At 37.3% G+C, this 144,179-nt stretch overlaps 4 protein-coding genes across 6 annotated transcripts in view; 2 read left to right on the top strand and 2 right to left on the bottom strand.

The window, feature by feature from the left end:
• Positions 1–13,323: 13,323 nt before the first annotated feature.
• LOC108256720 (GTPase IMAP family member 8) lies at positions 13,324–17,724 on the bottom strand. The gene is made up of 4 exons (XM_017453876.3): positions 17,363–17,724; positions 16,112–16,804; positions 15,334–16,032; positions 13,324–14,585 (listed from the first exon to the last, which is right to left on the bottom strand). Exons 1-4 carry the CDS (start codon positions 17,382–17,384, stop codon positions 13,852–13,854), a joined length of 2,148 nt encoding a protein of 715 aa, XP_017309365.1. The 5' UTR covers positions 17,385–17,724; the 3' UTR covers positions 13,324–13,851.
• Positions 17,725–24,857: 7,133 nt separating this feature from the next.
• On the bottom strand, positions 24,858–109,203 carry si:dkey-12j5.1 (uncharacterized). Its single transcript, XM_017453232.3, has 11 exons — positions 109,018–109,203; positions 107,202–107,311; positions 104,432–104,578; positions 102,002–102,151; positions 95,277–95,383; positions 88,866–88,989; positions 87,998–88,120; positions 83,537–83,605; positions 41,749–41,802; positions 35,209–35,322; positions 24,858–25,698 (listed from the first exon to the last, which is right to left on the bottom strand). Exons 1-11 carry the CDS (start codon positions 109,076–109,078, stop codon positions 25,510–25,512), a joined length of 1,248 nt encoding a protein of 415 aa, XP_017308721.1. The 5' UTR covers positions 109,079–109,203; the 3' UTR covers positions 24,858–25,509.
• Positions 109,204–109,564: 361 nt separating this feature from the next.
• tbrg4 (transforming growth factor beta regulator 4) lies at positions 109,565–126,912 on the top strand. The gene is made up of 12 exons (XM_017453231.3): positions 109,565–109,724; positions 111,898–112,375; positions 113,279–113,460; positions 114,297–114,438; positions 116,234–116,408; positions 116,957–117,114; positions 118,448–118,558; positions 118,710–118,854; positions 119,864–120,100; positions 120,228–120,339; positions 120,972–121,086; positions 125,956–126,912. Exons 2-12 carry the CDS (start codon positions 111,962–111,964, stop codon positions 126,055–126,057), a joined length of 1,893 nt encoding a protein of 630 aa, XP_017308720.1. The 5' UTR covers positions 109,565–109,724; positions 111,898–111,961; the 3' UTR covers positions 126,058–126,912.
• A 5,904-nt stretch (positions 126,913–132,816) lies between these two features.
• Positions 132,817–144,179, top strand: part of nacad (NAC alpha domain containing) — a 14,675-nt gene continuing 3,312 nt past the window's right edge. The window contains exons 1-2 of one of the 3 annotated variants that reach the window (XM_017453230.3): positions 132,817–133,250; positions 139,708–144,179. The exon at positions 139,708–144,179 is cut by the window's right edge and continues 361 nt beyond it. In XM_017453230.3, the coding sequence (XP_017308719.1) occupies positions 133,202–133,250; positions 139,708–144,179 (4,521 nt within the window). In that variant the 5' untranslated portion in view covers positions 132,817–133,201. The remainder of the gene's footprint in view (positions 133,251–139,707) is intronic. The other 2 variants (XM_017453227.3, XM_017453229.3) reach the window with 2 other exon arrangements.

Below are 144,179 nucleotides of genomic sequence, written 5' to 3'. Positions count from 1 at the left end.
TTATGTTTCTGTTACGTCTCCTCCCCGTTCTGTCATTGGCTATTGTTTCATGTGTGTCTGAATCGCCCTCAGCCGTCAGCCATTACGAGGCTGATTATGTTTGTTCATATACCGCGCGCCTCCCAGCACACAGCGTGGAAAATTGAATGAGTTAGTCACTTAGTTTAGAGTCCTCACGATAGATAACCATAGTCTTAGTTTATGGCGTGTTTCATAAGTTTTGTTCACGCTGGTTTCTCCGCTACCAGTCCCGCGCTATTGTTCATGTTTCTTGTTTTGTTCCTCGACCCTGTATTTCCGTGTCCGCGACCTTGATTCCTGCCTCGCCCCTTTATGCCTGTTTGCCGATCGCCTGAACTTTGCATGTTACTGGATTACGTTTGTGGATCACGTTTTGGATTTGTCTGCCTGTCCCTCTCTTAAATAAACCTGTTCTACTGCGATTGCATCCTACCTTACCTTATCTCCGTTATGTCACGATACGTGACATAAATAGTCTTGAAAAGGTCTGGCATTTTTTCAATTAGGTAATACCTAAGACAACCTTAAGCTCATTTAAAAAAAAAAAAAAAAAAAACAGACCTCAGTAGTGTCAGATGGTCAACTGACTGCCAGTGGACAACAGAAACTGCCAGTAATATAATTAAATTAAGTATCTGTTAATTATCCAACCTGTTTTAGGACAGATGTGAGTATTCAGACCCTCCAGCCAGGCTTCCTTATGGAAAAAAATAGGCAGTAAATAACTTATCCATTTTAATTTAACTTAACATCATAAATTACAAGAGGCTCAGAAAGCAATGGGAAGATGGCCAAGGATTGCAGTTGTATTTCCAGCATTTTGTCATTAAACCATTTGACTTGTCTTTAGCAGTGATCAGTTCTTACTCACTTAAGTCATGGTTCTCATCTGGTGATCAATATAGTGATATACAGTAGATATAGTTTTCTAACAGTGTAATTAACAGGAAGGACACATCTGGGAGACCACAAGTGTCTGAAGTCTGCAGTTGCCAGTTTTGCTCTGGCATGTATCCATCATTAGATGGCACTATCCCATACACAAAACAAACATGCCCAAGGATTTAGTGACAAGTCCCATTTGAAATTGAGACCTTGGCTGACAAGGTGTGTAGGTGACTGATCCATTCAACTCACGAAAAATAGCAGGAGCTTGATGCCAACTCTGAGCTATTCTGAACAAAATCACTTTCATCTCCTCTCCCTCTGTTTTTCATGTGAGTTTTATAAATTTTCTTCTTGTCTCTTTTCAAAAGGCACCAAGATATTAAAATTTCACACAGAGCACACTGTCTCTGAAAGCACACTGGGAGACCAAAGTCTCTAACAGATATTGATTTCAGACTAGTGTGAGGTTTCTGACTGTTAGGGGGAAAATAGATCACTTCAAACTAGACACTCCGATATATAATGTTGATATTAGTAGTAGTAGTAGTAGTAGTATCTTTACACCAGTTGAGAACCATCACTTAATTTTTCAAAACTAGGTGTTACCCTAAATTGTACTTTGCATATTCTATAATCTTTCTTCACCACATATTTATATCCCTGCCAGAAATGTTTCCCAACCAACTGGATTTAATGTTATTTAACTGCCATTAACTTTTGGCTGAAACAACCTGCTCTTTTGAATATCAGCTACTTTTCTGTTCAGTACTGTTACATGCCTCCACTGTCTAGGCTCAGAACAGAACTAGGCAGGAACAAGCATACCCATTAGCAAAAGTAATTTTAATGAAAACATGTAAAAGGCAACCAAGAGCTCTCCTTTCCTGTCCCAGCACACCACAAAAATCAGACTGTTGTAACAATTAAGAATAACATTCATTTGGCAAGTTCAGCTACAAAAAAAGAGCTTCAAAAAGACTTCAGGAGGGGAGCAGGTCAAAATAACAACAGTTCTGACTCTGAGGGGGGGTACTTTCTAAACTTTCAAGAAGTCCCTCCCTCTCTAACCAAACACAGGAGAAAACAGGAGCAGGAATAAAAACGGCATCCGCCTCCCTAGTGCTTCCAAAATAACAATTAAATTAATTAACACCTTCCTAAAGTGTCAGTGAACTTAACTGACAACTTAAACATTACAAAATCTACTTTAGCCAACAATAAGTTGTACACCAACAACAAGAGGGGGGAGGGGGAACCACACAACAGCACACTTGCTAGCATCTGGACCAGGAGAAGCCAGCCTTAGCAGCCTGGAGACAAACAAAGGCCTCACCAAACAGCGTTTCCTCTCCAGATTTATTCTCAAGCTTTCCCTCCAGCAGCCAATCAGAGAAAGCCAGCCGTTGATGGTAAATAGTCAGCTGGTCTCCATTAAGCTTTGCACTGAGAAGAGAGAGGAGAGAGAGAAAGCGAGAGAGAGCAAAACACACACAAAAAACCCTGCACGAAACTAGTAAAAGAAAATAATTATGCCCTGGGACGTAATACCCCCATCACCAAATTTACAACCTGTGGCTTGTAAATACTTAAATTTCTTTCACACATACAGTAACACCTCAATCACCACACGTGTCATAGGCTCTAGAGAGTGCATCAGCCACCACATTCTTTGAGCCTTTCTTATGTCAAATGTTCACGTTATATTCTTGCAGACAAAGTGACCATCGCATCAAATGCTGATTTACATTGTACATGTGGGAGAGAACAACGAGAGGGTTATGGTCAGTATCCTCGCACTGAGGACTCCAAACAAATTTCTTCATAGTATTAAGCAAGTCCGTAAGGAGAGACACTAACGTTGCAAATTTTTTACAAAAGCCATGAACGATAGCACTCCACCATCCCCAAAAACCGTCATAACTGACTCTTGGTACTAGGAGTAAGGCATTTAATAATAGCAGCTACCTTAGCTGTAACAGGCTTTACACAACCTTGACCTATTTTTTTTCCAAGGTAAGTTACCACAGCTTTAGCAAACACACTTGCGGGTCTTGTCTGATGGATACAGCATTACCGACATCAATGTCATGAGACAACATACTAGTTCTTCCAGGAACATCAGATAACATGGCATGATATGTTTGTAACAACTTTACAATATTCTCACACTGACTCTTAGGTAAATAGGACAAATGAAACCTATGGGAATCCATGGGTTTGAGGTTCAGCTAGCATCAATCCATCACCATCATCAGGAAAATATGCAGGAACTACTGTAACACAGGGTTTAGACAGTGATGCAGAAGGAAGAGAGGGTTTAGTTACCTCAGGTGCAACATCGTGCTTTAACATATTATTATGGCATACTCTCTTCTTATGTCTGTGATCAGGGGTACCCAGTACATAATCTGTGTCACTAAGCACAAGAACACAAGAACACACTGAAGAACAGACTCCCCCAGCTAAAAACTGTGCTGTACTGCACTTTTGTCAAAGTATGTTTTCATCTTAGACTGTGCCATGACTAGATGAGTTCTTGCTACTTCATACTTTGTGCAGATGCTCTGGAAAAGAACTGACATAGTCTAGAACAGAGACAGGTACACTAATTTTACCTACTAACTGCTCCTTTAGCATCTTCAAGGGACCTCAAACATTGTGAGCAAACACTTGTGCCACAGGACTAAATCATAGTGACTCTTGAACAGACTCCCTCACAGCACACATGAGCAATGGTAAGCCATCCACCCAGTCTTTTCCGGTCTCTATACAGAAGGTGCGGATTACAGACTTTAGACTTTGATGAAAGCGTTTTAACGCTCCCTGTGACTCAGGGTGGTATGCACTAGACATTTGATGTGTTATCCCAACTCTTTCAATAGCTGTGCAAACACCTTTGAAGTGAAGTCTGACCCCTGATCGGTTTGAATTACTCAGGGCAAACCAAACGTGGTGCAAAATATTACGACCGCTTTCAGCACTATCTGTGCTTTCAACGTACGCTATAATACAGCTTCAGGGTAACGGGTTGCAGTACACATTATTGTTAAAATAAACTGGTGCCCATGTTTTGACTTTGGAAATCACAATCCTACACAACTAACTTCTCAAATGGCTCTCCTGTGATAGAAATTCGATGAAGAGGAGCTTTTGTAATGGATTGATTTGGTTTACCTGCATGCTGGCAGGTGTCACATGAGCGGCAGAAACTAGACATGGTAGCTTTTACTCCAGGCCAGTAGTAATATTTAGTGATACACTGAAAGGTTTTTGTGACACCAAGGTATCCAGAAAGAACATTTTCGTGTGCCAATTTTAAAACCTGGGAAAGATATTTGGAAGGTAGAACAATCTGATATGCTGTTTACCAATCATCTCCTTCTGAAAATTTTGGTTCCCACTTACGCATCAATACCCCATCATCTCATCATCCCAAAAGTACCCTTCCCTTGCCCTTAAGAGATTGCGATGGTCAACTGCAGAACGGATGCAGTTCACGAGTGTAGGGTCCGACTTCTGCACAGTAGCCAGATATTCCTTACCCACCATGGAAGGAAGTTTGGTTGTGAGCAGGGAATCATGGTCAGGCAATATTTTGGTCTCAATTGATAAATTACACTCTACCGGTTCAGGTTGCCCCATCAGGAAAGAATCAGAGAGATACATCTTGAAACTTTCTTGACTGGGACCGCGTAACTGCACAAGCTGGAAAAGCTAAGAGAAATTTCCCAGAAAGATCAGACGACTTGCACCTAACTGGCTTACTTATGACTATAGGACTGGGAAAGACATTACCACCTGCAAGGTCATTTCCTAGTATGAGGCTGACATTGTTTACGGGCGACTTTTTACACACACCCAATTGGACCAAGCCCGTAACCAGGTCTGACATCAAGTTAATGGTGTATAACGGAACACTAATGCAGCCCATCTCGATAGCATGCACAAGGACATATATGAAGCCGTATATGAAGCCTCAGAGAAGGGCAAAATATCCTCGAGAATGAAGGACTGAGCTGACCCAGTATCTCTGAGAATCTGTACGCACTCGACTACAGAATTGCTAACTAGAGATACATAACCTGTCAGAAGAAACGGAACGGACTATAGGATGAAGTGTCATCAAGAAACAAATCTGGAACAGCTTGTACAAGTGCAGTGCTTTTAGGTTTTGCATTTGCGGTTTTCTGTTTCCAACCTGTACAATTAAATATCATATGGCCAGGTTCAAGCCAGTAAAAGCAAACCCTCTTTCTTTCCACACTTTTTGAGACTGCTTTCCCCCCACTACTAGGCATACTGACCTTAAATCAGACTGTATCCTGAACTTCAGACTCCGTAGCTAACGAAGTTTTAGTTTCACACCCAGAAGAGAAGATGGTTTGGTGGGAATTCATCAGCAAGTACAGCTGCATCAGAAAGCTTTGATACTTTTTGTTCATTTAAATGCACTATAATATTTTCAGGTACGCAAGTTTTAAAATATTCCAATAAGACCAATTCTTGTAACTATTCATAAGTGGTAATCTTACTGGCAGTACAACTGCTAATAGATTATCCTCATTCCAAATCCAATACATTATGAAAGGCAAGAAGCTTTATTTTATCAAGGCAAGAAGCTTATTTGACATTTGCAAAATGACCAATGTGAAATGCTCCCTTCAGTAGTTTTATTTATTGAAATCAATCAAGCTCATTAATCTTCATTCATGTCCACAATACTCATTTAATTTTCCTTTGTTCTCTTAAATATCAGATATAATTGCACCCTGGTCATGTCCCTGTTGCTTTAGACTTGGTTTGAAAGACTAAGTCAGTGAAAACAAATCAGCACATAATGAGAAAATGGTTGCTCTCAGTCGATATAAATTTCTTTGAGGGTTCTAAGAGTAGTCACAGTAATCTCAGAAACTGTCATTGTTCATTGTACTAATTAAGTAATCATTTATTTAGATTGCTTTCCTTCGATCATTTATACTGATGTCCCGATGTAATATTTCAGGAAATATTTAATTCAATTAGCCACATAGTCTAGCAATCATCTTCGATGGTTTTCCAAAACTGACAGCGACTGATGCTCTCTACTGAATCACTTTGATTAAATTAATTACTTAGGAATGCATATATAATTAAACAGTAGACACTTCATGTACTTTGCAAATAGGTCGAGAAATGGCTGTCAAGCTGATTTGTGTCCCTCACTGAACAAGAATTAATAGATAGTAAATATTTAAAGTCATAGGGACTGATGTATGTGCAATGCATAAAATCATGCAGATTCAGGACAAGAGCTCCAGTTAAAGTTCACATCAAATATCAGAATGGGATCACTGTGACTTTGGCCATAGCATGATTGTTGGTGCCAGACAGCCAATTTTGAGTATTTTAGAAAGTGCTGATCTCCTAGGATTTTCATACACACCAATCTACATAGTTTACACAGAGTGGTACAAAAACTAAAAACATTCATTGAACAGCAGTTCTGCAAATGGGAATGCCTTGTTGATGCGAGAGGTCTGAGGAGAAAGGCCAGACTGATTTGGGCTGAAAGAAATTTAACTCAAATAACCACTCTTTCTAACTGTGGTTAACAAAAAAAAAGCATCTTAAAACACACAACATGTTAAACCTTAAGTTGGATGGTGTCACATTACAAAGTGATTTCGGAAGCAAGCACAGATCTTCAAACACTTAATGAACAGTAAACACAAACAACAGACTCTACAACCAACATACAAAATACTGTGGCAAAAACTAAATACGGTGGCATAGACAATAACGTGAGACAAAGAAAGCAGTGCAAACAGTGTCATATATACTAGTGTGCTCATTAACCAAAATGTAAATCATTACAGCAGTGGCTGCTGGGAAATGAAGTCCAGAGTTCCCTCATTGATATATGACCGATAGGCTACAACAGCAGAATAACACATTGGGTTCCACTCAGCCAAGAACAGGTTCACCAAAACTGGACAGTTGAGGGCAAAGTTTTTCCAGTCTTCCAATCTATACCGTTCTGTGTACACATACAAAATAGGTGGACTGATGACTCTAAATTGTCACTGGGTGTGAATGTGTATGTGCATGGTGCACTGCAATAGACTGGCATCCCATCCAGGGTACATTCCTACCTCGCACCAGTGTTCCTAGGTTGGGCTTTAGAGTCAAAGTGACCTGACTAGGACAAAGTGGTTAATGAAGATAAATTAATATTTCTAATTTTATACAGCTCATAATAGCACTGCAATAATTCACAATTTCATAACAGCTGAACAGCTTTATCAGAATGTGTATAAATGCTAGGAATAACATTCTAATGGAACATAAAGATCTAAATTGAAACAGTATTCACATGAAGGCTGTGTAAGATGTGGCGAAAAATCTGTTGTAGTAGTTATTTTTAGCAGCACTTTAAAACACCAACACTGTTAAACTGTCCTCATCTTGATAGCTGTCATTGAAATAGATGCTCTGGGGGATCTGTCTGCAACTGTTGTGCAAATGAAAAATTCAACATGCCCTGCCCATATTAATGAATCAACAAACCAAGGTGATTAGTAATCAGGGCTTGAAGATCGCTCCCTTGTTTACAACCAAGATAAACGTTTATTTTTAAACTGATGCATGCAAAATGTTCCAAAAAAGTTGGAATAAGAAGGTGATGTGAAACAGGTGAGGCAATAGTCTAATCATAGTATATAAGGAGCCTCCAAAAAAAGCCTAGTCCTTCAAGAGCAAGGATAGTTGAGACTCACCAATCTGCCAACAAATGCGTCAGTGAATAATTCAACTCTTTGAGAACAACATTCCCCAAAGACAAATCGGTAGGATTTTGGGCATTTCAGATTCTACAGTGCACAATATAATTAAAATATTCAAAGAATCTAGTCACATCTCAGTGCGTAAAGGGCAAGGCAGAAAACCACTTCTGAATGTGCGTGACCTCCGATCTCTCAGACGTCACTGTCTTAAACACCATCTTGAGTCTGTAATGGATATCCTGACATGGGCTTGGGAATACTTTGGTAAACCTTTCAGTCAACACCTGCAGTCCTGACATGTATCCGATTGAGAATGTGTGGCACATAATGAAATGCAAAATAAGGCAACGAAGGCCCCATACGGTTGTGCAGGTGAAGAAATGCATAATGGATGAATGGGGGAATATTCCACTTGTAAAACTTAACCAACTGGTGACTTCACTCAGCGCCCAAATGCTTAAGTTTTATTAAAAGAAAAGGTGATGTTACACAGTGTCATATATGAAGGAGGTAACTCTGGACTTCATTTCCCAGCAGCCACCGCACTATACTACATCACCACCTGCACCAGTATCACGTTTCTGTTTAGCAAGGACTCATATATACAGCCACTGTTTGTACTGCTTCCTGGTCTTACGTATTGTCTATCTTGACCTTTGTCCCTGTACCATGTTTTGTTTCATAGTTTATGTTTAGCCTTAGTCACAGTATTTTTCCTAGTTGTCTTAGTTTGGTTGTTTGTTTGTTTATTAAACTGTTTGAAGATATGCGCTTGCTTCCGAATTCAACTTTGTAACGTGACACACAGTGGTAAAAAAGTCAATTGTCCTAACTTTTTTGGAGTGTGTTGCAGTCATCAGGTTTGAAATGAGTGTATATTTTTGAAAAATAAAATAAAATTCACAAAGTAAAACATCAAATAACGTGTTAATATTGTGTTTTCAATATAATACAGGGTGAATTGAATTTTCAACTCTTTTTGTTTGTTTTTTGCATTTTCCATACTGTCCCAACTTTTTTGGAATTGGGGTTGTTTTACACAGACATTTTTACAATATGTTCTTTTGTGGAATAATGCTGTATTATATGCCACTTGAATTGAACTACATCTAAATACAGTGTGGGAAATAAGTATTGGACATCATTTTTTTTTCAGAAAATAAATACTTTTTTCCTGTGTCATTCCATTTTATTACACATAACTTTATTTATGGACTTTAATGTTGTGAATTCTTTCTATTTCCAGATTTCTTGAGTTACTACTGATGTCTGGTGAAAATTTCATGTGAATAGCCTCACTGGAAATATCCATCCATCTTCTATACCGCTTTATCCTTTTCAGGGTCATGGGGAAACCTGGAGCCTATCCCAGGGAGCATCGGGCACAAGGCAGGGTACCAATCCATCGCAGGGCACACTCACATACACATTCCCACACCCATTCATACACTACGGACACTTTGGACATGCCAATCAACCTACCATGCATGTCTTTGGACTGGGGGAGGAAACCGGAGTACCTGGAGGAAACCCCCGCAGCACGGGGAGAATATGCAAACCCCCGACCTTGGAGGTGTGAGGCGAACGTGCTAACCACTAAGCCACTGCGCACCCTCATTGGAAATATATTTCCTGAAAAAAATGTTGGACAAGGTCACAGTGTTTAGGTCTATTCAAGGAGCACATGGTGCAATGTGAGAGAATTCAAAGATTAAAGATTCATACGTAATATTAAGTCAGCCTGTTAAGTCTATTAATTTGTAAACCAACATCGAAGTGAGGTAAGTAAAATCCATGCATATGACTGGTTGGAGATTACCGGTCTTCCATAAGGGAATATTGGCTCTCTGCTAGTTCTTGGATTTAAAATCAGTGTCTTGTGCTCTGTAACACAGAACATTAGCCAATGAGTCATGACATATCCCGAAAGCAACACATGAACCTCCAAACTCATGATGTTTACTATTGAACCACTGCTCCTATAGGCTTATTTTCCATGAAAACAAACCTGACTTGGCAGCATGGTGGTGCCGCAGGTAGCATTACTGCCACACAGGTCCAAAGTCCTGGGTTCGATCCTGACCTTGGGCTACTGTCTGTGTGGAGCTTCACATGGTCTCACCATGTCTGCATGGGTTTCCTCATGAAAACATGCTAGTAGGTGGATTGGCTATGATTGCCCTAGGTGTGTGCATGTTGCCCTATAATGAACTGGTGACCCATTTAAAATTTCTTGAAATTCTTGTAACAGGTTCACTAGAAGTGTAATGAAGTGATGGAATATTCTCTCTCAATTCCCATCAAAGTATGAAGATAGAGAGTGCTGTAAACCTTTCTGTCCAAAGTTGCTTGAGATCTGATGGCTATGAAGACCACAGCATTTGTTTGTTGAACATTGTTTTCATACTCATTAACCCATTCAGTGAGCCCACCGTGACCAGGATAAGAACCGATTTTTCCTTTAATATCAACCATCTGTAATGTATACAGTATACAGTACTGTATCAATGTGTTAAACACTTCTAAAGACATTTCAGAAATGTCAAAAATAATGACATGAAAAGTTCCTATGTACCAAAATAATTATGCAGTAAACAACCAATAAAAAAATAAATAAAATAATAATTTGCCTTTGCTTTTCAAAAACTGCATTAATTGTACACTATTGTTCCCTCACAGTGCAACAAAAAAGGTTAAACAACTCCAACACAGATGTAAATACAAAGAAAATACAAACTAAGCAAGCACAAGATACTAGACTAGGAGAATATAATTAAAGGGTAAGGAGAAGCATGAAGTAAAGAAAAAACAAGATATTAAATAAAATGAGTAACCAGACAGAACCCAGACATAATAGGCTACAACATGACAAAGAAATTACTACAGTATATGCAACCATGTAGGAAGCCAAACAACTCAAAAGCTGTTCCAAACTGAGCTACTCAGAAGAACCGCGCATTGCAGACCGAATACCTGCATGACCCACTGGGTAGCGTGGCATGAACCACTCAACAGTGCAGGTCTGACCAGTTGATATGCGCGAACCACTGGACGCGGGCGGGTTTTAAATGGGGACCATTTTGGATCTCCCAGAGCAAGTAGCGAGACCTTTGTGACCCACTGATCAACGCAGCGCAAAATAAACTGGTAGAGACAAAATAGATAACTATTTGATTACTTACAGCCATGCTCTTTAAAGATAAACAATCTGAACATGAATACACTTCAGTGAGCCCTCTGATAAAGTCTAATAAACCGTTTTCTACTTTGTGTCTGTTATTTTTTATTATTATTATGTCTATTTCTTTCAAGGCTTTGTCAATTCCATTAAGAAATAAACATTCTCCTAGCCCTGTTTACCATCTCTTATAGGAACTGTTGATTCAAACGAATTTGCGCTGCACTGATCATGACTCGCACTGGGAGGCCAAAATGGTCTGCTCATATCACTTGGTCCGGGCTGTGCTTTTCAGTGGTTTGCAAAGCACTACCCAGTGGGTTGCACACATATTCAGTCTGCACTGCACGGTTATTCTGAGTATCTTAGTTTGGACCAGGTTTTGAGTTTTTGGTTTCCCATACAACCACTTTATTTTGACATACAAATAATAATCTCTAGTGAGTCTACAAGAACTATACAAGATACTGTATATACATGAAATAGGAGGATATACTTTAGACAGGATATACAAGATATAGACTTGAGTACCAAGGAACGTGTCTAAACATAAAGATAACTGCAATAAGGTAAGAACTAGGCAAGGAATAGACTTGCATCCCTACCTAAAGTGATGGGCAAGAGACTAATAAGACAGAAACAACACAATATCAGTATTCTAAGAATTTGTGCAAAGCCAAGTACATGGCACAGTGCAAGACTTTGCAACAAGATTCTCTGAAAAGTTTCTTTTTTTAAATTCCTTGACTGACATATAGGTGGGAAGCAGAAGCTGGTACTCAGTAGAGGAATAGACTTTTTAACAGAAGAGTAAAGAGAAAAAAAGACTAATAAAAGGAAGTAATTCTGCATCTTTTCAGGTTGCATCCCACCACCCTATCAATACAGCATCACATTTTAAACTGATAGACAAGATGGATTCCACTAATACCAAACATGTATTAGAGAATCATGTAATGGCTGTGTTTTTAAGTATGTCCATCTAATCTCCACACCTAGACAGATTGCTACAAGAGTTGGAGGAGTCTGTGTTTTTTAAAAAAATTGTGCGTTTACTCAGATAGATCAAATGTGATGTAATCTAATGGTGCTCCAAGTTCCTACACTAGCATGATCTAACATCTGTAATTTTCCACACTTGCACACATCATCTATACAAACTATAGCTGTTTGAAGAGTCTCACAAAGTAAGTCAGTATAAAGTGTGACGTTCAGTTGTTAAGTGACCATGCTAGGCTTATTTTATAAATGATCTTGACATATGCCTTTGAAGTGGTGCTTTTCACTCTAAAATCTTTCCATAGGTATGTACCACAGTCGTTCTGTATAGACCATTTTAGTAAGAACATTCCCTGAATATTCTGTGAATTGTCCACTGGCTTAAGGCTACTTCTAAGAGCGTTTTTCCATAGGTGAAGCTAAATACAAATCCTGTTCTCTAGTACAAAAGAGCAGGCCACAAAAGTTACAAATGGAGCCTTTTTGCCTCTTTTTTGTATTGTTCAAGTGCCATTATTTATCATTACATAAAATCTCTGTGTGCTTCTGTTGTTGCCTTTCTACCTGAGTTTCATCTGGTGTCAAAGAAATGTAGGAACACTTTAGCATTCGGCTGCAAGATCATAAAAGGTACATTCAAAAGCTTTTTCAGAAGATCAGTGCTCTTCCCCCCTCCCCCCACATGTCTTTTAAGAGTTGTGTGATAGGCCCTGACATGCTTTCTAAGTCAGGAAAAAGAAAGGAAGAAAGAAAGAAAGTTTACTGCTGATTTTTTTTTCTAAGCAGGAAGAAAAAAATATTCAAACCAACCAAGCAGAGATATGTTCAAGTCTCAGAAAGAAATCTGTAAAAAAAATAAAATAAATAAATAAATAAAAATAATTTTTAAAAAAATCAGCTTTGTTTAAACGGAAATTAGTACTCTGCACAGCTCCATCAAGATCCTGACCAGGATAAAGTGTTTACTGAAGATGAATGAATGAGTAAATGAATGGAGTTGGCTACCTAGTATTGTAATTGTATATGCATTACTCTTAACTCTTTAACAAAGAATATACTACCAGTCAAAGTTTAGACATCCTAGATCACAAAACTAGCCACTAAGAACACTATACTAGCACCATACTTTGTAATATAAGTCCTTGGCCTGTTTGGGAATTTTAAGAAAAGCCTAGTCAGTGAAGCCCCCTCATGAAACTTAATCAGAAATACTGTTAGAAATGTAATATGTAAAATAATTTTAATATTTGAAATATTTTTATTAGTCTAAATAAGTAACTAAAATGAATTCAATTAAGTAATTAAAATTAAGGTTGAGGCTTATTCCACAGGGGCTCACAGTATAGGTATAGGCATAAAACTATTATGCATACCCACAGGAGCACGCTGAAAGATAAATAGGCAATACCATGTGTGTTTCCTAAGTTTTCTGAAGTTTTTCATCATGTCTATTCCAAATACCAAGCACAATAATCAGAAAGTCATTTGCTGTTAGCCAGCATTTTTATTCAAATGAAAGTGAAAATTAAATTCACAAAAAAATTATTTTTTTATTTTTATAATTTATGATGATTTTTAAAAAATTAAAACAAAATATGGGAATACAACAACATAAATACAGGACAAACAAAACAAAAAACAAACAAAACAGGTTTTACATGTGATTATGTAAAGCGTAGGTGTGAGGTTGTGTTGTGCTTGTGTACATCTTTATTCAGTATGTATGAAATATATATGTAAGGCAGGCAGAGGAACAAAGAGTAGAATAAAAATTATGTATATATAATAAACTACGGAAAATAAATTAAGGAAGGAGGCATACCAAGGAAACACGGGGACAGACTACCATTCGGGGCGTATCCGAGTAGGACAGTAGGGCTCCCCCAGCCATTATATTCCTCAAGTATGTTTTCATGAAGAATATATTGTTGTCCTTTAATACTCTTAGAAGACTTTGTATTCATCATCTCATTATTATTCCTACTATACAGCTACACTTAATTATTATTTTTTTATATTGTATTTCCTGTCAGTAGTAAACACTTCATCATCATCTGAGTCAAAATCCTCAGTTTGTCTCTGTATTCCCCTCTCACTGGCTTGGATATTCTCCAACCGCCTCCCTGTCTTCTCCTTCAAATCCCACATGCCCACTGAATGACATGCTTTGTTTTCAGCCACCAGTTCTTCAATCTTCTTCAGAAGTTCAGTGACCTGAGTGTTACTTCTCTGGTTCTTGTTGCTGAGAATATGATGCCTATTCCCACATTTTTCAAGAATCCACTTTAGTGCCTCACCTTCACTCTCAATGTACAGCTCAATGGGTCTGCCCCCTAACCAATCCCCACAAGTGAACAGAACCATGGTCTGGTCCCAGACTGTGTCTCCAAAAAGGTTCAAGTGATCCTTCACAGCTCTTCTCTCTTCCTCTTGAAAAGAACTGTCAAGACGGATGACCAGTAAAAAAATGACTGGGCCTGGAGTCAAGGAGCGACTCTGTAGAATTTCCTGTTTGCTAAATTCTGGCATTTCTTCTATTGGAAGACGCTTCCACCATCCTGGTGTGTCTATCACAGTGAGTAGTTTTCCTTCTACTTCTCCCATTCTCTTCACACAACGGTAGGTTCTTTTCAATCCAAAATCTATTGTGCCTAGGATGGTGTTCCTTGCTGATGTTTTACCGGCCTCACCGTACCCCAGCAGAACGAGGCTAAGCTCAGTCGGATATTGTCCAGCACCTACCAGAACGCATTGATATCGACTAGTTAGCAAACACACATGATACATACTAGGTATGTAACCAAATATGAATACATGAATACATTAATACATTATTCAGATTAAATAGTTAAGGTATTCTAAACAGATACAAATGCCTTTTCTTTCCCAGAAAAACAATAACATGACGTCTGGTTGAGACTAAAGGTGTGAATCTGGGACAAAATAGTCACTGCAAGCAGAAGGTGGGACAAAGAAAGATGCATTTACTGCATCCTTAGAAACTGCCAGGTCAGGATTGCACAGTTTTAAAATAGATTACTACTAGTACTTTGTTAACATTTTGGGAAATAAAGCTAACAAAAATTCATTAGAAAATATCGCAGGCAAGTACAAACAAAAATAATTGTGTGAATGAGATTAAAAATAAATAAGTACATTAATTAATTAAACTAAATCAAATAAATTAAAAAAAAAAAAAAAAACGCTTCCACAGAATTCATAGACCATGCTACCAGTGCAGGCATTTCCACCTTACACCTCTGTGTTTTTCCAGTGTATTAGTGGTAGGATTTGTATTTCATTAAAAACAAACAAACAAACAAACAAACAAACTAAAATAAAACCTTCCCATTTAGGCCACACCCACTTTAGGTTTAAATCTGAAAACAAATATTTGGTACATTAAACAACTGCAAATACAGATAGTGGCATTGCACTACACCCCTAATACACATTAACACTCATGTGTATATTAAATGAACATACCTTTCACTGAGCCTATCATCCTTCTATGCATCACCTTCAGCCTCATCTTGGATTTTTTTTCCATTAATCTCCATTTCCGCCTCACTTCCTTATAAGTCCTTTGGTGCATTTCATAATAAAGGCCTTCATTTTCTGACACCATCTCCTCGACCTTCTTAAACAGCTCCATGACCTGACCACCATCAAGCAAATTCTTGTTATTGAGAACATGATACCGGTTTCTACATTTTGCAACAAGCAACTTTAAGTTCTTCCCTTCAGTCTCAATGTACTGCTCAACAGTCAGATCACCAAGCAAATCCCCATGAGTGAAGAGAAGAATAGTATGGTTCCAAGCTCGCTCGCCAAGAAGACTCAGGTGTTCCTCCAATGATTTCATCTCTTCATCTCTGAATGGCATATCTATGCGTAGAGTCAAGAGTAAAGCATGCGGTCCTGGGGAACACAGACAAATGCTGTGTAATATTTCTTGTTTGTCCAGTTCTGCAGTGTCTCTTGCTGCGAGAGTCTTCCACCAGCCTGGTGTGTCCAGGACAGTGATGATTTTTCCAGCAACCTCACTTTGAGTCTTCACACATTGTGAAGTTCTCTTTAAGTCAATGTTCTCTCTTCCAAAGATATTATTCCTGATCGAACTTTTCCCAGATCTCCGATAGCCTAACAACACCATTCTTATGTTGGACAGCGAGCAGTTATGGCCTGTTGGACAAAACAATGTGAGACATTACAAGAAATTTTGAAATATTAGCTCTGAAAAAAATGACTTTTGTAATATCACCTTGGTGCATATCTCTTTGTTCCTGTGCCATCATCCTCCTCTTGTTTGCTTTCTCCTCTGCCACCCTCCTCATCTCTTTGACTTCATTCAGACACTTTTTATCCATTTCATAACATGAGCCTCCATTTCCAGCCACCATATCCTCAATCATCTCAAGCAGATCTTTCACCTGAGTACCACTGTATCTATCAATGTTGAAAATGTGATACCGGTTCCCACATTTTCCCACAAGCCACTGCAAAAAGGTTTCTCCCTCACTTTTGATGTGCTGCTCAACTTTTTGATCCTGAAGACGGTCACCATAAGTGAACACAACTACTGTGTGCTTCCAGATGTCCTTCCCAAGAAGCTCCAGGTGCTGCTGCGCTGCTCTTTTGTTTTTATCTGTGTATAAAACATCGACACGTATGACTAGAAGAACAGCATGGGGTCCTGGTTGACAATGAGTCATGCTTAGCACCAGCTCCTGTTTTTGAAACTCAGGAGTCTCATTTACAAGAAGGTTCTTCCACCAGCCAGGACTGTCAACTAGCGTGACCAGTCTTCCAGCTGCGACTCCACGGATTTTCATGCACTGTGCAGTATTCTTTGGGGATGTGGTCTGTCTGCACACAATCAAGTTTGCTAGAGAGGTTTTTCCAGCTCCTTTATTCCCAAGCAGCACAATCCTAAACTCAGAGATAAACTGTACACCTGATAGAGCAGAAGATAAAATAATTTTAACATCTTAGGACCATATTCAGAGTTCAGTTAAGTGTCTGCAGTGAGAAATTGTTCACTTCAGTATTCAGATATCAAAACTAACTACAGACTACAGTTTCCTTCTTCAGTCCGCATATTCCATCCCTTTTTTTTAGGGCTTAAAGGCAAACACTTGGTAAAAAGGTGATGGTCTTCAGGCTATTAAAAAACCCAGGCTCAGATGCTTCTACTAAAGAAAAACCTGGTAAGCTTGGAGGAGTGAACTACATGTATTTAGCAGGTGTGTAGCCTGTCTGAATACACACAAATTTCCCCACATTAATATTGATCTTAACTTTTGGACTTTAAATGTGCATTTGGACTTAATTCGTTAACTCTGAATATAGACATTATGTCTCTTTAAAAAAAGATAATAAACTATCATGTAGTATTAATACTGTAACATAAAGCTAACAAGGAGTGCTCTGGAATGGTCCTACCACCAAAACATACAAAAAAAAAAAAAAAAAAAAAAAAAAAGTAATCAACTGCAAGAAACTGGCAACTTACCAAACTGAGGACTTGCAGCCATCACTGATGCACCTTTGTTATCCTCACTTATCCTGAATGTTCAATTGCTCAGTCACTGCTGTATTTATCTATTGTAGTTTTTCTTTTGGTATTATAATAGAAAATTTATATACAAATTAGACTCATGGAATATTTTGGAGGACAGAAGCAATATACAGTAAGTGCCAACAAGCAAATCTGTTTTTAATATAAGACTCTGAAAAGTAATAGAAAGTGAAGTAGCGAAGCCTTTACCATTATCCTTACTACTCTATGACACATTATGAAGTGAAGTAAAGGGTATACTCTTTCTGTACACAAACCACCTGAACCAGCAGGTTAGATGATGAAATGTTTATGCGCATGCTCAGTAGAACTGTCTTACCTAAGCAATTGGGTGGGTTATTTTTTTGTTTTGTTTTGTTTTTTACCTTTAACAAGGTCAGTGCAAACAAAGTCCTTCAGCCATCATGAAAATCAGAATGAGTGTGTTTTGTGTTGCTGATAATTTTCAGCCCTTGTCCTTTGCTTGTCCTTTTTTTAATGTTGGCAAAACAGACAAATGCTTTCAGCCTTTAGTAGAGGATGAGAGGGCAGATTCTTTGATGTGATATTTTGCATAGTTATATACGCTCACTGGCCAATTTAATAAGAATGAGAATGAGGAAAAATGTGCTCCAGCTCATTCATGCAGTTATCCAATCAGCCAATAATGTGACAGCATTGCAATGCAGGAAATCAAGTAGACAGAAATGCTATAAAAATCTTTTGTTTTTTTAATGCTCTCCATGACTGTAGCATGGTTGTTGGTGAAAGACAGGCTGGTTTGAGTAGTTCAGAAACTGCTGATCTACTGGAATTTTCACACACACCAATCATGCGATTTTTCACAGTGATGTGGTATGAAAGACAAAACCATCCAGTGTGCAGTAGTCTGAGGGTGGAAATAAATGCCTTCCTGACGAGGTTACAGGAGAATTGCCAGACTGGTTTGAGCTATAGTAGCTCACATAACCACTCTTTACAGCCACGGTGAGCATAAAAGTATCTTAGAACTCCCAGCATGTCAAACCTGGCTCAGTGAGCCATACATTGGTTAGCATTTATAGGACTATTTGAGGAAAATTTTGAATATAATAATAATAATCATTCATTCATTCATTCTTCTGGATTTGGAAGCTATCCCAGGAATAGTGGGAGGCTGAAATACACTTTGGATGGGATGCCAGGCCCTGCAGGGCACCATTCACACCTGGGGCCAATTTAGAGCTCACAATACACTTGTCATGTTTTTGGGAGGTGGGAGGAAAAACTGAGGACCTTCTGAGGACACTGAGGAAGCTTACACAGACATGGAGAGAACATGTAAAAACTCCACACAGACAGTAACCCGAGCTCAGGATCAAACCAAGGACCCTGGCAGCTTGAGATTCTACCCACTGCACTACCTTGCCATCTATAAAAAAATTGAATAAAAAAATAAATAAATAAAAAAACAGGACATGGCCAGGTGAGAAAATGTATTTCCCAGTCCACTTCCAAGAAAGCTCTAGCATGGTTCCAAAGCATTTTGATCCCGAATTAACCCTACTGCATGGAGTGCATCAAACATGTATTTTGGGTTGTGGGTGACATTTTTCTGTAGATGTGAGCTGCTAAACTGAGCCAAGAGGAGTAACGGGAACCAAAAGACAGAACCATAGCACTGCAGAAATGCGATGTGTTCTGTATATTTAAACCAACAAACAACAATATGGTTGTGGATGTGCTACACAGAACGTTTTATAATAGTTATTTATATAATTTTCTTATCATTTTTTTTTTTGCTAGCTCCATGTTCTCCCTGCTTAGGTGATTTTGCAATTCCTACACACATGTGGTAAAGGTTTGTGTATCTTTTCTTTTAACATATTTCTGGCCAATGAGTGGAAAATTAACAAGTATGTTTTCACCCATTTTGATTTTATTTTTGTATTTTTAATAGCAAACAAACCCAAGTATCAGTATCAATTTGTCACTGATTCAGACTTGGTAAACACAATAGTTGTGAAAGTGCACTTCTTGCAATGTAAAAAGCTTTCCTTTAACATTCAAGCTTTATTTAAGTTAAAAGATTTTGACCAGAAATTACTAAGACCTTCATTGGGTGTTGTAATGTGTCATACACAGGGCTGCTGATTTGGTAAGGATAAAAATTAAAGCTGCTTCTACACTTACAAACATCCACCCTGAAAAACTTGCATATAAATCATTATGATTAACTTTACCATCTTCTATTCCATCTAATATTTATTTTTTTAATAAATTCTAAGTTTACTTTTATAGTAAAAAATTCAACATGTTGGTCTATTTTCAGTTTGGTTAACAGTTTCCTACATTACCCAGAATGCCGTGGGACTTCCCTCTGATTGTAGTTCCAATAGTCCTTGTATCACCTCTACATAAAGAGAGCATGGAGCAGTGCTTTAGTCCTTAATCTGTCCAGCACCCCCTTATCGGTCCTTATCTGTACACGCTGCTCAAACAGATCAGCTTCCAAAGCTTCACCTTTCATGCTAATAATACCATCAGTGCCATCATGTTTGTCATCGCATACCAATGATTCTGAAGTCGACTGTATGGATATATACTGAATAATTATACATTATTCCTTTGATTACAAATTTTGATGCTTAGTTTTGAAGGGAGCCATAAATTACAATCTTTGGGCTGTTTTGACGTGTCAGATTTTCTACTCTCATTTTATTTACAGCTAAGTTTATTTATTAGGCTTTAATTAGCCACTCATCACCTCTTGTCATTTCAGCCCTCTGGGCTAAGATTCATGCTAAAAGGTCATTCCTTTCAGTCCATGAGTCATTGGTATTTGTCTTATGGCAATGTATAAAAAAAAAAAAAAGCTTGAGAATTAATTAATAGCCTGCAATGCCCCTTGAAAATAAAATGCCAATCTTCAAAGTTAATAAAGAAGCACAGTTTTGTTTTGTTTTGTATCTTGCACATTTCAATATGAAGCTTTTATGTGATATTGTTTCAGTTATCTGAATAAATATCAAAAGGAGGAATGACAGAATTTTCATACAATACAAACAGCAAACACATCTGCAGTGGACACTTGCTAGGCAAGAAAAAAACCCCAGCTCTGACACAGTATATTGTTCTTGACTATCCGCCACAATTGGTCCTTGGCAACAAGGGATTCATGAACACAAAAATGTATGTAGCTTTTCGAAGTGAAACAAACTGTGCTCTCCACTACAATCCCACTTGATCCAAGAACGTAAATGGCATTTAGGGTGCAAATGGCGTCAAACCAAATTGGTAGTATTTCAAACAGCTTGGAAGGTAGAGCCTTCTAAACTATAGAAAATATTTTAGTGCAGCTAGATCAGTATATCTCTCCACCCTAATTGAAGATAAAAAATACAATCCAAGATTTCTTTTCAACACAGTAACCAAATTAACTAGGAACAAATCCAGTACAGACATGCGCACAATCATTATATAGTAGTGATGATTTTATGTATTTTTTCATTAGCAAAATCCATCCATCCATCCATCCATCTTCTACCAATAACTCCTTTTCAGGGTCACGGTGAACCTGGAGCCTATCCCAGGGAGCATCGGGCACAAGGCGGGGTACACCCTGGACAGGGTACCAGTCCATCGCAGGGCACAATCGCATACAAACTCACACACCCATTCATACTCATTAGCAAAATTTAAAATATTATTCATGAAATTCAGACTATTAATTTAAAAACAAGACAGTCTTATAACTAACCCTGTAGATAATAATATAGCAATATCAGATCAACGATTAGAAAGAGAAACCAAATTAATTTCATTAATTTCTTCATCAAAATCATCAACTTGTATACTAAGATCCCTTACCTATGTTTCTTCAAACAGTTTATTCTGCAAAGTAATCAAACCCCTTCTAAAATTAATACATTCTTCCCTTAGCACTGGCTACGTAAGGCATTACAATAATCCAGCCTAGAGGTGATGAAAGCATGAACTAATTTGTCAACGTCACTGAACACCGCTGGAATAAATCCTTCTCACTCGACTTCACTAATGCTTTTGTGAATGAATGAGCAAAACCTCACAGCCATGTTCTGAAATCTAGTGGAAAGCCTTCTCAGAAGAGTGGAGGTTATTATATCAGCAAAGGGTGTACTAAATCTAGAATGGGATGTTCAACAAGCGCATACTATGGCCATGATGGTCAGGTGTCCACATACTTTTGTCTATATAGTGTAGCTAGCAAATGCACTTCCTTTAGAAATCAACTAGCCTCCCTTCATCACTTCTTTCTCCCTCCCTTGAAGTGGAGAAAGTATACATGAAAAGGAGATGAGGACAAGAGGAACCTAGAACAAATGTATTTACCAAATTAGACGTTCTTACTCACTGAAGCAAAACAGTGATTTCACACTAAATTACCCTAAATTAAAACATTAACATTTAGGCATGTTATGTACATGTGCATTAATGTTTTAGCTCAAACAATTTTCTAACTTCTATATTGTTAAAGCAAGGCAAATTAATTAAAATTCAGGAACAAAATATATTTGTACTCACTGTTTGCTTATTTTAAATGATTAACTTTTCATTTGTAGGTCTTCCATCCATCCATCCATCTTCAACCGCTTACTCCTTCTTCAGGGTCGCGGGGGAACCTGGAGCCTATCCCAGGGAACATCGGTCACAGGGCGGGGTACACCCTGGACAGGGTGCCAGTCCATCACAGGGCACAATCACATACACACTCACACACCCATTCATACACTACGGACACTTTAGACACGCCAATCAGCCTACCATGCATGTCTTTGGACTGGGGGAGGAAACCGGAGTACCCGGAGGAAACCCCTGCAGCACGGGGAGAACATGCAAACTCCGCACACACATGGCCCCGGCGGGAATCGAACCCCGGACCCTGGAGGTGTGAGGCGAACGTGCTTTGTAGGTCTTAATATTGTATAATTTATTGTAATTTTGGGATCGGTGGAGCATTTATACTACAGGATTACATCAACACACCAAAACAAATACTTCCACATAGAATACACCTGTGTATCAATGAATCCTCCAGACCGCACTTTAACAATTGGTGTATCTTTAAAGATGGAGGACTTCCATTAGTTTCCAGGTCATGGGCTGAAGAAGGTAGAATCGAGGAATCAAGGAGGCATCAAGTCATGTTTTCAGAAGCACTCACTGTATGTTAATTTCAATCAGTTAAACAGAGGGAGTTGTTCAAATGAATCAGTCACATCACTGATAAAGTCTGTGATTTTGAAGGGCATGTAAATACAAGGAGTGAACCTGTCACTGATGAAACCACACAAAATTCACATTTCCTCAACACTGTTACAACTCCTTATTTAAAAAAATCTACTTTTCAAAATATAGCCCCTTTAGGCAAAAGGCAAAGCCAAATAAGGACCTACAAATTACATACTGTCAGCCATAACATTAAAACCATCTGCCTAATATTGTGCAGATCCCCCTTGTGCCACTAAAACAGCTCTAACCCATCAATGCATGGACTCCACAAGATCTTCAGTATCTGGCACCAAGACTTTAGTAGCGGATTCTTTAAGTCCTCTAAGTTGTGTTCTGACACCTTTTTATCATAGCCAGCATTAACTTTTTCAGCAATTTGTGCTACAGTAGCTCTTCTGTGGGAATGGACCAGACAGGCTAGCCTTAACTCCCCACATGCATCAGTGATCCTTAGGCACCCATGACCCTGTTGCTGGTTCACTGGTTATCTTTCCTTGGACCACTTTTGGTAGGTACTAACCATTGCATAGTAGGAACACCCTACAAAACCTGTCATTTTGGAGACGCTCTGACCCAGTTGTTTAGCCATCACAATTTGGCCTTGGTAAAAGTCGCTCAGATACTTACATTTGACCATTTTCCTGCTTCCAACACATCAACTTCGGAACTGACTGCTCACTTGCTGCCTAACATATCCCACCCCTTCACAGGTGCCATTGTAACCAGATAATCAATGTTATTCACTTCACCTGTCAGTGGTTTTAATGTTATGGTTGATTAGTGTATGTTTCAGGGTGTTTTTATCTAGCTGTAGGTCTACATTATCTACTATAGATTGTGTTTTTAGCAAGAAAACAAGGGGTTGCTTCACCAGCCTGCTATTCATTAAGTGTTTAAAATGTAACCTCTGTAACCATATATAGAACGTAAATGAGTCATACAGTCTAGTCTCTGTAATAGCCATTATCTTACAGAGAAATAATAATCATGCTGAGGACAAAGGGCTTGGGCCTTGAGAAAGCTCAGCATGATAATGAGGCAATAATGAGATAATACAAATAATGTCTTCAGTAGAGCTCACAATCTTTTCAACTATTACATTTGCTTTATGACTCAATTTTTCATATGGTAAAGTGTTTTTAAAAATGAGCAACATGCTGAAACTGACCATGAACCAGCAAGGACAAATATGGAGGTGCAGGAAGTGGTGTTGGTCACATGATGTCATTCAGAGGTGTAGCTCAGGTTTTCACAATTCTGACCATAAATGACACTTTGTGTTGAAGCATGCTCTCATGCCTGTTACCTTCTGGCTCTCTGTCACAATTAGACCTGCCAGAGTCTTTCGGATGAGTTACATGTGCACTCATGCTGCCTGTTCCTGACATACTTCTACTGTTGTGGCTCCTCTCCCTCTCCAGGAGAGCTCCGCTTGGAGCTTCTGCACTTCTGCTTCACTTTCTTCTGATGTAGATTTTCCCACATGCATCTGCAAAATAATAATAATAATAACAATAATAATAATAATAATAATAATAATAATAATGATAATATTCCCAAGTCTCACCCTTGCTTCTGTTGGATAATCTCACTTCTGTAGACTTGTACCTAAGAACTCTATGAACATTATGATATGCTATGATCATACGCTATGATATTCCCATCCTTTCACACTTGATGTTTGTCATTACTCTTCTACAACTGTATAATGTAATGATTTATAATCCCACTATCCAGTATCACCCAGAAGATGATGGGTTCCCTTTTGAGTTTGGTTCCTCTCAATGTTTCTTCCTCATGTCATCTCAGCTAGTTTTTCTTGCTCCTGTCATCTCTGGCTTGCTCATTAGGGATCTTAATCTACATACAGATTTCTGTAAAGCTGCTTTGTGACAATGTTTATTGTTCAAAGTGCTAACTGAATTGAAATAACAAGACTTTTTTTCAAAGTATTACTCTTCATTTTTAGTTAGATTCCTTTGGGATGTTGTTCCCATGAGTACAACATCATGAAGAAATAATTCATTTGGCTGTAAATTAGCATTTTCCTTGCAATTTTTTTAAAATGACGAATCAAATTACAGATGCATCAAGTTTCATCAGATAAAAGCTTGTATGTGTGATATATTTAATAGCATCTTAGGCTGTTGTCATTATTAGCATAATACACACTTCTGAAAAGAATAACACGAGGCTAGCATTTGATTTAAAAAGCAATATTTAATCCCTGATGGCATTTCTGGCTCACTGCATACAGCCCATCATGACAATATGTATAATTATGATTACAAAATGATAATTAAAGTCACCACATGGTGAGAAATGCCAAAGAATGAATAGAACAAACATCTGAATGGTCTTAGTAGTCCAGGCTGTTGCTCTTCATTGTAATACTAGGCAACATATACACTAGGGGTTTTGTGCCCTACTATATAAGGGATTACTATAAAAGGCACTTGGGTCAAACAAAACAAAGTCACTAAAAAGCATGCAAAAGTGTTTGAGAAAGAGAACCCTTCAGAGAGCAGGGGAAAGTTTTCATTCCTAGTCACATCTTTGTAAAGTAGGTTTTGTCTAACTGAATTATCCATATTCAATATGCTTATTAATCAGACTAAAAACTTCTAGACAGCTTTGGCACAGTTGGATCACACCTTTATTGTTCTCCTCTTTTCAGAAACTTAACACGTGTCTGGATAAAATCATACAATTTTTTTCCACCTTTATTCTTTGCCATCTTTTCTGAACTTTAAAGACGAAGTGACAAATTGATTTGTAGCAAAATTGTCTCCAAAACCAGGATTTAAAAACAGAAGAACATGGCTGGAGTGGAATTAAAGATTCACACTCATTCAGTGCTCCATGGCATCATCATCTTCCTCATCCTCACTGCTCTGAATGAAGTCGTCCCCAATGTCATCAATAGAGGGTCCAGCTTCATCCCCATCATCATCAGCGACCAATTCTCCTCCAAGTTCTCCTAACAGCTGCTCAGTGTGCTCCAACATGGCCACATCCTCACAATGCAGCTTCACGTAGAGCTGGAAGACACACAAAGAGTTGTTAAAAGGACATACAGGTGACAAATTAAAGGAAAAAACAACATAGCGTGTGTTAGTAAGGTGCTCAACCATCACTAGTCACCAAAACAGCTTTCTGACAAAGATTATACAAGTCTCTGGAACTCTAGTGGAGGGATGACGACTGTTCTTCCAAAAGATATTCTCTCACTCACTCCAAAATCACCCATAAAAGTTCAACTGGGTCAAGAGCTGGTCATTGTCAAGGCCATAGCATATGGTTTACATCATTTTCATCCATATCAAAGCACTTAGTGAGCTCTCGTGACTTGTGAAAGGGGGCGGGGTCATCCGGGAAGAGAGTACTCCTATCTGGATAGAAATGTTTCATCAGGGGCTAAAGGTGAACAGGCATAAGAACTTGGTACTGATTTGATATCAGTGCACATTATCTCATTAATATTTAATACTGCTATAATATAATAGTACTATTCATGCCTATAATAGTCAACTGCTTATTGTGCACAATGATTAGCCAATGATACAGCAGATATATCTGATTTTTTCCTTCCTTCTCTGTCCTCCACTCTCTCAGTAAAATTGAAAAACTGGAAGATTCCACAAATTAACTCCTGCATTAGCAGCACAAATTAATTTGGTTCCACATCAACTGCAAATTGTACATCAAGTGACAGTCCCTGCCAAAAGAAAGGATGAATTTATTTTCTCTAGTGTGTCCTCTCTTATCACTCCAGACGTGTGCGATTTTTAAAAACAATTCCTACAGACCATAAATATAACACCACAGTTTAGTTATATTTACATATGTTGAAGAGAGTGGTTTTTGCTTAGGCAGTAAAGAAACATTTCTTGACATAATTAAGAACTGCAAAAATAATTAAGCGGTGACAGAGTAGGAAAGTCAACACTGAAAGAAAGAAAAAAATACATGCAAAAAAAAAGTAATATGAAGACCAAAACAACAGAATGTAAAAAAGAAGCTATAATCTGATGCACAGTAAGACTGGCTAAAAGAGTTATGACCAATTAGCCTTTAAGATCAAATACATGATTCGTACACTTCAATGATGAATGGGAGTGCCACACTGCAGAGTAATAAAACGGGCATAAACGCACTCTTGGCCAATCAATCATAGAAAACTGCAACAGTGAGGCAACAGTCGCAGCATCTCTCATTACCAAGATTAAGTAATGGATAAGGATTTGAGTCTTCCAGAGTAGAACTACTGTAAACACTCAGGTCATCACTCATACACGCGTGCACACACGCACACACGCATGCACGCACGCACGCACACACACACACACACACACACACACAGTGGACAGTTAAACACTGGAAAACCATCACCTGGTCAGGAATAGAACCCAATGTGGCCTTCTGATATTGTTTCTCATGTGCCTCACAATGTGTTCTGAGATGCTTTTCTGCTCACCACGGTTCTAAAGAGTGCTTATTTGAGTTACTGTAGGCTCAAACTATTCTCCTCAGACCATTCTCATTAACAAGGCATTATTAACTCACATTAACAAGGCATTTCCACATACAGAACTACTGCTCACTGAAAGGTTTTTTTTTTACACCATTCTGTATAAACTCCAGTCACTGTTGTGTGTGAAATATTCAAACTACACCATCTAACAAATTTCCCACCAAATTTCCATACAATCTTTATATTCCCATCTATTATTATTGATGTTCAAAAAGGGCTCCCCCCACACACGCACACGCCTGAGGCCAAAGGAAATTTCAGCGATCATAAAGCCTCATTTGCATGTGTGTAATTATCCATACAGACATATATTTACATGTGTAATTATACATACATACAGACAGCCCATGCAGAAAAACACTTTTCAAAATTTCAAATAGAGTGTGTTTATATGTGCTTTGGCATGATTGAAAGGTTTGGCTGACTGGAAAAAGCTTTTATTACACCTAATATTAAATTGAACATAGAGGTTACTAGAACTCAGAAAGCAATATTTAGTGTCATTTAGTGTTAAATGAATAAGCAGAGAGAGAGAGAGAGAGAGAGAGAGAGAGAGAGAGAGAGAGAGAGAGAGAGCCTTAATACAGTATATGATTCATCTACCCAAGATCACTAAAAAAATTAATAACCAATACATAGCAAACATTTATGTAATGTAAGCCACCTGATGCAAATAGTTGGAAATTAACGCAAAATGTCTCATTTAGAGCTGCTATTAATTCTTCAGCCAGTTTTATGGGTCTGCAATCCCATGCTAGCTACTATACTATAACTCTAATGCGGGTGTCACAGAGCAGGTACCGAACAAAAAAATGGCTCCTGCAAATATCTTGTCAGTTTAAAAATCTGGCGTTAGACTGCACACAGGGAACAGCTTTATTGGATGTGTGTCTGTCCCACAAGGATAGCAATATCTGTCAGTTTTGACCTTATGTGGACATTTGGCTGGTCCCATGAGGAAAACTGCTTTTCTACAAAAAATTGCAGCTTTTATAAAAAAAAAAATTAAAAAAAGGGTTTATTTTTTTATTTTGCTTGCTGGGATTACCATTAGATTTAGGTGTAGTATAAGGTTAATTAGCTATATTAATAGTTATGTCAGCGGAAGGTCCTCACAAGAATAGTAAGACAAATGAGTGTGAGACACAAGCACCATCTGCAGTCGCCATTCAGCTGGGATCTCCAGTGCAGGCAATAAAAAAAACTACACCTACTAAGGCAGGTGTGCATGAACTTGTGTTTAGAATGTATGTTCAAATCTGTAGTTAATGCTTTAAATCAGACACACTTCGTTTAGCCGTTGCTATAGTGGTGATACCTTACTGTGTCCAATTGATTAATGGGTCCTGTTGTTCGCATTGCGCACCCTAATTCACTCTGACAGGAGAAGGTCAGTGAAAGGGCTGACCTTGGTTTCAAAATGAGTAGGCTGAATACAAGAACAAATTCCCATAATACTCACATCCAAATTCTTCTCTCCGTCATTCTTGGGATACTTTTTTATGCTTTGCTATTTTAATATCAATATTAATTATCAGTGTCAATTGTCTGATATCCTATACTTTTCTAAATGCACGTTATATGAATTTAGTAAATAAGCTAGATAGTTACTTACAAATATGATGGTGGCAAGTCTATGGGGAAAATTATGCTTTGTTTATCCATAACTGTGTTATCAAAGAGTACACGTTTGGATATCTCTCTATATGTGGCCTGTAATATGTAAATTTGTTTAGTCAATGTTTTATACCTCTTTAGTCTCTGGGCTGATTTACAGAACGACATTATAGACTGAGTGAGAGGTTGTGTGTGAGAGACAACAAGTGCTTTTAAGAAAAAAGTGGAATAGTTTTCACAGAAAACAGCATTCAATATTGTTATTGTAATGAACCTGATCAATTTTTTTTTCCCCAATATGTTAGCACAGTTTTGATTTAATGTTTACCAGTTTCTATTGCACTACTCGTATACATCTGCATATCTGAATCATTACTGCATCATTACACTGTTTAGTGTGCTGGGCTTTATGGAAGAACGGTGAAAAGACTAGTCATTATTAGAGGGAAAAAGGGAGACTCTGAGGGGAAAATAATGTGAAAAATTATTCTCTAGTCTGATGACACCAAAATTGAACTTTTGGGCCTCAGCACAAAGCGCATTGTTTGGTAGAAACCTGACACCACTCCCCACAGTGAAGCATGGTGGTGGCAGCATCTTGTTGTGGGGATGCTTTTTAAGCACAGGGCTGGGAGAAACACGGCTGAGGGTGGATTTGTTTCTGCCTTTTTGTTTAATCACCCTTTCTTTCACAAAAAATACATTCAATGTTAGATATATTGTGCGTATCAAATGGTAAAAAAATAAGTCACTGCCAGTTCCAGTTTATAATAAAATATATACACACACCTCTCTCTTTGTATTCGTTACATCAACTGAGCAGTCCATTACTCTCGTAATACCTATAATGACTGTAGTAGTTGAAATTGATTTTGACCAAAATAACATCATTAAAAAGAAAATACCACAGACCAGATGGCTACGCTTCACAGAGTCCTTTGAGAACAACTCACAGGTTTAAACAATCTCTCAGAGCTTTCAATAACGAAAACAATTTAGCAATGCCGCTTACTCTGGGGATTAAAACAAGGGCTGTGCTGTTTTAAAAATCTTGTTGTGTAGTAGAAGCAGCATACCACATTTTATAGTGGAGGCAACATGACATTGTAATAAATACAGTTGTAGCATAACTGGCTATATTATTTGCTATGTAACACTTTTTAATGTCATACTAATATCTGATCAAACCTTTAAGTATGAAATGGACAGATTTTTGCCATGTCCTTTTTCTGGTCCTCTCTCTCTGCTGGGATCAATCAGACTATGATCAGTGGCTTGTCCCTGACTTGTCACCTTCTTAAATCACCATCTCCAAGCTTTTATCTCTGACTCTCAGCAACATCCTTTATCTCATGCTCTCTCTTCTCTACTGATGGACTACTTGGCAGGAGTTTCTTGATCCAAAACCTTGCCTTAATGTCCACACGGCATGTACAAATGTGCAAACATACACTATCTCTCCCTTGAAGCTATGCTGATAACATGGATTAATCCTCTTTTCCTGTTCTTTCTTTCTTTTGTAAATGTGTGTGTGTGTGTGTGTGTGTGTGTGTGTGTGTGTGTGCGCAGTTAAACCACCCACAGAGAGTACATCCTAGTGATGCACAGAAAATTCTACCGCATAACTGATATTCAGGAAACACTGGACTGAAAACTAAAATCATTTTATTATTATTATTACCACCAATATTATCATTATTTTATACTGTTATGATAATTTTTGGCTTATTAAATTAATAAGCATTAATTAGTGCATAATTAATAAAATATAGGATAATAAGGAAAACACTTAAACAATAAGGAAAAGTCAGCTTTAACATCAACCAGATTTTTTATTTCTAACTATGGATTTTTGATATCCATAAGCTGGAATCATCAAGATTAAAACAAAAAAGGCTTGAAATATTTCACTTTATGTGTAATGAATCTAGAATATTTGAAGGTTCTACTTTTTGAATTCAATTACAGAATCAAACAAACTTTTCTGCGATATTCTAATTTTTTTAGATACCTGTAGTTTCTGTATTTAATGCTACAATGTGCAGGATTTTTTATTTAAAATGTCATGGGAGAAAACAACATAAGCTCACCTTTAATAGAAGAATCTGCACACCTGCACAATTATCAGCCAATCACACAGAAGCAGTACAATGCATACAATCATACAAATCCAGGTCAAGAGCTTTAGTTAATTTTCACATTAAACATCAAAATTAGAGAAAATGTGATCACAGTGACTTTAACTTTCACATGGTTGTTGGTGCCAGATGGGCTGTTGAGTATTTCAAAAACTGCTGATTTCCTGGGATTTTCACACACACACACACACACACACACACAACAGTCTCTATAGTTTACACGGAATGGGGTGAAAAACAAAAAACGTCCAGTGAGTGGCAGCTCTGTGGGCAGAAATGTCTTGTTTATTAGAGAAGTCAGAAGAGAACGGCCTGACTGGTTCAAGCTGACAGAAAGGCTATATGGTATATCAAATAACCACTCTTTATAACTGTGGTAGCTTAAAAGCATCTGAAAATGCACAAATTTTTGGTACTGTGCACTGACTGATCATAACAGATAGGAAACTTCCTCCTTAAGAAAAAGGCATTTCGCAGCCATGGGGAATATGGACAATTAAAATACAAAAAAAAATGTATTTTTAAACCAAAAAATGTTATTTTTTTCTATATTATATTTCTAAGGTTTCTTTTTTCTAAATCTTCCTAGCTTAGAATAGTGACCACAATCATTTACAGAGATAAACAGTTAAACCACTGAGTGAGTATTTTATCTTTATACAAATGGACATGCTTTATGAAGATTTTTATTTCTCACTCACTAAAAATCTAAACATTCACAAAAACCTAAATCACTAAACACAAAACTGTGTCCCTAAACACATATCACAAACATTAGCAGATCACAGACCTTAATGTGTGTTTGCACAAAATTCAGAAGAGTAGACTCCAATGCACAAAAGTGTGCATGCTCACTTTCAGCATGCACATTTATGGCACATTTCACAAGAGTTATGTCTACAAATTTTTCCGTTTGCCTGGAGAGCAACAGAAACTTGGAGATGGAGAAAAAGAGACTTCAAAGTCAGTGTCAAGCAAGAGGCAGAAAATCAATGGCGAATAGCAACTGAAGTTGAATCTGAACTGTGCCCGGAGCCACAGACTGTGACGGAGAAAAGAAAGTAGCGAAAGAAAAATGTGGAAACAGGAAGAGAAGGTACAAAGGCAAGGTGACACACAGAATCTGTAGGGGTGAAAAGGGAAAGAGACCAAAAAAAAGAGAGCAAGTGAGCGAGAGAGAGAGAGAGAGAGAGCGAGAGAAGAATAGCTTAGAGATGACAGTACCCAGCGTTACACAGACTAAACATGGAACCAATGTACAAAATTACATACATACTATCAAAAGTCAAACGCACAAAGAAACACACACATTAGCACATGCACATTACCACATATATACGGAATAAAGAAGATATGCCAGTTAATTACTGCCATGAATGTGAAATAAATAAATAATTGTGAAGCATATCTGCTAAAAATGTTACGGAAAAACATATGCTGTGAACACTGCTAATACCAGCATACAATTATTATTATAGTCATTTGATTAGAAAAGAAAATGGCCATAATTTTACTCATTACCATTAACATATATTAAACTCATATATATATATATATATATATATATATATATATATATATATATATATATATATATATATATATATATATATATATATATATATATATTATGTGATGTACAGATATTCTGCAAAATAGCGATGAATCAATAAAAGAGTAATAACATTATACATAGGCCAATAAACATACCTTATACACTACCAGTCAAAAGACATATTATGCAGGCTACATGTTTGTCAATCCAATTCAACAATAACACAACAAAGCCATGAGAAAAAGCAATAAAAAAAAAACAGAGGCAACTTAAGTGTATACAGTGCATCCACAAAGTATTCACAGTGCTTCACTTTTTCCACATTTTGTTATGTTATAGCCTTATTCCAAAATGGATTTTACCCCAATAATAACAGCATGAAAGAATTTTGTTTGAAATATTTGCAAATTTATTAAAAATAAAAAACAAAAAAGCACATGTACATGAATATTCACATCCTTTGCTCAATAATTTGTTGAAGCACCTTTGGCACCAATTACAGCCTCAAGTCTTTTGAGTATGATGCTACAGGCTTGGCACACCTATTTTTGGGCAGTTTCTCCCATTCTTCTTTGCAGGACCTCTCAAGCTCCATCAGGTTGGATGCACAGCCATTTTCAGATCTCTCCAGAGATGTTCAATCGGGTTCAAGTCTGGGATCTGGCTGGGCCACTCAAAGACATTCACAGAGTTGTCCTGTAGCCACTCCTTTGTTTTCTTGGCTGTGTGCTTAGGGTCATTGCCCTGTTGGAAGATAAACCATCATCCCAGACAGAGGTGCGCTCTGGAGCAGGTTTTCATCAAGGATGTCTCTGTACATTGCTGCATTCATCTTTCCCTCGATCCTGACTAGTCTCCCAGTTCCTGCCGCTGAAAAACATCCCCACAGCACGATGCTGCCACCACCATACTTCACTGTAGGGATGGTATTGGCCAGGTGATGAGTGGTGCCTGGTTTCCTCCAGACATGATGCTTGCCATTCAGGTCAAAGAGTTCATTCTTTGTTCAAACTTTGGTCCGAGAGTCCTCCAGATGCCTTTTAGCAAACTGCAGGCCCCTGTCATGTGCCTTTTACTGAGGAGTGGCTTCCATCTGACCACTCAACCATACAGGCCTGATTGGTGGAGTGCTGCAGAGATGGTTGTTCTTCTGGAAGGTTCTCCTCTCTCCACAGAGACACGCTGGAGCTCTGTCAGGGTGACCATCGGGTTTTTGGTCACCTGCCTGACTAAGGCCCTTCTCCCCCGATCGCTCAGTGTGGCCAGGCGGCCAGCTCTAGGAAGAGTCCTGCTGGTTCCAAACTTCTTCCATTTACGGATGATGGAGGCCACTGTGCTCATTGGGACCTTCAATGCTGCAGAAATGTTTCTGTACCCTTCCCCAGATCTGTGCCTCGATACAATCCTGTCTCGGAGGTCTACAGACAATTCCTTGGACTTCATGGCTTGGTTTGTGCTCTGACATGCTTTGTAAACTGTGGGACCTTATATAGACAGGTGTGTGCCTTTCAAATCATGTCCAATCAACTGAATTTACCACAGATGGACTCCAATCAAGTTGTAGAAACATCTCAAGGATGATCAGTGAAACAGGATGCACCTGAGCTCAATTTTGAGTGTCATAGCAAAGGCTGTGAATACTTATGTACATGTGCTTTTTTGTTTTCTATTTTTAATAAATTTGCTAAGATTTCAAACAAACTTCTTTCACATTGTCATTATGGGGTATTGTTTGTAGAATTTTGAGGAAAATAATGAATTTAATCCATATTGGAATAAGGCTGTAACATAACAAAATGTGGAAAAAGTGAAGCGCTGTGAATACTTTCCAGATGCACTGTACACTATAATTTTGTTGTGTTATACCACCATCTTTTTTGGTGAAATGTTCACTGAATGCATGCTTACTTTGTAAAGACTTTTGGCATTTGGTCTTCTGTTTGTAACCCTCCTTGAAGGTCATGAGTTCAGTCCATTCTAGCTTGTGCTGCTGGATGATTAACAATGTTTTGGCACAGTTTATCAGGGTTGTTCTATTTTTCTATCATAACGAATGAAGTATGCCTTCCAGAGGAGTCATGGGTCACTAAGAAAGGCTGCATAGAAAGGAGTCTAGTCGAATGTACTGATAAAGATGGACAGAGTGAGACTGTGTATGTGCCAATGATTCATCTTGTATGGCTCAAGGATAAGAAAGTAGCAAATACTCCTACAGAAAGACAGACAGGGCAGGACAGGAGTGACGGAGTGAAGGACAGAGCATGACTGATCATACAGACAGAGGAAGTGAGGTAGTCGAAGAGGCAGAAAGACAAAAAAAAAAGAGGAAATTAGAAAGAAGAATGCATACGGTGTCTTCAGAGGAAGTTGAACTCCAATAACATCAAAAGGCTTACATTACAGGAGTTGGAATGGCAGAGGACAAGAAAAAAATTAACTAGCCATTCCCCTATGTACCTCTCCCTAGAAACTCTCTCATTGCTTTTCTCCATCACCCCAACTTTTTATTTTCATTACCCATGTCTGTCTCTCGACTGCCAGCGGCATGAAAGAAATTTCACCACTGCTTGGAAAAAAAAATTGAAAGAAGGCCAAGGAGTGTGTGCCTGTGTGTAAGAAGCAAAAAAAATCCTGCTGAGTGCAAGCATCAGCTGAATAAGAAAGATAAAACTGATGATCTCAGATATTTGTGTGTGTAAAGTATTACCTTTTTTGCTTTGGTAAGATAGATCCTGGATGATTTTTTCAAGCTTTCTGAGTCTTCTGCAGTACCAGGCTTTTCAGGTTGGAGATAGTACAACCATCCTAACAAATACCACACCTGAGGAATAAAGAACAATTTTAAAAAATAAGCAGTTATGATACAACAAACAAGATTTATAACCAAAACCTCTTCATTGAGTGTTCTCATAATATCATGGTGTATGTAAATATGAGAATGTGTTTAAGGACTAAGACGTGATCATTTCTACAGTAACAGCTAATTCACAGGGACATGTGATGGACACTCCACATAATCTATGGCTAATAATAAACAGATTGTTGTTTTTATTCATTTTAGTCACTGCTGAGATTTTCTGGAAGGGCATGTTTAACATTTATGGATGGAGCCTCCAGTGGCAGCACTTTGTAACAGCCAGTAAATTTTCTGCTATGGGCCAGAAGACTTGAATTTCCGGTTTCTTGGTAGCATAACAAGCTGCTTTTTTTGTCTTATTAACTTCATAAGAGAGAAAAAAAAATAGGCTGGTGAGGAAAGGACTGCTTATAGCTGTCTTACATCTCAGGGACATTTCACAACATTAAGTTAATCTATAATCTGAAAAAAAGCAGGCTGTGTTGTTCATTCCATCAGTCATCCATTTTCCATACCCCTTATCCTACACAGGGAAACAGGGGAGCCTTGAGTCTATACCAGGGAACCTGGGGCACAAGGCGGGTACACCCTGGAAGATGTGCCAACCTATCGCAGGGCACAATCACATACACACATTCACACGTACATTACGGACAGTTAGAAATGCCAATCAGCCTACAATGCATGCTTTTGGACTGAGATAGGAAACCGGAGTACACGGAGGAAACCCCCGAAGCACAGGTAGAACATTCAAGTTCTGCACACACATGGTATAAGAGGTGGTATAAGAGGAAACATTTTGGGATATGGGAAAAAATAACCTTGGCTGCTGATGGCTCTCTGTTTTGCGTCGGGCCACATCACACTACCACATCTTGAATTATTTGAATTAAAAGTTCTGAGTTCTGATCATCTTCAGAGAATAACAGTGGATTGCTTCTTTCCCAGTTGTGCATGCACCTGAGCTCAATTTTGAGTGTCATGGCAAAGGCTGTGAATACTTATGTACATGTGCATTTTTTGTTTTTTTATTTTTAATAAATTTGTAAAGATTTCAAACAAACGTCTTTCACATTGTCATTATGGGGTATTGTTTGTAGAATTTTGAGGAAAATAATGAATTTAATCCATTTTGGAATAAGGCTGTAACACAACAAAATGTGGAAAAAGTGAAGCGCTGTGAATACTTTCCGGATGCACTGTATAGCTAGGGAGCTACTGCCATTGTTGAGCTGCCAAAAAAAAGAAAGGTTGTCACTTTTTCCAGTCAAGAGTGATCAGTGTTATCCAAAGGCTTTACATTTATAGCCATAAGATCAATCTCTAATGCACTGCTATTATTATAATGACAGTAAAGATTTGCTGTTGTTTAAGGCTTTACCCTCATTTTGATAAGGATCCACCATACAGAATCCAGATTTCTTGAACCTTGTTGACTTCTCTAAATATAATTGTATATATTATATATATATATATATATAAAAATTGTATATATCTAAATATATATGTATATATTATATATCTTGGACACCCTCTATATAAAGTTTCAAACACTTGGAATTTTTTCCTCAGTATCTGCAAAGAACAGAAATTTGCAACATTGAGCTGGCTGTCCATCCATCCATCCATTCATCAATCCATCCATCAAGCCATCTATCAAGCCATCTATCAATCCATCAATTAAACCAACCATCCATCCATCTGAAATTACTTCTTTTACGGTATGAATGTTTGTGCATCAATGAATCGATTTACTTCTCATAGGAATTCCTTATTTAGAACAATATATAGCATGGAATAATACAAGATCATTTCATGACCTGAAAGAGCTGTTTAATTAAACTGCATAATTCCAAAGCTGCTTTAATAATGTATTGTATAATGTTACTTCTTTAACATAACAACATACTGTATATGTCAATGTAAGTCATAATTTTAGAGAATTTTTTAAAAATAATTTAGGACGGTCATCGTTTGAATTTTGGAACTGGGTCGGTTTTATTGACCCTTAGGCTAGTTTTAAATGTCCATTGGGATCATACAGAGGAGATTTCTTCGGTTTTTGTATATCTCATACGAAATAGTTTTAGATCTTCAAACAAAATACAACATAAAACAAAGGCAACCTGAGTAAACACAGAATACAGTTTTTATTTATTTATTTTTATTGAAGCAAAAAAAGTTATCCAACACCTATCACCATCATGTGAAAAACTAATTTTCCCCTTAAATTTAAAATCTGGTTGTAATTGATCATTGCATAATCCAGTTGCCCTTGAGTTTCGACTTACAGAATGAAAACCAGACATTCTCTTTTAGGATATATTGGTAGAGAGCAGGGTTCATGTTTCCCTCAATTATTGCAAGTTGCCCAGGCCCTGAAGCAGCAAAGGATCCCCACACCATCACACTTCCACCACCCATGATTGACCATAGATATGATGTTCTTTTTGTGAAATTCTGTGTTTGGTTTATGCCAGATGTAACGGGACCCCTGTCTTCCAAACAGTTCCACCTCCAACTCATCAATTCAGAGAACATTCTTCCAAAAGGCTTGCGGATCATCAAGGTGTGTTTTGGCAATATTCAGACGAGCCATTATGTTCTTCTGGGTTGGCAGTGGTTTTTGCCTCACCACTCTTCCATGGATGCCATTTTTTCCCAGTGTCTTTCTGATAGTAGAGTCATGAACAGTGACCTTTATTGATGCAAGAGAGGCCTGTAGGACCTTTGATGTTGTCCTTGGCTCTTTGGGATTTGCTGGGTGAGTATTTGCTGTGCTCTTGGTGGAATTTTGGATGGTCGAACACTTCTGGAAAGGTTCACTACTGTGTCAAGATTTTCCATTTGGGGATAATGGCGCTCACTGTGGTCCTTTGTAGTCCCAGAGCCTTTAAAATCACTTTGTAACCCTTCCTAGACTGATGTATTTCAATCACCTTCTTCCTCATCATCTGGAATTTCTTTGAATTTTGGCATAGTGTGTTACTGGGTAAGACTGTTTAAATGACTTCCTGCTGTTGAAAAAGTTCTGTTTAAGTGTTAATTTGATTGAACAGGGTTCACAGTAATCAGGCCTGGTTGTGTCTAGTCCAGCTGAACACCATTATGAATGCAGTTCCATAGACTTGGGGAATTTGTAACTACGGGGGCAAATACATTTTCACACAGGCCCAGTTGGTATTGGATAACTTTTTTGCTTCAATAAATAATATTATCATTTAAAAAATGTGTTTTGTGTTTACTCAGGCTGCCTTTGTTTTATCTTAGATTTTGTTTTAATTTCTGAAACAATTTAGTATGAGATATACACAAAAACAGAAGAAATCAGGATGGGGCAAATACTATTTCACGGCACTGTATTTGTCACCCAGACCTGGTAACCCAGAATAGCTGGTCAAATCATATGTCTAGTAAACAGGAGATCCTGGGTTTACTTTCTATCATAAAATAAGCATTAAGAATTCCTTTCTAATTAACATTGTACCTTTTTTTTTATAGTCCTCACATCATATTTTGTTGAATTATTAGATAATGCTCTACAAACAAATGATAATTTTTGCTCTGCTTGCAATAGATTGGCTTCTAGATCTCAAAGATAAGACTTAGAATCTTGGTTGTGAACATTCATGTCTCATTTTAACCTGAATTTTGTTGGCAGTTGTTCACATCTCATGTGTTAGACAATGCATATTTGCTTTTTGATAAATCTGATTTGGCAATATGGAAATCATGCTATTATGTATTTGAGTTGCGAAGACAATGTGAGGGGACATGGATAACAGCTAATGGAACATAAAACCGCTAAATATGATAGAGAGAACAAAAGTAGAGAGTGAAAAAGTGGTGCTGATTTATGAGTGATGTCTATCAGTGGTGGTATTTAACAGGAGAGCACAGACACCGATTTTATTACTTTGTTCATATTGCGCGCACACAATGATCCACAAAGCAAGATCAATCACTAAGCCTAGGAGAAAACTTTGCCTGACAAGAACACTAGCTCATTCGTGCAGCAAAACAGGAGTTTGGGGGTGGGGGTGTGGGTGGTGGTGATTGGGTGCTCGACAGACAGAAGCAGTGAGTGATTCACCAACTTGCATTAATGCACACTCTGTGTTAACCTCTCAATATCAGCATCATAGCCCTTCAGAGATATTTTCAGATATTTTCAGTTTTCAATTTCCGACATATGTTTATGTTACACTTATGTGAAGAGATTTGACCATTGACAAACTATATTGCAGAAAAGAGACTTGTGAGAGAAAAACGAGCTCCTGAATAGCACAATGTTGTAAATGTTGGTCCTAAAACTGGGAGATGGCAGGATGGAATTGTGACAAGTACATGGCAGCATTACTTGAAAGGACATTGAAAATCCTATCACAAAGGTGTGCAAGGCTGTACAATACTTCAGGGCACAAGTGAGCACATTGTAAAACACCACATGACACAGGTGCATACATTATATGATATCTCATGACATATGCGCACACTGTACGATACCTCGTAATGCAGTTGTCCCGTGTAAGATACCTCACAACACAGTTGCACACACACAAATACTTCACAATGCTGGTGCACAGTCTGCATAATTCTGCACAACACAGGTATGCACTCTGCACAATACCTCACAACACAGTGGGGCAGTTTGTACAAGACCTCACAATGCAGTGGGGCAGTTTGTACAATACCTCACAGCGCAGGTCTGCACATTGTACGAAATTAGGAGTACACACAATATATACCTATGCACATAGATCCATCCATCCAGTTTCTGTACCGCTTATTCGACACTAGTCTATCCCAGGGAACTCTGGGCACAAGGTGGGGGACACCCTGTATGAGGTACAAACCCAACGCAGGGCACAAACACGGACACATTCACACACTACAGACAATTTGGAAATGCCAATCAGCCTACAACGCTGACCTTTGGACTGGGGGAGGAAACTGGAGTACACAAAGGAAATTCCGCATACCCAGGTGGGAGGTGGGACTCATACGACCAAGCCCGGAAGTGTGTGGCCTTATTATATAACCTAGTTTGTTTTTGATTGCCATGTGAACTTGGGACCACAAGCCAATTGACCACATCTTGCTGGTGATAGCAAAGACAATTAACTAACGGTGCTATTTAGGCTTCTAATATTTATGTCATACTGTGACACTGCTCACATTAAACAACATCTGCTGAAATTTTCTTCTGACATTTCTATGTGACCTCCGACTGGGCAGTGGAACTCATTAATCAGCATCATTTGTCCTCTTACACTGTGTGATTCATACACAGTTTATCACCCGATTTACATCTCATTTAGCACTGACTAAAAAAGTGGCACCCACAGCAAAATTGTGTCTAAATCATGCCAAAATAGTGCAATGGAAGGCCAGATTATGACAAGCTTAAGTTCAATGAGCTTTACACTAAGGCAAGATGAATTTGTTATTAAGGCAAGATTTCAATTTATACGTTTCTGCAGGAAGTCACCTGATACGCACTTCTCCACTCATTTGGGTTTACAAGTTTACAGGTTTGCATTTTTAAATTAAAATATTCAATGATGTTCTGTTTGTATTATAGCTATAAGGGTACAACACTAATACAATCACATAATAAAACATTAATTCTAAACATTTATTATTAATTCTAAAGCATAGAAAAACATAAAACTTTTATGAACCGTGACAATGCTGTACCTGTTTGTCTGTGTGTGAGTGGGTAAGAAAGATTAAATGTTCGACTTTCATTTCCTTTAAAGAAGGCTTGTCGTTTTAGTGTAGCCTGTTATATGATGTGACAGCAGCGCTGGCATTCACTTGGGTGGGTGTGTTCATAATTCCCATGGCTGATAAGTTAAACTTTCACGCACACTCATTTCCAGCAGTTCTCAAAACATACATTATTTATCCAGCCATCTGAGGCAGGCAATGTCAAAATCATTTTCAAACACACTAAAAATACAAAACTGTTACAGACAGGCCTGCCAAAATGCACAAATATCAGAGCGATACCGCACTTGACACTCGCACAGCCATTCATACAGAACATATAAATTAATGAGTGAGGCACACATACAGTACGGTTTAAAAGTCCATTAACCAACCATCCATTTCTCAAATAAGATGACAGTCTTTTTCCCATAATACACTATAATAATATACTAATATATACATTTTATATTTATTTCCTGAAAGCAGTAGTGATCATAATGCATACAATATAGCAAACACCACCAAGTGATATCAATAAAAGAAATTGTCTTATCCATGCATGGTTATTGAATGAAATTTGGAAATTGGAAAAATTTAACCAAATTGTGTAAACAACATTTCAAATTAATTAATTAATTAATATAAAAATATATCTAATTAAATGCACTCACTCACCTGTACCACCTCATCGTCCTCCTCTAACAAACCCTCCAACACATCTGTGGCCATCTGAGGAGAGAAATCCCATTCATTTTTACAGTTTCCTCTTGGTTACCTATTAACATTAACAATAACTTTATATTACATCTCTTTTTGGACCACAGTGCTGTCAAATTCTTTATTCTGATTGGTCAGGAGGTGTCAAAAGTTGATTAATTTTCTACAAAAGCACGGCTTAGGCAGTGGTTCTAGCTGCAAGGCTTATCATTTCCATAGTAAAAGCTTACACAGGGACTTGTTTGGCAGAGACTCCATAAACATAAACATCGTAGTTTGAGGGAATGTTTATTCAGCATTTTTGTAAGGAGTCTCAATTTTAATAACTTTATGTAATTTTAAATGCCATGTAACTGCTTTATCAATATTTTAAGAGCATATTATGCACAATGATCTTGTGGTTTAACAAGTATAGAATAGGGACATTATAAACTGATACATAAAAGTAGGTGAAATATAGTGACTTGTGAAAAATGAGATCTTGTAAATAGTACATACAGTTCATTCCATAAACAACTGGTCAGTGACAATTAATTTGAAATGAAACAACCATGAGGTGAAGTGCAGAATGTCAGCTTTAATTTCTGGATATTTATATATAATCTTTATTAGGTCAAACAAAAGTCTGTCTATTAAAGTCTGTCCACTCTGCAGACATCTTGGCAACATGCCCAGGTAGTTACTGCTCGTCATACATGACTAGACTAATATCTAACTGAAGGGGGAGAGACTCTAAATCTAAAACAAATCTCAATGCAGATATTTCAAACACGGTTTTGATGTGATATTTGTCTCCAAAGGTTAAATAAAAAAGTTCAAATTGCTCCCACTACTGAGCATGCATCTCTAGAACAACAAGGGAACAAATACTTTACGACACCAAACAACTTTACAGATTGGAATGTAATCCTCCAACAAGTAGGCTGAATCCAAAATAGTTTGCTGGCCATTTAGTATTCGTCTTGCAACTCATCTTGGGAGCTGTCTTGCCTGAAGTTTTGCCAGTCTGGCTGTTATATTTAATTTCAATGACAGTTCACAAATCCGTCTGAGTTGAAGACGCATTAGCAAATAAATTAGCCAGGACTCTACTTGTTAAGGTATCAGGAACACATGTGAAGCTGCTCTATTACATGCTTGGTTGTCTGTAGCTAATCCACAATAAATCATATAGCCTCTGGATTATCTTCATGGAGAGAAAATTAAAGGATAAAGACACTGTTATAAGGGCTTTTATAATGCTGGTTAAAAAAAAACCCAAAAACAGTCTGCAGCTGAAGCATCTTCTCTGTCTGCATTAATGTAAGAATCTGATGTTGTGCTTTTCCCGTTTACGGCTTTGGCTAATTGTAGTTATTAACTATAGGACTTACACTGTACAGCTCTATGTTTTGTGTCAACCCAGTCATTTTTCAATCAGTTACTGCCACTGCTGATGAAGTGTGGTTGAACATGGAGGCATAATAATTCTAAATAATCTTATGATGACTGTTTGTAGTACTCATAATGCACAAAAATAACTTTTGATCTGAAGGTGTATGATTAAATGTTTGAAATTTGTGTTGTAGACAAAAATATAATTGTGCCAACATAGTAATTTCTTTCATTAGAAAACAAACATTTGATTTACAAAAATATGGATGACTTGGTACGAAATATTCCAAAAAGCAGCCAATAAGTGTCCAGCATAGGTGGGAACTCCTTTAATACTGTTTAAAAAGCATCTCAGGGGGATTCCAAGAAATCGGTTGACAAAATGCCAAGAATACATTTCTGAAAATTCTAGGCAAAAAGGGTGTCTACTTTGAAGATTCTAAAATATTAAATTATTTTGATTTATTTTGGATTTTTTATCACAACATAATTCCCATAGTTCCATTTGTATTATTCCAGAACTTACATGACTTTATTGTTATTCTAAAATGGGGGGGGGCGGGGGGGGGGGGGGGATAAATAAATAATTAAAGAATGAGCGTGTCTATACTTTTGACTGGTAGTGTATATATGTTGGTATGTTTAGTTCATTTCCAATGTGCTGGATGTAAATTCCACATCTAGAAATACAATAGCACAACTTTTCAAAACCTTGCCATGATTCTTTCAACATTTCTATAAACAGTCTGGCACTGAAGAAATGTCTGCTTCCCACTTGTGCTGGATCAAGTGCTATTTTATAGGCTGCTGAATAATGAGAGTGGAAGCCATATTGTTAGGTTAAACTATTAATAAATTTAAAAAATAATTTAGAGGCATGAACTATACACAGGTAAATGTAATCAATATGGAGCCCAGAAAATCAACTTAAGTACCTGTGCAAGGCAACTCATAAATATTGACATATCTTTTGAACTTAAGTCACTAACTCAAATGTGGCCATAGTTATTATATTTTTAAATTCAATCACGGCTTTCTGACGTCATTTCCCTTTTCTTTATTCAGACACAGTGTGCTCAAGATATGCACATGAGGTCACATGGTACAAAAGTTTATGGTCATTGGTCATTAGGGGAGTTCAAATAGTTCAAAACAATCAAATTTCTTTGAGAAATGAATTAAGATCGTTTTTTTTTTTCAATGATTTTCATACAACCACAGAACATATACAACATTAACAATAGTTACCAGAGATTGGAATATCGATTGTATTCAAATAAATCATGCAGTGAATGTGCATTCCTGCCCTCTTTTGATTATGCCACATGTGGTCACCTTTACAGAATATTTGCTTTACAGTAGTTGATGGACACATGCAGTTAGTATCATTTTTAATACCACTTTAAAAATCCTTTAAAAATTTGCAAGAAAAGGGAGAAAAGAGTGGGTAAGTGTGAGTCTGTGAGAGATGCAGAAAAGAAGAAAGAAAGCAGGGAGCATCACTCAGTGGTAACATAATTTAAGGTACTGACCAGCCAACTTACGGTCCTGCAAGGCCATAAAATTTGGTCTGGGCTTAATAAAAGCATATTTAGTGTGACACTTCTGACAGATCCAATCTACCAGAACTGCATTACCACCCTCCCTGGTATGTGCTGGTTTAAGTCAGTGTGTGTGTGTGTTTGTTTGTGTGTGTGTATAAGAACTTGTTCACAGAAATATATAGAAATGTGCAAGCTCATACACAATGAATTTCACAACATTAATCAAAGACAACATGGCTACATGGCTGCCACAGAGAGCTAGAAAAGTCCTCAATTAAATTTAGCCTTTGGAATTAGGAGCCAAAATAATTACTTTAGGGACTAATCTTTATTCACACACACACTCTGGTTGAATTACAGCTCCCCGTGCTGACACTCAAAAGATGTTGCTGATAAAAGTGGGACAAAAAAACCTGACGCAAGAGAGCAACAGGGAACTGATCATAGGAGACACCCAAATTGAATGTCTAAATCTGTTTTAAAGCCCTTTAAAATGTATGCGGTTATAAATTTAACACTCAATTTCTTTCAAGATCACCAGAGTTGATAATGAATTGTGAATATAGTCCCTATGAGCGACTATAGTTATAGCATCGTATTTAGAGTTGAGTTACATGAACGTAGCGTTCTCAAATCTGACTGGTCAGAAGGTGTTGATTAATCTTCTTTAATTATGCAGGCTGTAATTCAAATTACATTAAGTAATTATATTAATGTAAGTACATTTAAGTTTTATATTATACCTGTTCTAACATATTATAAATTCTATAGAAGCAGCTCATTCACAGGAACTTGTATTGTGGACATACACCGATCAGCCATAACATTAAAACCACTTGCCTAATATGTCCACCTTGTGCCTCTGAAACAGCTCTGACCATGGTCCAGTGCCCATTGTAGGTGCTTTCGGTGGTGGACAGGGGTCAGCATGGTCACTCTTACCAGTCTCCGGCTACGTAGCCCTATATGCATCAAGCTGAGATGCACTGTGTGTTCTGCCCCTTTTCTATCACAGCTAGCATTAAGTTTTTAACCAGACTGGCTAGCCTTCACTCCCCATATGCCTCAATGAGCCTCGGGAACCCATAATCCTGTTGCCGGTTCACTGGTTTTCCTTACATGGACCACTTTTTGTAGGTACTAACCACTGCATACTGGGAACACCCCACAAGACCTGCTGGTTTTGCTCTGTCATCTAGACATCACAATTTGGCCCGTGTTAAAGTCTCTCAGATCCTTACTCTTGACCATTTTACCTGCTTCCAACACATCAACTTCGAGAACTTACTGTTCACTTGATGCCTAATATATCACACTCATTGACAGGTGCCATTGTGTAACGAGATAATCAATGTTATTCACTTCACCTGTTACGTTAACATTAAAATTAATAAATAAAGAACTGCGATTGTTGGCAAATTGCTGTGGTATAAAAGGAACAAAAAACTTTGGGACATGCTGTTATATGAAAATAATCAAATTGGTTTCAAATCCACATGACCCTGTCATTAATTATTTTTCTATAACAGCATGCTCTGTCATTTTTAACCCTTAATTATTTACACACAAATTCGTGCACTGATTAAACAGTGTTGTCACATTGTTTAATTTGCTTGGTGGTTGGTTAGACTGGTTTAAAATAACATTTTGGTGCTATCCTATAAACTACACTAGAGAATGTTAAGAAACGGCCATTAGCTTCATCAAATCTGCCATGTTGAGTCCCTACAGATTTTTTTTGTGATTGTTACAGCCAAAAATGCTTGATTTTCCTGTGGCATTTTTGTAGGAAACTACTTGAATTTGTGAAGTTGCAACTGCACAAAATAGTTTTCACAGTCTTTTGCAGTGAAGTTTTTTTTTTGGTAAATAAGACCTTTTAGCTGTACTCATGTTTGACACAAGTAAATCGAAGAGGGCTTTGACTGAATGAATGCACGTTGTGAGGTCACATGATGCATCTTGGCCAAAATCTGTGAAAATTTGCAGTAATATTGCGGAGATTGCTTGACTTTGCATTAATTTCTGCCACTGCAAAATCCTGGAGGGACTGAGTGTTTATATCAAGTTACAGCAAACATGCCTTTTCATCCAGGAGGTTAAATACACAGACCGCTTTACTTTTAATCTCAGGGCTCAAATATTATGGCATCGAGGGGGTAAAAGAAATTCAAAAATCATATGATACCATGTGTAATTTAAGGCATGATTGCACACAGGGAGAGTAAGTTAGTGATGAAAAAGTAACATATAATTGCTATTTGTCTGAGTATGAACACATTAATAGGAGAGTTCTGTGACTTGGAGACCTCTTATCTCTTTAAACAAGTGCCCTTTCTTATTTGCAATCTGGGAACTGAGTGATATTTTAACATTCTGATTCATTTTGTGAGTGGATCTAAAAAGAAGTCGCATGAATTTTGCATTCATGTGAGTGATGTGAGGCCTAACAGCATGTGCTATAACTTTTCTGTTGATCACTGCGTGGTGGTGAATCTTCAAGACCACATGAGGACTGCACACAGCCAAAACCTGGGAGTAATGTATTCTAAAGATTCTTGTTTAAGCACCTCATTTTAATTTCTCTTAGATAGCTAAAGGGCTGTGCCAGCTCAGTGATACCAGTCTGTTCTGGTTACTGGATGTTCTGAGATTTGATCTTACAACCTTCCAAAGAGCTACTGCTGCCTTGAATCTTAAATAATGAGCATTTCTTATAAATAAGAAAGTTCTTATAAATAAGAAATGCACAACACTAGTCAGGGGTGGATTTGGCATTTCTGGGCTGTGTGATTTTAATCTCTACTCCTGGGGCCTCATTTATCAACCATGTGTAGCCATAGTTTTGTGCGCAAACTGCATGTACGTACGTTTCTATGCAATGAATGGGATTGATCAAGTTTTGCTTATGTGTGAGGATGTGCGTACATTTCTGCATACGCCTGACCATGGGTAATGTCAGAAAACTGACTATCATATCAGCATAATTAAGAGAGTAATTACTGATTTTGGTGTTCACAAGATGCAGACAGATAACACAGACAGAATGTACCTTAAAATCGTTCAAATTAAAAAACTGAAGATCGATTGGGATTATGACTTGTTTGAAAATTTGGGTCATGCAGGTTTGTGGCGGGAATGTGTTTTTTAGTATCACTGGAAACTCAATGTTGAGAGTGAGGATTGGATCATCAGTCAATTTAATTTGCGCAGTGCAGTTTTACTTGATCTCTGTTCCAATGCTTTTAGCTTCAGGTACATTTCAAAGAGAAATTGGAAAAGGTACTGGCTTTTCCCAACCAACTATGAGTTGAATAAATTCTTACTTTCATTCATGTCACTCACACTGCAATACATTACATTTCTGAAACCAGCAACAAAATGACAAAGTTTCATGCCATTGCAGAGTTTCTATAATATAACTAGAAAAAATAGAATGCACACACGTACTTATAAAATACAAATATTTTTAAATAATTTATATATGTTCTTGACAAACTACTCATTAAAGTGCTGAATAAACTATTTTTGTTCGGCTCTACCTCATGCAACAGAATCTATAGTTCATTGTCAGTGAAATTCATCTTCATAGACCTTTTGACATGTTCCATATTGTAAGAAACAAGTTGCACCGCAAGCAGGCTACTGTGCTTTTTAAAGGGAAGTTGTTTACTATATATGCCGATTTGAAAGCGTTTCTTTATGCATAAGCACATCAATTTAGAATATTTATCAATGGCCACTGCATACAGCTGTGTACACACGTGAAACACCAATTTTCTTGTGCATACTGGCAGGTCTTATGCACTAACAGTGCTGTTGAATTCTCAATTCTGATTGGCTGACAAACCTTTTGAGGTGTGCAATTATTTTTCAGTAAATGCACAGCTAAAGTAGTTCCAGTCAGGTCATCACCGCATTACAGTTCCATATCACTTCGCCGAATTCACTGAACTAACAGAAAAGTCAGCCTACATGTACTGTGCACCACAACACACAGATCTAACAACAAACAAAATGACAGAAAATTTTGATTTTCCAGAAATATGTAAGGAATAATTGATGACGGGGCCATTGAATTATTAGAAAAATAACGTGCACCTGATGGCAATGCGGTCACGAGGCGAAGCAGAGGCTTGAACCATTAATATGCAGTTATTTTTGAGAGAGAGACAGAAAGAGAGAGAAAGAGAGAGAGCAAGAAATAAAGAGAGTGTGAGAGAGCATGTGTGATAAGCTGGTGACCATGTATCAACATTTATTTATTTATTTGTTGTATTTTCTGTAGTAATAAAAAACAAAAAACCCTGTGAACAAGTAGGCTTATCGATATTTATTTATTTGTTCTATTTTTATATATCAGCATAAAACGAAAAAACAAACAAACTGTGAACACTCTCTCTAATAATTGCAAATCAATGGCTCATACTACTCATACATACTCATACAAGCTCTAAAATGATGTTTTGGAATTAGCAACAGACGCTTGAGATGGGATGCTTAATAAATTAGTTCCACACACGAGCGTTTTAAGCACAAAAACCTGACAAATGTCTTGAAATAAATCATCTGAACAATGTCTTGAGGTGTTGTAACTGTGGTATAAGCGGAATAATTGACTCCGGTCCATTGAATTGTTAGAAAATAATGCACACCCGAGGTGTAAAAACCACATTGCCACCTCAGGGTGTGCATCTGCTTTGATAAATGAAATGTGTTTAGCCTCTCAACTAATTCATGCCAGGTCTGCATTTGCATGGTGCACTATGCTTTTTTCACGCTCTTTTAAATGGCTGTGAAAATTGATCCACGAATGAAATCCACTATGGCTAAAAGCAAATTTGCTTGCTCTTTCAACGACTGCAGAAGCGCAACAGAAGCAAAACCCAGAATAGCTGCTCAGTGAATAAACTTGCCAATTCCAATTCTCTCCATTTTTCATTTATATGTGCTAACTGTCCACAGTAAATCGATGAGGGATTTTGTCACCATTTTAAGGAGAATCAAAATCCTTTATTTTAACTGGCCCACGTTTGACAATCTCATAATCGTATTGGTCAGTGAACTTTTCTGGCCAATGTGCCCTAGTCAGAAAGAATGATAAAGATAGTTTCATTTACCACATAATCTAGCATTAATTGCTGTGACTGTAAAATCTCATTGGAAACAGTAGGACAAAAACTATCAAGTTCAGCCACAGGTACAGTTTCTTCATCTGCCCTCCTTCTCCTCAGATTTTTTTGTTGCTGCAAAGAAATTACTGAGCTTTGCCAAGCTCCTCCCCCCACTGCTGTGATACGAGCATTTTAATGCTTGCTTGCAAGAGAAAGACTGCATTAATTCATTTTATTCAGCCATCCACTTGTGCTAGGTTAGGGCCTCCCTTTTGTCTTTGTGTGGTGGTAAAGATTGCCACTGATGCTAGTGCATCATGGTGGGACAAAATTTAAAAGGGTTATAAACAGAGAGGCTTAAAAAAGATCCTAAAAAAAACATACGAATAAAGTCAGACAGGAAAGTAAAATTTAATCCTGACACAAAAAGGGAAAAGTGGAGGTTATATTCTAAATTGCACACTTAACTTTTGTATGGCCCTAACTGACCCAGGCAATCAAAGCCCATTGGCAGATTATATTTACTGCCTGACACCCGACACCATTACACAGCCACAGTATGAATAAATGACCTTTAGAGCAACTTAGGAATCTTCAGACTGTTCAACAGCATTGTGCATTATGTGATATTTTCATATTGCCGTTAATCAATAAGAACATACTTTTTGGATCTATATTTAGTAGGAATTGAACAAATATGAATTCTTACTACTTGACCAGTCTTTACATAAGTAAAGTAAAAACATTCAGAACATTAATATTTTAAGTTATTTTATTAGTGCAGTTAAATGTTGATAAACAACAGCAAATAACTCATCAAACTGCACTTCATTTGCCATGTAATGGAGGATCAGACGGAAGCAATTGCAGGTAAGGCAGCTTTAATATAATGTCAACAAACCAAATCATAGAGAAAAATCGTAAACAGTAGTCAGGCAAGGGTCAGGCGACCAGACATACAGACTGGAGTAGAATGGGCAGAAAATCGGAGTCGAGAGCAACCAAAATCAAAAACCAGAAAAGCAATAATAAACAATGGCTTGGTAACGTCAGAGACAAAAGCTACTGAGGATATACTTCGACTACTAAGTCTTTGTGAATGAAAAGTCTCTTATAAAAGGTGGTGTGTGGGTGTGTAATAGGCAACAGGTGTGTGTGATTAGAACTCCGGAGATTATAAATGTGCCTGTGTGCGGGGTTGGGAATTGTAGTCCGTGGCGGCCATGTTAGTAGGCTGACGTGTGTTCTGGGAATAGGAGTCCCTGGTTAGCTGTGATATGAAATCAGTTAAAGACTACAAATTACATTTCTGGCTTCAAGCTACATTTAAGACAAAAATAAATAAATTATACAATAAAGGTACAAAATAATAAATCTGTGTATCACATTACACAATTTAAGATTTATATTTAAGATTTAACAATTCTTAAAATGCACTAATGTCGATGATTTCGTGGCTCATCTGAAACTGAGAGCATGCAGCATGGAAGCTCATGTCTCTTAACAGATTCCTCCTTCTAACTCAAAGATTGACCTAGTATACTAGGTCTACAGCAGCTTCTGGGAGGTTTTTTCTGCCATGTTCAACTCTGGCCTCAGTAGCATGGGACAGTTGTTCCATCTAAAACTGTTCCAGATAAGTAGCCTGGGTCTGTGCAGCTCCATCTGCATCTAGAATTGGACTTTCTGTCTAACAGAGCCAAGACAGTAAGAATTGGTAACAAGACAAAACCACACTCGGGAACACCCCAGGGCTACTGTCTGTTCACCCAAGACTGTGCAAAAATTTCACAGACGACTCCACAGTGATCAGGCTCATACCCAACAATGATGAGTCTCCTGACAGGCTAGAGATTCTTGACCTGTCCACAACAACAATCTGGCTCTGAATGTCAGAAAACGTAAATGGCTAGTTGATACTCCGATCAGCATCAGCTATGAAAAGTAGCTTTAGATCAGCTGTCAGAATCCGTATCTCAGTCCTTAAACACCGGCAGCATCTTCAAACATGCAAAACAGCATCTGTTCTTTCTGAGGAGATTTAAGAACTTTGGGACAAACACAACGATTCAATGATTACTGGTGCACAACAGAGACTGAGTGCATCACAATATGATTTGGAAATCAGAGAAGACATGACCAAAGGACTGTGAGAGCTGCATCAAAATTGACCAGCACAGACATCACACAACTCCAATAGATCTATTTAAGCAGATGCAAGATGAGAGCCCAGTCTATAATCATGGACTCCTCTCATCCAGCAAACACCTCCACAGCACCACAGCACACACTTCCCAGCACAGGAACAGCTTCTTCCCTCACGCTATAATGATTCTCAACATCAGGCTTTAACGCTAGCTCTTTCAACCTTGCTAGACCATGCTTCTCATGCAATAAACCGCTCATCTTATATATTGCGTCTTATATATATATATATATATATATATATATATATATATATATATATATATATATATATATATATATATATATAAAACTTTTCCCAGCATACAACGTGCAATTGATCATTGATTTTCAGACTAAGAAAGTGCATTTAGCCTACTTTCGTTACCATTTGCCTTTCTGTTTTTTCCACTGCCCTAACTAGTCTCCCCACAGCGGTGATTAGTGAATGAATTAGAATGAATCTAGTTTATGCAACACCTAATATTTAATATAGAATTATACCATACTGTATTAATGTTGCATTGCTGAAACAAAAACAATTCTTGGTAATGGACTAAGACTGTGCTGTTAAAGCAAATACTGTATCGCTCTCATACACACAGCTATTATTAAACACCTCATTAGGGCTAAAAGCTCTTTATTCCCTCACCTCTCTATCATTATCTAATTGCTGTACAGTGCTTCTTTTCCTCCAGAGTTTAATTAAGACCTACTTGTCAAGACGTCACTCAGGCCAGCACAGCCGTTGGCATAGCAACCACCTTTGTAGAGAGGTCACCCTAAGTGAAAAGTACTTAGGGTTGTCTGGCATGACTATATATTTTCAGCTGCTACCAAAGTTGAAGTAAGAATCAGATGTCTGGGAGTTGCTGCACTCTAGTGTTCAGGGTGATGCAGCTAGAGGTGCGATGGTAAACTGGGCAGTATACCATGGGACAACTTTGAAGTAGCTCCATCATTGACATTATGCGATACTGGTGTCATCACAACCAGGCCATATAATGTACATTTGCACAACCAGGCTTGATTTGCAACAAGTTATGGAGCTAATAACCTCAATTAACAACTTCAGCACCAGCACAGTTTTACCATTTGGCATATCTGTCCAAGAGGAGCATTGGCTATTGCTGAAAAATCCAGCTTGGTCCAGGAAAATCTGATCCACGTGGTAGACCATTTCTGACAGCTGGAAAGTTAATTACCATCTTCCTAATTACTTGAGATTTTCTAATTACTAACTGTTATGTTACTTTCTTTAAAACAACGTGTTTATGATGTTGCATTAGTAGCAGTAATTTAGAAACTATTTTCATTTACCAAGTAGGGTTGCTACTTTTTGGTGCTATTAATTGTTCATACACTCTACATTTTCTTTGTCTTGCTGCAGAGTACATATTTTATATACTGAATGGACAACAATCTTGGGTCCGCAATGCCACAGTCTCCTCTGCTGGCAATATTGGAAATGGCAAAATAAGGCAGGCAACTAAAATTGGATGGTGTGGACTTTTATGCCTTAGGAGTCTATACTGCTTTTTTAATATTATTCTTTTTTACTTTATTTTTTTTCTTACTATATTCCCTTTATTTTATGTATTTATTTACTTTATTTTACTTCATTTATAATGTGATATACATTATAACTCAAAAGTTACAGGATGTAATATGCATGGTAGGTCTTGTAATAAAACAGACGGCTTATGTAATTATGCCCAATGCTAACCCAACAGGTTGACCCAAAGTTGACCGAATACTGGCCCAGTGTTGGCTCAGGTAGCAATGGCAGTTTGCGTCCTGGATCCAGATTTTGTCTGCTGGGGCAATACTAGCAAAGGAGATTTAAATGTGGCTAAAAGTCTGCTGGCCCTGAAATCAAAATATCATATTTTTCTACAATAACTTTCTTCAATGTCTACTAACGCTAAGTGCTATAAATAAGACTGCACTGCACGTCTTTTGATTTAAAGTACATCTAGTATGCTTTTTCAGATATTACCTTTCATGTTTCATGTGTGTTATAGAGCTGTTTGTGAAAGTAAAAAGTCTGAAAAGTTTCTAAAATCAAAGCGCACGATAAACGGATTTACTGACTCCCAAAAGAAGGAACTGATTCTGAACAGCCGAAACGAGTCGTTAGTCATTCCAGACTTACTTCCTGTACTAACCTACATAGGTTTGTAACAAAAACAACCAGCCTCTAGTCTTCATCGGCTGCTTGCGAACAACGTGTACTTTGACCCGACCTCAAACATTACAGTTGAGTTTGCGTACTAAAATAGTGAGGTTCATGTCTAGAAGACGTTTTCTGCGCTGCAAAATCACTTTGCATGGACTCCCAAAGGATGAGGATGTAAAGCATCAGTGGTTAGAATTCATTTTAAAAAGATACCACAGCAGTTCACTCACCGACGAGTGCTTCTCAAATCTGGCTGATGTCAACGCAAGATTTGCGAAATGATTATTCGTTAAAGATGGGGCAACACCCACTTAATTTGGACCAAACTGCACCTCTGGACCGCAATCTGTAATTATGTTGTGATCCTTTGTTGTGATGTATGTTGTGATGCGTGGTTTTGTGTTGTATACGTGTACAGCACAGCTGTTAGCCTGTTAGTTGTTAGCCTCTACTAACCGGCTAACCCACGTTATTGCCAAACTACAGTACATATAAACTTACCACTGAGAAACATCCTGTTCTTGTCCTGCTTGCGATGGTGGCTCGAGCTGATCTATCTATCTACGATGTATCATTATCGGACTCAGGCTCAAATTCATAAGGTCAAACCGACGACATAATTACTGAGCTGAAATTCAGATAAGGTAAGGGGCGTTTCCTTTCCGACACGCACTGTAACGGTAGAGCAATCACAACAGACTGGGACATCTGACCAATCAGAGCAGAGTAGGCTCTCTGAAAGGAGGAGTTTAGAGAGAACAGATCCTTGAGCGAGTCGGTTGTGACGGTGCTGTAATGTAAATTATGAGAAAATGAAAGAGTTTTTTGACCTTGGATGCATGTAAACCTATTGCATGAGACCTCTAAAACAAAATTAGGCATGTTTATATAGCATAATAGGTGAACTTTAAAACTGGCACATATTAATATTGACTTCATGTCAAAATTCAAAATGGCATCTTGTTTCAGAGCCTCTTATTAGTTGAATAGTGATTTGCATATCTGCAGGATGACATTTAAGCAGGCCTATACAAATGCCAATTATATTAGCCTGTGCTAAAAGAAAGTGACGGCCAGAGGAATAGAGGCTCATTTGGGGCTTTTGCTCATGTGGGAGCAGATCAATGGCACACATTTTATATTGTAAAGCTACTCGCGCACCCATTCCTCCTGCAGTTCCATACAAAGCATATTTCCCTGAGCTCTATGTCACCCCAAGTAATATTCTACTTGGTTACCCTTTTGATCTCTTCCACAAATAACAGTTTAGGGTTAATTATTGCCAAATAGAGAAAGGGAAAGAGAAAGGGAGAGAGAGGTTTGAGAGAAAGATTGATCAGGGAGTCTGTCATGCAGCTATAATTACTAATTCTCTGGAGATCTTTATAAAAGTTCAGGTGGCAAACATTTAATTTCAATTCCTTATTTTGGACTGAAAAATCCTGAGTCAGTCCAAAATTCCCCCCACATTCACATGCACATCTTTCAATCAATGAAGCATCTAATAACTCCAGTATATGACATACATATGTTGCAATGAAGCTCTTTCTATCAAGACATCCTAATAATATAAGGCTTAGTATAATAAGATTCATAATAGGCTAAGGTAATACTACTCATTTAAATTAAAACAAATAATATATTTTATACACACACACACACACACACACACACACTCACACACACATATATATATATATATATATATATATATATATATATATATATATATATATATATATATATATATATATATATACACATACACACACACACATATACATATATATATATACACATATATATATATATATACATACATATATACATATATATACATATATATATATATATATATAAAATGTGACACCCTAACACCCAAAGCACATACGTATACATTAAAATAGATAGTGTAACTCACTGCTGTTTCTGTGGAGCAATGTAAAAACAAGTCAAAGACAATCTCTCCAGCTAAGCTTAAAAACATTGAAGGCTTTATCTTCATCTCATCAACAGTGATAAGAGCTCTAATGCTGTGTCTCCAAACTGAGATAAATATGCACTTTACATTGGGTGGGTTGTAATCCCAACAGTATAATAAGATTAACATCTAATGCAATGTTTTCGCTATAGAAACATATTCGTGATAAAATAAAGCCTTAAGAAAGATTTTATTAGGCCAGTCTTCTTCCAGATTTCCTGAACACATTGTTCCATTCACAAATACAGGGAAAAGATACACAAAAAATTCAACAGACGTAATAAGCAAATTAATGAAGTAATATAAATGTAGCCTGAGTTTCAAGGTGTTTACATAAAGAAACACTTTCATATAATCTTGGCCGACAGATCATTGTGAACAGAAAATTATAACATAAACTGCATGTAGTAATGGGAGAAGACTGAAAAAGTACAGACATGAGCATACTGAGCTCTGTATTATATTATATATGGGCCATTCTACAGAATTCGTGCAAACTGCTGTCCCACAACCAAAAAACACATTTAAAAAGCATTTAAGTATTCAAATCTTAGATGTTTACTAAGATCCTTCTATTATCTATTGAAACACATAATACTTAAAATATCAGTAAGCTTAATATATACAGTGAGGGAAAAAAGTATTTGATCCCCTGCTGATTTTGTACGTTTGCCCACTGACAAAGAAATGATCAATCTATAATTTTAATGGTAGATTCATTTGAACAGTGAGAGACAGAATAACAACAAGAAAATCCAGAAAAACGCATGTGAAAAATGTTATAAATTGATTTACATTTTAATGAGGGAAATAAGTATTGGACCCCCTCTCAATCAGAAAGATTTCTCGCTCCCAGGTGTCTTTTATACAGATAACGAGCTGAGATTAGGAGCACATTCTTAAAGGGAGTGCTCCTAATCTCAGCTCGTTACCTGTATAAAAGACACCTGTCCACAGAAGCAATCAATCAATCAGATTCCAAACTCTCCACCATGGCCAAGACCAAAGAGCTCTCCAAGGATGTCAGGGACAAGATTGTAGACCTACACAAGTCTGGAATGGGCTACAAGACCATTGCCAAGCAGCTTGGTGAGAAGGTGACAACAGTTGGTGCGATTATTCGCAAATGGAAGAAACACAAAAGAACTGTCAATCTCCCTCTGCCTGGGGCTCCATGCAAGATCTCACCTCGTGGAGTTGCAATGATCATGAGAACAGTGAGGAATCAGCCCAGAACTACACGGGAGGATCTTGTCAATGATCTCAAGGCAGCTGGGACCATAGTCACCAAGAAAACAATTGGTAACACACTGCGCCGTGAAGGACTGAAATCCTGCAGTGCCCGCAAGGTCCCCCGATCAAGAAAGCACATATACATGCCCGTCTGAAGTTTACCAATGAAAATCTGAATGATTCAGAGGACAACTGGGTGAAAGTGTTGTGGTCAGATGAGACCAAAATGGAGCTCTTTGGCATCAACTCAACTCGCCGTGTTTGGAGGAGGAATGCCGCCTATGACCCTAAGAACACCATCCCCACCGTCAAACATGGAGGTGGAAACATTATGCTTTGGGGGTGTTTTTCTGCTAAGGGGACAGGACAACTTCACCGCATCAAAAGGACGATGGACGGGGCCATGTACCGTCAAATTTTGGGTGAGAACCAACTTCCCTCAGCCAGGGCATTGAAAATGGGTCATGGATGGGTATTCCAGCATGACAATGACCCAAAACACACGGCCAAGGCAACAAAGGAGTGGCTCAAGAAGAAGCACATTAAGGTCCTGGAGTGGCCTAACCAGTCTCCAGACCTTAATCCCATAGAAAATCTGTGGAGGGAGCTGAAGGATTGAGTTGCCAAACGTCAGCCTCAAAACCTTAATGACTTGGAGAATATCTGCAAAGAGGAGTGGGACAAAATCCCTCCTGAGATGTGTGCAAACCTGGTGGCCAACTACAAGAAACGTCTGACGTCTGTGATTGCCAACAAGGGTTTTGCCACCAAGTACTAAGTCATGTTTTGCAGAGGGGTCAAATACTTATTTCCCTCATTAAAATGCAAATCAATTTATAACATTTTTGACATGCGTTTTTCTGGATTTTTTTGTTGTAATTCTGTCTCCCACTGTTCAAATAAATCTACCAATAAAATTATAGAATGATCATTTCTTTGTCAGTGGGCAAACGTACAAAATCAGCAGGGGATCAAATACTTTTTTCCCTCACTGTATATAAAATCATTTATTGGGTACTTTCAAGTGGGAGGTGGCTGTCCCAAACCCTAAAATTTCAACTTATGAAACTGCTATTGAAAATAATTTAGCATTTTATTCCATTGTTTTTGAAGTTCCAAAAATATGTATATTTTCTTTATAAATCATGAAACTTTATGTTTAAAAAAAATGTTTTATATACATCTATTCACTTGTTCGCTTACTATGTTAAAATTAAAATAAATTAAACAACTAAATTTTGTAGTGTCTCCGGACAAATATCCTAATGTAGATATGCTGATTTTTCTCAAAAGAAAAAAGAAATACATCATTTAGTATGCATTCAAAGTGTACACTGACGCTCACACCATCCATGTTCATTAATCTGCAAACTAGGAACAAACTAGGAAAGCCTAGTTGGACATACATGTTGTTAAATTCACAATAGCAACCACAGTAAAACAGTGGCGTGTTTAAATAATATATGATTCTGACCTGTCAACCAGGCACAAACATGCCCAGAACACCACACTAAGCAACACAAAAGCCTAAACTCAAAAGCACCAATCACACATAACTGGAGGATGCCAATTACCCCTGGCAGACAGTCCAAATAGCCCAGAATAAATAAACTGCCTGAGAAGAGAGTGAGGAAATATTAAGAATGTGCCACTGTAAAGCCAAACTGAGTGCTAAATCACTCACTACCTGTGTCACACAGACAAGAACCCTCTTCTTACTGAAGCTGCACCAAATTGCCATTATGCACTAGAGCACCAGTGCCAGATTGCACATTGAATGACCTTCACAGTATTTTTCCTCTAGACCAGGGTGTTGGGACAGGTCCTCCAAACCAGAGTGTTGGGACAGGTCCCCCAGATTCAAATGCTGGGATATCTCCTAGATAGACCGCAAGACTGCATGGTAGGTTACACTGCATAAGTTGTGTTTGTTTTCTTCTCCATCTCCACCTGCTCATGGTGGTACATCTACATCTTCTAGAGATGGAACAGAAAATATTACTATATACATAAAACTGGGTATATGGTAAATTATTAGTAGTTGCATGACAAGAGATTTTTTACTATTTTTTATGATAGTTAAACTGTTTTTTTCTCCAACCTCAACTAGTCAACATCCCCAGAGTAGCAACTAGTGAATGTATAAGTCAACTAGTCTGTACAATCCCTAATTATCTATATGGATATCACACTGTGAATATTTACCATCGTATAATCCCTCTTTTAGATCACAGACATTACATTTTAATATGGTAGAAATTACTTGAAATAGAAATTGCTGTGTTCTGGTATGCTGCAGAATTTCACAAAAAGGTGAAACCCCAGATGGAAAATGGTTAACACACTCCAAAGGGAGTCTAAATTTCCACCGTCAAATCTGTGATGCTGCTCACACACACATGCACACTTTAGCCTAATTAAAAATTGATCCGCTTAGCTTGATGTCTATTCTCTTATCTGTATGCCCTCTGCTCTTCCACTTTCTTAACCTGACGCTTTCTTAAAACACTGCTTAAGGCTCAGCCTCCGACAAAGGAAATGTAGATGGATTAGCTTAGATCAAAGGTGGCAGAGACATGATATCTCACACACAGAGTCAAGATTAAAAAGCGCTAGATCGCGATAAATGCATGTTGCAGCCTTACCTGTGGCAGACAGATCAGTAGATAATGATGAATACACAAACAGGAACACATCAACCCGCTTTCCCAAAAAAGGAGGTCAAGCCAGGTAAACAATGAAACATTCTTTATGTAACTTAAAATACTGGTTCACCCACAATAAACACACAAAATACTCAGAAAAGAAAATTTAATCAACACATTCAATTAAATTAATATGCAGGAAAGCTCCATCTTTAAACATCTACATTAATTACTCAACAATGTTTTTAATTTTCTACTAGCAGGGTTTCTTGTTAATCAAACAGATTGTAAGGAGTTTAACTAATTTAGAATAAATAGAGCAGAGTAGTGCACATTAATGCTACACAGTTTTGATTTCTAAAATCTACAGTATATGGATTTTTAAGGGGGAAACAGATTATTGTATTAGGAAAGAAAAAGACTGTATAATATGATCCTGAGCTGATCTGAGTAGACCTGACAATCCTGTAATAGTAAGTCATAGTCAGAGCTGTGTCACAGGTGTTGGGACAGATTTGGTAGCAAATCTGTGTGCATAAGTCATATGCCAAATCAGATATGTCAAACATCATCATGCCCCAACTTCAGGCACAAAAGAAGTCTAGATACACAGTGACAGACATGAGGGGGGAGAGTGAGTAAGAAGGGTGTGAGACTAAACAAACCGTATAGGAGTCAGAGAGTGAGAGAACAACTTTTCTCTTGTCAAAACAGTTAAGGCATTTATTTGTAGCTAGTTTGAAGCTAGTGCATGATGCAGCTTATTTATCCTATTTACGTATGGAATTCATAACTTAACCAGTTCTGAAGAACTCATGATAGCTTGCTTGTGACTAACATTTTTGTATTTCAAACTTAGTTATATATCAGGCTTAGTTGTACATAGTGGTGTAAAGAAAAACAATTGTAATCAGAAAATCATGACAATTGATTTATGCTCCCTGAGTCTTGTGCATGTGTATGTGTGAGAGAGAGTGAGGGCACCTCTGGATCTGAAGAGACTTCAGATTTAACAACCGCTCAGCAGGCAATCTCGACAAAAGCACTGCTCGGTATCGTGCTGGAAAAAGCACAACAATACTGCTGGGAAGATGGCACAGGGTAATGTAATCTATGGAAAGTCTGCAGTTAACGTTGCAAGAGGTAACGCTTGTGTTAGCTCGTTTCTCCATATTTCTAGTCGAAGGCAATAACTGAAGTAATAGGTTATTTTATTTGTAAGAATATGTGCCCCATAGCATTACTGAAAATGCATGCACTATTGCAACACTGGAACAGATACACACATACCAACTCAACTGCATTTTTGAGAAACACACATTCTCGCCTTGCACTATATACATATTATTTATATATATATATATATATATATATATATATATATATATATATATATATATAAATAATGTATAGTGGGAGAATTAATGGAATACCAACTCAAAATAAACACAGCAAAGAAATGTTTGTAAATTATTACGAGGACATATCGTACGTCTATTTAGATTTAACTGAACTCAGTCATACTAGAACGGACCTGAATCAAATTGTATCTGTGCTGAATCATATCAGGTCAGTATTGAAGTGATGTGTATAATTGTGTGAAATTGTATTGTTTTTGTATTGTATAGTCTGAAAGAGCAAGACTCACACCTGTAGTTATATAGTGCTAACACAATATGGATTGTGTCTAATATTTTTCACAGGGTGAAGAACAAAATACACAGATTAGATAATAAAACACACACTGGCTCTAATTATCAAACACAAATATGCAGATCAGGTAATAATAAATACACACATCAAAAGCGAGCAGATGTGAAAGTTTTGTTTTATATACTGTAGTTGAGTTAGATAGCTAGAGATAGTGGGCTTGCTCGTCTTAACTGGCCTCGGGTAAAACACCTAAACAGCAGCATACTATGAGAATACAGTAGACCAACCAAAAGGTTTTGCCCTTTTACCTGGTACTCAGTAACCGTTAGCATCACATTGATGAAAGTGTTTCCGAAAGAGTTTCTCATAACGTTTCTGCAATACTGAGGAAACAGGGCAGATGATTATGTCCTCAGAGGCACAAACACTTGGGCCACATCCCAAACTGAATACTACCACTTTAAATACTTTGTCAAGATGCGATTTGTGTCAGTTCTATTTAGGCATACTATTTACTTTGGAACACTGCCTTGAATTCACTCCAAGTGTGTACTGCAGAGAGATTAATCTGTGCAGTGACAAATGACACAGCACAACCCATGGTACTAAATATATTTTCTCCAAGTAGCTTGTAATAGGATTTTTCTACTAGAGAATTCAAAATGTATACAATATGTTAAGAATAACATACAGTAGTAATAATACATATTTTGAGTGGATTATTTTTCTAAAACAGCACATTGTGAAGTATGTTATTCCTCTTATACCACAGCAATCTACCAACAATTACAACTTTTAAGTTACTAAAAATAGACACATTGCAAAGCAAGTTAATTACTATTAGCACCTACATTATACCGTTCCCTCACCAATCTCTCTTTCTTTCTCTCTCAAAGTTAATAAGACAAAAAAAAAAAATAGCTTTTTATCAAGAAACTGGAAAGCGGATCCTGAAAACTCTCCTGTAGCACAAAACTTACTAATCCTTACAAAGCATTGAAACTGGAGACTCTTTCCATAAATGTGAAATAAACATCTTCACCATGTCAATAATAGCACATTTTCCTTTGCTAAACAATAATAAATAAATAAAAAAATTTAAAATCCATTCATTATTAGGCTTAGACTATGTGGAGCGTCTGCCATACAAATCCCTGTCAATGAGATATCACTATTGAAGCGATATTTTTTTTTTTTAAGAAGTAATGCATTAATATAAATATAATCAGTTGTATTACTGACAGAGCTACTGTTAGAGGTGTGCGGTTATAGAAAATTAATCCACAACTTCTGATTCAAGAATACAACGGCACTGTGGCATAAAACTTTTATAATCCATGGTGTTATATTTTGAAATTGGTCATAATCATTACAGATGTGCTTTAGTAACATTATAGAACAGACATAAAAGTAAAACAGACCCTGGTCCATAGTAGTTACAGAGAACCTTAATTCATGCAAACTGTCGTGTGAAATGTTCCACATCAACAAATCCTTTTTATACACATCCGTAATGACAGGTTAATTATGTAATAATGTACATTATGCTAAAAAATTATACACAAAACCCCCCTTATGTAACTACAGAGCTATAAACCAGTTCGCATGCAAATACACACAGAAGTATACTGCAGCTTAGTAAAGGATGAGCCTCCAGCAGAAACAGGACAGCAGCTGGGTTTCACCACAGTGACAAGTTTTCGCCACGGCAATAGGTTGGCCCGGTGACAGGTTCGCTATAGTGATGGTTACCTGGTGACAGATGAGTGTTCACCAGGGATCTCTGAGACTCATTTATCACTGACACATAGCACACGGAACAGCAGATGCCTCAGCACACACATATACACACCCTGACAAGGAGCAGTTAAATGTGCGTGTCTCTGTGTGTGTGTGTGTGTGTGTGTGTGTGTGTGTGTGTGTGTGTGTGTGTGACAGTGTGACAGGGAGAAGACAAAGTGCATGTATCACAAAGCCAGCTCTCGTGTTAACTACATTAGAGAACAGCACATCAGATCCTACTCAACCTCCACTAATGGAGATATTGATTATGAAGAAGAAAATAGGGGGAAGAATGAAAGACAATGAAAGCACCCTGCTATGAAAACTAGGGCACAATAATTTACACTCCCTGCTTACCTCAATCATCCATGTGAGCCAAAGCCAAGATAAGGTTCCCTTTTTCACTCTCCTTACAGTTCCCCTCTGTTAATTTTAATGCGCCAGCAGATCTCTGCTGTGTCTACCCGCCCTCGCCTTATTAGGAATATTATTGATGTTCTGTCAACCTGGAGCCTTAAATACACTGACCTCTCTAACCTGAAAACTGTGGGCGTATATACATCTACGCATCATTGTGTACGTGTATGGGAAGAGTAAAAATGCACACCCAAACTTTTGAGCCAACATCGAACAAATCTGTCATGTTTTTTTCCCTTGGCATTTAAGTGTCCTATTTTCCAGTAGATCCATGCTGTAGGAGGTCAGCATTATTTTTTGTCTGTGTGTGTGTTTGCTGGATGGAGGATGGCAATTCTGTCCTCAAATTTTGGTCAAAGAAGTAACAAAACTCAGGAAGCAGAAATCCAAATGTCAGTAGCTATCGGATTCAGTCAGAAAACAAAGTTTCTACTTTAGCTTCAGAAACGTGAAGGTCGCAATCTGATTGGCTGGCTGTGCTTCCATGCACTGTAAAACTGAGGAGCTTGCAATTTTTCAGAGAAGCTTGCAATTTTTCAAAATGACCGGAGATTTTCCACAGATTTTGGCCAAGACACATCATATGACATCATCACAACGCGCATTCAGCCAAAGCCTTCTTCGATTCACGTACGTCAAACATGAGTACAGCTAAAAGGTTTCATTTACCAACAAACATCACCGCGAAAGACCGTGCAAAACAATTCTTGCAATTGCAATTTCACCAATTCAAGTCATTTTCTGCAACAAAAAAAGCACAAAAAACTCCATTCCAAAGTTGCCACGCAAATTTGAAAAAAGCTGCAGCAAATTCAAACACTGTTTGCCATGACAATCACAAAAAAATCCCACAAAATCCTGTACAGACAGTCCAAATCAACTATGGGCTGTTTATTTTTAGGACACATCCATAACATGTCATCAGCAGCATTTGAGAAGTCGTGTGTGAAATACACAAAAAATCATGGGAGTAATGAGCATGAACAAGAAAGATTACTTATTCCATCATCGTTTTTTTCTCTCCAAAATGCCTTTGAGGAGAAAGTAGAGCACGTATAGTCTCATAAAGTATAATGGTATTGCTCAATTTCTTTGCCAAGCTATTGATAGATATTAGATTTTAGCCCTCCCATCTACTATCACCACTAGCCATCAATGTAAATAGCTTTCATGTGAATGAAAACAAAAATTCCAGGCCTTTGTCAACAATATCCTACTATCATTTTTGCAATTTTGATTGCACCTTGGATTTATAACACACTACGAAAAAGTCACCCTAAAGTAAAGATTTCTTTATCTGATGTGTAGACATTTATGGGTTTAAAAAGATTTTACATGTAAATGACTGACTGAGATTCATTCATTGACAAGAATCAAATAACCAAAGTCAATCAAGTATGAACACAAGCATCCACATTCATTTAATACCGTAGATATACTTTTGTCTCTTTCATTCCAAACCTGAATAACACACAAAGATAAGACTTTAAAAAACATTAAAGTTGTACATCTACTCTTACATCTTTGAAGGACGAAACTACTGAAACTTTGTTTCCATTGCTAATCAAATGTGAACAGTGGGGTTTTTACTGGGATGCACATAAAAACAAAGAGCCGGTGCTGATCAGGTCATTAAGCTGAGTAAACACATTAATGATTCATTAAAGCCAGTGCTGTTTATAATTAAACTCAAATTGAAACAGACAGATCTAGCATAATTGTTTTTTTTCCCCCCAGACACAACACTCCCAGACAGAGAACACTAAGGTGCCCTCCAGAATTATTGGCACTCTTTATGAAAATATTGTTATTGTCTTGTAATTGTGTAGCCCATTTCTTTCTTTCTTTTCTAAATGAACGAGTGTTCTATGTTCACTTAATTGTGTCCATGTTTTAGACTGGTCTTAGCCATTTGAGTCCAGTTTTAAGTTATATATATATATATATATTCATTCTAGTTCAGACATTCGGTTTATTTTAATATTTTATTAAGATCAGTTCATTTTATATAATATTTAGATATTTTAGTACAAATCATTAAAGAACTGACTATGGTGGAAAAGTAAGCTATTTTGAAGAACTTTTAAAGGAGGCCATTTCTCAGCAAGTGCGCACTGCAAACAACCTTTTGAAAAGAAGTTGCAAGTTGCAACAATCATATCAAAGGTAGACCAGAAACAGAGAAATCTTTATATCTGGGAAGGAATGCCTCAAAAGAATGTTAAAAAATAAATCTCACACATCCTGCATAGTGCAAGGGAAGTACACTGACTATACAGCAAGATGCAGTCTTTTCATCATCACAAAGAACAGATAATTCGTGATGAAATTTGCAAATAAAGACAAATATAGTTTGAATACTTCCGGAACAAATATTTTTGGACAGTTAAGATGGATATACCCCTTCATTAAAGGTGTGTAAAAAGAAATGATAATAAGCACAAACACATTATTCATTAATTTGAGCATGGCTGTCTCTGGCTCTCTTGCTTGTCGAAAAAGTGGGGTTTGGGCATCAACAGGGATTCATGAAGCATAAACAGCGGGTCTGCTGTTCTTAAAATTTTGTTATAGTATGGTGGAAACCCACCATTATCAAAAGTTCTAATATATTTTTATTATGTATTTTCTTTAATAATTATATTTATTTAAACAAGCCTATATTTTTAAGAAAATTGTGTTCTGTGATTGGAAAGATCAGAAATTAAAGGAGCTCTTTGTCACCAATAAGTAGCCAAAATATTACTGTACATGTTTAAATTTTGTTTAAAAGCTTGTGAAGTTTACTACTTTACATTTGTATCCTTTACATACAATTAAACATTTATTCCAAAATTAGGGATTTAACTACTTGATGAACCTAAAGTTGGCAAGAGCAACAAATTAACTATATTAAAATTAAGAAGTGATACCTCACTGAGAAATACAGTGTCTTAGAAATGGATATAAAGTGTGTCTTTTAAATTCAAAGTGCCACGGAGAAAATAATTGCAAAATTATAGCCTAATACTAACATTACACATTGTATAAGTTCAATCATGTTTTTATTATGCTCATCATTATGGATAAATCATTTATTGGCATTGTTCTATTTATTCTAGTTCATTCATTAAAAAGAATTTCAATTTTAGCCACAAATCCAACCAATTTCATTTATTTCTATGGCTATGGCTTATGCCATCACATGCATTTATGTAAAATATTTAGCTGAAGGCAGCTCATCGGACTAGAGGCGTTAGGGCAAAAAGTGTTCACAAAGATTTCACAGAGAGCTTATTTTTTTAACTCATGATAAAATCTAATCCGTTCTAATGTGCCACTACAATCAAAGCATAACTACTTTACATTCTCTTTATAGCCATAAAGTAGTCACTAATGGTTAAGAATTAAAAGTTAACTGTAATAAAAAATTTTATGTTAATTTTATGGTATGTAACAAATTGAACCAACAGTTGGTTTCATAACCTTAGACATCAAAAATTACTTCAGTACAGTCTGCAAATGTTAAATCCCCAGTAGCCTATTTGACCGTTATGCACTAGTACCAGAGCAGCTGGTATAAATGGTTAAAACCCCCTGATACATGGACTGCAATATAAGTTCAATTTCATTTTTGCCATCCACATCAGATGATTTGCTAATAATAAATGTGTTAGATACATCCAACACCTATCACCCATGTGAAAAACTACGTGCCCCCTTAAACTTAAAATCTGGTTGTGCCACCTTTAGCAGTAATAACTGCAACCAAACGTCTCTCACAGTGCTGTAGTGGAATTTTGGCCCACTCTTCTTTGCAGAACTGCTTTAGTTCAGCCACACTGGAGGATTTCGAGCATGAACTGCCTGTTTAAGGTCCTATCAGGGCATGTCAATTGGTTCAAGTCAGGACTTTGACTAGGCCACTCCAAAACTTAAGATTATTTTGAGCCATTCAGAGGTGGACTTACTCCTATGCTTTGGATCATCAGTCTTGCTGCATAATCCATTTGTGCTCGAGTTTCAACTTACGGACTGAAGACTGGACATTCTCCATTAGGATTTTATGGTAGAGAGCAGAATTCTTATTTCGCTCAATTATTGCCAGTTGCCCAGGCCCTGAAGAAGCATCCCCACACCATCACACTTCCACCACCATGCTTGACCATACTGTAGCTATGATGTTCTTTTTGTGGAATTCTGTATCTGGTTTACACCAGATGTAACAGGACCGCTGCCTTACAAACAGTTCCCCTTTCGACTCATCAATCCACAGAACATTCTCCCAAAAGGTTTGAGGATCATCAAGGTGTGTTTTGGCAAAATTCAGAAAAGGCTTAATGTTCTTCTGGGTTAGCAGTGGTTCTTTAGAGTCCCATAGCCTTTGAAATAGTTGTTCAACCCTTCCTAGACTGATGTATTTAATCACCTTCTTCCTCATCATTTCTGGAATTTCTTTCAACTTTGGCATAGTGTGTTACTGGGTAGGACCTTTTAAACAACTTCATGCTGTTGAAAAAGTTCTATGTAAGTGTTGATTTGATTGAACAGGGTTTGCAGTAATCAGGTCTGGTTGCATCTAGTCCAGCTGAACCCCATTATGAATGCAGTTTCATAAATTTGGGGAATTAGTAACTATGGGGGCAAATACATTTTCACACAGGCTCAGTTGGTATTGGATACCTTTTTTGCTTCAATAAATAACATTATCATTTAAGATAATATAATTTGCCTTTGTTTTATCATAGATTTTGTTGTTAATTTATGAAACCATTTAGTATGAGACATGCACAAAAACAGAAGAAATCAGGATGGGGCAAATACTTTTTCACAGCACTGTAGTTCTGTATTTTCTGACCAAATGTAAATACAAAGCTGTTTCTTGTTTCTTTTTCACAACATAGGTGTTATACCGTTCTTCCTAAAAGCATTTTGCTGTTAAACAGAGATCCAGGCATGGCTTGGTGAAGCTGAGCTCACGCTGGGCTAATGTGTAAATGTGCCTCTGACCTAGCAGCATAGAAAATAGCTCTGGGAGCAATTTGGCTCAGGCCACTTCTCCCAGTTCAGCTTTAAACCCTGGCGTATTTGAGAAAAAAATTCCATGCTATGACTCAGCTCCATTGAGAATGTCTTAAAAGGTTACCACACTCACACATAATCATTAACCTCATTCCTGTGACAATAAGGCAGGATGCTTTGGATTCATTTGACCCAAGACTCTGGAATTGTCATGAGGTATGCAAATAAGCACAGTCTATGCATATTTTAATACACCCATATAAAGATATCTGCATGTGCCAGAAATATGCATATGCATACACAGCTGAGCACAATCATAGTTAGATTGTTAGTTGACTGGATGACATTTCCCAGAGCACCTCTGATCTTCTTGAGCGGGGCCATTATATGCTTGAACGCATGTGCATACAAATAAAAGCCCACACGCATCCTTATACCCTTTCACACACTCTCAACAATACATAGGTCTCCTGTAATTTATAATTTTTTTCCCCTTTGATCCTATTACCCACCTCTAGCTCAAACAGAACATTATGGACCAAATGAGCTTTCTCCCCAAACACTGCCGGAGACAAAGGATGCAACTGGTAATTAATGACCATGGCCTGCTCCTTTTATTAACGAGGCTTCACTGGGATGGAACATTCAAATGAGAATTTATGACAATAGCCTTTAATAGAACCTTGCAATATTATCACCTATTTACTATAAAAAGTCAGCAACAAACAGGTATTCACTAAACAACTAACTTACTGACAAAAGGACAGGTCACTTCATATGTTTGAAATCACTGGGTTTAGTGTTATGGGATCATTAGTAGGGATTTATAACAGGATGGTTATACTCACGTTTTTCAGTACATATAATAAAATATTGAGTAGAAGAAGAATAAGTATAAGTATGTTTTTTGGTACTTGTCTTTACCGATACCGCTACTGATACCAAAATGTGTAACCTACTTAGTATTAATCAATAACGGAATAATAATTAGCTCAGTTCATGTTTCCTCGGATTACATAGTGGCCATGAAATGTTAACACATGCATTTTCGTGCACTTAGGCTACTAGGCATGTTCTTCCTAATGTTAGCTAGTTCATTGTAAATGAATGATCTTCAAGATCCTGAAGATTTGAAGTGGCTGATCGTCAAGAATAATACATAAGTAATATGTGTTATATAAAAAGGTCTTATACACAGTGGCTTGCAAAAGTAATCAACCCAACTGGAATTTTCCAATTAGTATTTTGATTGCAGACACATGTTCTCTTACAGTGAATTTTCAATGTCAATTTTAATTATTGATCAGCAAGTATTTCAGAGAAAATCAAAAACTGAAAAATGCTGCTTGCATAAATATTCAACCCCCAAGGTTCCAGAAGCTCCAGATGAAAGATTCTGTCTTAAGAGGACACAGTTGACTTATAAATGTCCTTCACCTGTGAAATATTAAAACAGCTCCCCCTCTGTTGAACTGCCTTTGAAGAGATTGTCAGTCCGAAGGAAAGGGGCGAAAAATGAAGGCTAAGAAGCTTCATAATGAAGTGAAAAATAAGGTAAAAAATAATGTCATAAATTAGGAATAGGACATAAAATTATTTCTAAGAGGTTGGACATCTCAGAATCTAAGAATTGTTGGATCCGTAGTGAGGAAGTGGAAGCTTCATCACACCACCCAAGCATTACCTAGACAAGGCCCTCCATCAAACAGTCACTCTGAAGGAGTTACAGAGTACAGTGGCTGAGAGTGGAGTGAAGATGCACCAGATAACCATTTCAAGAGCTTTGCATAATTGAGGACTGTGTGAGAGGATGGCTAGAAAGAAACCATTGCTCAAGAAGAGCCATATAAAAGAGTAAGAGTGACCCAGTAATGATGTGGGCTTTAGGTGAGATGAAACCAAGATCAAGATATTTGTTTCTATATCAAATTTCAAAGCACTATGTGTGGTGCAAACATAACACAGGCCATACCTCAATTAACATTTTAATAATTAATGCTTTTCATCCTCAGAAGCTTCTTTTTAGAAGCTTCTTCTTTTAGTAAAAATTAAAGGGAGAATGGATGGAGCAAAATACAGTGGGAAATTAAAAAAAAAGAACCTGCTTTAGCCTGCTAAAAAAAATAAAGCTTGGGAGAAATACTTGAATACTTGTGCAAGCAGCATTTTTCAGTTTTTATTTTTATTTTTTTAAAGACCAAACAAATTCTGAATTTTGACTTTAAGAGCATACTGGCTTGCAATAAAATACTGTCTGGAACAATCGGTGTAAGTGTTATCTGTAATCTAGATGAATCTGATGTCTTATAAGGGTGTTGAATACTTTTGCAAGCCACTGTACATAATATCACCTACTATAATATGAGGTATCCAAGGATTTTATTTATTCATTTTTTACAAGTATTACACAAGTATGAGCATGGTGTCGGACAGATACCTGATACCAGTACTGTATTGAAGCATACTGAAGAAGAAGAAGAAGAAGAAGAAGAAGAAGAAGAAGAAGAAGAAGAACTAGTTGCAGTATGCCAATTAAGATGTGTTGCATTTTAGACAAGTAAGGAACAAACATACCAGAAGTAAATCAGAATATTTTTGCATTATTTTCATAAACTACTAAAGAAACAACCTTTGAACAAGACTGAAAAAACTATTGTTTTCTCATTTAATGTCATAATTGCTGAAAATATTCAAATAAGAGTAGATACCATGATGAAAACTCTGACACAGGAATGTGTATGATCAGCAATTACCCCTCTGAAAGTACATTTAATCCTTGCAAGGATGCAATACGATGTTAGCATTGTAATGCAGTAGAGTGTGAAAAGATTGATTTCTAACCTTTTTTTTTTTTTTTTTTTTTTTTTTTTTTTACACCAATTACAATAAATATAGCAGGTATAAATCAGTTAGAGAAGGAGAGAATGAGGGAAAGAGGTCCTACATCACAATGGCCCTCTTCACAGTTTGAGCATTATGATAATATTTCAACTTGAAATCTCATTTTGATATAATGTTTCACAGACCTTGTTTGAAAGGTCGTTCAATGAGGTGAAAAGAAAAAATGTTAGCTTTAGGGAATGGGATATTTCATTTACAGGGACTGACGGATGCAGAGATGCATAGGAGTGTGGAGAAAGAATGAGCGCAAGAAAGAAACACCCAGTGTGAAAGGAAATTAGTTTCATAAAATTGACTGAATACTAATAAAATAAGAGATGTATGGAGTTGGACTCATACAGAGAAACCTGTAGTGATCCAGTCATGATTGCCTCACAGCTTTTGCTCTGTACACAGTGATTTGAATTATTACAGCTGATGCACTGGCTTGAATCAGTGAATCTTGACACCCCTAGAGGTTCGAGCAGAGATATATATCTGGTTCATCATTCTGTTCTGTTCTGCAAGTATGAAGCAGAGGACTGATGCACCCAACAGTCAATACAGTTATCTCTCTCTCACAGCTCCGAGTGCACACAAAAATGAAAATCCTTGACGGAATAAAGACGAATCAGTAAACCAGATATAACTGTACAAATAAATATGTAACAAAAATACAACCTACAAACATCTTTAATATTAGTATAATGATACTGGTAATAATACTGGTATGACTGCTACAAAATCTCTCATATACCAGAAATATTAAGGTCTGGAATGAGAAAGGTAATGATAAATACAGCATTATTTCTACGTACCAGAAAAAAGAACTATGGGTGGTATATGTTTACTACAATTCCAACTCGAAAAATTATTCAACCCACTTTTAAAATATTGAAAAAAATCAAAATAAAATAATAACAACTATGGTCACAGTGATTATTCATATAAAACCTGAGTATTTGCCATCTTAAGAGATTATTCTGTCTAACCAACAGTAGATACTAAACTACCAGCAATCCAGTGTAATATTTCTTAAAATATAACTCTGACCACAATAATTAATCAATAATTACAGGCGAAGTCTAAGCTTTTTTTTTTTTTTACATAATTGTTAGCTACACTACTAAAGAATAAAATTTGTGCAAAAGGTATTAACGTAACTTTTCAAGAAATGAACAAAAATATCAAACGAGAAATAAGAAAACCCATTTTAAATGTTCACTGTTTTCAGTTTCAGAGTCTTTTCTTCTTTTTCATTGTATTTTTTTTTTGTTCATTTCTTGAAGCTATGTTCAATATTTTTGGCACAAATTTAATTCCATATCCTACTAGCTACTTTACTTGTCAGAAAGTCTCCAATAACTGGGGGGAAATTATAAAAAAAAAAAAAATACAACTTGCCATCTTAAAATGTATTGTCTATCCTGCTGGGCAAGTGAAAGCTCTCGTTCAACCCAGTCCCATGTTTTGGCTGGCCAGACCTAACTGTCTAAGCTAAAAAGTTGTAGCTAACAGAAGGTAATTGTTAAGTGCAATAATATAGACATAAACACACACAAAAAAAATTCCCCATAATGAAGACAACTCGGCTATAGGAATAGTCATATTCTAAGGCAGGGTAGCAACAATGCTTTTGTTCATAAAGCTGGCACAGAATGCCAAAAATGTCTACATATGTATGTCTAGATATTTGTTATATCATTCTGGCTTGAATATATAATTAGACAGCTAGTAATTTTCTCGATAAGACTACAGGATATTTAGAAGCAATACGATGCCTATAAAACACACATTTAACTAGAAATAGTTAAAATGAGAAGCTTGTGATTTATAAAGTTACCAGCATAAATGATAGCTAACATTGTATTATTAGCTATCTGGGAATATTACATGATATGCTGAGTTGTAAAATAGTAAATAGAGCCAACAGTACATTGCCTTGGTGTCATAGATGTGAGAAAGTTTTGGTGATAAAAAGTAGACACAATAATGTAATATCATGGGTGGAGAAATCATTATCCCAGGAATCCATGACAACACTATTAGTTTTGTATTCGTATTTGCCTGGTGGACAAGTAAGCTCAGTAGGCTAGCTGTCACCTACGTTTTTTTTCTTCTTCAGAGAAAGTGATAATTCTACTCATTATTTAGCAAAACAAATGTTTTCATAGGGTTTGTATATTTATCGAAAATGCATTTCACGGTGGTGCGCATACTTTGAATCCCACCACCTGGAACAGAATAATGCCACACATATCGACATTTACAAGGTGGATTAATTAACGTGCATGGATAAAGGACAATCTTTTCTAACTCAGGCATGGGGATGCACTGACAAAACTGAGCTAAATAAAGTGTGGTGCTTAGCTGTAAATAAAGATGCTAATCACTTTCTTGTTTGTGCAATGTGAAGAGACTTTTTGTTGAGGGCACAAACACAGTGTGCTACCTCAGACACTTTCTTAGGCTAGGTAAGAGCAACATAACAAGAAATGGGTGCAAAATAACAAGCTAAAAAATATAACATTGAGAACTGAATTTTTTGCATAAATCTGAATGAAAAATTTGCCTTATTTCTGAGAGAAATAGAACATAAAAAGATCAAATAATACAAATTTAGTAAAAGCCCTCAGCTACCTGAATGATTTGTCCAACTCTTGTACACACGCTGCTGATTTTCAAACCCTTTTCGCGTTAACAAATTATAATGTGTATCATAAAGCATAACCATTAAGATTAGCTATTCAAAGAATTTTCACTATAAGCAGTTTTTGAGGTAAAACACTAAAGATAAAAACCCACAAAAGAAAATTAGGTAGTCAATTAAAAATGTGCACACAATGCAGTCTGCAACCCTGTGGATTTTTTTTTCTTAATTAAATGCCTTCCTCTTTAGAGATAATTGGATCCTGCCAGTGTCATTACAAACTAACATTCAATTCTAGTTGGTATAAGTGGTGATGAGAGAATTTTCTCCTTTCTCGCTTTTGTTCCTTCTTGCTTTCCTTGTCTCTTTCTCTTTCAAAGGAAGACATAAATCTTCTGTTATTGGGTATGCTGGGCTTTGACCAGATGGTGTCGATAGGGGAAAAGTCCATGCTAAAATTGAGTTAGAACCTGTTCCTGAGTTTTGACATCTTTAAACACAAAGATACACACACAGATTCTCTCAAGAGTGCATACAGATAATACCAAATCTCTCAAGAGCCCCGAGTTTCCTCAAGAAAGATGTTATGGCACTAAAAAATACACACACTGTGGAAATGTACAAAACATCTACAGAGAGACCTGTCTCTCACAGGCTTGTGGTTGTCTCAGGATGCCTGACTGAACAGACATCTATATTATAGCGCTTTTACCACAGCACAGGGTTGCAAGACACGGCTTGAAAACAAATCCGAACCCAGACTTATGCCTGTCTTGGCTGAATGCGTGTGCCGGGTTCCCATCACCTAACGTTTACTTGTGCAAATAGGAAAGTTTTTCCTGTCAGGGACCCATTTAACTGTACACTGTAAAACATTTCAGGTGGTTAAATTTAAGAAACGCAAGTTCACCTGCTGCCTTAAACACGTGAGCAAACTCAACTTAAAGATAACCTTTGTTTCAATTCAAACAGTTATGTTAAGTTTTACTTGTCAAGACAATGGATTAATTTAAGTGTCACTTTTGAAAACATAAACTTGAGTTCTATATCCAAAGCCTGTCATGGCGATTGGACTTAAAGAGAAGAAATAAGTTAATAACTCAATGGGGCTATCATGTTTTACAGGGCAAAATAAATTCCACAGATTTATTTTATGAACCTCCAACTATTCAAATATTAGGCTCATTATTTAAATGTGTAAAAAACGGCTAATTATTGATAGCTATAAGTGGGTGTTATGATATACAATAATATCAAAGATTCACAATATATAGGTTTTCTAAGAAACCTTTTTGATTTTAGTTTTATTTAATGTCTACAAAAATTAATTTTTTTAAAAATTCAAAAAATTTTACATTTTCAATTTTAAAGATTCTGTAAAATATTTTAACATCAGCTGTGACCTTTTCATGCTACACAGTGTAGTTAGTGTTACAGCTATCTGTGTTGTGTGCATTTGAATACAGATAAGCCGCTGCATTGCACAGAGTAAACCTTGAGGATGGAGTAGGCAAATACTTACATAAAACGAGGTGTCTCCTATGCCTCCCTAGAAGGCATGAACTCCATCTAATTTGAAAAAGCATGTTACGTTTCACTAATTTGCTAACATTAACTGGATATATTTAACCATGTTAGCCTGTTTTCTTTGCTAATGCCAGGTTAGCACTGCAAAGCCTTGATTTCTTGATTTCTGGCTAGGCAGCAAGTCATGCAATTCTAGTTAATGACAAATACTGCAAAATTTGATGTTGTTTACGGTCAAAACAGTGTAGTTATTTTCAAACAAAAATCATATTCTAACAGTTTTAGATAAGTAATAGAAATAATTTACATAGTTTCATCACTTTTTACCTTTTTAACATCCCAGTACATTTAAGTATATGCTTAAATATAATTTTTCAGTACTTTGTCCACCACTGCTCCTAGCAAATTTTGGTTGCGTAATCTATGAACAGCATTATGAAGTTATCCTGTATGTACACTATGTCTACCGAGGTGAGTTATCTTTTACTGTGCTGTTACCTGTTGATGAGATAGTTTGTTGCTGCTCTTTTACAAGCTAGCTACATTCTACTTGTAACATTTTCACATGTGAAGTTGGAATGTGGATTTCTTGACTAGTGTACTAGTATTTTTGTCAAAACCCAATATTTAATTGTTGGTCTCTCAGTTCATTCTACATAAATCTTGCAACAGTTGCAAGCTCTGCATGGACTGGATTCTAATAAAACTGCCGACCAAATGAATCAATGCAAATGTGAAATTTAAGTCATACAACTACTTGGTTATCATACCATCTCCTTCTCTCTCTCTTGCTCTCTCTCTTCAACTTTCTTTCCATTCCTCAAAACACCAATCAAAATGTTTCATGCTGAGCAGGAGCTTGGCTTCTGTCTAAGCACCGGCTATCAAAGCAATGACCCTATGACCTTCAGTGCAGCTCTACCAGGCAGCCAGGTGACTGGTATTAATATTAATGCCTCCCCTATGGTGCGAAGCACTTTCAGCCATGCTGAGACATCTAACAGCTTTCGAGTCATGCTGCATTCACAAACACGCTTCTCCACTGGGATGGAGATACAAAACAGACAAAAGAATGAAAAGAACAACCCCTTTCAGGTTCTTCCCAATTCTTGCTTGTGTGGAAAAACTAGGATCTCTCATTCATTTTTTAAACCTCCCACAGCTATCATTCATTTCCACACATCATTTTTTTTTTTTACTTTTTCTATTCTATATACCATTCTATACCTTTCTCAGTGGGATCTGTTCAGGATTTTCACAGTTCATTATATGCTCTCAGGACTCTCTCTCTCTCTCTCTCTCTCTCTCACACTCACACACACACACACACACACACACAGTAAAGGTCAAGTGCTGAGCAAAATACAATTCCTGAATTATTCAAATGCAACCTTCCCATTGAGAAAAGACAGAAAAATGCTTTGAGGGGAAAAAGAAACAAAAACACTTATTATTCAAGTGAAGCAAACACTCATTTAGTAACAAACCTCTTTAGCCATCACACATAATAGAAAGTGGCTTTGGCAATTTTTAAAGTGCCTTTTAAACTCCTACCCACTAAAGCTATCAAAACTAATTACACTGTACAATACTATTTAAATTTGAATAGCATTCACATATTCAAAGGCAAAAATCCACATTTCTGAAAGCCCTGTTTTCTGCTTTTAGTCAGCTAACAAAATACTTTGCAAATGTTTTGGCTAAATGACCCGCTTGGTGGAAAATTCCATTTTAATTGTATAGGAATTTTAACAATAAAAATCAGCTTCATAGAAATATGGATGTAGAATTAAATCCCTAATAAGCAAGCCAGAGGTGCCATTAGTGAGCAAAAATCTCCCCGAGACAACTAGTCTCAAAAGGGAGCCCATCCACCTCAAACAGTACTGAGTGTGTTAAAAGGATTTTCAGTTTGCGCATACTGTAAATAATCAACTAAAGCTTACAACTCAGAATTTCTCACCACCAGCTTAGAAAAAACAACAACAACAAATCAAATGTCCCCTCAACTCAAAACTACTTCTTTACTTTTAAAATAAGCTATGGAGAACACATTAGTATTTGCTTAAGATTAATCAACATAAAAATTAGCTTGTTTAATCTATAACATTTAAAATACAATTCTGTATAGTAAATACAGACAAAAACATACTGTTTTGAGGCAGTAAATACATCACTCATGGCTAATATTAGCTGTCCAGATTGTTGTTACCAAAACACAAACATAGAGATGGTGGTGTTTTTTCCCCTCTTCATTAGCTAGAAGGAACAGAGGTTAAGAAAAAAAATAAAAAATTACGTCATTTTGAGTTTCGTCTTTCCAATTCTGAGGTAAATCAAAAGCAGCATAGCAGTCCTGGGATGAGCACAGGATAGTCTTTATTATTACAGCAGCAGTACCTAAATACAAATCTACAGTATTTATGTGATATTGCCACTGAAACAAGGGTGAGACTTGGGTATAAACTGTTTTTGGGAAGTGCAAAACTGTCATCCGTCAATAAATCATTTACAATTTTCACACATTTTGAAATTCTGCATACATTTTTTAATATAATATTAGCATAATAAATATAATATAAAAACACACAAAGTATGTTCTGAAAGTGATATTACATTTCACACTCAAGGTCTAGTTGGTGACGAAGACAATATCTCTCTAAGACTTATAGAAACTAGCGTTTCTCTCATCTTTTAAGTTATGAATATTTGCTGATTCACTAGGTGTTTCGTATCACTGCACCTTCAACTGTAGGTTTTCTAAGTTACTCTGGATAAAAGGTTCGGAAAAAGACGAGATGATTTTTTTTTTAAATCGTCAACTGTCCAGTTTGGGTGTCTATGCCCGTGATAACTTTGATTCCTGCTCTTGGCTGACAGGAATGGAACCTGATGTAGTCTTCTGCTGTTGTAGCTCATCCACCACAAGGTTTGATGTTTTGTGCATGCCAAGATGCTTTTCTATTCACCACAGTTGTAAAGGGTGATAATGAGTTACTACAGGGGTTCCCAAACTTTTCCAGGGCAAGGCCCCCCAAATGGCATTAACATTTGACCGAGGCCCCCCTTTTGCAAGATGTCTTTAAAACACATTAAATATACAGACTTCTGAATATATCCCCCTTTTTTATTAATAATTACATATTACAGCTTTAGATTACATTAGGAACTGATTGTGTGTGTATGTGTGTGTGGTTATCTGAGAGTGAGAAAGAGAAAACATACTAGTGGGAGGGATGGGCTTGGTGGCTCCGACCAAATTGTTGAGGCCCCCCAGGTACCCCTGGTGGCCCCCAAGGGGGCCGCAGCCCCCACTTTGAAAACCACTGAGTTACTATACCCTTCCTGGCAGCTCAAACTAAATGAGCCATTTTCCTCCGACCTCTCTCATCAACGTTTCCACCCACAGAACTGTCACTCACTCAGTGGTTTTTTTTGGTTGTTCACACCAATCTGTTCACACCAACAACTCTTGAGACTGTTGTGTGTGCAAATTCCAGGAGATATTCCAGTTTCTGAAATAATTAAACCAGCCAATATGGCACCAACAACCATTCCATGGTTAAAGTCACAGAGATCACATTTTTCTACATTCTTAAGTTTGATGTGAACATTAACTGAAGCTCCTGACGTGTATCTGCATGATTTTATGCATTGTGCTGATGCCACATGATTGGCTGATTGGATACGTGCATAAATGAGCAAGTGTACAGGTGTTCGTTTTAAAGTGGATGGTGAGTGTAATGCACTCCATCATGTCATACCCTATTGTAATTAGAGGTGGACAAATCAGTAGTCCGGGCACCCAGGACAGTCGATCTCTATTCGTGCTATTAGTTTTCTGTTCTTAGTTTCCCGGCCAGCAAATAGATTCATCAACCAGATAAAGAAAAAAATCCCTACTTCCTAAAGCACCTAACTGCTTTTAGTACACATAATCACATCATCTACTGCACTGCACACAGCTGGCTGACAGTATAATTGTTTTACCAACAAAACATTTTAAGAAAAAACATTAGAATGTATCAAATATATCCTACAAGACTTATTAGTCTTAGTAGAAAAAGGACTACACATATGCCCATAATGCATTGCAGGATGGGATATATTTGCTCCAACAAGGCCATGGAACGAGGCACTCGACCGCAATATCTGCCCATGGGTACGTATATACCAATCCATCCATTCATTTCTTCACCTCCACACATACACTCACTTTTACTTCGCGTTCCCAACCAACAGAACAGTGTGAGATCATGAAACATAAGGATAAAAGATAGCTGATGACATGACAAACAGCACCAGTCAAACCAACTACAGCATTGTAAAACATAATTCATGAATAAACAAATGTCAGATGTGGCTGAAAATAAAGTTTGTGTACTTCTCCAGAAGATTTCCAACCTCTATCTTTATGACTGAAGGACAGTACATGTACTAGATGGATGTTTCTACAGATATATAGGTGCTTTATTGATCCCCAGTCACCAATCAGGCAAAGCACAGTGTATGGAAAAAGAGTGCACACACATACAGTTGCATAACACCCTATGATTCACATCTCCTATCCAACTAATAGAGAAACCACAAGAGCACAGTGAGCAGGGTGATGTAGGAGGCAAAGAAGACTGCAATAATCACAACAGCTTCACAGTTTCAGAACTTTAGTTAACTCTTGGGGTTGTCAAATTTCAAAATCAACCATTAGGCGCCAACTACATGACAAGTATTATGGTGGCTAAACTCACCAAGTGTCATTTGAATTACAATTAACCTCAGGGTTTTGATTCTGCACACCAGCGACATGTTTAAAGCAATATAAGGACTGTACAGACATGTGAAAAAATTAACTGTTGGGTTTTTTGGCATATTTGGACAAGCAAACATTTGAAACAGTGCCTATTACTAAAGGTGATGCACTTTATGAAATGGCACATAAACTGACGTTTTGTAGTAATTTTCTCAATTTAAATGAACAAAAAACAGATCAGTCAGATGAAAAAAGTAAGTACACCCTGTGGAGGCGGGGGCGTGGACGAGCACCGATTTTGAGGACTGTGGGCGGAGCCAGAGAAGGTGAGTGGTAAGGAATGCGCACCTGTGGGGAATGCTCCGAATGGATGTTCTCTGTTGCAGTGAGACAAGGCCAGGATAAGAGGGAGAGAGACATGCATCTCAAGAGACAGAGTCACCAGCACAACGTGAATGTGTTTTGTGTGGGTGCATGTGTGTCATGTGAAACGAACACTGAAAAGCGGAAAAAGAAAAAGGAGCAAAATAAAGCGTTGAGTTGTGTCAAGTCTGGCTTCCTTCTCCTTGCCCTTCTTCACACACCCCTACATTTATCACACCTTCAAATCCATAAAATTATAATCAGATGTCCAAGAGGTGCCAGTGATAAGAACCTGCTTAGGAAGTGCAGGTGGAACCTGTCTTATTTATACCTCTCTGGTGTCTGGTGTTCCCTTTTTTTATTGAGGTGTGTGGTGTCATCATGCCAAGATCTAAAGAGTTCTGTAAGGCCTTCAGAAAAACGTTTGTGGATGCCTAAGAGTCTGGCAAGGGATTTAAAAAGATCTCCAAATTATTTGAAATATATCATTCCACTGTAAGGAAAACAATCTACAAGTGGTGCAGATTTCAAACGACTGCCAATTAGTCCAGGACTAACTGTCCCAGCAAATTCAGCCCAAGAGCAGACCTTCTGATGCAAAAAGAAGTCTCAAAAAACCTCAAACTTTCATTACAGGATCTGCTAGTAAGTCTTGCAACTGTTGGTGTCAAAGTACATGCTTCTACAAACAGAAAGAGATTTGATCTGCATGGGAGGCGTGCCAGGAAAAGCCTTTGCAAGACTACAGTTTGCCAAAGAGCATACAGGCAAAGACCAGGTCTTTTGAAATAATGTGCTCTGGACAGACAAATCAAAGATGGAGTGGTTTGGCCACAGTAACAGCAGACATGTTTGGTGCAGACCAAAAACACCTTTGCAAGAGAAGCACCTCATACCATCTGTGAAGCACGGAAGTGGAAATGTTATGGTTTTGGGTTGCTTTGTTGCCTCAGGGTCTGGACAGCTTGCATTCATTGATTCAACTATGAATTCTGCATCATATCAAAGAGTGCTTGAAGATAATGTGAGACCATCTGTCCGAAAGTGACCTTTCATCAGGATAATGATCCTAAGCACAATAGCAAATCCACCAAGCAATGGCGCAAAAAGAAGAAATGGAGGGATATGGAATGGTCTAGTCAAAGTCTGGATTTAGTCCCATTGAAATGTTGTGGAGGGATTTGAAACGGGCAGTACATGCAAGAAAACCCTTTAAAAAAATCTTGGAACTGAAAGAATATTGACCGCTCTTCCATGCAAAAATACGAGCAAGCCTGGTAGAGAATTATGCAAAACACCTACAAGAAGTTATTTCTGCCAAAGAGGGCAATACTAGCTTCTGAGGCCAAAGGTGTACTTATTTTATCCACTGAAGAATCACAAATCTATTGATGTTTCTGTTGAATAACAGGTTTACATGTAAATGACATCAAAGCAGTACGGTAGGGTAACTCACCCTATAGACTGATTTATACGCATATGAAAGATGGCAGGAATGAACACAAAACATGCTCGTTGTGCAGCACCAATGGAAATAGTGGAGGCAGTATAGCACCATGTGACCCCAACTGTGTAAACACACTAACATCCATCTGTCTCAAATCTCATATTTATGTACAACTCTACAACGTTACTGAGTACTACATTTTTCCTATTACAAAAAAAATTCTTTAACCATACACAAGGGTCTGTTTTGAGTACCAGTCTTCTTGATTTCCTAGATTAGTACATATTTCTGAATATACACTGAGGGTTTTCTACTTGAGATCCAGATCATAACAACAATCACAACCACTGCAGAAAGTTTTAAAGAGACACAAAGCTCATCAGTCTGTTTAACACTGCTGTGCATGACATTGCTAAAATTACAGTTTGACTGTAATGGACAGGGATGTTTTAGCTCTGACGTGCAATCTGGTGGACGCTGCTTTTAATCCTCCACATGTACGTAGTGAGTATGTGAACAATGCGGCTCATGTAGCAGCTGCATATGTGCATGTACACATGGTGAATATGAAGTAAATTTGCACCTTATCACAGACACCAAATCTTAGTGAACAATACTTGATTTTACCCCCCATCTCCCAGTTGCCAAATAATTTTGGGGCTCAGCGGCAACCCCCACCAACCAAATATTCAAACATGTTTGACTTTCTCACTGATTATGCAACTAATAGCAAGAAGAGCAGTGAAAAATAGCCTGTAAGAGTCTGAGAGGAAATCAAATTCAGCTGCTGTTATGCGCAGCAGATCCCTGAATCCAGTTTTTCATTTACCTTTGTGTGGGAGGATGAGGGCAAAATGTAAAAACAACAATAATACTTCAACATGAAATTATTAGTCATACCCAGATAATTGAGCTCAAAATATCACAATTACATTTGCTTAATTTTGGTCATATCAGTAATGTAATGATTTTTTACCAATTAAATTTTAATGCAAGAGTGAAACAATGTAGTACCATCTTACCTCAAATTCCTCAACTTCTATCAGTAATTTGGCTGATGTTATTCGGGACTCATACGGTGGGATGTTACTCTGGAAAAAAAAATTTATTGAATATGTTACGGGCAAAAATCTCTGTTTGGCTTAAAGCAACGTTATGCTTACATAATGCTGAAACAATGCTTAAAAACGTCAGGATCCAGCACACACACACACACACACACACAATTTGCTATTTATTGATGCAATTAAATGGAAATTCTTGGCCAAAACTAAAACTTAGAACACCCTTGAGGGGAAAGAACATCTGAAAAGAAAAACAACTGAGTGATGCATATAATTATTATTATTATTATTATTATTATTATTATTATTATTATTATTATTATTATTAATCTTATCATCATCATTCAATTTTATTTGTATAACAATACAAACTGTATAACGATATATTTTCACAAAGAGGTTTTACAGACATTCAGGTATTAATAGGAGTAGTAGTGGTACTATGAGTAGAAGTAATATTAACAGGAGGAGGAGGAGAAGAAAGTAGTAATTAGTAGTAATAGTAGTAGTAATAATAGCAAAAAATTATGAGTTGATATTGAATAGCAGAAGTAATAGTAGCAGTAGTAGAAGCAGGAGTAGCAGAAGTAGTAGTAGTAGTAGTAGTAGTAGTAGTAGATTTGCATTTACATTTATTCAATTGGCAGATGCTTTTAACCAAAGCGACTTACAAATGAGGAAATACAAGCAACGCAATATATCAAGTGGAGAACAATACAAGTAGTGCTACCATACAAGATTTTTAATCGAGTTCTAGAGAAGCAAAGTGTGCAGAGTAAAGGTGTAATATATATATATATATATATATATATATATATATATATATATATATATATATATATATATAGATATATATATATATAGATATATAGATAGATAGATAGATATAAAGTTCGGGGGGGGGGGGCTTAAGTTAGGGGTTAGTTAAGTGTTCACGGAAAAGGTGGGTCTTTATCTGTTTTTAGTGACAGGTTCTGCTGTCCGGATTGAGGTTGGAAGTTCATTCCACCACTGAGGGACAGTCAGTTCTGGACAGGGACTACATGCCTCTTTGAGTAGGCACTACCAGGCATTGTTCGTTAACTGATCACAGGTTGCGTGAGGGGACATAAACTTCAAGGGGAGTGTTGAGGCAGGGGGTTGCTGTTACAGACAAAATCTTGTACATGAGCATCAAGGCCTTGAATTTGATGCCATCAGCTAAAGGAAGCCAGTGGGAGGAAGATGAAGAGGGACGTGACATGGGTTCTTTTGCGCTGGTTGAAGACAAGACGTGCTGCTGTATTCGGAATCATCTGAAGGGGTTTGATGGTGCTGCCTGGGAGGCCTGAGAGTAGTGCATTGCAATAGTCCAGTTTTGAGATAACAAGAGCTTGGACTAGTAGCTGTGTAGCCTGTTCAGTGATACAGAGTATATACACTTCTGTGATCTAGTAGTAATAGTAATAATAATAGTTGTAAAATTAGTAGCAATAGTACTACTAGTATTAATATTAGTAGTAGTAATAATAATAGTAATAAAATTCTTTGTAGTAATAGTACTAGTAGTAGTAATAGAAGTAGTACTACTGACAGTAGTAACAGTAGTAAAATTATTAGTAGTAATAGTGCCATTAATAGTAATAGTAGTAGTATTAATAGTAGTAGTAACAGTAATAACAGAAGTAGTAACAATAATAGGAGTAGTAGTAGCAGTAGTAATAGAATGTAATCATGAACAATCATTAGCATTTTATATAATCAATGCCTAATTATATAATTATGAGTTAATGGAAAAAAAAATTATGTCCCCAAGACAATATTAAAACATATTTATCTATCTGTCTGTCTGTCTGTCTGTTTACAGCATGTTTAGATTTTTGGTCATAACCCCAATCTTTCATTTTTGTCTAGTTTTAAGTGGTTTTAAGATTTCAGTGCCCAAAATTCTAGAGCATCCTTATTTTATCCTTATTGATTATTATTTACTATTGTTGTTTCTGTCGCTGTTGTTTCTGTCGCTGGAGTCAAGAGCTACCACATGCACTGTAAGTGAATGAATTTCTACCCTGATATTACGTGTGTTATGCTCTTAGGTAGTTGGAGCTTGATGAGCAAGATGCAAATGTAAGATGCTCTTTTATGAACAGCACTTCTACGAGTGTTTTCTGAACCTCTTGGCTCATTAGCACTTCATCAGAGCCTTGTCTCCTTTTCTGCTGACTGCACTCTTCCCTGCTGTCTAAGCCTTTCTTGCCTTTTCAACTTTGTCTACTCATTAACCACTCTAGCCTCCCGTCTCATATCGTGTGTGTGTGTGTGTGTGTGTGTGTGTGTGTGTGTGTGTGTGTGTGTGTGTGTGTGTGTACCTCAGTGCAAGAGTACTACCACATCAGATTTTCATCATGATGGCACTGAACCAAATCTGATCCCAATTACACTGTGGCTTTTACATCCTGTTCATTTTGCTTTTCACAGGAAACAGAACACGTTCACAGCAGAACATGAAAGAAATCTGTTTAATTTGCCATCACATTATGCTTGCAGCTATTAAACCAAACAACAGAAAATGATCCAAACAAAAAGCAAATACAGAAATAAAACCAGGGCTTTTATTAAGTTCCTCTGATTCATTTCAGGGCAGTGATGTATGTAGAGAAGCAGAGAAATTCTTTTTAGCAACCTCTGAAACAGCATAATATTTGCTAGTTTTGAGTAAAATATTTGGAGTTCAAGTTTCAAGAGGGATGTTAAAGTACAGGGTCAGCATGTGTATGTGTGCGCACATGTCTGCCTTGGAGCCCAGTGTGACTGAGAGCGAAATGAAAGGATTAGTCTCTCCAAGTCCCACTAGCTTTCTCCATCCAAGAACTCATTTCAAAGTTCGAGGAAGCTTCATGCAGCGCTGCTTTTAGTCTATCCAATGGAACGGAGGGCAAAGAAGTCCCTCAATCAAACTCTCACACACTTAGAAACCAAACACAAACACACACCACAACATCTCATGGGCAGTATGTTGTTTCACCATACTTTCCTCATTCCTACAGAAACGTCTTAATCTTATCCACCTCTAAAGAATTACATGGGCATGTCATCATGTCACATGTTGCATGCATTGGAACCTCCCACAAAATCAACTCTTATCACATTTTTAGACCAGGCAAGAACTGTACAATTTAGGAAATCATGTTTGAATTGCCGGTCCTATACAGCCAAAGAACTTTCCAGTTTCTTGGTAACATGACAAGCTGTGGGATTTATTTATTTATTTATTTAGGTCCTTTTAACTTTAAGAGAGAGAGAAAAAAAGACAGGCTGGTAATGAAACAACAGTCTATAAGGTGACAACAGGAACTAACTTGTCTGACAAACATTCCATGACAAAGTGACTATAAATATGAATAAAAAAAAAAAACAACTCGTCAAACTGCTGTGGTGCAAGAGGAATAAAACATGCTGTTATTGGAGTGGTAATGCACCACATCACGCCGTCACTGGTTATTTTCCTATAGCACATGACGTTATTCCTCACCTACCAAATTAGTGCAACAAGGATTAAAATCTCCGCCTATCACAATCATTAGATAAGTACCAATTCACTAGCATTTCAGCTTATCTTGATTATTTGAAACGACCATGATTAAAAATATTGCGCAATCATACGTCTCCATATAAATATATTGGTCGGGAAAACAGAGCACTTGTTTCATAATTAGGTTCTTAAAATAATCAGATCACTGCACCATCCGATTTGAATCATTCCCTGTCGAAGGTTGTGATGGATTAATTATTTTTGTGTAGCAAAGTAATATCTAGTGATGTATTAACTTGATCACGCTCACTAAAATGTGTTGTACATGACCAACTTTAGTACATAGTCCAGAATTGTGCTAATGATTTAGTTACATATTTATTGCTGTAATACTGAGTTTATGGAAGTTATACGTAACCTGTACGACAGAGTGATCAACCACAATGCGATGTATAATAAAGCATGTCTCACAAGTGTTTTATTCCTCACAAAACACTTGTCTGCAATTTTCTATAAATATACATAAATATGGATACAATTGATCCTTTTATAGTTACATTTTACATTGTGGAACCTCACAAAACTACTAAGTTCCTGTAATCACCTGCATTATATAGCAGCAATAAACAGTTGTTCCAGCACCAGCCTCTCTTTTTTTTCTCTCTCTCGAAGTTAATAAGCCACAAAAAATGCAATCAATGTATCTGATAAATGGCTGCATTAGTGCATTATTACAAAAGGGTCATAAAGGTCAAAAATAAATGTAATATAATGGAATGGAAGACAGCACTAATGTAATGTAATGTAATAGAAAAGAATAGAATTTCAGTAGCTGTTTCAAGATTAATGACACATAATGGTTCTTTCATGAGACAACATCACAGGCGCACACACAAACACGCACACACCTGCACTCTTTCCTCATCCTCCTCATCTTCATCAGGTTGCTCTGAGCCTGCTGAAGACTCTTCCTCCTTCTGTCGACTCGGTAACCATGACGACACACTCTTTATCAGGTAGTCACGGCCTTCCTGGGAAAAAAAAAAAAAAAAAAAAAAAAAAAAGTGCTGCTTGCATCCATTCTCTTATTATATTATTGTATTGTATCATATTATTGAACTTGGTCTTTTAGTTTTGGACAAGCTTCTCCAGACAAGCAGAAGAGAGCAGGATGGACGAAGCAAACTTTAAAGTGCCGTAGCATTAACTCAGACCACGTAATGCATAAAATCAGATGTAAAATCAGATCAAACTCCTGCTTTGTAATAACGCAGTTAAATCTGGATCATTACAAGAATGGCCATCTTGTGAGCTTTAATATCTTGTCTGACCTACAGCAAGCATTCTGGATATAAAACCCTTATACCAGTTTGCCACCTAGTGGTTGACGTCGGAATTAAAGTGCAACGTTTTCACTTCAGGGAAGAGGGAATTCGTTATAAGGGCACACTCTCAGTTAAAGTGTATGGTAACCTGAGTTGCAGTCTACTTGCAATCTTTCTCTATCTCTTGCACATGTTTCTCAGAGCTGTTAAGTTCTGGTTGCTAGTTCATAATTAAAATTCACAACCTAAACCAACCTAAGCAATGTTATTATAATAAACCTATCAAAGTGTGCAGACAAGAAAAATGTATAGAACATCAACAGCACAGTCAATGGATTCGGTTCACTTCTAAAGCCACTGGTGGAGTGATTTAAATAAATGCTTCGTGGGTGGTGTGTGAGGACACAACAAAGAAGACAGGATGGCTTCTTGTGAAGAGATTATAGTGTACCTCCGGTTTCTCAATGCTGAAGAGGTAGCTAGCCATTAACTGCAGAGCTTCAGGGTTGTTCTGGTCATAATGCAGCGCTTTCTCAATAGCCTCCTTACACCGCTCGGCTGCTCCCTCCTCCATACTGACAAAATAAAAAATAAAAGTAAAAAAATTTACACATTAATACACTTACACAACACTGATCCCAGGTAACTTGAGAGCATCTAGGATTTTTTTCTCTTGTATAAAGTTTCAAACTATCACCTGAAACTGTATTCCGGGATTTACTGAGCATTATTTCATAAGAATTCCAGCCTTTAAAATATAATTGCCAGATTTTAAGATTCTATGAGGTATTTAACAAAGTCCTTCCAGCAAATTAAAGTGTTAAAGACGCTTTTATTCAAACTGCTGTAATATATTTCCAAAACAACAAAAAGTGTCTTGTCTGTTTAAACTTATCCTGCCCCATTTATAAATCGTATTCAATATAAGGAAGAGTATGAAGTTTATGATCATTCAGCTTTGAAATATATCTGCATTAAAGTCCTACACGTACTACAAGCTGAAATTTTGGTTTATAGATATCATAGGAATCATATAGTACGTCACTGGAAAGCAAGCAGTGCTTTCAGTATCTAAAATCCAGTATCTAAAATATTAGAATAAAGAACTTATAATACAGAAATGTCGACCTGAGAAGAGCTCTAATCAGCTAATTAACTCAAAGGTGTTAAAAATTAACACCTGCAAAGGTTTCCTAAGCCTTTAATCTCTCAGTCTGGTTCAGTACACACAACCACCATCATGGGGAAGATGAAAGTAAATGTTGCATTTCATTTGGAAATCAAGGTCCCAGAGTCTGGAGGAAGAGTGGAGAGGCACAGAATCCAAGCTGCTTGAAGTCCAGTGTGAAGTTTCCACGGTCAGTGATGTTTTGGGGTGCCATGTCATCTTCTGGTGTTGGTCCAGTCTTTTCTCAATTCGAGAGTCAATGCAGCGTCTACCAGGAGATTTTAGAACACTTCATGCTTCCATCTACTGACAAGCTTTATGGAGATGCTGATTTCCTTTTCCAGCAGGACTTGGCATCTGTCCATAGTGCCAAAACTACTAGTAACTAGTTTGATGACCATGGTATTACTGTGCTTGATTGGCCGGCCAACTCGCCTGACCTGAACCCCATAAAGAATCTATGAGAAACACCAGAACCAACAATACAGATGAGCTGAAGGCCGCTATCAAAGCAACCTGGGCTTCCAGAACACCTCAGCATGCCACAAGCTGATTGCCTCCATGCCACGCCACACTGATGCAGTAATTCGTGCAAAAGGATTAAAGACCTGACCAAGTACTGAGTGCATAAATTGACATTTTTCAGGAGGTCGACATTTCTGTATTATTAAGTCTTTATTCTAATGTTTTGCAATACTGGATTTTTGATTGCCATGAGCTGTAAGCCGTAATCATCAAGATTAAAACAAAAAAAGGCTTGAAATATTTCACTTTATGTGTAATTAATCTACAATATATGAAAGTTCCACTTTTTTAATTAAATTACAGAAAAAAAGATATTTTTCCACAATATTCTTTTTTGAGATATACTCGTGTGTGTGTGTGTGTGTGTGTGTATATATATATATATATATATATATATATATATTATATATATATATATAATATATATATATATATATATATAAAATATATATATATATATATATATATATATATATATATTATATATATATATATATAAAATATATATATATATATATATATATATATATATATATATATATATATATATACACACACACACACACACACACACACACACACACACACACACATATACAGCATCTCACAAAAGTGAGTACACCCCTCACATTTTTGTAAATATTTGATTATATCTTTTCATGTGACAACACTGAAGAAATGACACTTTGCTACAATGTAAAGTAGAGAGTGTACAGCTTGTGTAACTGTAAATTTGCTGTCCCCTCAAAATAACTCAAAACACAGCCATTAATGTCTAAACCGCTGGCAACAAAAGGGACTACACCCCTAAGTGAAAATGTCCAAATTGGGCCCAAAGTGTCAATATTTTGTGTGGCCACCATTATTTTCCAGCATTGCCTTAACCCTCTTCGGCATGGAGTTCACCTGAGCTTCATAGGTTGCCACTGCAGTCCTCTTCCTCCATGACGACATCACGAAGCTGGTGGATGTTAGAGACCTTGTGCTCCTTCAACTTCCGTTTGAGGATGCCCCACAGACTGCTTCAGTATGTCATAGAACTTCTTGGTATTCATGGTTCCCTCAATGAACTGTAGCTCCCCAGTGCTGGCAGCACTCATGCTGCCCCAGACCATGACACTCCCACCACCATGCTTGACTGTAGGCAAGACACACTTGTCTTTGTACTCCTCACCTGGTTGCCACCACACACGCTTGACACCATCTGAACCAAATAAGTTTATCTTGGTCTCATCAGAAACCAGGATATGGTTCCAGTAATCCATGTCCTTAGTCTGCTTGTCTTCAGCAAGCTGTTTGCGGGCTTTCTTGTGCATCATCTTTAGAAGAGGCTTCCTTCTGGGACGACAGCAATGCAGACCAATTTGATGCCGAGTGCGGCATATGGTCTGAGCACTGACAGGCTGACTCCCCCCCCCCCTTCAACCTCTGCAGCAATGCTGGCAGCAGTCATACGTCTATTTCCCAAAGACAACCTCTGGATATGACGCTGAGCACATGCACTCAACTTCTTTGGTCGACCATGGCGAGGCCTGTTCTGAGTGGAACCTGTCCTGTTAAACCGCTGTATCGTCTTCGCCACCATGCTGCAGCTCAGTGTCAGGGTCTTGGCAACCTTTTTATAGCCTAGGCCATCTTTATGTAGAGCAACAATTCTTTTTTTCAGATCCTCAGGGAGTTCTTTGCCATAAGGTGCCATGTTCCATGTTCCAGTAATGTCACTTCCAGTGACCAGTATGAGGGAGAGTGAGAGCAATGACACCAAATTTAACACACCTGCTCCCCATTCACATCTGAGACCTTGTAACACTAACAAGTCAAATGACACCAGGGAGGGAAAATGGCTAATTGGACCCAATTTGGACATTTTCACTTAGGGGTGTACTCGCATTTGTTGCCAGCGGTTTAGACATTAATGGCTGTGTGTTGAGTTATTTTGAGGGGACAGCAAATTTACACTGTTACACAAGCTGTACACTCTCTACTTTACATTGTAGCAAAGTGTCATTTCTTCAGTGTTGTCACATGAAAAGATATAATCAAATATTTACAAAAATGTGAGGGGTGTACTCACTTTTGTGAGATACTGTATGTGTAAATAAATAAATATATATATATATATATATACACACACACACACACACACACACACATTATTTAGTAGCATGCAGCAGCATCACCACACAATGATACATTTTGAAGTCAGTTGGGGCTTATATTAGTGAGTCTCCCATCCATACATCCATTTTCCATACACAGGGTTGCAGGCGAGCCTAGAGACTATCTCAGGGAACTCGGGGCACAAGGTGGGGGACACCCTGGGCAAGGTGCCAACCCATCAGGTGGCACAATCATACACTTATTTACACACCCATTCAAACACGTCAGACAATACAGAAACAGGGCGAAGGCAGGATTCGAACCCCAAACCCTGGAGGTGCGAGGCAAACATGCTAACCATAATAGAGTCTCCTTTCATGTAAATTTACACAAGCTCTCATAGGATAAAAACATTGTTTTCCAAACTAACAGGATTTACCATGAATATTTAACATGAATACCAAATGTCTTGTGTAAATACTCCTGTGAACAATTTCAGAATAAATTTATTCGTATCCAGCTTGATAAATGAGCCCATTGTTTCCCGGGGTTCTTTTGGTTACTAACAATATGTTTTCTAGAAAATACCTGTTTCTCATGCATGAAGTCATTTTTCTTCAGCCTTCAAGAAGGACCATGCACATAATTTCACACTGGTGCATACAGTGGAGGAAATAAGTATTGGATGCGTTTTTTTTTTCAATAAATATATTTCCAGTGAGGCTATTCACATGAAATTTTCACCAGATATCAGTATTAACTCAAGAAATCTGGAAATATAAAGAATTCACAACATTAAAGTCCATAAATAAAGTTGTGTGTAATAAAGTGGAATGACATGGAAAAAAAAGTATTGAACATACTAATTGAAATTTATTTAATACTTAGCAGAGAAGCCTTTGTAATGACAGCTTCAAGATGCTTCCTGTATGGAGAAATTAATTGGCCGCAGTATTCAGGTGTGATTTTGGCCCATTCTTCTAAATCTATTGTCTTTAAATCTCGGTCAATTGGATTCAAGTCAGGTGATTGCCCGGGCCATTCTAACACCTTGATTTTTTTTTCTCTGAAACAAATTGTTTCCTTTGCTGTATGCTTTGGATCGTTGTCGTGCTGGAAGGTCCACCCATGTCTCATCATCATCTTGGTGGATGGCAGCAGATTCTTCTCAAGAATCTCCCGATAAAGGGCTCCATTCATCATCCTTCAATTATATGAAGTTTGCCAGTACCACGTGATGAAAAACAGCCCCACACCATGATGCTTCCACCTCCAAACTTCATGGTTGGTATAGTGTTTTTAGGTTGATGTGCAGAGCCATTTCTTGTCCAAACATGGTGTGTAGTATGACAGCCAAACAGTAAAATTTTGCTCTCATCTGACCAGGCTTCTTGTAGCAAAATTTAAACGCACTTCGACATGCCTTTTCTTTAGTAATGTGCATGCGTAGAGGACATGGCGGCAGAGTGCATTGCCTATTGCTTTCTCTGTGACGATGGCACCAAGTGTTTCTGGAGCTCATTCAGAGTATCCCTTGGCTCTTGGGCTACTCTTATGACCATTCTTTTGATTCCCTGGTCAGAAATCTTGTGAGGAGCTCCTGTGCATAGCCGATTGATGACAGAGTGATGTTGCTTCCACTTGTGGATAATGACCCCAATGGTGCTTACTGGAAAATTCAGAAGCTTCAGAAGTTCTGAAGCATGTCTGTATCCAAGTCCATCAATATGTTTTGCAACAATAAGGTTGTGAAGGTCTTGGGCGAGCTCTTTGCTTTTACCCATCATGAGATGTTTCTTGCGTGACACCTTGGTAACAAAAAGCCTTTTTATAGACCATCAATTTACTAACCCAGCTGATATTAATTTGCACAGATAGGGGGTATAATTACTTACGGATTTCAGCTGGTTCCTTGCCATACCTTGCCTTGGAGAACTGCTTTTCCTTAGCATATTCAATACTTTTCCCCTGTCATTCCACTTTATTACACATAACTTTATTTATGGACTTTAATGTTGTGAATTCTTTTTATTTCCAGGTTTCTTGAGTTAATACTGATGTTTGGTGAAAATTTCATGTGAAGAGCCTCATTGGAAATATATTTACTGAATAAAATGTTGACGCATCCAGTACTTATTTCCACCACTGCAGGTCTTAATGTTAACGTATGATTAATGTATGTTAAGTATTTTTGACTTTATACAACATTTTATCAATTAAACTATGCAAAAACTGTTGTATTTGCACAGTAAATCATGTTTTTTTTTAATAATCCCCAAAATTAACAATACTTCAATGAGCTACTGTATTATTTTCTAATTTGACAAAAGGGGACAGCATACAAGGGAAAACACCTGATACCCACTTTTTAAAAAATAAAAGTGGATTGATATTTTTTTTTTCATTGATATTACTGGGGCTGTTTTGTGGCTACTAGTTCAGAAGATTTTGAGATTGAGATTGATACCCTCATGGATTCTGCTAAATACCAGAATATTTCAGACCAAAACCTGTTTATAGTACCAGGGTATTTCTGACCAAATCCTGGTTGAGAGGAAGTTCATACTTGGTTATAAATGGAATGGACCAAGTTCTTTCTACAAGTGTCTCCTATGTTGTTAGACATTAAAGGAAAAGACTCGGTGCTGTTATTCTCTCAAGGACAAGGGTTCTAATAATTGAGAAAATAGCATTGTGTGTTTTGTGTTGAAATATTGTTTGGGGGGAAAAAATATTTACATAAAACCATATAATGTCCCTGGATGTCCTAGGTAAAAAAAAAATATATATATATATATATATATATATATATATATATATATATATATATATATATATATATATATATATATATATATATAAAATCACCAAAATACAAAATACAAAGTACATTTACTGTATTGTTTACTTGTCACTATTTAAATACCTATACATAATTCTGGAGTGCACTAAACACAGGAATGTCAGAACCAAGGACCATGTATTTGAGCATGTGAGAGGAGATGGCAGGGAGGGGTGGCTATGATTATGAGACAAGGACTTGTAAAAAAAGAAAAAAAATAGAATTACCAAAGGTCAGTGAAGAAGATCTCAGCAATGGAACAGAAGGCCACAGACACGTCCTTTGCAGTAACAGGAGACTCTGATGGTAAAGCAGCAGCTCCCATACTGCTAACCTGTCAACACACACACACACACACACACAAACATCAATGTCAATTTATTCCTAAAAAAATAATTGTATGTGTAATTGCACGCAATTTGCATCTAATAAGATATGCAACATCCTGCAATATTCAACGCACAAAAAAAATCATCCTTATCCCAGAGTGTGCTAGGCAACGTAGTTACAGCTAAACATGCAGTCATTAGTCATGTGCTTTAACTTTAGACATTTAATTAAAATCTAACACCAGAACATGCCAACTCTATAGTAATGTCACCGACCCTCATCTGGAAATGCTCCTGTAGAGCAGTTCATAATCAAAGACTTCCAAAAGAACCGATTGGTGATTAAGATCAGTCAGGTGGCAGGTCCTTTCCTTTTTATTTTTAAATAATACTGGGAGGCAGATCTTGTCTGTTCCACATGAGGGGAAAAAAAGCCATTTCAAGACTTTGTCAGCTTTCTTTATATATTATATATTATATATATATATAAACACACACATACATACACACACACACACACACACACACACACAGGTTTCCGTGATCTTGCTATTTGTTCTCAGGAAATATGTTCTAATGTGATATGCATTAGGGAGGCTGCATGAATGTGCAGGAAATAAAGGGAATATCCGTAAACAGATTTAAAACCTTAGTTTACTGAGTTTGACAAATTTATTACTTTGACAAGAAAATATCCATAATGTCTCCAAAACATTTCTTGAATTTTTATACTTTTCCAGATGTGGAAATGAGTACCTTGTAATTCTATCATTTTTCAGACTTAGGGTTTGGTTTAGATTAAATGAAATTTAGAACTTCTTCTGTTGTTAAAAAAATAAATATAATAATAATAATAATAATAATAATAATAATAATAATAATAATAATAATAACAATAATAATAATAAATTAATTAAATGTAATCAAAAACAAACTAATTTTAACAATAAATCAAATAAAATAACATTAAAATATAAACATTTACACATTTATTTGGAAGATTGATCACTGTATCTAAAATTATACTTAAGCAGTTAAGGATGGAGAGCCTTGCTTGAGAGCCCATGGCTCTATTAGACTCTGAGGCAGTCATGAGATTTAACCTCACAACCCTCTGCTCTTAATCAATTAATCTAATCCTAGTCTGTGATGAAACTCTCTTACCCCATTACATTACCTCATTAGATGTTAGTAATAGCTTAGTAACATCTTATTGGCTCATTAGCTGACACTTTGCCATCGCCATTATTAGATTATTCTATTTACTCTATTACTGTTTGTAGAAATGCACCTCCAGTTTTGTATTATTACTTCAGAATATGCACAGCTTGGAAACACTGTACACCCTGCAAATTTAAATAAATAAATCAATAAATAAATAATGCAAGCTATCTTGATTGAATTGAACTGAAATTGATCCCAGGGTCTGCTGGCTTACAGCAATAAGGACCTGTATTAGTATTTCGTGTGTTAATGTTGCAACACCACCAAGTGCTGAAACACTGAACTGCATCCTTATGTACAAAAACACAAAACAGAGGTCTTTAATCCATATACTGGCTCACTAGTGTGTAGCAAGATATTTAATCCAACTGAAAGTCACTGCACTTGAATATGAATACGGAATTTTTTTCTGCACTCTTCCTGTGTATGGGGGTATGTGTGACTAGTGTTTGACTGAGTCACTAAAAAAATTATATTTGTCTCTCTTTTGTTCCTGCTACAACTATCTCTGCTTTGCGTTTGCTCAGCTGCTGGAAACTTCTCTCTGCACCATTTCCTTCACTGCCACAACTTTCTGCTTGGATTCGCTTTCACTCGTGAGTCATTTTGTATAAAACTCATCTTGGCATTCTTCATGAAAATTAGCACAATTACATATAATGTGAATAAATGCAATAACTGGCATATATGATGATGCTGTATAGTTTTATTTTAAACACATTTTTTTCCCCATAGATGCATCAAACCTTACATATATTATTAAGGCCCTGATTGGACTTTAGGTAAGGACTGCATATAGTGCGTAATTTATTCAAAACCAAAGCAATTTCCTAATAATTATATTGTTTATTTATTAACTAATGATGTCATACTGTTTATTCAATTATAGTTATGTCTATGGTTGTGGAACATCCAAAAAAACACGTTATATATGTTCCTGATATTACTTGCGTTACAACAGCTCAGCCTGTCATTCCCTCACCAGCCTCTCTTTTTTCACTCTTAAATTAATAAGACAAAGAACCCAGCTTGTCATGTTACTGAGAAATTCCTATTTTCATAAAACCATAAATCTTAAAGTTACAGCTTTACCTCTGACTGGTACAAAGTGCTGGGACAATGTGTTTATACTGTATGAGCATCCACCATACAAGAGCTTGTGTAAGTTGTTACTACAGAAACAATAATGTATTAGAATGAGAGCAGTAATATAAACCTTGCAGCCAGAACTACTTTCAGAGTTTCGGTTACAGAAAATTAACCAACACCTTCAGAATCCAATCAAAAATGAGCATGGTGGTATACAGTATCCGTATTTTCTGTATGTTAGAAAGCATTTTAATTCTATTACCTCTTAGAGTTAAAACAGATACCTCTGTATTGAAACTGTGTGTTTTGAAATCTCTTTAGCAGGCAGCAGTAGGGTTTCTGGAGATTGACAGGAATTTTAAAAGAACCATCGATGCATGTACAGTGTCCTCCACTAATATTGGCACCTTTGGTAAATATGAGCAAAGAAGACTGTGAAAAATTGTCTTTATTGTTTAACCTTTTGATCTTTTGATAAAAACATTCACAAAAATAATCTGTTCTCAATATTAGTGGAGGGCACTATATGTACAGTATCTCACAAAAGTGAGTACACCCCTCACATTTTTGTAAATATTTGATTATATCTTTTCATGTGACAACACTGAAGGAATGACACTTTGCTACAATGTTAAGTAGTGAGTGTACAGCTTGTGTAACAGTGTAAATTTGCCGTCCCCTCAAAATAACTCAACACACAGCCGTTAATGTCTAAACCGCTGGCAACAAAAGTGAGTACACCCCTAAGTGAAAATGTCCAAATTGGGCCCAAAGTGTCAATATTTTGTGTGGCCGCCATTATTTTCCAGCACTGCCTTAACCCTCTTGGGCATGGAGTTCACCACAGCTGTCCTATATATACGTATATGGACATATTGTTGAGTAAAATAATTCTGAAAAAATTCTCATGATTTCACACGGCAAACCAAGCTAAAAATTCCCACCACATTTACAAACATTTCTACCCATAACACTGATTCTCTTTGTACCTGTATGCGTAGGTCGATAAATTCCAATTAGCCATAAATGACGATCCCGTTCACAAAACAACTGACTTTTGACTATTTAGTGATGCCCACAAAACTGCATAAAAGGCAAATCTCACAGAGAGCTGAAAAAAAAGCAGCAACAACAAAAAGCAGCAACAACAAAAAGCATAGTGTGCACAAAATTTTCCAGTAATGCCACTCAGCCATTGCAGCTTTTCAGTTACCGTAGACACACACTAAAAATGCTTTTACATGGTGCCATTTCTTTTGTCCTAATTGAATAGCCAATATTATTTGTCTTAATTTATGGATTTGTTTGGGACTGCTTTCCTCCAAGTCATTAAAATTAAATTTGTGTGCATGATTGAAATAAATGCATTTAAAAATGAAATTCTTTCTGCACTTGATTTATGAATAGCACATTTCTTGTGTAAATACGCCTGCAAACTATTCACTATGGCAGTTTAACCATTATAAACAAATACATGTACTGAGTCCACAGCATATGTATATAGTGTCTCAAAACTGTGCATTTCATAGTACCTCCCCCATCCACCCCAATATCTATCTTGCATATCTTGTATATCTTGTTTATTTATCTTGTTTATTTATCTGTGTATTTATCTGTTTATTCTTCTTGTTTATTGAATGTACATGTTTGCACGGAACAAAAAGGAGTGGCTCTTAATTTCATTGTACATATGTATAGTGACAATAAAAGGCATTCATTCATTCATTCAGTTTAACACACATTACAAAACATGATTAGAAATCAGAGAAATTTACTATAATTTACTAGATTTACTAAAATGATTTAGATATTCTTTTGCACAAAAATAAATCACAAAGTAGAAATTCAGTATGTGTGCAAAAATCAGATACTGTTATATAGTTGTTTGTTTGTTTTTTACTGTTCTGCTTAAAACATGTAAATATAATATTAATCCAGAGGACAGTTGAAAAGGTACAGGCAAGTGTTGCTTCCAGGTTTTGTGCAGTCACTATAGCATCCCTCCTATTAGGCTGACAGCACTTACCTAATGCAATTTCTACATTAGTTCATGCAATGCAAAGCAAGAGCTACACAAACCATGTTAGAACTAGTTGGGCCCAATATTGTGCAATCTACTGTATATATCATAAACAGGGCTGGTGAGAGAGCAATTAGCACAAAAGCAACAGCAATAGAGCTGAAGAACATGATACATGTATCATGTCCATTTACCTACAACCACAATTCTGAAAAAAATTTGAACAGTATGGAAAATGTTAATAAAAACAAAGAGGAGTGATTTGTAAATGTACAGTACTTCGACTTGTATTTAAACAAAAACCATATCAAGACATGGTATTTGATGTTTTAGCTAATCAACTGCATAGTTTTTTGAAGATAAACATTTATTTTGAAATTGACACATGCAACACGTTCCAAAAAACTTGGGACAGGGGCAATTTAGGACGAATAGCGATGTGAAAAGTTGAAATAAGAAGGTGATGTGAAACAGGTGAGGCAATCGTCTAATCATAGTATATAAGGAGCCTCCAAAAAAGGCCTAGTCCTTCAAGAGCAAGGATGGGTCGAGGCTCGGCAATCTGCCAACAGATGCGACAGGCATTTCACCTTCTACAGTGCACAATATAATTGAAAGATTGAAGGAATCCAGTCTAATCTCTGACATGAGCTCAGGAATTCTTTGGTAAACCTTTTATCAGTCAACACCATTCGCCGCTGCATCCGCAGATGCAAGTTACGGCTTTACTACGCAAAGAAGAAGCTATACATCAGCACTGTCCAGAAGCGCCGCTGACTTCTCTGGGCTCGGTCTCATCTAAGATGGACAGTAGCACAGTGGAATCATGTTTTTTGGTACAACGAGTCAACATTTCAAATAGTTTTTGGACAAAACTGCCATCATGTTCTCTGTGCCAAAGAGGACAAGGACCATCCAAGCTGTTATAAGCCTCAGGTCCAAAAGCCAGCATCTGTTATGGTATGGGGGTGTGTCAGTGGTCATGGCTTGGGTAACTTCTGTGAGGGCACCGTTAATGCAGAAAGATATGCACACACTTTGGAGCAACATATGCAGACCGACTTGGGGCTACAACATTAACCATTCTAACACACACACACTTGCAAAAAGTGCAATGTGGTGTGCCACTAGGCTGTATTTTGAGCCCCCTTTTTTTACTTCCTTTAAATCCAGCCCTTTGGACATGCACAAACATCTAACATAATGTTGGATTTCACTTCTGAACTGGTGATACACAATTATATTTGTCAGTCCAGCCAAATTCAGTAGCACACCAAATGGAAGACTGTGTAAACAACATAAAGGCTTAGATGAATAGAAATATCATTCTCTTAAATTTGATAAAACTGGAATACTGATGTTTGCTCACAGCAAGACTGATTTTTTTCCTGGAGCTTGACAGTTATTCTGTGAAACCAAAAGCTACTGTAAACCACCTGCGTGTATGTCTAGTTACTGGTTTATGTTTTAATTTGCATGGAACTTTCTAAGAAACATAACCAAATGCTTCAGCTAGTTCAGAACACAGCAGCTGTCCTCACCAGGAAGTCAGTACACCAGTGCGGGGCTGAGGTCGAGCATCGACTGTGGACGGAGAGGAGGTGGGCCGAACCGGCAGGTAACGCATGATGATTCTCACCTGAGTCAGTTTACAGCCAATCTACATATTTGTGCTGTCTGTTTGTGCTTTCTGTGACTCCAGTGACCCATGAGTGAGAGAGACAGAGAGTGCAAAACCACTTGGTAGAGCTTGTGAGACACACACACGCCAATAAGCGCTGAAAATCGCGGTCTTTATATACGTGATCCCAGAGCTCAGTTAGGATTCCACCTGTCGCTCAAGTCTACCTCCACACCCCCACACACCAGGGTTCTACAAGTACATTTCCCCAGTTTTATTAAATCTACCCTAGCTGCTTATTGAGTTCCGTGTTGACTATAATGTCCTGTTTATGAAGTTTAAATCCTAAAATGGTTTATCACTGTGTACCTTGCTGATCTCCTGATGCAGTATATTCCACCAGCCATACACTGCACACACACTCTGCAATACGTTCCCAGAGAACATTAGGCAACATGTTTAGTCATATTTTTCAGTTTACTCTTAAAGACGAGTGTGTTTAGATGGTAAAATAGGGCATCTCCGTTATCTTAATATTACAATTGTAATTCCCTATTGTGCACTAACAATATATTATTTATTCAGGTAATGATTAAAGTAATGCAAAGTAATGGAATGTTCAATAAACAAAGTCTGATTTTATCACACAAAAGTCACTTTGATACATACCTCTTGGACTTTCTTGTCTATGGCTTTGAGCATGACTTCAATGCCTTTGCTGAAGTATTGCACGGCTTCGGCACCTGTGTAAATCTGACCCAGATACATATACTTGCTGTGGCCTTCCTCTGGACTCAGGTCCACTGCTTTCAGAAATATGTACACTGCTGTTAAGGGCCAAATAATCACACACACCCCAACAATGTTTAACTGTGTTCAGTGTCAGACAAAACTTTTTAATTAAGTGATAAGAAGTCATGCATGGAGTTGGTTATATTATATACAGAGATATCAAACACAAGACCTCAGAATATTATATTTACCTCATGTTCCTTTCAGGCAGTGCAATTTTATAGCATCTGCACTTTATAGCATCTGCACTCTCAAGATCTCACTCCCATTCTGAACGCTACTCACTGCTTTACTGTTTAGATAATGGGCATTTTCATAGCATTCATTGCATTCATAGTAGTGCTGCATAATATAAATTAATCCTGCCATACAAAAATGCTTTGGTCAAAGGAGCTGTCACTCCCAAGCCTGACACAGCTCAAGTGCATTGTGCATCAAGTGCATCGGTTTAATATATTGCAAGGCTTATAAGCATATCACAATAGCAATGTCTATTTGCAGAGTTGCATTGTATGATTGTATGAGGCTATTTTTGTTCACATCATTCAGCTGTAATATAAGTTCATTAGATCTATCTATTTATCTAGCATAAGTCCACTCAATCTTCACTATAAGAGCTATTCAAATATCAACATACCAGTTAGGGTTTATTATACCAGAGCGCTGCTGAATTCTACATTCAGATTGGTCAGAAGTTGCACCACAGTTCTGACCACAAATCACAGGTTTAAATGGTAAATGGTCTGCACTTATATAGCGCCTTTTAACATTAGCAGTTCTACAAAGTGCTTTACACACCAATGGCGCTAGCCTGCCATCAGGAGCAACTTGAGGTTCAGTGTCTTGCCCAAAGACACTTTGGCTTGTGGAGGCACGTGGACCGGGGATCGAACCTCCAACCCTACCATTAGTGGATAAACCGCTCTACCACCTGATTTCATTACTGTTTTCATAGTAAAAACTTACACAGAGACTTATATGGTGTACTTATATTGTTGATATGGTGACATTTTCTGCAAGATGGTTATTTGGCATTTGTGGAGTCTCCAGTGTCAATGTTTTGTAAATAGAGGTATAGCTAGGCCTGTCACGATAACTACTATAATTGGATGATATATTGTCCAAGAAATAACTGTGATAAACAATATTACAGTCATTTTAAGACCATTTTCAACCACTGATATAATGATAATATAATAGCATCATAATGCAGGTACACCCTTTCAAAGAGCTTTTAATTTTTAATAATATTCAGACATTGCAATACAATATTGTGAATTCTTAATGCCTTAATTGTCCGTGTTTCAAGCGTTGTTATGGAAAGAGCATATTCACAGCGTGACTAGGACTGGATTATTTGAAACACTACAACTATTCTTTCTAGATTTTTCTTCTTCATGAAACGTTAGTGTATAGTTAATATCTTGCGTGTCATTTTTTCAACAGTATATTTTAATTAAAATCGGGGCTAGTGCTTGATACACACCTTAAATTTGAATGTACACAGTTTTTTGCATTTGAATATGCATTTTCATCTTAAATTCGATAGATTTTTAATTTGACAGCGTTAGAGCAAACGAGAGGACAGAGGCAGCACGAATGGCTAAAATGTTGCTGACATTCATTCTTATATAAAATAAACACACATGTAAACACAATGGGCAATATCGAGGTCAGTAAAAATGATTGAGGTCATGTCCATATACCGTACAATAAGTCGATAACGTAATTATTGTAACGGGCCTAGGTATAGCTGTAAGTTGAAGTTTTCCGATGCAGGAAAGCCTTCAGATCAGAGTACTTTCCAATATGTGGTTTAAAGAGAGATGGAAAATAGAGAGGCTTGTGAGGGAATGTCTGTTTAGAGCTGCTATGACGTAAGTGATAATAGGAACCAACTGCTAACATTAAATGCAACTATAAACAGATGAAATGTGTGACATATCATGGCACTAAGCCAATGTCACAAGCCCTGTCACGTTGTATTCCTTAGAAAATGATAGTGAATGACCTACACACATCAGAAATTATTCAGCGATTAGACATTTGATGATAATTAAGCTCCGAAAGCAAAAATGCTATGCCAAATATAACATCATTCTTCAAAACGTTATTGTGATATGACTAAACCATAATGAATTAACAGAATTACAATAATCTAAAAATGCATTTTTGGCAGAAATCAGACTGGCTTCATTCTGGGTACCACTGAACCACACACATCTCCACACAGTTAGCATCACTTAAAATGTCTTTCCATCTGGACAAAGTGTGTATGGACAATTTCCATCTCAAGCTAAAGGATATTTGTTTGGCTTTATCCATGTCCCCCAGCTCAGCACAGATATTTCCTAGCATGTCCAGAATGGTCAGGTTGGTAGGTTCAATGTCCAGGGCGCGCTGACAGAACATCTTTGCCATTGGAAAGTCAAAGTTGTCCATACATTCTTCTGTCTAACAGAGAGAGAAACAAACAGAGTTACAAACCACAAATCTGACACGTGTTAATTCCATTTAGAGAAAAACAAACCACTAAGTTGGACATGCCCTCAACGATTGCCCCCCGTAAATCGGAAGAACCGAACACCTACATGTCTGGATGCACAAAAAGCACTGAATTAAACTATAGTCCTAAATGAATAATATATATTCTGGGGAGTGTCTGTGTGTATTGGGTTCTTTTCAGTCTTATACTGGACTAACAATTGGACAAACAGTTGTGTAAAGTTTTAGTCTGAAGTTTATATTTGCAACACTCAGTTTGTGAATTTTATTATAAATAAATAAATAAACAAAAAAAATGGTACTGAAAGTTTGCCCCCCAAATCCGATTAATCAACCAATCGGAAAAAAATAATCAGCCAACTAATCGATTATGAAAATAATCGTTAGTTGCAGCCCTATGTGAAATCACTATTATTAATCATGTTGTTCAAGCTCAAGTTTATTAAACATCATTGCATGACACAATTATGATGTGTTGTGCATTCAAGCGTCACCAAGAGAAAAATGCTGAAGAGAAATGCTTGCGTATAAAATGCATCTCGAATCTAGAACAATACAAGGTGTCCCAAAAGTCTCCATACATAGGGTAAATTCACACATTGTAGCAAAAAGTCTTTCAATATACTTCATATTTAGTTTTTGTTTTTAGCTTTTTTACAAATGCCTTTGACAAAAGAAGAACATATTGAAATCATGGCTGGATCCGGAAGCTATAGCAAGGTTGCGATGGACTTAACAGGAAACATGGCAAGCACATCACACATGGCATAACTTTTTAACAAATTCAAAAATACTGCAAGTGATGCGGACCAAACGAGAAGTGGACATCCACCAACATCCACCGATAAAGACACAACCAATGTGGTGCTGGCAGACATATTCCCCTGTTTATGGAGACTTTTGGGACACCCTGTATATTCAATAGACTGCATAATAAAGTAGGCTATTCAACATAAAATACAGCTTATATTACTTGAGGTGTAAAAAACCTTTTAGCTTAATCAGGCCCACACTTGGTCCTCTGAAAAAGTAGCTTCCACTTGATCTTGAATCAGGATAGGCTACAGGGACTCAAAATTATGCTTCTCCTAAGTATGCTGTTAGGATAGCAGCTAGCCTGTTAGGTATGATGTAAGGGACAACTTCAAATTCCTGGCAAGTTACGACACTAACTGCTAGTGAGTTGTGGACTAGAACATTACAGTGGAGAATATGAGTACCACATGAAAATAAAGACACTTGGAGAAAGCAGGATTCTCAAAAAAAAAGAAGGCTAGGGCTATAGATAGCTACGTGACGTAGAGGTCGAACTATCGGTTAGCTGCAAAAATCCACACCAATAGTTTTTCCCAATTGCGTCCATTGCGTGAGCAGCTGAGAAGGGTCTGCTGTCATTATACAGTATGAGAGCGTCCTCTAGAGGCGAAATAAAAACTATCACTGACCAATTTTGTTGTGTTATTTGAAGTGTTTTTTGATTCATTTTGGATGTCTCTATTTATATTTGTCATTTGAAGTGCTCCTTTTTGCTTCAGTTTGGATACACACAACCGATCAAAAGCTTGGAGACACTTGACTGAAATGTTTCACATGATCTTAAAAACCTTTAGATCTGAATGTGCATGATTAAATGTTTGAAATCGGTGTTGTAGGCAAAAATATAATTGTGCCAACATAGTAATTTCTTTCATTAGACAACTAACATTTTATTTACAAAAATATTTTTTAAAGGGATGACGTGGAGTGAAATATTCCGAAAAGCAGCCAATAAGTGTCCAGCATAGGTGTGAACTCCTTAAATACTGTTTAAAAAGCATCTCAGGGAAATTCCTCAAGAAATCGGTTGAGAAAATGCCAAGAATACATTTCTGGAAATTCTAGGCAAAAATGGTTTCTACTTTGAAGATGCTAAAATATTTTTTTTTTTTTTTTTTTTTATCACAACATAATTCCCATAGTTCCATCTGTGTTACTCCAGAGTTTTGATGACTATTATTATTCTAAGATGGGGGTGGGATAAAAAATAAAGAATGAGCGTGTCTACATTTTTGACTGGTAGTGAATATTATTTAATTTAATATTTATTAATAATTAATATACATTTATATTTATATATTTATTCCATTTAAAAAACGTACAGTACATTTTCATGGTACAGTCAATTTATCTTTGTAATAAAGTTCAGGAATATTTTACTTTGAGTGTTATGTTTTCATTCAGAATCAGTTTTAAAAACTATTGGTTGAATAATCGGTTATCGGCAGGTACTGCCCTACTTAGTTTTCAGTATCTGTAAAATCCACTATCGGCTGACTTCTAACCTGATGTTTACAAAAAACCAGCTAACAGCATAATGGGAAATAAATATCCTTGTGCATCAGACACGCCCCCTAGAGAGTCACACCAGTGAAAGGTTAACTAGAGAGCTAATGTTTAATTATCCATATTTAATTTTGTTACATTGTAACAGATATTTTCTTTCATGATCAAATGTCTGAATGAATCACACAAGCACTGTGTATAATTAAGGTTCAATTATTGTACTTTTATAATGCTGAATGAAAATAGAAACCTTTTCCAGTAACTGATCAATGGTGTATTTTTCAGCCGTCTTCTTTTTGGCTCTTTCCTGCATCTTAGCTTTCACCCTCTCCTGTGGGGACTCTGCTGTGTTCTCTGGACCTGAAAAAAAAAATTAAATCAAGCATGACCGTTATAATAAAAAATATTTAACAAATACGAATGCTCCTCTCTCCTATAGATGATGATGATGCCAAAAGTGAACAAGCTAAAATCTAAACAGCACACGGGTAACATTTCAGTCTGTAGCCTGCTACAGCAATGTGCTCACTGCCTTCAGTTAATATCCAAACTTTGTAAAAGTGAACTAACTACCACAGAATTGAAATGAAAATTTAAATAAATTAACTAACTTTATCCGATAATATAAAGTTTTGGTAATGCAAGCCATGACGCTTATGAGTAAAATGGGCTTAACGCTCATGAAAATATTATTAGCAAACACAACTGTTTGCTAGCACTCGAGATGCAGGGTTCAATGCCTCAAATCAAAGTAGCTATCTACAGGATGTCCCAAAAGTCTCCATACATAGGGGAAATGAACACTTTTTAGCAAAATGTCTTCCAGAATCTTTCATACTTATATATATATATATATATATATATATATATATATATATATATATATATATATATATATATATATATATATATATATATATATACCCCCTCCAGATAGACTTTAAGAATGCCTTTGACAAAAGAAGAACGTATTGAAATCATTCTCATGGCTGGACCAGGAAGCTGTTGCAAGGTTGCAATGGACTTTACAGGAAACATGCAAGAACATCTAGGGCTGGGTGATATGACAAAAATATCTATATATTTAGCTAACAAACTGTCTACAAAACAGTAGCAAAATAAACAAAAATAAGTTTCACGATACATTTAATTAAAGCCTACAAAGAAGATTAAGTTTTTTTTATTACTTCAAATGAACGGCATCCATTCACTACCATTTAATTTGTAATTATTTGAAACGTTAAAAAAAATACATACACCATACCAACGATATCTCAGAAAACTGTATTGCGTAATCATATATCACAATATCAATATTATATCGATATACCGCTCAGGCCTAAGCACATCACACACAAAACTGCTGCCAAACTTATTAACAAATTCAAAAAGACTGGAAGTGTTGCAGACCAACTGAGAAGTGGACGTCCACGAACATCTGATGAAGGCATAACCGACGTGGTGCTGGCAAACATAGTCCTGTATGCATGGAGACTTTTAGGACACCATGTAGTTGAGATGCTGCAGTGCAACGCACAAGCCCAATCCTCTCATTAGACACAGTGAGTGCAGAGTGCCTCAACAATTCTCTTACACACAGTGTTTCATAAAAGCATTGTTACATGTGTAAATATAACAGATCTATAGGGTGTATTTCCCTCTTCACAATATGTAAACTTAAATGTCTTGATGTATTTTATATTGATCTGTTATGCTCAATTTTAATCTGTAAAAAAGAAAGTTACCTTCCTGTTGATTGATGGATTGATGTATTAACAGTAGAGCATTGTAATTTTTTTAAATAGCAGAGCTATCATTTCTACTAATTGCCACTATAGAAACCCTCTGCTATAGATACATATAAGTCAGTCTCAAAATAATGTCTAGTCTAAGCTCTGTGATATATTGTGAAATACAGCAATAACATGATGAATTTGTGACAGCTTTTATCCCTGATTTTTTATGGAATATCTTCTATACATTCATCAGGAAGCCATGTGGAATTCAACAACAGTCTCTATGACTACAGTTACATCAGTAACTTAGTTTAATAACTAGACAGTTACCTCTGCGGTTCTCTTTTCTTTTAGGCTTGCCTTTCCTTTTAGACTTTGCTTGTCCTCCCATCGTTGTGTTACGATGACAGCAACTCTGTGATACAAAAAAAAACCTTTTATTTGATATTATTTATAGCGCAGATGCGCACATACAGCTTCGAAATTGAAAAAGGCATGGGATTTATGCGCCCTGCCTTTTTTTCACAATCATATTGATGCAGATCCAGAATTCTACACCAGGATTGGCTGGTACTATCCGGGGTCCTTTGTCAAGATTGGCTAGTTACAAGCTGATAATAAGTGTAACCAATCGAAAAGGCGTTTTAAAGAAGAGGCGGGGTTTGGGGGAATACGGGTGTGGGGAAGTGTATCGCAAATGCTAGCATGTGGACCAATGTGAACTTCTCGGCTTGCACATCCGGTAGCAAATTTAATTTCAAAATAAAAGCAGGTACGTCTTAAGTGTATATAAAATCTACTACATTAACACAAGAACACGGCAATTTCGGACGTGAATGTACTGTAAAACGTTTTTTTTTTTATGTATGAGTAAACGGACAGGTTTATCAAAACAACGCGAACTGAAGAGTGAACAACTGTCGCGCAACAATGACGTCATACTTACGCAACAGGGTTACGACAATATTCCGCGCCTTCCAATGCTAATTCCATGTGAATGTCGCCGGGTCTGAAATTTTGACACAGAAATTGACAAGGTAAGATATGCTCATGGTTTATAATTATTGTTCAAAGTCTGTTTTGTAGGTAGAGAGCAATAACTGCATTGGAGGTTGAAAAAATCTTGTTAGTTGACAGTTAAAGTCCGGTAGCGTCACTACTGCGGCAAGGTCAGAATTCTTCCTTATTGAGAAGCTATTTATTCGTCTGTTCAAAACCTGTAATATAATTTTAATACCGCATGTTAAAAGCGTTTCTGTTATCCCTGTAGGGAAACAGTAAACTCTATCATGTATACTATTAATAAATAAATAGAAATGTCATGTTTACCTACAGTCTCTTGCATTAATATTCAGGAAGTTTGTGTAAAGTTTTTTTCATCTGAATGCATTGATTTTTTTTAAACACTTGTACGTCGATTAAAAAAAGTTACACAAAAATGTCCATGTCCAAAAACTGTCAAAAAGATTATATATTAATAATTTTTCCATTTTCACTGACGTCGATTTATTTTTATTTTTTTTACCAGCATCAGTTCTAATCATAATTACCAAACATTCATTTATTTTCAGAATTGTAACACTTTAAATGCTGGTTTGTTTACATAATGCCATAGATTTTGTTTCCTTTGATTATTACTGTCTTTGATATGTCAGTGATTAACAACATTATTTTTGATGCATTCATATATTATTTGCATACATAAATGTTGCCGTTTGAATGGGTTTCAATGGGGTCATTTTTGTCCTTAAGGTCCTGAGTGTAACTATTTTCGTGTACCTAGTTTAAAATAGATTTATGAAAGCAAATGAGGATGAAATATTAAATTCCAATAGAAATGCACACCTTTTGCAAACGTTTATGCTGTTTGCATTAACACAGACAAAATGTTTTTTTTTTTAATAATGAATGACAAAAATGTCCATAAGGATGCACAAGAGTTAAAACAGTAGATATTTTGCTAGCTTTGCCAGTTGATATTCTTTCAATGATTATTCCAACCATATTGGAATTGCATTTGTATGAATACATTCACATATATATTAAAAACAATAATAAAATAAAGCATTGATCTGGTGATGCTTTCTGTAATGGAGATAGTTAACACTCATGGAAGGAATCTCCAGCGTCAGCACTTTGTAACAGTCATTTCAGGGTCTTCGGGACAGGAGTTTAGTTTCTCGGTAACATGACAAGCTGGAAAAAAAATGTCATTAAAGCAAGAGAAAAACATTCTATAACGTAAGTGATAACAGGAACTTGTTGGGTGGATGTTACAACACTTTTTACACAACACACAATTCTAATGGTTGAAAGAATGGCATCAATCAACCGACAAAGCTGGCAAAATATCCTATTGTTTGCAAAAAAAAAAAACCCATCCTATTGCCTTCTGATTAAAAATTTTTTAAAAAATTACACTGTCATTTACACAAACTTCCTGATTGTTAAAGCAAGACACTGCAGGTGAACATGGCATTGTTTTACTTATAGCATAGGGTACATTTATGGCATTAGGTAAATGCCCTTATCTCTTTTATACAACTGAGCAATTGAGGGTTAAGGGCCTTGCCCAAGGACCCAACAGTGGTAGCTGGGGCTTGAACTCCTGACCTTCTGATCAGTAACCCAGAGCCTTTAACCTCTGAGCCACCACTGCCCATAGAGTTTATTATATATTTATTATGTTTATTAAAATGATATTATAGATTTTGAACTGACGAATAAATAGCTTCTCAGTAAGGAAGAATTCTGACTTTGTTGTAATGGAGGCACTACCAGACTGTTTAATTTGTTGACCTATTAGAGGAATAAATAACTTCAGGACACACTGTTCTTGGAAAATAATCAGCATCGGGGTGGTAACAGTAAGTCCTCTTTGTATCACGCCACCTCAGTGTGAATAAATTTTCCATAACAGCAAGCTTCATCTGGGTTTATTCCTTAATTAAAGTTTTAATATCTTATCCAGATCTTGAATGATTTGTATATAAATATGCCAAGTAATCTTAACAGTATTCTGGGAGAAGTATATAAAAATATTCTTTTATTCTAGTATAGCTGTTTTTTTTCTTGTATGTGTTTTGTTTTTTTTGCTTTTACTTCCTTTTCTGCCTTATATCTCAGGCTTGACTTGTTTATTTAATTTTCTGTCTTTCTACATCTCAATCTTCATCTCATTCTATCTGTCTATCATCAACTTCCTGTTAGAGCTGCTCGGCCAATATGTGGATGCCAAATCTTGATTTCTAGTCACTCAGTTGCATCACTGAAGATGGCCAGCAGGTTTTTGAGCCGGTGCACTCGCCTTTTGGCCATATGCCCTCAGGCCTCTTCATCCGCCAGCCGTCTTCATACGCTCACAACTCACCCACTCACAGAGTATCCACCCTGGTCCCAGTCCCTAATCCTGCCCTCCATCAGGCACGTGAGTCTGGCTGCTGGTCCAGTGCAGGCAGATGAGCCAAACATCACATTTACACGCACAGAACTGGATATTCGTGTCGAGAAAGCGACCACACCACAGGAAGTGTTGTCTTTGTGGGCGGAACAAGGCGGCTCTGCTAATCAAGCGGGCATGTGTCTGGTCCAACTGAGCCGATTAGCAGTGGAAAAGAAAGATATCGACAGGGCGAATATCCTTCAGGACCCTCGCTGTGCGGATCTGCTAGAGGCTTTGAACTCTCAGGTAAGTGATGGTACAGAGAGATGCGCATTAAAGCAACAGTGTGTGAATGCTAAAGCTGTTTCACTTCCGTCCACATCATGGGATTCAGATATTCATTTAGGAAGACATTTTATAGATCGCTCAGGCATTCGAAGATATTTTTATATGGGATGACGTGATAAAAAAAAAAATAAATGAAATAAAACCTCAAACTGCATTCAGTCAGGTTACACACTGTTGTTTCTGTTCTTGCCCCATATCTATAATATGCTATATCTGTAAATTGAGACTTTATAGAATTATAGAGGTTTTAGAATTATAATTATAGAATTATAAGGTGCTAGACAGCAAGTATTTATACAGTATATCGAATTTCACACACAATTCAGTGGCAATTCAGTGTGCTTTACTTGGCAAAGTGAAAGAACATCAGGATTTTTTAAAAGATAGAAATAAGACAGGTGAATATGTAGCTGTAAGTGGTGATCTGCAGGGTCCAAGCACCTTCACATATAGCAGCTCTAGTGAACAGTCCTTGTCAAGTTACATAGGACAAAAAAGAGGCTATAGATTTCATGATGGTAGCTCAGTGCTAACCCTGTGAAATGCCTACTGAAATCTGATTGGCTGATGGCAGCCATTTGTAATCAGTAATCCCGTCCCCATAAAATAAAATATAAAATCCACTTACAGATTACAGAAATCGCCTTACAGTTTCAAGGTCTTCTCAAAAAAAATAACCATGTCATGACCTGGGGATCTCCTATAAACATGTGTATGTTTCCTGCTCTAACTCACTCGTCATGTCACTATTAAGCTCTTCGTTAGCCGTGTTGGAGCATAAAAGTGTTTATAGCATGGGCTTTCCAGTCACTGTAGTTGTAAAATGGAGTGGCGTCTTTTTTGTTTGTGTGTTTGTTTTAGGTGAACGGTGTCTGGAATGGCACACTGGTTTCTGTCTTGCGTGCTCTCTCCATTCTTGGTGTCCCTTCCACCGCTGCAGTGATGAGTTCTCTCCAGACGGAGGCACTGTGGAGGCTCCGACGCTTCAACTACCGCCACCTTTCCTCTCTGGCGGACTGGGCGTCAGGCTGGAAGAGTCAGGGGTAAACACGAATATTAAGTAAAGCACTAGCGTAATACAAGTCTTAATATTGATATATTTTCCTGTGGCTCTATCGACATGTCTTTTGAACATAAAGGTGTGAATGGGGATGGTTACTAAATCACACATCTGATTCTGATTCTGTTGATGGAGTGTTTGAATCAGGGATGCACAATATATCGTTTGTTAAACCATGTTGAAATATTGGCCTTTGCCGTATGTAAATGAGCCCACTAACTACTCCTAAGCAGTATTAACTACTAAATCATTGTGTTTGTTTGAATGATCCATAAAATGTTTGGTTAAGACAGTCAGGCCAGTCTTAAACCATGTATTTTAATCGGCTATAACAGTAGGATGCAAGTTTTTTAGATATCAAGCATTCCTGCTATGACTTGAATCCTTATAGTAATACTTTTGGTAATACATCCAGCTGTGAGGATTATACCATCTGTAAAACCACTAAGCTGTGCTGCAGTGCCTCCCTCCAGAAGTGGACTTTGACACTGTTGTATATTCACAGTAACTTCTGCAGAAAGTTATTTAATAAATCCAGTGATTTTTTTTAAAAAACACATTCATCGTGTATTACAATTTAAGGCTTAGTGTATCCGATTGATCTGGGCTCAGTCATGCCTTTTCTGGATAAAGTGTTTGGTGCATGTGTAGAGTAATCGGTGTTTGGCGTTATTGTTTCTCATCTGACGGATCAAAATTAGAGGTGGTTATATAAAATGAATCGATTATTCATGCCTATTACTAACTGTTTGGATGTGGATATTTACAGTTTGTATAAGTATGTTGCAGTACGGTTAGTTGTGTGCGTGTGTATGACAGACAGGGAGATGAGCTACTGACGTCTGTGCTGAAGCAACTGGAGCTGCGCTGGACAGAGCTGAATGACCCACGTACAGTCACCATGCTTATGACCCGAGCCGCAAGACTCTCCCCTCCGCTCATGGAAAAGCTGGAAGATAAGGTAAACACACACACACGTGGCCAATGTTAATCTATATGTAATTTATCAGTTTAATATTCACACAAATTGTACGTTCCATTAAGTCATGCATCACGTGATGGCGGTACGTGGTGTGAATTGGGCAGATTAGCAGTTTTAGTAATAGTAAGTGTGCAGGTCTCCTCAGCAGCTGTCCCTTCTGGACACAACCATTTCAAAGAATGATGATAAAAGTGCTACTAAAACTGCTACTAGTGATGGTTCAGGTAGGTCACAACCAAAAATATTTCATCTGTATCCAATATTAACAATATTACAATGTTACATTGCTTTAGTATGATTAGTGTTACATGGTGTTACCAGAGACATAGTGAAAACTACACTTTTCTGCTTTCTCAAGGCAATTTAGGTCATCTTTGGTCAGCTTATCTAGGTCAGCTTTGACTTATGAATTTGTAAACCTTGGTCTTGTGCGACAGTAGAAAAAAAGGCAGGACAACGATCTCTTTAGTCGATTAAAAAATGGCGGTGCTACTATTTATGAAGTAGTGGTGACACCGGTGTTCTACTGCTGGTTGGCACAGGTGTGGGGGTAAAAAAACAAAAAAAAATCACCGCTACATTCTCTCCACATTCTCTTTAATGTCAATAATAAAAATGTGAACACTGCTTTTTATACTGTACTGATACTCAGAGCTACAACCGTCTACAAATAACTCAGCTGATCAACAGTAATATCTTTTACTACAGTCTTAGAGTGTTTTGTATTCTGTCCAACATAAACATGGACATGAATCCACATGCATATGTGACAGTTGTATAATGTAAGCTTATACACTCAGCTGGGAGCTTAGGAATCCAAACATTTCTGAAATATAAATTCAGCCACAACTTGTTTTCTTATTTGTGCCGTTAGCATTGAGTCAGCCTGTCCACTGACATACTAGAATTTGTTTTGTGGTAAAATTTTGGGGGATGTTGTCAAAGCACATATTCATTTTCCACATGGACCATCTTCAGGCTGACGCAGCAAACAAGCGCACATTTCAGCATGGCATGTTTTTGAAGTTCTGTTTTTGCTGTTCTGAAGGCCAGAGCAGAGAGATAGATATATATATATATATATATATACACACAGGGTTCGTACAAGGTGCTTGAAGTGCTTGAATGTGGTGTTCTGAAATTTAAGTGCTGGAAAACTTTGAAAATAGATATTTTTATCTAGTTGTGCTTAAAAAGTGCTTGAATTATTTTATTATATATATATATACACACACACACACATACATATACAAAATCGCTAAATAACTTTAAAGTATTTATTTTCGATAGAACACAAATACGGTCCTTTCACTTAAAATATGACACCCCTCTGCAGCCCCTCCCCCTCCTCCTGCGATTGACTCTTTTATTTTTCATAGACCTCTCCGGTCCACTTTTCAGTCCCCTTAGCACATTTTTTTTTCTTTTTTTTTTTTCTTTCAAGAAAATTCAAGCAACATTTTGGGCAAATCTTAGCTACTTTCCATAGAAGAGACTCGCCAGTACTGCCCTGCAAGCGTGAGGTCTTTCTTCTCACAATATGAAATACATTTTCAGTAATATTACGGTATATAATTAGGTCTGTTTGTTTACCATTTGAACACAATTCACCCTGAATCAATGACCATATTGGATGTCTTGATCCTTGTAGCCATAAAAGCTAAAATTCCTAGTAGTAGTAGTCAGTCAAAGCAGTGGAAACCAAATTATGTGAGCTTACCATCCAGTATGGGTCCTGAATATCTAATGCTACCTTCTCATCTGTCTGCACCAGGCCCTGGAGTTGGCTGAGAAGTTCAGCAGCGAGGACATCCGCAGGGCGACGTTAGCCGTGGCATTGCAGGGCCGCCGATCGGTGCCACTCTTGCGTGCTCTGTCCTACCACCTGCACCAGAAACCATCTTCTGAACTCAGTACACCACTGCTGCTGGACATTGTGTTTGCATATGGTCAGTTAATAAAATGTACTTATGTTTTAGTCAGCGGCTTGTTTTTTAGCAAGTAGCTTGTTTCCAAACAGCTTTTAGAAGCATTTTACAGTCTTCCATGAGTTAGAGAAAACCTAACCTGCTAAGTCATATAACTGTAGTTTCTGTCACAGACACAGATTGTCATAGATTCTCAATTGGCTTGAGGTCTGGGCCTCTTGCACACTAAAACAGGTTTGCCCTGCACTTTACTCTGTCCAACCTGCCTTCAACCCAGACCAGTTTCCCATACCTTGCTGCTGAAAACATCCCCATGGATGCTGCCAACACCATACTTCACTGTGGGGATGGTGTTCGCAGAGTGATGAGAAGTTCCAGTTTGTAACTCTACAAAATGTGGAGTGGGGGGTGAATACTAACGCAAAGCACTGTAACAGCAGTGAGACATTTAACCATGTGTGCACCTGCATACATCTTGTATGATATTACCACGCAGTTTTGTTTCAGATGCTTTCAAGGTTGTTCAGATTCAAAGTCAACAGTTGCTCTTCTGATTTTCACTCCTGCAGGTAAGCTGCATTTCCACCAGACTCAAGTGTGCCAGAGAATGGCTGCTGAGCTTTTGCCCAGATTACCAGAGATGAGCTCCACTGATGTCATGCGCTGTTCAAAGTCTCTAGCCTTCCTGAAGTGGCTCCACCTGCCTTTGTTCGAGGGATTTACCCAGGTTTAAACCCTATTCATTCAACCAATCTACATATTAGATATGTTCTAGTAATTGGGTGTTTGATATATTACAATATACAAAGGAGCAACTGTTCAGTAAAATGCCAAAACATTCATCTGTTCTGTTTACCGGATGAGTGAAGTCTAAAAAAGCATGGCAGACCTGCTGTTTAGGCTGAGAAACACATTACAGTGAAAGATGCCTTGATTATATTTAGTTGGCAGCATAGACAGTGTTGCCAGGTCTGCATTTTTCACATGGAATGTAGCTACTTTTGACCATAAGCCTATGTAACTTAAATAATAACACATTAAATAGTTATTCTAGACACCTTGTTCTTTGATGCCAAAGTTAAGACAGGATGAGGTGTGCTGTTATAGGAAAATAATCAAAGGCAGGGTGGTGTGATGCAGCCAGACACAAAGAAGAGATGTTACCGCCCCAGAATGTATTATTTTCCAAAAACAGCACTTCCCAAAGTGTTTTCTTCCTCTTATACCACAGCAGTATGCCAATGATTAATGACACATCACGCTTTTTAAACTTTTATAATTACATTTGATGTTGTGGAATGTCTGCAAAACACTTTAGCTCCTGCTATAACTTGGCTTATAGAAGCTATAAACAGTCGTTTCCTCACCAGCCTCTATTTTTATTTTCTGTCTCTCTTGAAGTTAATAAGACAAGAGAGAAAAAAAAACACCCAGCTTTTCATGTTACAGAGAAACCAGAAATGCAAAGTCATCTGTCCTGAAGACTCTCCCATAGCGGAAAAAACTTCACAGAGCACTGACACTGGAGACTCAATATATGTCCATAAATAAAATTTAAAAACATTGTATATTGAATGACCGTTTTTAATTAATTTATTACTAAACTTGGATTATGTGGGGTATCCGCTAGTGAATGAGATGTTACTATAGAAACAATACGAGGAGCACTTTAATATAATATAATATAATATAATATAGTAAAACTGTGTGATTTAAATTAGAGTTGCCATATACAAGATATTAGATACATGATGCATGATAATAGATACATGATATTAGATACGTGCTGCAAAAAAATAAAATCGTGCAGATGGCACCTGGTGTCATTATTTAAGATGCTGTAATTCATAGGGAAAAGATTATGCCACAAGTAGCAATCATGGTGAAGGAGCTTACTAAAGTTCTCAAGGAAAACATTATTGAAATGAATCAACAGCTTATGACCAATCAGATTAGAGAATTCCGACAGCACTGTTGTGAAAGAGTGTATTCGTAAATGACAATAGTACATGTCAACATGTAGATTTTAAAAATACATTGTCCTTCTTGCTACCATTTAGCACTTCGTGAAAAACAGTGAAAAGTACAGCACGTTACAGATGTGTAACCTCCTCATGTCCTTCGCCAAGCTCAACTTCCAGCCCAGTAACAAGGAGCCATTTTTCATGAAGGTAACCAATCAGAAGTGGGATGTGAGATTAAGTAAATTATACTAAGTGTTATTGGTTGATTATTAACAACCAATTTTATTTTATTTGTCGTGTGTGTGTGTGTGTGTGTGTGTGTGTGTGTGTGTGTGTGTGTGTGTGTGTGTGTGTGTAGGTTCATGAAGCTTTGGAAAGTTCCTGGCAGAGCTTGGAACCTTTTGTACTGACTGATGTAGTTTGGGCTCTCTGCGTGTTCCAGCAGGCCAAACCCGAGTTTATTGCAGCTGTTACAAATCCTGAGTTTCAGAGCAAAGTTACAGGTGAGAGCGACTGAATAACAGAACATACAGTTCCAGGGAACCTAAATCTGTGATTTATTTGCTTTCTAATTAGGTTAATATTGATCTTGGGAGGGTCATGAAGTACGCAATGATGGAATGTATGAATAATTTGTGACATTCACTATCTTATACTACTCTTTTCTCTTGTTTCATTTTAAAGCAGCAGTCCTAAGACATCACAAGATGATATTGATTGTTCTGTTCAAATGTTTATCAAAACCATATGCTCCTGCTGGATTAGAGTCAAAAAATAAATGAGTGAGCAAAATAAACACAGAAGTTTGGTATCATAGAAACATTTTTTAAAAATTTGCACCTTTTCCCTAGAACTTGAAACGTCAAATATGCAACACAATTTTTTTTTATATTTTCCAAAATATCTTGATATTGTTTCAGATATATTTATATATATTTTTAAACATGTATGTATGTATGTATGTATGTATGTATGTATGTATGTATGTAAATATTTATGGTAAATATATTTGGTAAATTCAAGTGAAAGACACACTCACTAGCCTTCAGTTAATTCAGTTAATGGTCACAACAAACATCAGAATGAGGCAAGATGTGATCTCAGCATGGATATTCTTACAAGACAATCTGGTTTGAGTATTTCAGAAACTGGTGAGCTACAGGGATTTTCACACACAACAGTCTCTAGAGTTTACACAGAAGGATTTGAAGAAACAAAACGTTGAGCATCAGTTCTGTCAGTGGAAATGCCTTGTTGATGAGGGAGGGGTACATGTGTTCCTATTAAAGTGTATGTGTACATAAATCTGTGCAGTTTGCCTTTACTTGCTGTTTCATCTAGCCGCATGATGTCAGCAGATACCTGTTGCGGGATTTTTTGCAGTGAAGTCTTTTTTTTTTCCCCAGCTCCACCTGTTCAGACTTCATAATCAGTCAATTATTCAAACAGTCATGTCAGTTTTGCATGTCCTATCACTAAGTATAACGAATTTCTCTATTTCTTCACCACAAGGTGGCAGTGGTGCTCGTGCAGAGAACTACACACTGAAGGTGCTTCATATTGCTGCCTCGGGACAGCTAGAATCTGGCATCCAAAACACTGTGCCCCTTCCAGCAGTCCTTGAAAAGCACGACAAGCCCAGCCTAACACCCGTTCAGAGCACCCTACACAAAGCCCTCCAGATCCTCACCGAAAATCGCACCAAAGCCCTGCGCAAAGACATCAGCACGATGTATGGGTGGAATATAGGTGTGCTTGTGTTAACTGTCACTCTGTGCTGTAGCAAATTTTGGAAGATTTAACAGTGAAGCATACGAAGAGCCAGATTATGGTGTATTTATTTATAATTGATTCGTTTTGATCTGCCACTATTTAGATGCAGAAATGGTGGTGGATTCAGAGAATAAGCCCATAGACCTGGAGAACCTGGAGGCACCACATTTACCTGGAGGGGGCGGCACAGAGCGCTTACCTCAGGGAGCACGAAGGTAAGGGTAAAAAAAAAATCCTGATCCTAATGTTAACCTTGACTACATTTAAACAATGAAGATGCTAAAAAGTGTTAAATACATTTCCAAGATAATAATCGTGTGTAGAATATCTATATATGTAGATGAAATGAATTACACTGCAAATGCATTGGTTTTTCTATGAACTGTGCAATATTACCTGTGTTTTTATGTACCAGCCTGTGTTTGGCTAGTATACAAAAAAAACTGTTATGGACAGCCTGTGTGTGTGTGTGTGTGTGTGTGTGTGTCTGTGTTTTTCTCAGCTTGTCTGTATGTCTGTCTGACTGCCTGTCTGTCTTTCTATGTACTTGTATATCTTTATTTGTCTCTCTGTTTTGGTCTGTATGTGTCTCTCTGTCTGCCTGTTTGTCTGTGTGTCTTTTTCTTTCTATTTGTATGTCTGTCTGTCTGTTGGTCTGTCTTTTTCTGTCTATCTGGATGTCTGCTTGAATCTGTCTGTGTGTCTGGTTGGTTCTGAGTGTGGCAGACTGTCTGCCTGTCTGTCTGAGCCTTTCTGCCTATTGTATTCGTTAAAATTATAGTTATTTATGCCCAAAAGATTCATCATAGTCATCGTGTTATATTTTTCGTCTGTGTGTTTTGTTTAGGTTGGCTTTCATGGCTTGGGAGTTCCCTCATTTTACCTCCAGGAGCAAAGATCTCCTGGGCCGCTTCGCCATGCAGAAGCGCCACCTGCAGCTGGCCGGGTTTCTGGTAGTGGAGGTAGGTCACGAAGTGAGAGAGGGAAAGATGGAAAGAACAAAAAAAGCAGCAAAACATGAGGGAGGAGAACAATACGTGAATTTGCAGAGTTTTGTGGGGTTGTTTGTGGAAAACTACTCTGAATTGGTGAAATTGCAGTTGCACAAACTATTTTTGAACAGTCTTTATAAGTGATGAGACCTTTTTAGCTGTGCTCATATTCAACACGTGAATCAAAGAGGGCTTTGACTAAATGCGCATTGGGTTGACATCAGATGATGCGTCTTGGCCCAAATATGCATAAAATCTGCAGTAATTTTGAAAAATTGCAAGCTTCAGTGAGTATTGCGGAGTTTCCTTGATTTTTTTGCGTTAATTTCTGCGATCACACGGACTGCTTTTTAGAGGCTAGTTAGCAGTTACCTTATGCTCCCAGGGACCAGTTAACTTATGCTAGGTCCAAATAGCGTATACATCCATTACATCCCCCTACTTTCAAGGTGTTCTTTCAAACATGGCAAAATCTACAAAACTGCACACATGAATACAAAAGCATAGGAGAATCTGTATGCACGTCATATATCATCGTGGTTACATGAAGATATTACTTTACAGGGGCGGAAAAAAAAAGAATCTGTAGCTTTTAGCATGCTAATTATTTGAAGCCATTCTGTACATTTTAGATTAGATACAATACCAGGTGTTTTACATATACAGACAACTAACATGTGCTACCATGTTACTGTGTGTGTCATGTTGCTCAAGGCATGCTTTTCGTATATTACTGATTTTATATCACTGATTTTCATATATTTCTCTGTACTTGACATTGCTGTCAGCCACGGCTAACATGGATTAGCAACGTTCGCTCTGCAGCATCTGGCATAGCAGATTGTCCCATGCTAGGTTTAAAAATAGCATCAATAGCACAGAGCTGCAGAACAGGATTGAGTCTCTCTCTTTCTCTCTCTCTCTCTCTCTCTCTCTCTCTCTCTCTCTCTCTCTCTCTCTCTCTCTGCAGCATTTAGGATAATCCTGTTAGAACTGGATTGACTTGGCTGGTTCTTCTATTTGTTCAGACTGAAAAATGATTAGTCAGTATTATAGCTTGAAATAAAAGTGAGCAAAATAGTTCCAGGTATGGATTGGACAGGCTGTTTGTTTTTCCTTTTAGTTTTCTATATTTGCAAACTTCTCAATGCTTCACTTTTCTTGCATTTCAGTGCTTCTTAGCATTTAATCTAGGGATACCAATCTTACTGTACATGCAGATTTAATTGTGGTGTCTGCTTAGTTCACATTTTCAAAGAGGACACCAATAATTGCTATGTAACACTGTAGCAGTACAGGTAAATTAAATAACTTCTACAATTGTTTTTGCAAATGTTCATAAAAGAAAAAAAATAGTGGAGTGCCTTGACAGAAGAGTGGAGGTTATTATAAAAGCAAAATTGGGGACTAAAAACTTTTGGCCATATATTGTAAAAACATAGAATTGAAAGAGGGTGTACTTTCTTTTTCCCATGATTGTATAATGATATGCTTGGATAAATACAGACTGGTGATGAATTAAAGGAAACCCTGGCAGGATTGTTATGCTGAGGGAGCAATTAATTTTAGCTGGCATGGCTTATTTCCACTTGTTTGCGTAGAGAGAAGGGTCGCTGCAAATCAATACAAAGTTCTTCGGTCTGATCACCTTTATCCTACGATGAAACATTCATATCCTGAGGATAAGACCGTACCCATTCACAGAGCATGAGGGCTCACTGAATGGGTTGATGGGTATGAAAATGATTTAAATCTTATGCTTTGGCCCTCACAGTCATGAGATATCAACCCAATCGAACACCTGTGTGAAATTTTGGACTGACGTGAGCCAGTATAACAAATGCAGTGGTTAATGCAATCAGTTATCTAGAACCTTGTTAGCCAAGTGTGATTTTTCTTTGATCATGTTTGTGGATAGCTACACGCCATAGCCACAAGCTACCTGTAACCAGATATCGGCCCTCAAAATGTCTGTGATGCTTCTGCAAAATGGTGAAGCATGCTTACAAACACAGTTTTGTTACAATAAATGACAATATAAACAGGAAATGGTCAACAGAACCGGCTGAATTCATCAGCAATTATTTCCTCACGGAAGTGTGGAGATGACGACGAGGCTTGGGAGTAAACCATATAATTCTTTCAAATTTGGCAGTGATGTGTTTGTTTGTTTGTTTTGTTTTGTTTTGTTTTGTTTTGTTTTTTTTTGGGGGGGGGTTCATATAAATAGATTTGGTTATAAAGGTAGAGGTAGGTGAGGCATATTTCAATGGAATTGGAATGAAATCTTTAAATGCAATTTTCTCCTTTTTTGCTTTTTCTAAAATGCTAGAACTTTACTTCTGGTTGAGATATGTGCAAAATAGAAACATATTTTGATTCAGGAGGATGTGTAGATTTTGTAAGGGATAATCCACAGCTAGGTGTGCATTACACGATTTTGATGCACAGCGTGGAGGAAAAGAAGCGGAGGGTGGTTGCCTCTGCACTGTGCATCAAAATCGTGTAATGCACACCTAGCTGTGGATTATCCTGCTTATATTCTCCTGTTTGCAGTGCAAAATGTGACTGAAAGGATAAAAGTAATGGTTAATTTTTGTTAGTTATTTTATATACGAGGTTATTAGATCTAGAATTCTGCCCACACTAAATCATAAACAGTAGTGTTATAAGATTACATTTATTTGAATGAATTATAATAATTTGTTATTAAAGAGAGAGCAAGAGATTGTGTATGTGTAATTTACCTGTGTCTGTGCTGGATCTCTACTAATAATGAAGCTGTGAGTTTAACTGTGCAACTGTAACTGTATGTTACTATGGTTACAGTCATTTATAGGCAGCACATTAATTTAGAACGGTAATAAAACTGACTGGAACTACCTGTGCATTCAACTGTTTAAACTCACACCTTCCAGCCAATCAGAATCAAATATTCAGACAGACCATATAATGATAGGGCTGCACGATTATGGCCAAAATGATAATCCCGATTATTTTGATTAATATTGAGATCTAGATTATTTTTCATGATTATTCATTGATTTTAGGGACAACATATTTTTATTGCACTTTCACATTTAAATAAACAGACCGCTGCTTTCACCTCCATGATGTGCTACATTCCTGCTAATGTACAAATCTTTGCATCAAATTAGACTGATACTTAAATTTCATGATCTTGTAGAAGCAAAATATAAATAAAATTTACCCAAAATATAGGATAAGTAAAAATAAAAATGCCATCAACCAAATGAAAATATGTGATCAAATATAACAATATGCAACCAAATGAAACCAATTCAGGCATATGCAGAAAAGGCAATAACAGTGTTTACAGGAGGAGAGACGCTAGAGATTTTCTTTTAGGAGCACTTGTGAACCTAATTACAAAAATTTAGGACAGTTGAAGTTTTTTTTATTTTATTATTATTTTTATTTTTTTTAGAGAGATGGTAACATTAATGTGCCACAATTTAACACACAAGTAGGCATGAGAAAACTTGAGCTGGTCAATTATGACAGAATTTAGGAACATATTGTGAGCCATGACAAATTAATTTACCTTCTGATAAACTAAATGTAATATTTTCAGTTAATTTTACAGACTGTATTTTAAAAAAACAAACGTTAACCTGTTCCACCTTGTAAACAAATACAATAAACATCAATGTTCGGTGTTTGAAGTCTGCTCCTCTTAAATATATTTAAAGCTACACGATTAGACATTTTCCGCTGTCATGGTTCTGGACTGGAGTCAGTTCTCGAACAGCTCTGAGTAAATTGTGTATATATCTGAATAATGTCATATAGGATGTGATTGGGTGAGTTCATTTACCCGTCAGATGCAAAGCGCTTTATTTTAATGGTGTTCATTAGGGATTTTTACGACTGAAACCGATCCAGATACCAATCTTTTTGTTTAAGCTCTGCGCATGGTCACTGTTAATTGAATTAAAATAATAGCAATGAGAAATACTGTTGGTTAATTGATAAATAAACAAGCATAAAATATTTATTTTTAAATATCTTAAACAATAAATAGTCCTAATTAAAAGTAGACTAACACAAGCATGATCCATATTAGGTAAAAGGCTAATAGCTTTCTAAGGAAATAGTGAACTAAGCTTAATGTCAAATTGATATTAAATGCAACCCATAGTAATTAACATTATTTAATTTCTCATTTTATTTATATTTTATGACGTTATTATAATATCTATTTTTTATCTATATTTGTAGATGCATTTTGGACTTCCTGTAGTTTTTATTCCGATTGTATTGTATAACTCCGAAGAGGTCACTCACACCGGTGTGAATAAATATTTATTCAGTCGCACAAAGTACTGTTCAGTTGCAAATGCGATTGAAACGGTCATACTGTAGAGCCCTGAGTTTATCTGCAAAGTTTTTTCCTGTTCGGCGTGATGAGGTTTAATGTCCCCGACAACCTCTGTAGTGCCATGTAACATCATGATTTACCCTTGCGCAAGCGCTGGAACTCGCAGTGAAATTGGCAGCTCGAGCGCTAAAATGCTAACTCCATTTCTGGATTTGGCATTTACAAAAAGACGTCATCCCTGCGCCACTCTATCTGATTGGCTGTAAGTTTAGGAAGCGCTTGATTTGATCTGCAGCGGAGTTTTCTATGAGCGGAGGACGAACTTTACACGTCAATATCGCAGTCGATCATGTTCATTTAATCGTGGGCAGTCAAAATCGTAATCGCGATCAATATTCAATTAATTGTGCAGCCCTATATAATGATAAGGCAAATGTCAGAATTGGACCATGTGAAACATTTCCCAGGCCACACGTGACCTCTGCGTCTCTCTTCAGGTTCCATACTTCGAGTGGCTAGAGTTGAAGACTGATTGGCAGCGAGTGTCCTATCTGAAGGATAAGATCGGGAAGGCTGTAGCTGAGGACATGGCTAAGTGAGCTTCTGGACTGCAGCACATCCAGAAGAGACCACAGACCAAAGCAGAACTTCAGAATCAAACAGCAGGGCAAATAAATTTGGCTACAGAGTTGTTTACATCCAACCAGAGAATGAAGATCATAAAACATTAGTTTATTCACCCATAATAAATGTTCATGGACATGGATCTTCAGGATCTTCCTGCTGAAATGATATAACACTGAACACTCTTCTTAACTCATCGCTAAATAATAATTATGATGCCACAAAATGATTTTATTATGAATATCAGAGGTCCCAAGGGTTCCAAGGTATTACTAGAATTCTGTATACTGCTATGTGAAAATCTGCTTGATATCAAGCTCATTTCTAAAAATGTAGATTTGTTTCAAGCTGTAATTGAAACCAATCAGTTTTTTTCAGGTGTATACATCTTTACCTGGTCATTATACAAATTAATCCTGGTTGTGTCCTTTACGTTTTTTTATTTTATATGTATACAAATCAGAAGAACAAATTCAGCTTCTAGCATCATACTCCGATAAACAGACTTTATACTGGTCATAATAACCAGCCAGACAAAACAATCAGTTCTAAAAACTGTAAAGGATGTCTCCTTGGAGAACTCATTCCACGAATAATAAACTCCCACTTACCAGTTGTGATGTGGTTGCCTAGACAACAGGATAGGGCTTTCCTTGTTGCCAAGGAGACAGTCGATGAGGCTGCTTAAAACTGAATGGGGTGTGCTCAGATCTAAGAGTTTGAAACATTTAAAAACATGTTGTTGTTTTTTTACACATGAAATGTATGATTCAGTCATCATTGTGAAGGACAGCATATGGACAGAATAAAATGTTATTTAAACTATTGAATTTGGTTTATATCTGGGTATTTGTGATTATGAATCAGCAAACGGTATATTATTATATATTCAGATGCTTACTAAGCATGGCAAATGTGTGTGGGGGGGGGTGTTTAGGATATTGGATTAAAGTAACAAGCATGTTAACAGTTAATGGATGGAGATTATTTGAATTTGGAGTTAATCCAATTTAAATATTTGGCCCTGAACAATTTTATTTTCATTGAGATTTTATCACTGAACGAGTGATAAATACCCATTCGATTTGATCTGATTCGATTTTAGTGAAACTCAGACAAACTATGTAGGAGGAATTCAAAAAAGTATTTTTTTCAGAAAATTCAAAATGGCGGATTCATTTTCACTATGGAAAATTACGTCTTATGGTGCATTTGACCTGACATGAGCCAAGAAGTAAGAGGAGGGGGGGGAATAAAAAAAAATTTTAATTGCCTAATATTTGGTAGGAAATGAATCAAATTAATAAAACATATTAATATTTAGAATCTGTCTGTATCCAAGCCATCCTGATTTTAATATTTTATAAGGGGAAAATGCTATTCTTTCCCCACACCCACTATTGGTATTTTGTAATACAGCCATGTCTGTAGTGTAACCTTCAACAGTGAGAATAAAAATCTAAAATATAGATAATTTAATGGAAAACGCTATATTTCACCAACTACTTAAAATTTTTTGTGAATGTTGAATTTATTCCAGGTCTTTCCCCTATGTCTGTAAGGAGTGACTTACAGACATGGACAAAAAAATAATTGTGATTATAAAGAAACAACTAGTGTTGTAGTATTGTACATGTTTTGCATTTTATTTATTTGTATGTTTGTTTGTTTATTTGTTTAACTTATGTACTTCAGCCTTTACAAAGACCTGGCGCCGTCTCTCTCCACTGTACAGCCACCTTCTTGCAAGGTCGTAGGAGAAGCCACATCATGCCACATCATCAGACCCCTCACATGTTTAAAAGGATCTCTTCACCATCCTCATCCACTCTGTCTTTCTTTCTCTCCAGGGTTCATCTGAAATCTGCTTAGCACAGCCACTTAATGAAAGTCCTTACATCAGACAGACACAAGTGGGACAATAGGATGGATTACTTAAATCCATTAAAGTGTATTGTATGCCATGGCAATCAAAACAAAATTATTTTTGTTTTGTATAATTTGTATAATTCTGAATTATTGTATAGTCGGGTTACAATAATATTAGGCAGTTGAGCGTTGTATAATAGACTTTCACACCAAAACCCAAAAATATTGTCTGTATTGCTTATACCTAAACTGCCAGACAAAGGTATATATATAATATATATATATATATATATATATATAAAAAACATTCTGCACTTACGCTGGCTTTTACACCTCTACTCTGTGCATTCTGCTTCTCTAGAACTCAATTTTAAATCTTGTATGGTAACACTTCTTGTATTGTTCTCCACTTTGCTTGTATTTTCTCATTTGTAAGTCGCTTTGGATAAAAGCATCTGCTAAATGAATAAATGTTAATTAATAACTATTTCAACACTGCTATGATCAGCTGGGTCACGAATGACGACGATGGCTCTAGTTGAGACCTTTTATGGGAACAAATTAGCACAATTACAGTCTGGTCCATAAGTATTTGGACAGTGACATTTTTTATATCTGCACCACCACAATGGATTAAAATGAAACAAGATGTAATTGAAGTGTGGACTTTCAGCTTTAATTCAAAGGGTTTAATGAAAAATATTGCATTAACCATTTAGGAATTACAGCCTTTTTTTTTTTTACAGAGTCCCTCCATTTTCATAGAATCGCAGGAGATGTAGGATTTTCACTGATGTGCAGGAAACTACAGTCGTAAAATGGTTATCAAAAACGGTGGAATAAAACTTATTGAACCATATTGCATCATGTCTGATTTATTCCTATAATATGTACTGCAGTAAATTCTAAACAGTAGATAGTGTCATGTTTTTCAAAAAAAAGAAAAAAACATTGTGGTATTAGTGTTTTTAGGTCATTGTTTTATGAGTGACAAACTTTGCTAGATTTGTAGAAGAATGAGTTGATTTGAGACATGTATGAAGTGTTTTGGTAGTTTTAGTGCATTCTGGGCATGAAATGAACTGCTGTGCCTAGCTAAACGTTGGTTAGGAGAACTGTGCGAAGACGAATTTTGAAAAAGTGACCTAAGTATTGAGAAATGGGTCCTACCGATTGTAAAAACAAAACAAAAAAAACACTGTAATACAGCTGTCACTCTTCTCAGCTGATGTAATGTTGAGCCTGCATGTGACCATACTGTGTGCTTATCTGTGTGTGGTCGATCTATCACATTGCTAATTGACTTAGCACTGTGGAGAATTCAGATCAGGCATGTTAGGTGAGAATCAATATTGAATTACAAATCAGGGTGCAAGTTGTTTGGGAAAGCCTATACATGTAATACAGTTAAGTAAGTGTGTGTGTGTGTGTGTGTGTGAGAGAGAGAGAGAGAGAGAGAGAGAGAGAGAGAGAGAGAGAGAGAGAGAGAGAGAGAGAGAGAGAGAGGAGGTCTAGGGACTTTCCAGGAAAACTGGAACAAGGCTTTGGAACAGAAAGCTTGGCAGCTCTGCAGAATTTCTCTAGAAAAGAAAGTGAAAGAGAGGGATTGAAAAGTAGTCTCTAGGAAAATCCCATAACCTTGGCAGCATTGGGATTTTCCGCATACACTGTTTCTTTTCTAAAGATGCTGTGAATGTTTTACACAGCTCAGTTGCTGTGGAAACATACAGAATGGTTCTGTGCTACAGCGTCCCACTGCACTGAGGAAAAGATATAGTCTGCCCTAATTTAGGTGGCAGGTGTTTTAAAGAAATATCATCACTTTTTTTAGTGAGCTATGAGCTCAGACATTAGCACCAGTGATGGCTGGTCATGCTATTAGATGGGAGGGCTAAAATCTAATATACAGTCAGGTTCATAAGTATTTGGACATTGACACACTTCTTGTAATCTTACCTATGTACACCACCACTATGGATTTGAAACACAATCAAGATGTGATTGAGGTGTAGCTTTAATTCAAGGGGTGTAACAAAAATATTGCATTAACCATTAAGGGATTACAGCCATTTTTTTTTTACATAGTCCCCCCATTTTACATAGTCCATGGTCCCTCTATTTTTACATAGTCCCTCCATGACAATTGAAGGAGATAAAAAAAGGTCTGGAATTGATTCCAAGTGTTACATTTGCATTTAGTAGCTGTACATGGGAACTCGGTCCAAAGAGGTGTTGATGCAAAGAGGCCATCATTAGGACCATCAATAGGACTGCTGCATCTGTTGGTGCACTCCTTGAGCAACAGACCTATCAGAGAGATAGAAACTTTAGGAATGGCCAAATAAACAATTTGGTACATTCTTAAAAAGAAGGAATGCATTGGCGAACTCAGCAACACCAAAGGCCTGGAAGACAAATAAAGTGGATGATCGCAGAATTCTTTCCTTGTTGAAGAAAAACCCTTCACAACATCTAGCCAAGTCAAGAACACTCTGGGGGAGGTAGGCGTATCATTGTCAAAGTCTACAATCAATAGACACCTTTACGAATGTAAATACAGTCTACTTCAAGAAGCAAACCACTGGTAACACTCAGGAACAGTAAGGCCAGATTTGATTTTGTTAGAAAACATAAAAAAAATAAAAATAAAAAGATTCTATGGACAGATGAAACCAAGATTAATTTGTACCAGAATGATGGGATGAGAAGAGTATGGTGAAGGAAAGGAAGGCCTCATGATCCAAAGATGGAACTGGGTCACTGGTTTTTATTGATGATGTGACTGCTGATAGAAGTAGCAGGATGAATACTGAAGCGTATAGACCTATACGTTCTGCTCAAATTCAGTCAAATGCTGTAAAACTGATAGGACAACACTTGATGGATAATGACCCAAAACATACCACAAGAGCAACCCAAGAGCTTCTTAATGCAAAGAAATGTAATGTTCTTAAATGGCCGAGTGAAGTCGCCTGACCTCAACCAAATTGAGCATGCTTTTCACTTACTGTAGAAAAAACTGAAGGCAGAGAGACCCACAAATAAGCAGCAACTGAAGGTGGCTGCAGTAAAGGTATGGCAAAGCATCTCAAGGGAAGAAACTCAGCATTTGGTGATGTCCATGGTGTTCACTGACTGCAAAGGATCGTCCAAGTATTTAAAAAAATCCTTATATTCATAATTATGTTAATTTGTCCAATTACTTTTGAGCCTGTGAAAATGGAGGGACACTGTAAAAAAAATGGCTGTAATTCATAAACAGTAAATGCAATATTTTTTTTGTTAAATCCTTTGAATTAAAGCTGAATGTCTACAGTTCAATCACATCTTGACTGGTTCATTTAAATCCATTTTTGCGTCAAAAATTTGTCACTGTCCAAATACTTATAGACCCAACTGTATGTTGATATTTTGACATCAAAACTATTAAGGCTGATTAATGTATAAGATCATAAAGTTTACGAATGCATAATAAGAATGACATGGGGCAAACTATAACACACACACTAAAAAAGAAATAGGCAGCTGCATTCATCATTTTTTTCCCTAAGTATTTCAAGTTGCTAATCCTCTACTGGTTTCATGAGACAATCTATAACTTTCATAAGCATACAATTCTGTCATCTGTCCTTCGTTGTAATATGTCCTTTGGCTGGACAAATGCATTTTGGTGGGGAAAAAATCAGATGTGCCTTCTCAATCACTGCTGATAATGTGTTACTCAAGTGTCCAAATGAAGATCAAATATCAGCCCAAATGAAGATCAAATCTAGGGTCGTGTCACTCTGTGTAATCACCTGACATGACTGTCACTGCGTCACCCAGTCTCACGAAAAAATTTAAAAATGATCGCATGCTACTTATTTGCAGCACCTTCCCTACAATGAATGTCAACGTACTGTAACAAGCATACGTTGTATATCAATGTATCAAACTTTCACATGAATGCTACATTCTGCACCAACATAAAAGGTGGTCAAATGATTTATTACATATTGATCCAAGCAAGCTTAGTAGAAAATAGCATACAGAGTAATCTGAGTGATTGTAAGTTTGATACATTGATATGCAACATATGCTTGTGACATACTGTTGATATTCCTCGTATAGTAGGTGCTGCAAATAAGTTCCATGCAAATGCTTTTTCTGTGAGACTGGATTGCAGAAGTTCATAGATAACAGCTAGAAAGAAATCAGCTCCAACCTCACTTTTACCATTCTGTATACTTTTCTTACAACCACTGGTGGTGCTGATGTACTTGGTTTAATAAAAATCTCAAATAATCCACCTTCAAAGATATATTAACAACAAATAATCTAATGTATTTTTTTTATTTTTGAAAAAAACACTCCCTATAGGGCTGTAAACCTTGCTAGTCTATTAAGGTAGTTACACATATGATATGTGTGTAATATGAATTCTTTTTTACACACCAGTTGTCTGCTGCTGTTTAATGATATTTTATTTATAATCAATTCTAAGTAATTATTAATTTATATTCATTTATAATTGATAATCGATTTATGTGATTATTCATTGGTTTTTAAATTGATGCATCTGTCCAAATCATCTGATCTTTACATCCCTAACTAACTAAACTACTAGCTCTAAACCTAAATCTCCCTTTCTTTCACTATTGTTTTTCCAAGAGTAAGAATATAAAGTGTTTTCCAAGAGGAAAGCTTGTGTATAACACTGTGACCACATTCGTCATTTTTCACTGTGTCCTCCAGCAAGGCAGCAGCCTACATACAAAGTAGAAATTTGCTGACATCATCCTCCATCATCCACTTGCATAAACGAGCAAAAGGGGGTGGAAGACTGAGTGATAGAACAACAGAGAAGAGTAGGAAGAGGAGGTGGAAGAATAGGAAAGCAGAGGATATGCAACAAAAAAAGACAAGGAGGGTGAGTGGAGAGAGATAGAGCAAGGGAGGGTGATACAGGATGAGGTGGAAGTTCTGAGACCGCAGGTGGAAAGGGAAAGGGAGGGAGAGAGAGAGAGGGAGAGAGAGAAGGAGAGGGGTTGGGCTGAGGACTCGCTGCAATCAGGGAGAGCACTGCAGCTCTCTCTCAGATTCCACCCATCCTTCTGCAGCCTCTCTCTCTCTCTTTCTCTCGCTCTCTCCCACACACAAACACATTCAGCAGCAGAGCATCTCAGCAACACATCCTGCACTCATTCGCTGCCTCCTGAGTTCCAGTCCTCCATTTCTAACAAGTGCGTCAGAGGCTGGGTAAGGATCAACATGCCTGGGGATACACAAGGCTTGCTGGACACGGACGCAGAGCTACCAGGTGAGACAAGACAACAAGACAACATAAGGAGGGAAAGAGAAAGAAAGCAATACATTTATAGAATGTGTGCAGTATTCAACATAAAACCAGTGAGAGTTTGGGATGATGGTAGTGTTTGTCAAAGTGTGCAGCTTTTAATATAAAATAAGCTATGTGAGCAAAGAGAGAGAAATATGATAAGGATGTGTGGATGCTTACAGAAGGACCTGCGCCGCTTTCAGGACAAAATAAGCGAGAGAGAGAGAGAGAGAGAGAGATTGGATTTGGCCGCACCCTGAAACAGCATCAGCATTGTCCCAAAAGAGATGCTGTAATACATCTAGAGCATGACACAGCATCACTGAGGACCCCTTAGTTGACAAACAAGTGGCCAAAACAAATGCCTGCTCAAAAATTTGATGTAAATGAATAATTCTGGCTTTTGGATCATAAAGATTTGGGCAATACAGCACCAATAATGTCTTTAATAGCTATTTAGTAGCACTGCAATTATTGCCTTATGTTGTTGCTACAGTATGATAGAAGGGGAATATATTCCATATTATATTCTATATACTCTGGTATAGCAAAGATGCTAAAAAATATGATCTATATTATGCTACTGCTATAATATATTATAAAATTATGGTCTCTGATCATTGATATAAATATGTGGAAAATATATACTTTGTATAAACTATAGTTACATAACTAAAACGCTAGATTTGTAATGAGCCATACATGATGTTTATCATCATGAGATTCTTGTGTTGCAGTAAAAACAAGGAAGTGCCTTCTGATAGCAGGCATACTTGACGTCAGATGCTTAAAAGTCTTTATGAGTACCAAGTTATTATAGAGCGACCGAAATATGGCAAAAGTGTGTGAGTGTGTGAGGTGGCCTAAAAAATCTCTCGTGTGCCAGTGTGTCACCACTATCTTTAGTATACTGAGCAAATTAGATGAGATGAGCAGATAGTCCTCAGTGGAATCATGCAGGCTACAGATTAATGCATAGCACTAGTATGTGTTCAGAGGTTCTTTAATGCGATCGTTTCAATAATCAATCAGAAATCAATAATTAGAAAAGAAATGAACAATACTAAAAATAGCAGCTTCTCTCTATTCTCTTGTCTATGAAAACAGTTTCTACTGTGTTCATACTGACACTTGGGAATCCTTTCAGCTTCATATTTCATCCAAGGTAACAAGATCTAACTGCATGCCAAATAATTATATTACATTGATAAGACAAAAAACGAAAGGTGCTTTTTTGGGGGGCTTGAAAGGACCATTTTAAAATTACAGACAATCTAGAGTGCATTTGGATTGACAAATACCACGTAAATGGATCTCAGCTGCTTTTGTTTGACCTTCTCTTAATCTATCTTGTCTTACTACGTCACACACTAAGTTCAGGACACGTCAAACAGTAGGGACAAAGATAACTAGGGGTTAATCTGGAAGCCGTCTGGGGTGGTAGTGTATGCTGGGCATGAATGTTTTTGGCCAATTCTAACTGAACGTTTAAAAATGTTGTCAAAAGTAAATCATTGTAGCTTAATCAGCTATTGTAAAGTGAATATTGCAGAGAGGAGCACTAAGATGACATCGGCCAAACACAAACATGAAGAAACAGGCTTATGTCAACCTTTATTGCATTTTTTGTTATCAATACATTGCTTTTTTATATTTAGGCAATATTCATTTCTGGAGTGCGAATTTAAAATTTATTTTAAACCCAGATGGCTGGAATCCACTCTAATGTGGTCTCACTGTAGGGATTCAATTAGTCCTCCTCCTTCTATAAACCTATTAGTGCGTGTTTTATTCTTGGCACCACACATGCATTAAGGACTAAGGAGCTGTAAAATATAAATGTGGCCATACACTGATTTATAATTCAGTTCAAACAGGCAGGAACATTATGCACTGTGGAATCTGAATATGAGGTAACTCTAGCTTAATAATTTGATTCTCAGTGGTGTGCAAGGGTCTGAATAATTTTTTAAAGATCATTTGTAATATATTATTTGTAAGTATTGTTTATACTTAGCAGGGGCTGGCTCATCATCTTTCAAAGATTAAAAAAAATCAATTCAAGTTTCTTTTTAGCATCAGATTATTGGCTAAAAAATATCTTAAGGCGGATTATTTTGGATTTTTGTGGAACCAAGCATGACAGCGTCCCAAATTTTCATAAAATAAATACACAGAACAGTATGAAGAAGTGAAGCTTGGGCTGTCTGAGTCACGTCACGTCAAAGTGAAATGCTCCCTAGATTTGGTCTCAGTTTGGACTAATATTTTTCAGCCTGCTTTGCTGACAAATCTGTAACACGCCATAAGCACTGATTAAGAAATTGCATGTGAAATAGAAGTGTGTTCAGTAAGATGGATTATTTATGGATCTATCCTTTTTCCCCAAAATGTGTTTGAAGGAAACCTTAAAATCGATAGATTAAGCACATATTATTCAATCTAAATTCAAGTTACACAGAAAAAAGGGTTACAACGTCTCTGTTTACTCTGTTTGGTATTCGTAGGAAACACAGGATGAATCCAGTAAAGATGTACAGACTTTGAAACACTTAAAAAAATTTGAAAACACATACAACTGCCTTTCAGTCTTTTCAGTGTGTTTGTGTGTGTAATAGTCCCACAGCAGCCCTTGATGAGATATAATGCATTGCTCAACACTAATACAGTTTCTTTGTTGAGATATTGATAGATATTAGAGTTTCTCCCTCCCACCTAATTTCACTACCAGCTGTCACTTATACTGGGTACACAAAAACAGAGTATGTTTTCAGGGTGGGCTGAGACTGTTACTACACATAGAAACATTTGTGGTAGTAAGAGAAATTCATAGGAATGATTCTATGACTTTAGTCTTTGTCTTACTGAGGGCGTTCTCTGTTGCTGTACCTTTATTGGCTACATATTCTCCCCAAATTGGTCATCTACTAAATCCTACCCACCAGCCAGCTTTCCCTTGTGAGAGCTACCAAAAAGGGAGGGTGAATGCTAGCACGTGCTTTTTCCAAGCCGGCCAATCACAATGCAACTGCTGCTCATTCTGCGTCAAATGACATCGTATAACGCTAAGTGGAAAGTGCTATCTGCCTCTTCCACATAAATGAGCTCATAAATGAGTATCGCTGTGGTTGACAGGGGAGAGAGTGTATGTACACATACACAGCAATAAATTTATAAGTACTTCTGTAGAGGTTACTAGAAATTGAACTGTATTACCAACAATGCAATACAACTGAAATGGGTGGTTTTTTTAGTGGCCTCTTTTTATGCACTATCCAGAGGATACTTGCATAAAAGGCAGTTATGAGTGTGACTAAGCAAGAAATCTCAGATTGCTCAGTCACTGCACCACTGAAAGTCAGAGTGTGCAGGTGCAAGAGGATTTTTATTGGGGGGCTAATGCTGACTGTGGTTGTAATATTTTTGTTCGTGCCTGTGGATATAAACAGAAGTAATGTTTTATTTAGTGTCTTACACCCTCTGCACATACTGTTTTGTAAACCACAGGGGTTTGCTAGGGAAGGGCATTCAAAAAAGAGGTCATGCATACAAAGAGAGAGAGAGAGAGAGAGAGAGAGAGAGAGAGAGAGAGAGAGAGAGAGAGAGAGAGAGCTGCATCTGTTGGTGCACTCCTTGAGCAAATATACCTCTACCTCAATATCACTTGCACATTGCAGGAGCTCTCTGTGGTTTTGTGAAAGCAAGAGGTCTTTTCTTTCTTTCGTTCTTTCTCTCTCTCTGACACACAAGCACACACAAAATCTGGCAACAATGCTGTGCTGTTTTTCATGCTACCCTATAACAGTTGCTCCATGCGCCGGGTGTGACAGTATGATGTAATCATTTTGCATCATGACTAAGTACAACAAACCACCCACAGCAAAACATACGTATACACATGGCAGAGCTATGGCACTGTCTACTACACACACACACACACACACACACACACACACACACACACACACACACACACACACACACACAGAGGCTGGGAAAAACACAAAGCAACTACATCTGAATTACCACACAAAAAGCCCAAATAATGTTGGTGGTATATGAGAGAAACATATTTGTTTGCGTCCATCTTTTCCCTTGGGTCCTCTTGATTTCCAAACTTTCCTTATCTGAAAAAAAAAACCCCATAAAAACTATGAACAGCCTTTGATTTTAATTTCAGAGTATTGCGTAAGTGTATAGTTCCCACTATAACAGAAATGGTTCTGTAGATACACTATCTGCATGTACATGTTCCCTTTGTTTGCCAGGCATATTTTTACAGAAATTGATTAGATATAATTTCGATTATTCCTTTTAAAATAAGATTTTGGCAACCTCTGATTATTTATACACTAGCCCAGAAAAATACCGCCTGCAGACATGCTTCATCCAGCCTGACCTTGTTCGAAATCTATCCCAAATTTGTGTAAAAAACTGCAGCCCTGGCAACTGCACATGGAGGAATTGCTTGTGGGTGTCCATATTTGTGTACCATATACTCTAAATACTGCACAATCATCCAGGTATATGCATGTTCTTATGATATGTTGACCAATGCCATTGAGCCAAACACCTGCCATCTTTACATTACTTAATGTTAATGTTTAATGTTTAATTATGAATGTTTCTTAAATAATCAGCAATTGGTGTGATCTGCAGCTTGTTTTTGGATACCTAATGGGTTTGCACATAAACAAAACATTTGTAGGAATGTTAGAATGCCTTCACCAGACCTCAACACAGTTGAACATTTATGGGAGATTTTGGATCATCGTGTTAGACAGAGCTCCACACCATCTTCATCAGAGGCTTGTATAATGTATACCAAGGTACACTGAAGCTATGTTGTAGGTTTGTGGTATCCCAACACCTTACTATGCCACTTTATGTTGGTTTTTCCATCTGTATATGCATATACATTGTGTATACATTGCGTGTGTGTGTGTGTGTGTGTGTCTGCATGAATATTCTGCTGACAGTAAATTAGTTTCCTCCTTTTACTGTCAGCGCTGTCAGGCTAAGTCTGCCTTGCAGGCAGAATAGGGAATTACTTCCATGAGACAGTTACTCAACAGGCATTCAAAGTGCTGCTTCTCACTATCTAACCAAGCTCTTTACACCATCACTACCCTCTCTAGAGTGATGAGATAAGTCAAATAGTCCTCTTTGGAAATTCTCTCTTCAAAGCTGCTGGTGTGTAGCACAAATTTAAAGAGACTCTCTTGCATGTTGGGCTATTCTCAACCTGGACCAAAATGGGAAAATATTATGTAGAGTTTATCAATGCTACTTCACTATTCAGCTGATAAAATAGTTTCATGATATATTTGATTTAAAAAGTAAGGGTCCTGAGACTTTTCAAGTTGCTAAACCCAATTCCAAATTCAAGTCAAGTCATGGCTGTTAAAATATGAGTTTAAAAATGTTTCTTTTTTGTATAGACTGAAATCATTTATTCAAATTTGAAATCATGCAACACGAGTCCATATGACTGTTAATAAAATATATAATTATTTTAAGTGCTATATTTGATATTTGGTTTTGTGCTTTTAGGATATTTTGGGATGGCTTAATGTGGAGATGGAGGACTAAATTTGGTTGTCAAAGTTGATTTGTTGATTTCGTGACGCATTCATTCATAAACTGATTGATTGAAACTCACTAAGTCAACAAAGTCTTTGCCATTTACTATTGATTTTTTTGTATATTAAATGCTACCCAAACCACTTCAGCCAAACTGATTTTTTGCTCATTCTAACTGAACGTCCATGTCCAAATGTTGTCAAAAGTATATCATTCTGTCCCAATCAGCTACTGTAAAGTGAATATTGCAAAAAAGAGCACTAAGATGGCATCGGCCAAACACAAACATTGTGAAAAAGGTTTACATCACCCCTTATGGCCTTTTTTCTTTATCAATACATTGCTTTGTTTTGTTTTTTTGTAATATTTAGGCAATATTCATTTCTGGAGTGCAAATTCAAAATTTATTTAAACCTAGACGGCTGAAATCTACTATAATGTGGTCTCACTATAGGGACTCAATTAGTGCTCCTCCTTCTATAAACTTATTCATTAACAAACTGATTGAAAGCATAAGGAACTCACTGAGTCTACAGAATCTTTGCTATTTTTATTTACTATTGATTTTTTAGGTTTATTAAATGCTACCCAAACCACTCCAGCCAAACTACTTCAGTTTAGATGACCTTTTCATGTCATATACTGAATATTTTATGTGACATTTTGATGACTTTACTGAGTAGGCATTCATGCCTGCAGTATCAGGAAGTAATATAAATGTACAACACCACAAGCAGCTCACCTAAAGGTCATTGTTTTCCCTTTACACAAAATAATTTATTTTTGATTTACTGAAGAAGGCACTCAAAGTTGTTGCTTAAATATTTCCTAAATTTATTATCACCCTCTTTTTCAGATTTGTCGAGGCAAACCTCAAGCTCCACAGCCTCTACTCCAACTGACAGTGCCTCCAGTCCATCTCCAAGCACTCCACCCAAGCTCTCCCCACAATGTACTTCTCCATTTGGACCTCGCTTGGTCATGTCTAAACCAAACACTTCCACTCGACCTCAACCAGAGGGTGCCAGCTTTGAATCAGATGGGCGCACAGTAGGCCGGCTAACAGGGCGGTTTGGAAGAGTTGGATGCAGACGGGGGCCAGTGAAAATGGAGAGGATTAAAGTTCTAACTGGAGCTGAAGTGGAGAGTGACTACCAAGAACCTGAGTCCATGGATGCAAGGGTTGTTATGGGGCAAGAAGCATTACTGAAAAACCTGGAGACACAGATTGGTGTGCCTACAGACAAAAAGACAAGTAAAGAATCATCCAGTTCAGAACCCCCTCACTCAGATACTTCTACTCTTCTGGTGGAGAGACAGATTAGGGTAGAGGAGAAAATTAAACTTGATACTGGTCAAGAGATTGAAAAATCTGAACAGGTTAAGACCCCTGAACAAGAGAGAAGTTTAGATCAGCTACTTGAATGCCCAATTCTAGAACCCAAATCAGCAGATACTGGGCTGACTGAAAGCAGCACCTTTTTCCCAGATGATGAAGGAGATACACTGTCTCTATCTCAGGGTGAAGTGCCTTCCTTGTCCTTCTCCGAGCCCTCCTATCCAGTTGATCCTCAACGCATTGGTGTCCTTCCTGGACTTGATCCAGATCGTTATTACACAGCCCCTTCCACCCCAATTAAGATGGCCTATTGCTCACATCTTAAACAACAATGGCAACCAAGCAGTCCAAGCACAGGTCCTGGTTCACCAACAGATGAGTCTGATCTGTGCTCCCCTCCCACTTCTCCATCTGGATCCTATGTTACTGCTGAAGGTGGCAGTTGGACCTCCTCCTACAATTCTGGCACTTCTCACTCCTGTTCACCTAATTTGACTGCTGAAGCTGAATTGCAAGAGATCCCTGCCTGCTATGTGGGCTCTCTTTCTGAGATTGGGGATGAACTGGGAGATGACAGACTCGTTGCTGAAAAGGAGCACTGTCTGTATAAACCTGTCATGCCAGAGTTGGCTGAGAGTGAGGAACATGTTGAGGAAATGATAAAGAGAGAGACTTGTAGGCCTCATTGGGTGACAGAGAATGTTTCCCCACACAGGAGCAGCAGTGGTAGAACCACAGACTCAATACATGAGGGAGGGGGATCCGAGGACACTCCAGTCCAGGTAGAAATTCCAAGAACCACTAACATATCACAGCCTTTGGATGATCCAGATCAGGAGCTAGAGCTGGACTTTAATGACTGTATCTCAGAGCACTTTGCCAAACATGATGCCCCTCTAAGCATTGAAGAGGACTTTCCTTTGGATCTGGCATGTTCTTCTCCTTTCAGTCACCAGCAGGCAGCAGCTTCAACCACTTTAGAGACAGGCAGTCTGACCCCTGCCACTTGTTCTTCAGAGATTTCAGACACTGATAATAACAGCTTGTATAGTGAGATGGGATCATCTGCTCTGTTCTTCCATGAGTGCTCCAGGGATGATGGACCTGGTGGAGAGGGGATGATTCCTGCATCGATGTTGCCGGTCCACGCCAGCTTGATATTCCAGGCAGATTCAATGGAAATAACATTATTCCCTACAGATGAGGAGCCAGAAAATGATGTTGATGCATATGCTGCTGGAGAAGAAGAGGGGGATGTGGATGAATATGATGATGAAGATGTAGATGTGGACATAAATGATGACAGTGATTTGGAACAGCAAGTTGAAGCCATAAAGATTGGAGCAAGGGGTGTTGATGATCCAAATGAAGAGGACACCTCTGCCTCTTTCCTAAATTCACTTTCTGAGAACTCAATTAACGATGGAGTAGATGAGTCATTTGCTTATCAGGATGACACAGAAGAGTCAATTGATTCCACCTCTTGTAATGGAGATGAAGATGACCACCTGCACAGCATAGAGAGACATGCTGAGCTTGCACAGCAATTTACTGCACAAGATGACCATGTAGAGTCAGAAAGCCATGTACGATCAGAATCCTCTGGAAGTGAAAGTGAAATGGAGATTTCCTCTGGATCCTCTGGGCCATCAAATTCATTAGTTCAGCAACATATGGTAGTCTGCACAGCACATGCTGAAGACATAAGCATACCTAATTTAAAGGCTGAATGTGCAAAGAGACTAGATTCCTCAAGTGATATTAGGAAACAAAGTGAAGAGAATAAACAGAGCACAGATCTCCAAAATGCAGAAGAAACAGACAATGCATACAGTGCGGTGTCTCAACAAAGTCTTCATACAAAAATTCAAGGCTCAGAAAATCAGACAAGCTCAGCAGAACTAGGTGAAGTATCAGAAACATACACTAAACCAGTCCTTTGTGTGCTTGGTGCCACAGCAGCAGGCATAGATAATAAGATAAATATTCAGGATGATAAAGATCTAGATCAGAAAAATGGAAATAACTCTGAATTCATGAATACCTCACTCCAGCTTGATGAGACAGCAACCAATGATCTCAACAAGGGAGTCCCTTTGTTGTTCTATCCTAAAGATGATTGTAGCCCCACAAACATTCCAGTTTGTGCCTATCCCGAACTGTCTGAAGTACCAGATAACTTAACTCCTGCTGACATTTCCCCAACTGAACAGTCTCTTGACCAAGACAACCTGACCGAAAATCAACATAGCACAGATGATATAAGTGTTGGCTCCCTAAATATGTCCTCTTCTACTTACAGCATTGCCATCTCACCAAAGAAAGAGAACTCCCAAAGTAGCATAACAGAAAAGAGTGTTTCTTCTGAAGAATGGGCTCCAGACAAGCCCTTGTCTTTAGATGCATGCTGTGACTTTAAGCCAGAGAATTTGCTTATGTGTGAGATAGGTGGATCACTGCACAATAAGGGGCTATCTGTAACTCCCAATATTTCTGCTCAAGATAACATCATGGGTGACCTTGAGGACAACAACAGCTACTGTGACGTGCCAGAAAAGATGGCAAATAATGAGACTGGTATGCTGGAGTCAAATCTGTCTACTTGGAAATCCATTGAGGACCTTTCAGAGGCAGGAGGGGGTGAGGATGATGCAAACAACCTCCAGAATCCAGAGAATAATGCACTTATACAATGCCATCCGGAAAATATTCAGGAAATCACATGGAACAACCCAGAAAAGAGCTGTTCACCGAGTACCCCAGCTGCACAATCAATGTGTATGCCATTAAATATCCTTTCACACAATGAGAAAGATGAGAAAGACCAGACCACTGAAACAGAGTTTAACATTCCTGGGGAAGCCACATCAAAAATATTTATAGACGTAAGCCCTGACATTTTGCCTAAACAGGGACCAGAAGTCATGGAATCAGCTCAAGAATATGACGAAGTATCGGTTTTAGGTTCTACCACTTTGTACAAACAAAATGATCTCTGTAGGCCAATCACAACAAAGAACATATCAGACCAATCAAGTGACATAAAAATTCATGAAACTTCTAAACAAATGGGCCTGATAAATACTGATTCAATAGTCTTAGAAAACAAGCCTGTATTTAAACTAGCAGGGGGGTCATTTGGCAACTTTGACCACAAAAAGAAATCAAGTGAATCAAAACTTGCAATTTCCTCTTCTGACAAGTCTCTGATACACAAAGAGACAGCTACCTGCTCTAATAAGGGGGTTATAACTGGGGCATCAAATCTAGATACCATACAGTCTAACATTACAAAATATGAAAATCAGCTGAATTTTGGGCTTCAGCTGAATTGTAGTCAAGTGGCTGACAAACAAATTGAACCAAAGACTGAGAGAAGTGTATGTATTGCACTCAAGGAAAAGGAGGATAAGAAGGCTGTGGAATCACACCCAAAAGAGGAGGCAAATGAAAATGTCAGAGAGAATACTAAAGTTTTGGAACTGAGAAAAGAGGACACTGAAGTCTCACAGAAATCAAGTAAGACTGAAACTGAAAATATAGAACTGAATACCACCATAGTTAACTGTGGTAGGGGAAACACTGTTTCAAATAGCATGATACCAAAGGAACCTGTCACCTCTGACAACAGCAAAATGATTGCTGCCCTGGAGAAAAAGGAAGACATCAATAATAAAGACAGTATACCTGAGACTGAAATAATTCAAACTTCTGCAAATGATACATGTTTTCAGAGTAACACATATACTCCAGAAACTCAACAGCAAATACACACAAATGATGCTAGAGGAGAGAAAACACAAGTTCAACCCATATTCCACCCTGCAGTCTCCAGCTCCAATACTCTTGAAAGAAACCTCAATTTGACAGAATCAGTGGGTTCTACTGACTCAAATGGTGTTTTGAGTGGCAATTCAGATCCGAAAGATGCACTTTATCATGGCACCTTAGAAGGAATGGAATCACACAAAAGCACACAAGATGCCAGT

Source organism: Ictalurus punctatus, chromosome 23 (assembly GCF_001660625.3).
Source record: "Ictalurus punctatus breed USDA103 chromosome 23, Coco_2.0, whole genome shotgun sequence".
Lineage (NCBI taxonomy): Eukaryota > Metazoa > Chordata > Actinopteri > Siluriformes > Ictaluridae > Ictalurus > Ictalurus punctatus.
The sequence above is the reverse complement of the archived record's forward strand: the minus strand, read 5'-3'. Positions and strand labels throughout refer to the sequence as shown.

Excerpts from the sequence above, each read along its gene's own strand:
- LOC108256720 (XM_017453876.3), bottom strand. The coding sequence starts at position 17,384 with ATGGCTGCAAGTCCTCAGTTTG. Across the intron at positions 16,805-17,362 it reads GGCTGCAAGTCCTCAGTTTG|GTGTACAGTTTATCTCTGAG; the intron begins GTAAGTTGCCAG and ends CTGCTCTATCAG. Across the intron at positions 14,586-15,333 it reads GATGATAGGCTCAGTGAAAG|GTGCTGGACAATATCCGACT; the intron begins GTATGTTCATTT and ends GCGTTCTGGTAG.
- si:dkey-12j5.1 (XM_017453232.3), bottom strand. The coding sequence starts at position 109,078 with ATGGGAGGACAAGCAAAGTCTAAAAGGAAAGGCAAGCCTAAAAGAAAA. Across the intron at positions 95,384-102,001 it reads TAGACAAGAAAGTCCAAGAG|GTTAGCAGTATGGGAGCTGC; the intron begins GTATGTATCAAA and ends GTGTGTTGACAG. Across the intron at positions 83,606-87,997 it reads AGGATGAGGAAAGAGTGCAG|AGTAACATCCCACCGTATGA; the intron begins GTGTGTGCGTGT and ends TTTTTTTTCCAG.
- tbrg4 (XM_017453231.3), top strand. The coding sequence starts at position 111,962 with ATGGCCAGCAGGTTTTTGAGCCGGTGCACTCGCCTTTTGGCCATATGC. Across the intron at positions 117,115-118,447 it reads TGTTCGAGGGATTTACCCAG|CACTTCGTGAAAAACAGTGA; the intron begins GTTTAAACCCTA and ends GCTACCATTTAG. Across the intron at positions 120,101-120,227 it reads GATGTATGGGTGGAATATAG|ATGCAGAAATGGTGGTGGAT; the intron begins GTGTGCTTGTGT and ends GCCACTATTTAG.